General features: G+C 43.2%; 1 protein-coding gene across 1 annotated transcript; it reads right to left on the reverse strand.

Annotated features, from left to right (window-relative positions):
* Positions 1 to 10,364: 10,364 nt before the first annotated feature.
* LOC144818536 (alcohol dehydrogenase 1-like) lies at positions 10,365 to 89,181 on the reverse strand. The gene is made up of 9 exons (XM_078676056.1): positions 89,024 to 89,181; positions 71,356 to 71,457; positions 56,670 to 56,811; positions 36,211 to 36,298; positions 31,075 to 31,294; positions 26,847 to 27,107; positions 26,336 to 26,471; positions 12,552 to 12,690; positions 10,365 to 10,677 (listed from the first exon to the last, which is right to left on the reverse strand). The coding sequence occupies exons 1-9, from the start codon at positions 89,039 to 89,041 to the stop codon at positions 10,644 to 10,646; spliced, it is 1,140 nt and encodes a 379-aa protein (XP_078532182.1). The 5' UTR covers positions 89,042 to 89,181; the 3' UTR covers positions 10,365 to 10,643.
* Positions 89,182 to 144,179: the final 54,998 nt, after the last annotated feature.

The raw sequence follows: 144,179 nt of genomic DNA on the forward strand, positions 1-144,179 counted from the left end.
ATAAGGAAATAATCTAACAGTTACGCCTTTTCTGCCAATGTCCACGTTATCAAACATCAGTTGGGTGTAAAAAAGTTTGGAAAATCAAATATTGAAGAGACTGACTGACATGCACTGTTGATGAAGAAGTTCAGGTTCCCTTCATAATTTTCCATGTAAAAGTTACCTCGCCTATGCATCCTTTAAAGAGGGGATCCAAAGTTCCAATTGGCAAATTTTAATATTGATCTTGTACATTGTTGGGGACTTAAGGAGAGGAGATTATAGAATAAATGTTGCAATAAATCTCTTTTTATATCACCCAGTATGCGCATATCAATTGAACTTAGCTATCAACAACTTTGTCCCTTATACTAAAGTAGAAAGGGTGTTTCCTCTGAGATAATCATCCTGTGCTTCTGGAAGGTGCATCCATAGTCACACACGTTGAAAGATCACTGAACCCAGCTCAGTCCCGAGTATCTATCACTTGCATTATTTGATAGAGGTGGGAATTGGCAATCACCACTGCCCTAAGTGAATCTTTTAAGTACTGGTCGATGAGATAAGGCCATCAAATTCTATAAAATATTATGAATTTGTCAGCCATTTGTGAAGTAATTCATCTGTAGATATGTCTATACCTTCCCCCGTGCAAAGGCGCAGCTCCCCAGGCAATACAGTTTGGCGAAACCTCCCGACTTGGGGAGGCGATAGTCCAATACCTGGGAATCCACCTCTGTCACTCACAACTTGACTCATTTGAGGGCAACCTGAAGCAGGCACTCACTGCCCTAAAATCTCAAACCCGATTCTGGAAGCGTCAACCTCTAGCCCTAACTGGCAGGATCACTTTATCTAAAATGGTCATCCTCCTCCAGCTGTTATGCCATTTCGTCAATACCCCGATCCTAGGAAACCAACTCCTTCTTATGGGAATTGGATTTAATGCTATGAAATGAATAAAAACTTATATAGCGCAACTTTGCCCGAAGGCATCAAGGCGCCTATCAAAAAGAATCATAAAAGGCAGATCCCAAAACTAAGGGTAAGCTTTGGCAAAGAGCCATGTCTTCAGGGCCTTTCTAAAAGCTTCCATCGATGGCAGGGACCTAATTTCACAAGGCAAAGTATTCCACCATCTAGGAGCAAGGCTGGAAAAAGCCCTGCCTCCCCCCTTAGCTCTTCGGACTCAGGGGACTGATAAGAAAAAAATCTTGGAAGAACGGAGGTTTCTAGAAGGAGCATATGGAACCAACAGATCTTTTATTCCTCCCATCTCTTTTTTGGTCAAGGCCCCATAAACCAGACAAGTAAGTAAATTCTTTATTGTTTGATTATTTAAAATCTTTCAATATTTCCAGTACAAAGACATATTCAATAAATACAAGACAATAAAAGCAATTATATCCTAAGAAGTTTCTTTAAAAAAGTTTTGTAGATGCTATCTTTAAAATTTTTACAAAGGCAGCGTTCATGACTATATCATTCGAATGCAGACAGACTTTCAATGCCTGTCTACATGTCCGTGTTCCACGCATATTAAAATGGGGTTTAAGTATTGCACCTCTTTCGTTACGGAGTCCGGGACAAATACATACAAGGTGAATAATATTCTGTTCTCCACCTTTACAAAGTCTACACAAAGTGCTGCTGTTGGTTTTTTTCCATGGCGGGGCGTGACTAAGGTCTGGCAGGATTCCAAATCTTGCTCTCACAAGACATTGTTTACTTTTTTCAGACCAGGGTATCTCCAAATATTCTTGTACTTTCTTTTTTTCGTATTCATTTATTACGGACCACGAATGTTTTCTTTTAGCCAGCGTATCTTTGTCGTTTACAAGTGATAGGTGGTTTGCTGTTCGGTTTACTATTTTTTTAAAAGATCCGTTGCTTATCACATTGTTCCAGATTGGCATTAGTGCAAACTCTTCTAATGCATCATTGAGATATTTCCAAGCAACTGATCTTGTGTTCTTACTTATTTCTTGCCACAGTAGCTGAGATATATGATTGTCATGGTCATTTTTGATCCTATACCATGTTTTGATAAATTGGCCTTTTCTTGCAAGAACTTGATTGTTTAACCCGAACTCCAGCCTAATTTGTGCTGGGGAGGCATTCTTTGGGAGATGGAAGAGAGTTTTATATGTTTTGGAAAGGACCTTGTTTATCAACTCTGCATCTGTTCCCATTAGTGCCTCACTACCATATGTTATTGTTGGGAGCAATTTAGCCCCTATAACTTTCAAAAGTGGCCGGTAGGACAGATTTCCGAGTGATTTCTGTGCTATCTTGAATGCTGCAGTTAGTGAGTTAGCTTTTCTTTGTATGTCCAGTTTTTGTAGTTGATAGTTTCCTTTCTGGTCAAATAGTACACCCAAGTACTTGTACACTTCAATTTGTTCCAGTTGGGTGTTTTCCATATACAATTTATTTTTTTGTCTCAGTTTTATGTTCCTGGTGACAACCATGATTTTTGTTTTGGTTTCATTTATTACCATTCCATTTTCCTGAGCATACAAAACCGTTCTGTTAATTAAGCGCCGAAGACCGATTTTAGTGTGGCTTAGAAGGATGGCGTCGTCTGCATACATTAAGTTTGTTATCATTTTATCCCCTAACTTCGGAGGATGTGCATTAAGTTCGTCAAGGTTCCCTGATAGATCTCCTAGGAATAGATTGAAAAGGAGGGGGGCCAACACACACCCCTGCTTTAGCCCTTCTGTTGCTGGAATCTCCTTTGTTAATGATCTGCCGTCCCCCATCCTTACTCTTACCCAGGTTTTACTGTGTAACAATTGAATCAGTCTTAATAGTTTAATTGGAATGTCTTTTTCAATAAGTTTCCATAAACCAGACAAAGAACCTTAAAGGAGATCCTGGCTTCAATCGGAAGCCAGTGCAAAGATTTCCTGGCGGCAGTGGCTGATGACCTCCTAGGCATGCCCAGCACAAACTTAGCCGCGGCATTCTGCACCGTTTGTAATCGCTGTAGTAAGCACTTATTTATTCCTGCTGGGGGAATTGCTCCTGGATGACAAATGACACTGCATATCCCTCTGCAAACTACAACTGCCTGTGGTTGATTGGGTGCCCCCTCATTCAAATCCTAGTATCTCGCTGCCCAGTTCCAATGGGTACCACATTGGCTGGCAGTTAAGAATCTCTATGACACCAGCATGGAAGAGGGCTCCCATCCACTTGACACTATTCGTCAGCTTCTACCACTTTCTGTTAACCTACACACTCCTGGTCTCTAAATGTCCGGGTGGCCTGGAAGTGCCTTTCCCAGTTGTTTCAACTGATGCACCAAACACTACCCAATGTCCCTGGCATTCCTATAGAAGGACTGCGAAAGTTCCCCGTATCCTTCACAGCAGACAAGCTCACGGACTGGCATGATTAAAATGGGCACAGTGGGCTCCCTCTTTCAAGACCGCCAGCTACTTTCATTTGACCAGCTCTATCCAGATTACGCACTCCCCCAGGTCAGTTCCTCGAGCATAGACAGTTACTAGCTGCATTACAACTCCTGTGGTACACAGTGAATGAGGAACCCCCCCACTCACGGTATAAAATCATGTGCCGCATTCGGACGCGCAGCGGACGGGCGCAGCGGGCGCGCCGTCAACGCGCCGAAGGCGCGCCAAAGGCAAGCCCGTCTGGGCCCGTCCGGGCCCAGCCGGACCCGGGCCCAGTTACTCTGCCCATTTCTGTCACGAAATGCCCGAACTACACCCGGGACAGGCTCCTGGCCCTGAACACACAAAAACACCCCCTCTGCAATTACACCTATTCGGGCGACAATCCTTTTACCGGCTGCAGTTTCTGCAACCCTCCTGGCACAGACTCGGCACCAGGCGGACTACAACTAGGCCTCCTCAACTGCAGATTGCTCGCTAAACATGCGCATGAAATTAACCTCTTGATTCTAAACCACGCTATGGACATTCTGTTTCTCACTGAAACATGGCTTACTCACAACAATGGCCCTGATATAGTCCTAGCACTCCCTCCGGGCTATCAAATCTGCTCATTGAATAGACCAGTTGGTAGAGGAGGCGGCCTAGCCATAATATCTAAGGACGTGTTCTCCTGTAGAATCTCGGATGGTAACATCAAAGGTTGTGAAAGCTGCCACTTCTCCATCCAAATCTCCCCAGTAACATCCCTGTCGGGAATGCTTGTATATCGCCCCCCTGGCCAACTCACCGATTTTCCTAGCAAACTCACTGACCACATCACCATGGATTGCACGACTTCCTCCAACTATCTCCTACTGGGGGACCTCAATATCCACTTCCTGGACCCGGTCGACAAACAGGCTGTAGAACTCCTACAAGATCTTTCCTCTATGGGCCTCGGCCTAAAAAACGCACAGGCGACTCACGACAAAGGACAGCTACTCGATCCCATATTCACTAACATCCAAGATCTGAGCACTCGCCCCCACGTCCCCCTCCCTTGGACCGACCACTTCCTGGTCCCCTTCGAATAGCACATTAACATCCCTCCACCTCAACCTCCTAAATTCAGAACCCTTATTAGACGCTGGCATAAACTGGTCCCAGAGGAATGGGCAGCTAAACTAAGTGAAGATACCCCTCCCCCCTCTCAAGACACTATCACTGCTGACACCAAATTTAACACATGGATCTCCCAATCTCTGGACGACATCCTCCCGAAATCCAGCACCCTCAAACGTACCAAGAGAGTCACCCCTTCCCCCTGGTACACCCCCGAATTAAACTTACTACGGAAGGAATGTAAGAGGAACGAACGCTTATGGAGGAAAGATAAAAAGGCAGACAAAAAAGATATATTTCGGGCCTCTTTAAAATCCTATAAAACGGAACTCCTCAATACTAAAAGCGCCTTCTACGAAGATAGAATTAAAAACGCCTCCTGCTCGGCACATGAAACCTTTGCCGTCCTTAAGGAACTCCTCCAGGCCCCAGACCCCCCAGTAAAACCTCTGGACCCCAAAGCAGCGGAAAGCAAATGCATTAAACTTTCCACCTTCTTCGACGAGAAAATCCAAAAAATTCTCGCGGACCTACCCCCAATCACGGCTGACAACCTGGGCGGGGATCCTTCTAAATCTCCCATTTACTGCCCTCACTCCCCTGATGGCAACCTACCCTTTCTGGACACCTTTGGCCCAGTGTCTACGGAAGAGGTAGCCGCGACATTGGCTACAATTAAAAGTGGCTCTCCTCGCGATCCCGCCCCCCTCCGTTTTCTGAAAAAAGTGTCTAGCACCATCCTCCCCCCCCTCACGTCCCTCATTAATTCCTCCCTCTCGCAGGGTCTAGTCCCTCCTAGCTGGAAGGCGGCAGTGGTCAAAGGCCTTTTAAAGAAACCCTCTCTAGACCCCCTGGACCTAGCCAACTACAGACCTATCTCCCTCCTCCCAGGAAATAGCAAGATCACGGAGAAGCTAGTGAATAAAAAACTATCACTATTCCTTGAGAGCAACAACCTACTCGGGACCTCCCAGACAGGGTTTCGTCCAGGACAGGGCACTGACACAGCTCTCCTGGCAGCAGTGGAGAAGGCCAGAAGCATTCTGGACACGGGAGGATCAGTGGCAGTGATCCTCCTGGACCTCAGTGCGGCCTTCGACACTGTGAGCCACCACACCCTAATCCAACGACTGGGAGACATCGGAGTAAGGGGCACGGCCTTGAAGTGGCTAAAATCTTTCCTAGACGGACGCTCCTTCCAAGTCTGGGAGAATGACAGCCACTCCCCCGCAATCCCCCTCCGTTGTGGAGTACCGCAGGGCTCATCCCTTAGCCCTACGTTATTTAACGTGTATATGTCCCCGCTGGAGAAACTGGTCAACCCGTTCGGCGTCTCGATTATCAACTACGCCGACGACACCCAGCTGGTGGTAACCCTCTCACACCCGCACCAATCCCCACCCGACCTTCACAGCTGTCTCTCGGAAATTCATAACTGGATGAACTCCTCGGCACTGAAACTGAACGGGTCCAAGACCGAGATCCTGCTGCTCGGACATAAAGAGCCCTCCCTGCCGCCTGACATCTGGCCCGTCTGTCTAGGTGACCCCCCTACACCGAAGGAGGAGGTCAAGAGCCTGGGCGTATGGCTCGAAAAGGACCTGAGCTTCAGATCACAGGCCAAAAAAACGGCAGGAATCTGCTTTGGACTCCTTAGGGCCTGCAGAAAGGTCTTCCCCCTGCTCCCCGCTACCTCCAAGAAACTCCTGATTCAGGGCCTCATTATGGCGAGGCTGGACTACTGCAACGCAATCTACCTGGGTGCCCCCGAAGCCACCCTCAATACCCTGCAGAAAGTCCAAAACGCCGCGGCCCGCCTACTTACCGACACCCCCGCCAGATCCTCGGCAAAGCCAGCCTTGAAGCTCCTGCATTGGCTCCCAGTCAGAGAAAGGGTGGCTTTCAAGGCCCTCTGTCTGGCCCATAAGACCCTCCATGACAAAGGCCCACCCATCCTCAAGGATTTCATCATCCCTTACAATGCGAGTAGGGTCCTCCGCTCAGGCGGAGAGAACTTCATCACTGTTCCCAGAGTCAAAAAGGCCCGGTCCGGAGGACGCCGCTTCTCGGTCCACATGGCCAAACACTGGAACAACCTTCCTCGGAGACTGAGAACTGAACCTAATCTTCTCCAATTCAGGAAGGCCTTGAAAACCTTTCTCTTTCCTTAAATCCCCCCCCTTCGATTCTGACCTCTCCTGAGTTCTGGTTCTAGCGCTGGGATGCTCTAGGGTTACTAAGCGCTCTATAAAACCTTAAAATAAATAAAATAAATAAATACTCACACCATCATGCATATGTTACATACCATGGGTGCTGGGCAACACTTAATCATATGGCTCTATAGAACCACCAGAGTACATGTGGGGGCCTCAATAGAACCCCTTTGCCAGACATGGGAAGAAGACTTCACACACCTCATCCTCGACATAGAGTGGAAAAAGGTCCTGCAGTCTCCGCAAATGATCTCAAGCAATGCACAATGTAAAAACTTTCACTCCATGATTCTCCACAGGGCTTACCAAATGCCAACCAGGCTGAACCACATCTTCCCTGTAAGCGCATCTCACTTATTACATATATCAATCTGCTGTAGTTGACCAACAGCATATGCTATGGTCCTGCCCCTTCCACACTCACTTCCTGCACACTATGCACGATATTCTGGCCACAATTACTGAACTCCCTACACTTGATACATGGAGGGCAACTGCCCTGGGGATTTACAAGTACGGGAAAAATAACAAGGTACGAGCGAAGTTTGCAAACCTGTCCCTCCTAATGGTCAAACGGACTCTCACAATGTATTGGGAAACAAGCCAACCTCCGGCTGCCTCCCAATGGCCAAGGGCACACAAAGAAGCCCATTGGTTTAGCACACGACTTATAGCATCGGCCTGGGACACAATGCTAGCTCAGTTCCGGGAACTAGTGCACAGAGAGGACCTCCATGCCAGGGCTCGCAACCTGTGTAATTACCCTTCTCATCCCTGACCCATGAGCATCTCCTGTTGGTTCATAGTACAACTAAATTCCTCTCCTCATTACCACCTTCACAGCATCAGATATTACAACGCGAGCAACTGCGGCAGACACCACCAGACCTGACACAACACCCACCCAGAAGAGACTCCCCTGCAACCTTCTCTTGGTCCATGCTCATGCTGTTATTTAGTTGACCCCCCACCCTGTGATCCCTCCTTCTTGTGTTTCCCTGACCCCTCTCTCTCCCCAGTTCTTGCACAGAAGATTTGCATTCTTCATTACAAGTCTCAAGGAGTTTCAAGTTACCTCAGTCATGGAGTTACCACTTACAGTCATCACTTCCATCTGCTAGGGCACATCATATAAAACTCTGCTACCCCTTTGTACTCTGCCACGGCTCCACTGAATCATACATCAGAGAGCAGCTGCTGGTCCAGTCTCCTGAACCGAGCGTGTACCATAGGCTGCTGTATGTTGCCTATATCACTCTAGATATGTTTATTGTACGCGTGTCATTGCTTTTGTAAAATAATATAGGGAAATGTAACTAGTATGAAAAATAACATAAAAAGAAAGAGTTTGCACAAAAAAATCGATGGTGTAATGCAAAATAGCCAGGTGTGCAGATGGGTGTGTGCTAAGATTGCCTAGGTCTGCAGCCCGACCTCATTCCCATATGTTTGTATAGATTTGCACTCCCATAGCATGTGCAGAATATCGCACCCTTCCCCGTTGCACCTCCAACAGCTAGAGGTTTTTTTAGAAGACCCATCTTATATAGTTTTAGTGGTTTCCAATACCGGTTGTTTCATATTTTGATGTATAAAAACTTCAAATTGAACTCTATCATTTCTTTGTCCTGTTCTCCTAGAACTGATGACCAGTACTCAGGACTATAGTCACTTTGCATTAGTGTATATATTAGTTTTTGCCTGTACATCCTAGAATTGCAATGGATGGATTTGGAATAGAGGTTTGAGATTGAAAGTACTGTATATACCCAATTCAACTCCATGGCACTGCCATAATATAATATTGCTTGACAGGGGAGTCTCACAGCGAGGTTGCTGAAGACACCAGGCTGTATCTCAGAAAATGCTTAATGGGATTGTATACCAGAGGATTGAACTGTCTAGGTTTTATTCTGTATTTATGGCTGCAAATGGTTTGGGCATGTATTCATGAAATAATTGATCTATGGTTTGGACCCCGTTCTAGGAACCTTCACCTGAGGGAATTGTCTTCCATCCTATTTGTATGCCAACATAATGCCAGATGGTTGCCAGTCAATGTAGCAGAGGGTGCATTTCAACTGATATCGCCCATTGCAGGGTTTTTTTGTGTATGCAATGAGCGCACCATTCTGAGCTACAGGCTTCAGAATGTGAAATAACATAGTCATAGATGCATCAAGCTAAACCCCGCTCGCAAAGGGGCAGATTCTCAGAATCTGCCCCTTTGCGACCGGTATTTTTGCATTTGGGATGCATCATCCCAAATGCAGAAATCGCAATTTAAGAAATCGCAAAATTGCGATTACTTAAATTGCTATTGCATTTAAGGAATCTCAAGTTGAGATTCCTTTAATGCAATGCATTAAAGTTACAAAATTAGCGATTTCGCTAATAGGGGGAGCAAATTACCATGAAGTTGAACTTCATGGTAATTTGCAAAAACTTTGAAAACTGCACTATAGTGCATTTTTCAAAGTTCCATTTTACACACAAACATGCCCTTAGGGCATGTGTGTGTGCAAGATGTACCCATATGCAGATTTCAGGGGTGCAACAGGGTGTCCTTTTGACACCCTGGCACCCTTGAAATTGCAATCTCAATTTGCGATTCTCTAATTGAGAATCGCAAATTGAGATTGTCTTCCCATTCATTCCTCTGGGCCTCTAGGCCCGTAGGAATGAATGGGGAGGTATTCCTTAATTGCGACTCGCATTTAAGGAATTTTAAGAAATCGCTATTTTTTAAGCGAGTTCTTCATGCATAGCATTTTGCTATTCCTTATTAGCGAATCCTTATTTTTCGCTAATAAGGAATCGCAAAATGGATGCTTGATGAATCTATGGGATAGTCATGATGTGTGTCTTTTTCCATTACCCCGTTAACCAGACTTGTAATGTGTGCTGTTTGCCTGGAAAAAAAATCTCAGTGTTTTAGCCAATGATGTTTCTGCTGAGTCAAAACACAGTGTTCGGAGTTTGTCTCATTCTCAAAACCCCAATTCAGATGCAAACTCCCATAATAGCTGCATCGCGTCAAGCCTGGGACCTGAATTTAGGACCTTAGTGTATATACGTAAAACAAAAATCTGAATATTGTAGAGAACTTTATAATTCAGGTTGAAAAATACATCTGTCTTCCGGATGCAAAAAACTATGGTCTTCAATAAGAATAAAGACAGAAGCAGAAAGAGCTCAACTCCCCACTCATGAGAGGGTATGGTTTGAGGGCATCCAGGGGTATTGTTTTCCTTCCATTTCCTTAATTTTGCATCAATATATTTTTTAATCATCATCATAATAATACGATATCTGAATATATTGTATTCTTGTGGGACCTGCAATACAATGTTGCCCCTTCTATACCATAACTGTAATAAAAATAATAAGAGTAACCTTTTGATGAATAACATATTTCAGAGGTGTAGCGAAAAGAGATACTGTAATGTTTGGAAGTAGTGAAGAAACAGAGTGAGGAACACAGAAGAAAGTGGCTAAAGATGAAGAGGGATAAACAAAAGAAAGTTTTGGGATAGAATCAGAAATACAAGAGAACAAACACCGAAAGAAACAAAATGATGCAAAATCTTTCGGAATAGCAGCTACCACCTGGACAAGACTGAAACATTGTACACCCAAATCTAATACAAATAGAATTTATTGTAGTCCATTACGTTGATTTATAAGGTTTCAAAAACTCATCAGAACACTACAAGCTAAAATAGTTATATTAGATTTGAAAGATTTTATTTTTGCGTTTCTTTGCTACACATTCAGAAACACCAATTTTGGTGGCACGGAAAATATAGGAAATAGCCTCGAAGTTTTTGCACAGGTAGCGTGCGGAATATAAAAACATGCATGCTTTCTTCCAGGAGGAATTGCAGGACCTCTTTAATTTCAATGGCACCACTTTTGATTATTCCTTTTGAACGTCGAGGACGGTGCGAATGCTGTAAACAAAGAGAAGAAAATCAATAGTTGCTTAGCAAGCACTAACCAAATTTACAACTCACTTGATGATAAAAGTTACATATTGTATTGAGAATTTTGGGCTTCCTGACCCAGGAAGGCTCATGTTCTTGGATTGCCTGGAATGAAGGTGCATGTAGAGCGTTCACGTGCTGTAGTTACATTTGGTTGTACATTTGTGCATTTTTATGAAAAACTGTCAGGTGCTTACTTAGCAATTTTCCGCTATAGGTTTTTAGAAATTGGGTTTTTAAACGTGAATTGATTTCCCTTTAACACTGTTATTTAAATGCAGCATGAAAGAATTTGAAGTATTCTATAATGAGTTAAGAATATTACGGGCATATGGGTGCTCATGGGTGCTTTTTCAGAAGCTTGCATTCTTTTGGTCAACAAGAGGATAGCCATGCGGAGAAGACTTAGAGGCATATTATCAAGAACCTGAGCTTCTATGGGAATTCACAAGGGCATAATATCAAGCCCATTATCGTCGCTTTAGCGGCAGTTTCCTGCTGCTAAAGCGGCGATCATTTTAACGCTGTTCTTGATAATATGCCCCAACCTTTCTAAAACTCATCTATTAGATATCTGATCCAGGTTTTTCAATTGATTTTACAACACCCTACTGGAATTTCCTAGGCCAATTATTTTTTTTAAACGTTTTCGAGAAGCATTTGTTGTTTTTGTTTAGAGTGGCTTGATTTATTTGACTAAGTTAGTAGCCAGGGTTCCAAACAATTCACTAAAGAGAGAACATCTTTGGACAATTCACAACAGTATTTATAGACTTAAATTTAAGTATGAAAATATCTCATTTGACATTGACAAATCATGTTTTGTGTTTACAAAATGTGGATTTACACTTGAAATCGCAAAGACAACTTAGTATACACTAACGTTGATGAAAAACATTGCTACCACAGGGCTAAGGTTATATGGAACAATATCTAAATTTGACATTGAGATATCATGTTTTGCATTTACAAATTGTGGATTTACACTTGAAGTGGCATAGAGAAACGTAGTATGTACTAAAGTTGATGTAAAGCTTTATTACAGGCCTTATGGGAAATAGAGTTAATCCAGATGGAGTGTGATGTAGGAGTTTTTGGCCATGGCCTCAGACTGGGTAACAGAATAAGTAATGTAGGGTGTTTATTCCAGAAGGAAATATCGGTATATAAGTTTAGGGGCTTTCCGGTTATATTTTCAACTATCTCCATAAAAAAAGAAATATTTGCCAAGCATTGTTTACCGGCAGACAAGGTGCTGTAAAATGGGCTCACACAAATAAATGCATTGTCTACAGTAGATTTATAAATTTCTTTTCATGAAAACTAGTTTGCCTTCTACAAACTGTGGATTCCAATAGTGAATTATTTTACATTTGTAGGTGTTTTTCAAAAAGTGTTTGGTGTTTCAGCAACTTCTCTCTACATTGCTACAATATTGTTTTTATTTTTTAATCAATAATTTATTCAAGAGTGCTGAAAGATTTTGCTTTCTGATACTTGTAATTTTATTTTCCTACTATGAGTAATGCACTACAAGTATGGGAATGTAAAAAAGAAAACAGGGCGAGTCAGATGTAGCTTTGGACAACTTAAGATTTCTAGTAAGAGCAATTATGCCATTTAAAAATCCGCATTAGTTAGAATAATGATGTGAATTCTTTATAATGTAAATGCCACACGAACAGTGTCTTCTATTTGAGATCACATGAGATTAGAGGGTAAATCAGGAAATAATATTCTTATCACAAAGCACATTAACATGGAATATAACATTTTACTAACACCGACTTCTTTGTGTTGACTATTTCTACCGGAGTATTATTCAAAGGGGTCAAACGTACCTTTTCCCTTCGTGCAGAAGTTTAAATCCATCATTGATTTTCTCAAAAGGCATTGTATGTGTGACAAGCTCTTCCATGTCAAATTTCTTTTTCAGATAGTCCAAAACCAATTGTGGAATGGCAGTTTTGCATTTTAATCCTAAAAGCAAACACATAATTAATTTCAAGAAAACAAATTGGATTGGTAAATGTTCAATATAATCATATACAAAAAAAGGCAGTGGTGCGTAGCAATCGGGAAGCTATAACACTACACACAGTAGGGAATGCAGGGATTCTAGTCCCGAAAATCTCAAACACATTTTGATCATATTGTGTTTTTCACCTATTAATATCAAACTAAATGTGTATCTTTCTTTTTGAGTTTAAATGCATCTATTTCTTCAGTGGTATATTGACATGCAATGGTTTGATTATCTGAGAGGCCTCTGGACGTGAAAGGGGAAAATGTACATTGTGAGGCCTACTTTTTTTTTTTTTTTTTTTCCGGTTAAAAACTTTTATTGAGCAACAAAATAAAATTTACAGAGATGGGCCTACAACCGCACGGGCTGGCCGCTAAAAGCAAAGCACAATGTAATAAAAACAATGAGAGCCTTTCCGGCGGGCGGGCACAAACCGGATACAGGATGTCGCCCACACTATAGAACAGGAGAAGACAATTTTCCATTTTATACACACAAAAACAAACAAACATCTAAAAGGCGAATGCATAATAAACGGAGTCAGCCCAGGATGGGGAGGGGAACCCCACTGATCAGGAATCCAAAGTTACAATCAACAGGATAAGGCAAGGCAGGGGGGGACAGCGGGGAGGTCAATCAAATCAAGGGACAGTATACGAAAGTTCAGGAACGTCGGCCTAGGGAGACAGGATAACATCAGGGGTTTCAACCAAGGGAGGAGCGCAAATATCACCGCGATAGGCGTTCCACTGACTCCAGATCTTCGTCCATGCCCTAGGCCTGCCCCTGGCTGTGTAAACAGTCTTCTCGCGGAACATAGACCAGTCCATGTTGTCTTCCCACACAGAGACACTGGGGGGCCTGTGTGAGCCCCAAAGTTGCGCTATGTCTCGCTTCGCAATCATATATCCCAGGGTCGCCCATCTGGTCTGGGCCACCGAGTAGTCGGTGGGTTCCCACACATTCAACAGGCATCTCCGGGCCTCTGGCGCCAGAGCAATTCCAGTCACATCAGTCATCACCGCAAGCACCTCCGTCCAGTAGGCAGCCACCCTCGGACGCTCCCAGATAATATGAAGAAACGTAGCACTCATCCCACACCCACGCTTGCACAGGCCATCCGGGGAAAAACCCATCACAACCAAACGAGGACCAGTGACGTACACCCGGTGGAGGATCTTAAGCTGAACTAGACGGAGGCGGGCAGGAATGGCGACCTCTTTTGGAGAAGACAGCGCCGACTGCCAATCTTCGTCATCCAATTCCAGCCCGTCGCCGACCCAAGCCTCCCTGAGTCGAACAAGCAAGTCGGCGCGATTGTGAATCAGCTTCTTATAAATCAAGGAGATAGTGCTATCGGGGAGATGGCCGTCCAGGATACGATCCTCGAGGGGGGAGGATTCGGGAAGAGCGGCACCAGAAGTCAGAACAGAAGCGAGAGCATGACGGACCTGCAAATATCTAAAAAATTCCCTATCACTCAGTTCATATTCATTCCGAAGGGTCTCGAAGGACTTCACCGCTCCATTCACACATACATCACCCACTCTACAAATACCAATCGTATCCCAGCGATCAAACCCCTTCGTCGTCCAGAGACATCCCAGACGCTCAGATGCAAAGAGCGGAGTAGCAAGCGTCACTCGGTCGTCCCACCCCAGGCTTACATTCGCAGCGCGCCATACACTAACCGCGATCCTGGTAGGGCCCGTAAGATGGCGCCCAGCCGACCTAGAATAAAGCGCTCTATTAAAGTCCCCACCCGGCAGCTGGAGTCTATCCATGTCAAAGGCCGGGTTCCGACCCGGGGAATACATTGAATGGTTAATGGCAGACAGTTGGGTAGCCCAGTAATATCTCCTGATATCAGGAAGTGCTATGCCCCCATCATACCAAGGGATGGTGAGCTTCGCAAGGGCGAGACGTGGACGCCCGTCCCAAATCAGTTGCCTTTGCAGACTTTCAACCTCTCGGAAATAGGTAGCAGGGATAAGATCATAAGAATTTTGGAGTGCATAAAGGAATCGCGGTAGGGACATCATTTTGAAAAGGGCGGCCCTGCCCAGCGGCGACAACGGTAATCTACGCCAACGGGCCACATCCAGCCTCAGTCTAAGAAGTGGGGGAAGGAGATTACGTTCAAACCGGAGCGACGAATCCAGCGTAATAAAAATCCCCAGATATTTGAACCCGGACTGAACAATCTGGATAGGAACTCTGTTCGGCAATGGGGGCAAATCACCCGAAAGAACATAGACACAGGATTTAGCCCAGTTAATAACCAAACCAGAATTTTTGCCAAACGAGGTGAGAACATCAAATAAAACATTTAAGGATTTACGCGGGGAAGTAAGATAAAGAAGAATGTCGTCCGCGTAAAGTGAAACACGGTCCTCAAGATCCGGGGACCAACGTATACCCTTGATAGAAGGCTCCTAGCGAAGCCACGCAGCCAGCGGTTCCAATGCGAGAGCAAACAGCAGTGGAGACAAGGGGCAGCCCTGTCTGGTACCCCTACCAAGGGAAAAGGGAACCGAAACTCGGCCGTTAACCACAACCTGCGCCAGGGGGTCGGTGTACAGCAGCTTCAGCCATCCAATAAACCCCGGGCCAAAACCAAACTTCTCAAGAGACGCCCAAAGGTAGGGCCACTCTATCGTATCAAAGGCCATCGAGGCGTCCAACGAAGCCAAAATGGCCGGCTCCGTCAGAAGCCCCGCCCTCGCGATGGCTCCGTGGAGGCGACGCAGATTCAGAGCCGTGTTACGGTGCGGGATAAAACCGGACTGATCCGGATGAACCAAGTCACTAATGACCGTTAGGAGGCGAGTAGCCAAGACCTTGGCAAGAACCTTGGGCTTAACATTTAACAGGGAGATGGGTCTATACGACGAACAAAGATCCCGGGGCTTACCGTCCTTAGGAATTACAACAATCGTAGCTTGGCGTTGGTCATAAGGAAGAGCACCCCGTTCACGGGACTCCGAAAACATTGTTCGAAGATAGGGCGCAATCTTATCAGGACACAGTTTGTATAATTCGATTGGCAAACCGTTCGGGCCCAAAGCCTTGCCCGAACGGAGAGAGCGAATCGCAGTCGCTATTTCGTCCGTAGAGAGCGGGGCCTCCATAGAGACCCGCTCCAAGTCAGAGAGGCAGGGCAAAGCTACGTCGCGCAACAAGAGGCGAGAGTCGTCTGTATCCCGCTTCGACACTGGGGAGTAAACCGCACGAAAATAATCAGCAAAGCAATCAACTATTTCAACTGGGTCAGTCACATTCACACCATTCAAAGTCCGAATCACAGGCACGACTCGGTTCGCCCTCTCCTTCTTATCCAACCAGGCAAGCAATTTACCGGCTTTGTCCCCAACATCATACAGACGACCCTGTTGCTCTCGAAACATCATTTTAGCCGCATCTGTGACCAGAGACTTATAGGCAAATTGTTTCAGACCCAGGGCATGGAGCTTGTCATGAGTAACACTCGATTCCAAGTCAGCTTCCAGCTCAAGTATTTCCATTTCAAGACCCACCACCTCCCGATTCCTCGCCTTTTTGGTGTCAGCAATAAGAGATAGGGCCTGCCCACGAATCACTGTCTTAAAAGCCTCCCAAAGGGACACCGCAGAGGAGACAGACCCCTCGTTATCTAGGAAGTAGTTGTCCAGGGACTTAATCAACAGACCACGGGTCACAGGGGAGGTCAGGTACCAAGGGTTGATAGGGGCCACCCGGCCCGCCGCCTCCACCCCCACATCAAAACAAAGCCAGAGCGGAGAATGGTCCGAGATGCCCCGGGGAAGGTGTCTAATCTCCCGGACAGCCGACGATTGTGCAGCTGGCATGAGGAAGTAATCCAGTCTAGACAAACTCCCATGGGCTCCAGAATGAAAGGTGTATTGAAGCTGAGTGGGGTGCATAAGTCTCCAACAGTCCACCAAACCAAAAGTATCCAAAAAGCCACCCAGCCACAATTGGGCCGAAGGAGTATCCCTAGGGGGGTAACGATCATTCAAGCCGGAGAGAACAGCGTTAAAATCACCAGCCATGAAAAGAGCACCATCAGGGAGTCCCAACAGCACTCGGCCCAAATCGGAGAAGGTAGAGGACTGTAGGCCGGGGGGCACATAGACGGTAAACAGGGAAAGGGTTCGGCCCTCGTATCGTCCCACGAGGATGGCGTAACGCCCCCGATCATCGAGGATTACATCATCTATAGCAAGGGGAAGGGAAGTCCGGAGAAGGATGCCCACCCCCCTGGAACCCGTAGTAAATCCTGAATGCGCAACAAGACGATAGCCCCACCTATTCATTGCATGACAAGTATTACCCACTAGATGTGTCTCCTGCAGAAAGACAACATCGGGAGACAAACGTCGCAGGCATCGCAACACCACCCCCCGCTTTATACGATCCCCTAGACCATTGACATTCCATGAAACAAACTTCAACCCGCTACCCCCCATCCCACAAAGTGATGCAGGAACCATCCCCAAATGAGCATGACACTGAAAATTCCATTATCAAGATAGAATCGCCTTGAAAAAACAAAACACGAACCTCAAACACCCCACCAATCCACCCCCCAACATCCAAGAAAACACCCCCCACCCTGCACCCCTGCAATAAGCAAAAAAGCCACCCCAACATGCAGTGTGCCTGTCGCCCAAAAACCCCCGTTCTACAAAAAGACCCCGGAGGAGGAAAAGGCCCCAGTCCCACCCGTGAGGCCTACTTTTAAATTCCACCAAATAAAAAAAAATTATGGGGCATATTATCAACACTGTGCGATAATTATCGCAAATCGCGCATAGTGCGTATTTTCTTATCGCCGTCTATCGCTGGATTACATTGCTGTGTTAGCGGTGTATTAGCAATGCTTTGCTCAGAGGCAATGTAAAATCCAGCGATAGCGGTGATAACCAGCAATAGCGTGAGAAACCCAGTGATAATTTTACTGCACTAATGAAAAGCTTGCTAATAGGCAAGTGTGGACTTAACCTAACAATCCACCTCCCATTGACGGTTAAGTCAAGTTTTTATCAGGTGTTAAATTCCAGCGACAACCGCGGTTAGTGTGACTTTTTTTATCGCTTCACGGGTCCAGGGCTGCATTGATAATAGAGGGAAGTTGTGTTTGCAACTGTTTCCATGTAGTTTTAGTGAGGAATGCCTACTTTGCACGTCAGTAGCGATAAATATCGCTGAAATGCAAAGCGGCAAAAAAAACGGCTGCTATCTCAAGAAAACAAGCACTAAAGCATGTTAGCGAGTCCTTGTAAATTGTGTGATAAGGAGATCGCCGCTTCATCGCAGAAAAGCGCAGCTAAACTGGTGAACATTTACTTGATAATATGCCAATAAGTCTTTTTAAATTGGCAAAGTATTGTAACACTCTTTTATTAATACAAAACACAAATATTCAAAACCCCATTCATTTCTCAGCCTCTTCTTCAACAACTCAATTCTAAAATTGGCGGAGTAAGAGTCCATCTGCATGATGGATACAGTCAGTAACCAGTCCATCGAGGTGCATAAGTGGGTTGAACTGACATTAGTCACAAGTAGGGAAGCCCTGTGATGTCTGTTGACTGAAGTTCTGAAAACCCCCACACTTACTTTCACTTTGTTACCTCTGCACACCGTGCCAAGAAAGGAGTTCAAATACACCTAAAAAAAGGGGCCATGCACTCTTTCTAGTTCAGAAGCTTTTTCTCTGAAATAAGAACTGAATGTTATATGTGTTATTTTTAGCAATGCTTGGAGGGAGTGTGAAAAGCTCTCTGGTAATTTATGAAGTATCAACCAACAGTATGCATTTTCTAACTCTTGTCTAGGCTTTACATTCCATGTAATTGACCTTTTACATTTAATATCTACACATCCTTATGCTTTTATTGATGGAATTATGGCTTTTAGACTTCTCTATGGGAAACATCGTTTACAACTCGGGATTACATCGCAATGCTATTACATCACGGTTCTCACAACGCTAGTCGTTACAACGACTTGCGCTAGTACGACAAGGAATAGTATAATTTACTATCCAACACCTTCCCTACTGTACGTAGACTGGAGTTGGAATACTAAATTATACTACTCCTAAATCCAGCGCCCTCCAACGCAAGTCGTTGTAACGACTTGTGTTGTAAAAACCACGATGTAACGTACCGCGAAGTAAATGTATGCATTGTAACGTCATATGCCCTTCTTCATGGCTATTTTGTTTTTTGTATGGGTTTGATCAATATTACTTTGAATAAATCAGTTTTGATAGCCTAACTGAAAAGACCAACTTAACACTGTTCTTATTTTGGACAGTATATGCTACCATTTTGAGCAAAGTGTTCTTGGAACATGAATTGGAGGCACCAATGCAATTCCGATGGGCCTTTACTAAAGGAATTGTTTCTTCTTATATAGTTTTCAATATTTACTGCTTGGCTGTAGCTACTAAATACTGCTGGTGGTACTCGTCTGGCCTGTTTCATAATTTGTCCCCACGACATGGAAAGAGTGAACCTTAACCTAAGCAAGGAACAAGTCCCCTAGCACTCCTTTTGGTTGGGTAAAGTAGAGATCAATGGCCACCTCACTCTGCTTGCTAGAAATGGGATTTCTGGTTGGCTAGGTTATGCATCTAAGCCAGCCAGAACACACCGGTCTAGTCAGGGTAAGGAGGTTACACACCCAATATAACCCCAGCTTATCCCCTTGGTACTTTTGCAGAGCAGTCAGGCGTATCCCCCAGAGGCAATGTGTAAAGCGTTTGTGCAACACACACAAACTAGTTACACAATGAATACACCACAAAAGAGACTCCACATGGTAGTATATAAAAATAGTTCATACATTGTATATAACACATAGACCACAATCACAATAACCATAAATCACTTTGACAAAAAGGCAATTGTCATAACATCACAGTTAGTGCAATAAAGTAAATACTTATAGGTTGCATACGTCATCAAATCATCCTCACTGCACACATATCTTGTAGCCCTTGAAAGAATATTCATTATCCTGTCAGTATAAAGCATAGGCACACCATAAATCTTCACATCAAGGCATGAATATGAAGCAGTTTATGACCAGTTCTAGGAATCACCAGATGTCACGAAAACATCATGAAAGACCACTTTACTGTGCATATTTATGCTGAGAGATGATATTGTTTCCGCTGTCCTAACCAGTTTAGGATATAAAATGACATATCCCAATATCTTGGCATGAAATGCATCAGAAGCATTGGCCAGAGCTCCTGGTCTCTCTTTACACATCGTATGGTAACCAACACAAGGATATCGGGCGCAACAGCACCTGTGCACCTATAACGGGGATTGTTGTAAATTCTCTCAGGGAATCCAGAGCCTCTGTCGAGATTCTGCCCCTTCCCAACAATCAAGCAACAGTGACCCAGGTATGTGCACGAAAGGAGGGAGGCACCAGCCCTGCCCATGTTTTTGGGGAGACCTCAACTCGCAAAACGCAGGCTGCCTGCTACCGTAACGCGACATGATCCTGCCCCAGTGTCACAAGGTTTCCTGTGGTTAGGGCACCAATATCAGCCTACCAGGGCTTGTTGAAGGGCCACAGCACCCTCTGTGGCAGGGTCCTGGGGAGAAGGGCCCATATTGAGGATACCATGGGGAGACCCTGCCGTGTCCTCCCCTCTCCAACCTTAGTGGCAGCAACTTTCTCTCCCTGAGGCTATTGTTGCTGGCAGTAAAAGGTGGCCGTAACCTTCCTTGCCGGACCCCACCCACAGCAAGATGACAACGGAGATCCTCTGCTTTCTTTTTAGGTAATTCCCTGGGACTTTGCCAGACTCCCTGCACTGCTGTAGCATCCCTCTCTTCTGCTCGGGGGATGCAGCACGAGGGAGCAAGGAATGGAAGGGGAAATCCGAGGCTCTCGGCGGTAGTAGGATCCTCAGGCTCCTGATCCACTCCATCACATGGAGCTACAAGTGGGCCAGTCCGGCTGACTCTGGTGTGCCCAGTGCCCCACACTGGTCCTCTGTTACACATGCAATCTCTCACCCAAAGTGCTCAGCACGCTTTGCTTCAGGGCCACGCAGTATGTATACCATGCATCTTAGGTATATGCTCAAATCATTGGGTGTAATGTTTTATTCTGCATTGTTTTACAACAACATGTAAAAGTACTGTGTAATTTTGAATCATAATGTGTGCCCTGGGCAATTATTACACGTTTTGTAATTGCAATTCTCATAATTGTTTGGTTTTACGATGTCGAGAAAGATAGATTCCATAGATAACATACACGGCTCCACTTAATACACACCCTCTTAGCTCACGAGCGCAGCCCTCACCCAGTACTGCCTGACGAGGTTAGAGACTTCCATCTCTACTCGTCAGGTCTGCGCACGCAGTACACACATTACGGTATATACCGCGAGGACGCTGGCCCCGCACTACCGTTAAGTCTCCAGACGAACTTTGACGTACTGCGAGAAGCGATCGCGCTACTGTGTTCCTGCTCAGGTAGGGTCCGATCTCAGTTCACCCAATATTCTATATGTCCGGACTGTACAGATCCGATTCTAAATAGCCCATTTTTTACATAGGCATTGTTCTGGCTGAAGGTCACTATCCTGCCGGCACCGTCCGCCTTTTACTCGTGACGATCTGTAAAGCTGTTAACTACAGTCCATTATCTAGTCCTATTCACGACGATCGGTGAAGCTGTTAACTACAGACTTCAATATTCAGATTACCACCACAGTGGTAAGTACCATCGACAGCGTGCTAATTCGTACTTGTTGATGCACACCCATAATCAATATTGACCTTACTCACTTTATTTCCCTTAAACAGTACCCGGCTGGGTACAGTGTAAGTTGGTTTTACCTTCCCTTATCACGCATGGGCTGCTAGATGTGTATTTACACACCCTAAGGTAATTAGACATACTTAACAATCTTCTAATTACCTTAAATTGTACATAGTATATGCCCTCACTTACCCCCCTCTCAATTCCCTTAGATGTCCCTCAACGAGCAGTCCTGACGAGACCCCCATTCCTCCGGGTCGAAACGCCGTCGACGCTATTGGGAATGAATCTTGCAAACAGTGCCTATAAACATAGATTGCCACTGTACTAACCATTCATTGTATTATTGCTTTTGGTCAATTTCCCTTTTCCCAGTACATATCCCCAGTAGAAACCTGTATATATTCACTTACTGTCACTGATTTATATGTTGGTTCTCACAAGAAACATTTGGTACACACTGCACTTGTTTCAATTTACTATGTGTATAAATTGTATACTAATGATGAAATCATTGTTTTGAAATACAAAAACCTTGATACAAACAGCCTGTATTTTGAGCCTTGCTTCTCCTCTTGGCATCCCCTGTCAAACCCTCTACTGTCTCTTGAAAATTGCTATTATGCTATGTACTGACTCTGCATTGTACAAATATACCGCAGGAACCATTGTTTTTTTGATAAATTAAGCGCCCTGGTTCCTTTGCGAGTAGGGTTCCCTTGTCCTTCCCCTGTTGCTTCAGGGCCAGGCACAAAAAGAAATAAAGTGCTCATCAGGCAGTAAGTTGTCAAAAACACCGGGCAGGCCACCATACCCTGTGAGATCACTGGGGGCACAAGGGCAGACAACAAGCAGCAAGCCAGCACATCAGGGTCCTTGTAACCAGTGACAGTCCTTCTTGAGACACAAACAGGCTACAAGTCAGCACAGCCAGCAAGTCTGATAGCAGTTCCTCCTGGCAGCATAACAGTTCCCCCTTCCCTTGTGCAGTCTGTAGAACCAGCAGCATCTGCTTACAAGTCTCCCACAGTGCCTAAAATCATGGGGTCACAGTCCATGTACTTACACTCCAAATGTCTTTGTTCTGGAGGTAACTTCAAACAACTTTAGAAGTGCACAACACCCCTAATAAATCCCCAGCGCTAACTCCAGTCCAGACACACTACATGGGGGCAAAAACAGCAATGTGAAGGGCAGACACAGCACTATTCAGGTGCAGGTGACAACTCCTCCCACCACTCTAGCTAAGAGGACATGCAGGGCACACCTCAGCTCCCTTTGTGACTGCAGAAAAGCCCACTTCTAAAAGGGGCATTTCTAAAATAGTAATACAAAACCCACTCACACCAATAAGCAGGATTTATTGCCACTATTTCAAACATGGCAAAGCTACTCCTTCCAGAACAAAAATTACCACTGACACACATATTAGCAAATCCCCAATGTAAACCTATAGGAGGAGCAGTCTCACAGCAATGAGAAACCAAAAAGGATGTTTGTCACTACTAGGACATGCCACACAACAAAGGCACATATGCAACCTTGGATGTATGTCATTACTAAGCATGCATTTACAATGCATGCCTTTACGGTGCAACTTTTACAACGCAAGTCGTTACAACGACTTGCGTTGGGGGGCGCTGGATAGTGAATAGTTTAATTTACTATTCCAACTCCAGTCCCCGTGGATAGTAGGGAAGGAGTTGGATAGTAAATTAAACTATTCCCTATCCTGGAGCGTCCCCCAGCGCAAGTCGTTGTAACGACTTGCGTTATAAAAGTTGCATCGTAAAGGCACAGCGTTGTAAAAGTTGCGTAGTAAACGCTGTTCCCCGCAACCTTTTACCAAAACAGCACTGTGCCCATAGGGCTACCTAGGGTCTACCTTAGGGGTGATCTATATGTAGTAAGAGGGGAGTTTCAGACTTGGCCAACATTTTAAATGCCAAATCACTGTGGCAGTAAAATGTGCGTGCAGGCCCTGCAGTGGCAGAGGACCGAGACAGGTGTGAAAGGTTACTTCTGTGGGTGGCGCAAGCAGCGGTGCAGGCCCCCAGTAGCATTTAATTTACCGGCCCTGGGTATAAGGGATACCACTGTACAAGGGACTTACAGATAAATTAAATATACCAGACATGTGCAGACCAATCTAACCAAGAGTCATAAAACCATCAAAACAGTTCAGAATCAATATAGGAGGGAGACAAAAAGTTTGGGATAACCCTGCAAAAACTGCCCCGGGGTCACTGCATCTGCTGCATAATTGACAGCTGTGCCTCGCCCACGAGACAAACTGGACCTTCTACATTATGAAGACAAGCTGCAAGGCAGAGTTAAACCATCTTACTATAAAGTGCGTATCAGCAAGATATGAAAGTACATCAGAATGTACTTTACTGCAAGATAAGCCTACTTTCAAAGGAAAATAATGCACAAGGTATGTTTTTTTCAAAACTGAACCAGTACAGTGTTCGAAAAGCAGGCACTGGTAATGCCTATCAGGCTCCCTTACCTTTATGTACAACGAAGCCAATTGGAATTTGAAAGGTTTCACCTCATACGTAACCGTTTAACACCTGATCGCAGCAATAAGCACAGAAACGGAACCAGGAAACATTTTCAAGGACTGCCATATGTCTCTTCGTTTTTATTACCTTTTTGATCCATTTGAGCTACAAATATTTTTTGTTAAATTCAGCAGAATATGGAGTGAATGATGGGTTATGTAATGTTGCACACCCAGGTAAAACGCAAAGTCCGTAAAGTGGCATAATTCCAGTGACCCTGGTGTCTGTCAAGATCGATGTTATATCTTCCACATTTATACAGCGGTTTATTCTAGTGGCAACCAGGTGGCACTAAAATCCTATACATTGGTATATAAATGTGGACGAATGACGAACCTAGGGCAGGTTGACCTAAAAGCTCCTGTGTGTGGGTCAAATGCAAAAAAAAGAGGAGAGCCACAAATAAAAGCAGGACAACTGAGACTGACATGAAAGCCATCCAATCCTGAGTAAGGATTGCATCTGTTGAGAATTGCACACAATGCCTTCTGCCACAGACAGCTGGAGCTGTCTATAAGGAGACTGTAAAAAAGTGTTGCAGCCCAACAGAACACTAGGAGAGCACTATGATGAGGAAGCCTGTAGGTGAAAGTCTACTACTAATGTCAGAGACCTACTTGATATTTCACAATAATGACAAATGTAAACCCACTGCTATGTGTTCTGGTATCTTCAACTCTAGCTGACCAGGCACAAACTGTCTCATCCTAGAATCCCAGGATGAGTCAGAGCCACCTACATTCTGGAATACATGACATAGGGCTAATACAATGGGAACGCATGGAAACAAAGGTAGGAATAATTTACAACATGTTCCATTAAAATAGAAGCTCCAGGGACACTCCGAGGGGAGCAGGAAAATGTTGCTGCCTTAACGAAGAATACTAAACAACCGTCCAAATTATTACTGCCATGGGTTGTACCTCGTGGGATTCTGTCTTCTGGAGAAGGAAGGTAATCAGGTAAATCAGGGGGGAGACAGAGGACACCTGTCAATTCACATGAAGGTCAGCCAGTGATACTAGGGTAGCCCGTATGTATTCCAGAAGTAGCAGCTTCTACCCCTGGCTTGTCCTTTCTAAGCCCTGGCACTTGGCTTGCTGCACATGGCTTTCTGGCTCCTGAAAGCATCTGCAGGAACAGCAAGTTAACAGGGCTTCAACATCACTGTTAACAATCTGTAGGTTATATTCTTTGCACTTCCCTCCCTGCTCAGCAACAAATACCAGCTGTTTAGAGACCGAGGGTGGAACAGGGGTTTAAACCTATAAGGTCATGTTGGGTCATAGGGCTCATGATATCACGTTATACTGACGTTTTGGATAATTAACATCTGTGTCTTCCAAACAAAAGTATGAATGGCTGATTCCCTGCCTCTTGGATAATGTGAAACAACTGTGACCTTTTCTAAGTAAGAATTCAATCATACAACAGGAGAAGAGCCAACTTTGAAAACTCGGTGCTTTGTTGGCTGAACTGACGCTTGACTCGTAGAGATCAGGAAATGAAGCCCTCGACTTTGTTTCTTCTCAGACTGCTCAACGCATTCCACTGTTTGAACCTTTTTTTCACGGTTCAGAAAGATGGCGTATTGGCCTTTGTAACAACAGGGCAATTTGTACAGCTCTTCCAATACTTAATTTCAATGTCTGGCTTGACTCAGTCTGTCTTTTCATCAAAGCTGCAAAACTGCCCACATACTCAATCTAATCTATTTAAATTGGTCAAGAAAGATGTCCACCCATCTGCCCCAACAAACAAGAGCTGCGCACAACGCCCATCAATACGTAAGTCATGCTGGAGACAATCTAGGCCACCAGTTCCCTACTCTGGTGGTTATTTGTTTGAAGGCCTCAAACGGGGAACATCCTTTTCAACGCGGATGTTACCCCGCAGTGCTTTTACGACGCGTCCTTTACAATGCAAGTCGTAACCACGGCTTGCGCTGGAGGGCGCTAAAGGATAAAGAATGGTATATTTACTATTCCAACACCTTCCCTACTATCCACGGGGACTGGTGTTAGAATAGTAAATGATATTATTCGCTATCCGAGCCCAACAGCGCAAGTCGTGGTAACGACCTGCGTTGTTAAAGACGCATTGTAAAAGCACGCGTTGAAACGGTACGCGTTGTACCGTCATACATCCCCTTAAACATCCCCCACAATGTCAATTTCTGCTCTCCCAGAGGCAGTAGCTGCTCTATCTTTCAGATGATTGGATACTGTACCTCCAATGAAAGCTCCTTTCACGGTGCGGCCTGTTAGAAGCAGCATGGGATCAAGGGAGATCTTTGCGTCAGAAGCGGCCACTCCAATGATCACACAGACTCCAAACCCATAGTGACAAGACTTGATGGCAGACACCTGACAGGCAACAGGAGGAGAGAAATGGATCCACATCACAAGTCTTAAAAATCGTTTCATTTTTCATCTAATATATATTGATGCTTAATACACGAAATGCTCTTCAAGTCCACTTATTGTTTTTTTAGTTTTTAACCCTTTCCTACTGTTTCTAAATCAGACAACTGTGCCTAGCCCTTTACCATTAACCAAATAATCAGGTACTGACGCTGTAGCACCAAGGGATACTTTAGTGTATTCGTTTTTAATTGTTACAAATATATGTACGCTGCTGTTGCTATGTTGTTGGTCCTTGTAGCATGACTATAAACTTACAACCTAATGATGCCTTGTGTGGCTATTCTAAGCACAATAATAAGAAAAAAAACGACATACCATAGTGTCTACAGTTCCAATGCACTCAAACGAGTAGTCGGCTCCGCCATCAGTCATTTCGGCTATCACCTCGTGGATGGGCTTCTTGCAGTCTTTGGGGTCGATGCAATCGGTGACTCCTAATTTTTTAGCCTTAGCAAATTTATCCTTGTTGGTGTCTACTCCAATGATCCGAGCGGCTCCGTTCACTTTGCAGCCAATGACAGCAGACAAGCCAACTCCTCCCAAGCCATACACAACGCAAGTTGTTCCTGGCTTAACCTATGGGAACATCGAAGCCAACAAATAACGGACAGAAGGTGAGAAGCTATGGTCACTGTTTCATAATCGTTCACAATGGAACGAAATGCATCAATTTAATATAGCATTAAAATGTATTTAATGTTTATATATTTCAAAGTGTAATTTAATTTACTGCAATGGTGTTGATCTCAAAATCATCCCTCATCAGCTACTGCTCACATTATCAATACACGTCAGGTTATTGAGAGCATTTTACCCCATTCTCTATGAACTCAGAAGATAGGACCAGAAAAATGAACAGCAGCTCTGTTTGCAGCTCTTGTAGGTTATCTGCAACCTAAAGGGATCCTATTGATGTCGCAATTTATGGCTCAATAAGGTTAGTGAGCTGAAGGTATGTTGAAAAAAAATATTACTTTGAAAACAGAAATTTTTAAAATCTAAAGCCTGATTCGCAAACAATTTGCAAAGAGTAGCTGTGACTCACTTTTGTTGTACTCAGAGATTGCTGCTTCATTTGATATTGTGCTCTGTTGTATTCACCAAGTATGGCAGCACAGCTGGCACACAGCTTGGCCTATCATTCCAAGGGAAATATGTGATCTTAAAGGGCGCCTATTCACCAATGTGACTTTTTTTTATCTACACACTGATTTCCGGGTGTGCAATTTATTTAATAAAAGAATCTCACCCCGATTTGTGCTGTTTTTTTACTACTAGAAATAGTCTTCCCAGGGAAAAAATAGTCAACCCCCCTAATCCGTACCCTTTCCAGGACCCATTTTCTGGTGGCTCTAATCACTCAGCTCCTCTGTAGTTGTTTTCCTGTAAATAAATGCAACAGGCTGGAATCCCTGTACATTTTTAAAAACATATTTTTTGAATCCTTTACAGAACCTTGCAAATAAGGCTTTAAAGTGGTCAGAGAATCCCTTCAACAGCAATCCTACAAAAAAGAGCATAAAAAAAGAATCTCTTTGACAAGAATGAGAAATCCTGCTTGGTGGACATTATATTGTAATGTTTAGAGCAGAATGTGTTAGAGTACAGTTTATAGCTTGGCTGTGGTGATGCTGGGCAACACAAAGGCATATTATTCTGCTATCAACCCTTCCTACTGCCCCCTGTCACATAGACGAAGGCAGTAGGCGCCAATGTGCACAGTCCCTTATAGTATTCTGACATTAGGAGGTTTATTATTGTTTGAAAGTAACTCCTTCTCTCCATTTCGTAGTCTCCCTTGAGACACCGAGGAATTTCTGAATATCCTCTATCAGACCAACCAGAATTCTAAAAGTTAAACAATCCAGCTTAGCTGGCTCAAAAAGAACCGCAGCTCAATCTCTGGATGCCAGGGAGGTCTACAAAGGGAATAAACAAACTTCTCTTAATTGAAAACATTTATTTCAGGATAAACATGCCAGCCCCACCTGAAGAAAGCTGAGCGCTCGCTCTCAGTTCTCTAGGGGGGGATCTTGATTACCACATCTGGATCAGGATCACTCTACTCGCTCATTAGGCTTGCTCGATCAACATCTGGCTGCTAGGCAGTAGAATGCAGTGTACACATATGAGGAAGGAGGGCGGAGCTAGAAGCAGTTCCTTGCAGGAGCTTTTCATGATTGTTCACATGCATTGATATGTGCTGCCATGTGTTATGCATTCTGGGACATTCCTAGTTTCATTCTTTTATGAACTAATCAGTTCTTCTAAATTTGCCTTTAAGCTATTTGTTTGAAATCCACGTTTGTCTGTCTCAATCATTTTATTTTAAAAAGATGTCTTTACAGAGGGAAAGTCTGGCTAAAGATGTTAATAAATGTTATGCCTTATAGAGGGCCCCAATTAAAAAAAAAAGTTTTTTAATGCAAAGTAGACCTGTACTATTTAAAAGTCATAATGTGGTAATATGTACTTATGCGGAGTAGTACAGGAGGCATGTGAGCATTACTTATACAGGGACTCGAAAAGTGATCGTATCGAGGGGTATCAGAGGAGTAGCATGGGAAATTAAATGGAAATTTAAGGTGTGATTTAGAGTTTGGCAGATGGGAACTCTTTCACAAGAGTAACGTATACATACGCCTTTTTAGAAGTGCAGCGGTAATAAAGAAGATGAAATATCTGTCATATCTGTGTCGAAAAACTCATCCACCAAACTCTAAGTCATGACTCTAGTTACTACCCACAACGGACTAACTTATTGGGCATTCACATGCTTCTTGGTATACCTTTTATTAACTCCTTCCATGCTGCCGTCGGCCATTGGCCGACGGCAGCACTACCTCGCTGGTGCTGCCGTCGGCCAATGGCTGACGCGGCCCCGTCCGTTTTGCGGAAGTGCCGCACTGCTGCAAAATCGGCGGCGTAGCCGAGGGGTTAAGCATCAAATATACACCCAAATGGATCTGGGGTAAGTGCATAGAGTGTGTTAAGATGTGGCAGAATATACAGCTTTTCCAGAGTGTGTATAGTAAAAGGCGCATGTCAATCAACTATATTGTTAAATGAGTTCAAATATATTAAGACAAAAGCATAGTAAACCATGCTCTGATATCCATTCTAGGGGATCATTTAGAGCTATATGTGCACTTTACAGCATGCTTGCTGTGCACATGAATCACAAAAGAATTTACGTGTATAGTTGAAAAGTTGTGAGGTATGCGCAAACACTAATATTATGTGCGTAATGCATGCTTCACACATTAGTAATGACAGCAGTTCCCTAATACTGGTGCACCGGTACTATTTCTGCCATTATACCTGCAAGGTCCCTTGTCGTTTTGGAAACCACATGGGGCCATATTTATTAAAGGATATGCTTCATCCTAGCACCATGCAAGGGGATGCAGGGTGATGCAAAACTTAGAATGAGATTTACCAAGCCAGGCAAGGCCATCTTTGGTAGATCAGGAGTAACGCAAAGCAGCAGAAGTTTCTGCCTTGTATTACTCTACTCCGGGGAGGCGCTCCATGGGTAGAGAATGGGTGTTCCCACACATCCACCTATGGATTTTGGAGCATTCCCACATTTAGCATGAGTGGTAGACCTGGGAATGTGTCAACATGCTACACCTTCCCAGCAGAGGCATACCGAGGAGAAATATCTTTATATCTTTTAAATGTTCCTTTTTTTAATTGCATTTCTATAGCGCTTACTACCCCGATGAGGCGTCTAAGTGCTTTTCGGGGAGTAGCACGCTACTCCGGAACCCAAAAAGCATTAGAGGTGAATTAGTAAAGGTTTGTGATTTAGCCACCTCGAAAATTCAAACTCACATTTCCGGGCTACCAACATATCCAGCTACTTTGAAGAGCACCAAGAAATAGCTTTTTTTTTTTAGTATTTATCACAAGAGTTTAGCATTCTCTTAACTCCTTCTATGTAGGAGACTAGGCCCTAATTAAGAATCGTCTGGTTAATTGAGATGTAATCGCAATTGTAATAGAACTTATATAGGCTGTACCATTCATATCGCAATTATGAGTTTTATGGTAAATAATGACTAGTCAATCCTGTCGATATCTATTGGGGGAGTAATGCTTGATGTGTATTAGAACATGTGGCTCTTGTTTTAATTCCCCCAAAATGTAAGTGGGTGGGAATATTCGCACCTGATAAACCCTGTGCAGTCAGATTCCATTTGTTTCAATACATATCACACTAATTCCCAAGCCACTCATAATGCGGATCAATTACACAGATTTGCAATGACTGGTCCAGGATCAGATAGCCTGGTGACTTGGGCAACATGTGGCATGACCTTTTAATCCCTTGTTCAACAGCTGACCCCTTGAATGCTAGAACACATCCTGCCCCAACAGAGGCTCCTATCATTATATGGAGTTGGGATTTGAATGTAATAGCTTTTATGACACATATGTGGAAGCTGTAGCATAGACAGATCGTGTGCATAGGTGTAAAGAGATATCTCTGTGCTTATAATGAGGAGTAGAAAAGAAAACAAAGAGTGTGACTTCTTACATCAGCAGTGTGAATCGCAGATCCATATCCAGTGGTGAAACCACATCCAATCAGACATGCTCTATTCAGGGGAGCAGCACTATCAATCTTGGCACATGCAATCTCAGCCACAACGGTGAATTCGGTGAAGGTGCTGCTTGTCAAGAAGTTGTGAATCAGTTTCCCCTTGCAGCTGAATCTGCTGGTACCATCCGCCATCAGTCCAATGTATTTCCCACCACTGTGCAAGGGACAAACTCAGAGGTTAGTAAGATCGTTGCTATTCAAATATTTGTTTTGCTATCATCTGATTTAAAGAGGAAATAAGATTCAGATTTAGAAGCAGGTAAATCGTTATATTGTTTGAAAAATAATAGCTTTTTCAGCTTTCCTAATCGGCTGCCCCTTTTTGTTTACTTTCATTCAAACCAACAATAAAACATTATAAAATTCCTTCGACGTTAAATAGTACAGATTGTGATTCTAGTTATAGAACATCTGTATTCATTAATGCATTTTCTCAGTTTAATTAAAAACAATTAAAACATGTTTAGGGATAGGTTGGTCTTGATCCCCATTGTCTCTGTCTTTGGAAAAAGAATCCTTCATAAAGAACGGAAGACTACTAGGCAACTAAAATTGACAGATGTACGAACAATTTTAGCATGCGCAAACGGGTTGGCGACCTGTTCGAGCATGACAAAATTGTCATGGCCATGTACCAACACAATGTTGGGAGTCGCAAATGAATTGCGACTCGCAAAAAAGAGTTTAGAGGCTATCTATTTGGAACGGGCGTTCCCTTCCAAATAGCGAGTCTCAAACCCATGTACTAATGTTTTGCGACCGCAATTGCGGTTGCAAAACACTTGCAATTACCACCTACTTCAAGTAGGTGGTAATGTTTTCGCAAATGGGAAGGGGTTCCCAGGGGACCCCTTCACCTTCACAAATGCATGCAAAATTATTTTTTAAGTGCAGGCTGTGGTCCCAGGGACCACTGCCTACCCTTAAAAAATGAAACAAAGACGTTTAATTTTTAATTTTTTTTAAATGCATCCCGTTTTCCTTTAAGGAAAACGGGCTGCATTTAAAAAAAAAATCTGCTTTATTTAAAAGCAGTTTCAGACATGGTGGTCTGCTGAGCCCAGCAGGCCACCCTCCCCGGGAGGGCCTGTCATACCCAATGAGCTCGCAAATTGCGAGAGGCTCATTAATATTAATGAGCCTCGCAATCTGCGTCCCCATTGAGAATCGTAAACAGGGTTAAACACACTGTTGTACATTTGATTTTGCACCTCACAATTTGTCGCAAATTGTGAGGACCAAAATCCAATGGTTGTATATATGGCCCTAAGGGCCATATTTGTGACCCGGTTTACGTCGCTCTTGCACCATGCAACGTAGTGCTAGAGAGAAACAAACCGTATGACAACATTTTTAAGCCACTTAAAGCCACTTTGCGTGGCATTGGTTGGCTCCAAATATTTGGGGTAACACAGCGCAAATCGCTGCATTCCATTACTCTGCCCTGGGTAGGCATTCCATGGGCATTGAGTGGGTGTTCCCATGCAACTCCCATAGTATTTCACGCAGTCCCAGATTTGCAAAAACTTGTGATCCTGGGAATGCACCAAAAAGATACACACCCCCAGGAGAATATTAACTCTGAAAAATGTCTTTATTTCTCCTTGTTACTTCCTCTTTCAATGTGTGCTGCATTCTGCGGCACACAGAGATAGAGGACTATGCCTCTCAGGATTATTTTTGTGTAGGAAGGTGCCCCTTTCTGCACCAAAACAATCATGCATGCAGCGCAAGCCTTCTTGCACCATGCAAGGGGGCCTGCGTTGGCGCTAGGCAGCCCACTGTGCCCCAGCACAGGGTCCAAGGTCAGGAACATGCCATATGCCTTAAATACAGCACATTCCTGCCCAGTGATCCAGTGTAGCACAGCAAGGTGAGTTGCTGCACAGCATCGCGTCACTATTTCATAAATATGCCCCTTAGGGTGAAAATATTGGAAGGCCTGCAAAATAGCTACATAGGTAAGACATCAAAGCCATATTGAAGGATGCGGCCGGTCATGTTACACATATCTTCTTGCGAATAAAATCTCAGAAATCTCATTAAAAGACATTTGTGCGGGCCCTCAGTTTTAGATTTGAATGAGTCAAAAATGTGTCATCTTTGCTGAGGAAAGAATTCACTGATTTTTAAAGTTCAACTCCAAATGTCATTCCAAATTGGATTCAGCACAGCTGTTGATCTTCTGGACTCGTGAAAAAAACAGCAGTGTGCTGCAAAGTTTGGGTTTTAAAGCCGTAAAACTGCGCAGCAGACTCATTTGGAACACTTCACTTAGTAGTGCAACCTTTTATTGCTTCAGTAACAACATTAAATGATAAAGTACAATGCAATGCTGCTGGTGATATGGTTTTCGATTGCTCCATACTTGTATCATGCTGCTGGCTTAGCAGCACAAAGGCTGAGGAGTCCTATCGAGTAAACATTTGCACAGAGGGAAACTGAGGAGCAAATTACAAGAAATAGAACAAGCAAGGTGTGCCCCTTGCTTACTTGTCTCCATACAATACAAAATATTTTACTCGTGCAAAAAAGGGGAAACAAAAAATTCATAAGTTGTTCTGCTTACACAATACAACTGATACTGGCAGATTGTTGTCCACGTCTCAGAAATATAAGATTAAGCATGAAAGTACTTACTGGCGTATTGCACAACTGGACAGCCGCACATCAGAGCAGCAAAGCAGGTGCTGCACCCTCACCGAGTGGGAAGTCACAGACAAATATTTGACCCCCCTAACCCAGGAAGGGATGGCATGGTTATCTCTGTGAAGTTGGCTGGGGCCTTGATCAGCACGGACATGGTAGTGCCACAAATCAATCTCCCAAATGATGGTTATTTGGCAGTTATCTTCATCATTTTAAGTCATCCTTTTAGGAGCTAGTTTTTTACTTCAATGATGTGGGTCCATGATATTGAAGGCAACATTTTTAGTCCCATCTGCCGACCAAAGTTGGCAAACAGATAATTTGACATAAAATGCAATGTTCCAGATAACTAGCTGCTGCCCGTGTAACTTCCACCAGATGGCATCCATTATCCTCTTAGGAAACAGGATTTAGGAAAAAGGAAGTGCAATTTCCTGTTAAGTTGAAAACCGGATTTCATGTTGAAACTAGTACCCGAACCATGAACATACTGAAATAAGGAGGCCTGCACTGGAGAGTGCCAAACTCCCAAGTAACTTTTCTGACTGGATCAGCAGTTTGAATTTTTCCAAGACTAAGGCCCACATTGCTGGTTGTGTTATTTCACAGTGTTAATTCTGGGCAAAATAACGTAAATTGAAATAACAAAGGGGTATGTTCACAAGTAAATGTCAGAGCAGCGACAAATTTGGCAGCACAGCGCTAAAGCATTTTTAAAACGTAGGGATGCGCCGTGTTCACAAAAATATGGCGCACCCTTTTGTTTCCAACAAAAGCTGCTTGGAGCCAGGGCAGGCACCCTGCCGCCATGTTGCACGGGTGCCTGTGCTGCAGGGACAAATGCTTCTGTGCAGGATGGGACAACTTACTGCACATAAACACTCAATAATGGTGATTTGCACCGTCTATGTGTACTGCAGAATGCGGCACATGTGGAAAGAGCAAAAAACAAGGAGAAATTAATAATTTCTCCTTGTTGTGCCATTCTAACGCCTTGTATTCCATGGTGTTAGTTTTTGGTAAGGCCTCACCCTTGTAAATCTGGGGCAGTGTCTAAAAGAAATGGGTGTTTTGGGGGAACGCCCACTGCAGCACCCATTGAACGCTTCTTTTCCGCAGAGAACTGTGGCTGAAACAGGCATATTTACAAGGTGGGGTCAAACCATGCAAAGTGGCTTAGCATACCTTGTAAATATGGAAAATGGCGCTGCACCACTGGGAGCGTCAAAAACAGTGATGCTCCGGTGGTGCTGAGGGCTTGTACATATGCACCACAGTGTGTCATAACCCAGAAGCATCGTACAATTGATGACAGGGGCAGCAGCATTGCCTGGCCCCAACCTCTCACTGCAGCAGTCTAGGAGAAGCATCCAGTGCTTCCCTCAGACAGATGAAAGCATGCCTGGAACCACTGCATCCCATCCCACCCCTCAGCCCCCACCAGCGGACATGTGCACACTTTCCACCTGGTCTGAGCTGTTGGAAAATAAATGTGTTTTCTTTCCCATGGTAATGGTGAAAAACGGCGCATTAATCTGGATGTTAGCAGTGAACCTCAGTTTTGGAGAAAGTGTGTTGAATGGCTGTACTTTGCAGCAGAGCTATATGCCAGTTCAATTCAATCCAGCTCAAGTATCTCCACATCATGTCAGCACTGAGTGATGGTGCAAAGCAGGCTATCTACAGAGGAGAGGGCGGGATGGTGCTCGACCTAACATGCACTAATAATTAATGAGTGGTGGTGCAAATGTAGTCATGCAGCCAGTATCTCTAGTGATCTTGCAAGTCTGGATTGGTACTCAAGATTTTTGTGTGCAAAGCTGACTGATGTAATGGTGACAATTCTTAGCATTCAGTAGGTACTATTGGCACGTGGGTGCTGCCCATGGTTTAATGATGGCACTAGCCAAAAAATTGTATTTTGTGGATTTTATAACATTTTCTCCACTGTTGCCTAAGACATAAGCTTGTATTGGTAAAACTGTCAACTCCAAATCTAGAATTCATTCATTTATTCATTCATTCAGCCATCCTTTTATGTTCTAAAAAAGTTCAACAATTCATCCATGGACTGACTTATTTAATCATTCATACATGCACTCACTAACCAACTAATTATTCTGCTACTCGGTCACTCACTCATTCATCCATGCGTACCCTGGCCTCTCATCCATCCAACTGTTGACGCCGCATTCTGGCATTCAGCCATTCATCCATCCCCACAACCACAAACTTGGCTGTCAATCACTTTAACTTATAAAATGCCCAGGGCTAATGGCTTTGCCAGCACTTGTTTTATCTGAGCTGGCATACGAAAGCAACAGAAGGAGCAGGTGGTAGTACAAATGCAGAATATCACGCATTTAAATCCAGCAGTTGTATGCGACGGGTGTACATAAGAAGAAAAACCGGAAAACTTACTCAATTCTGTCACAGGTGTTGGCGTCTGGGTGCTTGCAGACTCGGCACACCCCGCACACAGGAAAGCAAAGGGGGATGACTTTGTCCCCTATGAAAACAAGAAGCAGCCAAGAGATTAGAACAACATAAGTCACATTCCTCGTTTGTCTAAACATTGAAATGGTTTATTTTACTGCATACCAGTGTTCAGCTTTCATTCAGTTGTCAAAGAACGCAGTTGAAGACCTGCCAACTTCTAAAGTCCAGTTGAGCTGGGCTCATGACGAGCTGGACTTGTCATGACTCTGCCCACTCCAATAGAATGCCCCCACGGGCATGGAATTAGCCACGAGAGGGAGTGGCGCTGCTATTATGACCAGCCCAGCTCGTCATGAGCACAGCTCCACTGTGCCACTTCACTGTCAGTGACATTCTACCCATTTCCTTCAGTGGAACTCCTATGGTAATTTATGCTTTGTGAGACCAAAAGAATATGTTTTGATTTTGGTCAACATTTCTTTTAGACTGACACGGCCATGCAGTTTCCCCAACAATTTTTTTTTTAATTATACTTCTCTGCTCCCTCCCTCAAGAGCTTTCCAATGGCCACTACTTCTAGAAGCACAGTCTATTGAAAAATACAGACATGTTACAGTAAGTATTTAAGCCACTAGATAATAAAATGGTGTCACCCTTTATCTGCTCTTCCTCGTCTACTTCAAGCAACAGTAGTGCGTTACTACTCATCCCTTCGTCTCAAACATAGCTGAAGACAACATGTATATCATGGGATCTTCTGGGATCGATTCAAAAAGAAGTCTTAAATCTACATCTGGACATGAATCCAATTTACAAGTAGAGTTTTCAGACATGCTGTCTCATTTTCTTGCTCCTGTGGTCCCTCTAGTGCCCGGGCAGCCTGTTAGGGTATCAGCAGTGCTATATACATTTTATTAATTCATTCATTACCATGCGGGTGCCTTTAGAGAAGAGGCGTTACCTAGATAAGTAGTAATTCTGGGCCTGTTAATTCCTCTTTCTTGCCCAAAGTTTCACACTGAATCTCCAGGATAAGCTAAACATATTGGCTGTGGTCTGTAGATTTCATAATCCCAAATGGAGCCCCATTGGAGACGACACCAGGGCCCTTGAGCCCTACTGTCCAAAACTGACTCTGGAAACATGCACAAGAAAAGGCAACTTGTTGCATGCCCAGAATTGGTTGTCACATAAAACCACGATGTTGTTGACAAAAAACAAGTTTTTGACCATTTTCGCTGGAAATTTTTAAGGTTTGAAATTCTCAAATATTCTTGCTGGGGTTTTGGATTAAATTATGTCTACATTCTATGACTTCACACACTTTTTCCCCAATTTCATGTGTATTTTTGGCCTCACATGCCGAACGCCTTTTTAAGGGGTGCTTTGATGCTTTATACATTTTCAACAAGTTCACCTTGAAATGAAACTCCAGTAATATTTCCTCTTCCTAACTTTAAGAGGGTAATTTAGACATGAACACTAAAAATTCCTGTAAGTCATCATCTACATCAGGAAAGAATACAGCACCCTCAACAATTAGGAGATTATGGGGGATATGTACAAGGAAGTGGTGGAGAGAGGCTTTAGCCGTTCTGGCTTAACGCCTCTCTCCTCCACTTCTGAATCACAGGGCTGCACCATATTTACAAAAATGTGGTGCAGTCTTGCATTTCCCTCTGCAATGTCGCTAAGTTTAGCAACTTAGCCCCAACGCACAAGGCAGCACAAATGGAAAAAGCAAAAAACAAGGAGAAATAATGCATTTTTCCTCTTTTCGCCTTGAGACCAGGATTTACCTGGTCTTCATTTTGGCGCTGCCTCCTATGTACGCCACCCTTGTACATAGGGGGCAGCATCAAAATGAATGGGTGTCATGGTGGAAGACCCACCGCAACACCCACTGCCCACCCCTTTCACACTAACAATAGTGTGAAAGAAGGCTTTATGTACAAGGCAGCGTTAAGCCTTGTACGTAAGGCAGAGACCCTATCCCCACCTCCACGTCGGTAAAAGTGATGTTCCTGTAGCGATAGGAGATTTTACATATGCCCCTATGTTTGTCATACTTCAGGAAATAATTTAAAGATTGTCCAATGAGAGATCTCATGTGGGGTCTGTGCATTATACAGGTGGAATTCTGCCTTGAGCTTTTTTTCAGTTGCTCTTGTTGTATTAAATTTATAACAGTGCAAAACAATAAAATGAAACCTTACGCATAATAACCACACTTGAAACATTTAGATAAGTGTAGTCTCTATGCAATAAATATATACGATAATTATGCTATCAAAAGAAATGTAGCTGATTGAATAGTCATTGTAATTTTCGATGTTGCTCAATTATGGGCAAACATTTAAACCTATTGCTTAAAAGATACAAATTTCGAGGAGGGTTGGTAAGGGCAAAGTGGAATAGGATAAGAAAATTCTTGTGACTGGGTCTTCGTAGGTGATGAGACCACACCATCGCGTGGCATTTTTTAGTGATGTCAGTTGGGTCTAGAGAGAATGGAACAAAGGGCATAGTGCTGGTCTGTGCCTGTGGAGTAGGATCATCTTCATCCTGCTGAGAAAACTTACACTACATCTGGGAGAAAACTGCATCCACGAGCTGCAGACTGGGACTTTGTTACCTCTTTGGGTTCTTGGAGGGACTCATTGGGTATCTTGATAAGGGTGTAACCTTTATGGAGGGGCTGGCAGCCCAGCCAGATGATTGTAAGATTGATATCCCAGGTAGAATGTGATGCCAAGAGATTGCGTTTATCTCGTATGTATTGGCTGAAGGAAAATAAGGGCTTGCTCAACAAAGAGGAAAGAAAAGGTAGTAGATGCTGATGCCCCTGAAGACTCCAAGCCCTATCTTCATCATCACAGAGGTTAGTCAATTCAATTCAAATAGTCTTTATTCGGCAAGCATATCATAAAAGACAGCGGGTTTAAAATACTAAACATATTATTGAATAAACACATATCAATTCATCAGTAACAGAACATAGCCTCCAATAAAGTAGTTGATTCTGAGGGTTACTCAATACAATAATCTATAGTACTTTAAAAGGACAAGATAAAACCTTTATAATAATTTAAGTTAAGAAGTCTAAAATCATAGATCGATTAGCATCACAGGATCGGTTATGTACAGAAATTTGAATAAGACCATTTCCGTTTTGGTGTAGCTTTCTCCTCCGAATTGCCCACATCCAGTGTAAACATTTTGCGACAGCGATTGTAATACATTCAGAGGTATCTGTTTGGAATATCCTTAAAGCCTCCACCCCTGTGGTAATGCCCTTTAACAAACATACGGACTTTAGCTACTTGTGCCGAGGATGTTTGTACACGGGGCTGATAAACAAGATATGGGCTATACTTTCCGGCTATACTTTCCGGCTGTAGAGGACAAAATGGGCAAAATATGTTGTTATTAACTTTCCATTTGCCGTTAAAGGAATTAACAGGAAGGGTACCCACCCTATATTGGTGGTACCGTTTCCTGTCTTCGGGAAGTGTAATAAAATCCCAGTAAGCCTCATAAGCAATTTCTTGTTTAAGCTCAAGAAAATTCTTAGACAGTGATGGAACATTAAATGTTCTAAAATTTCTCATTGATACCACAGACCAATAGAGCTCCCTAAAAACCTTTCATGGTGGGAAAGAGTTAGTGGTAGGATTCTCCCACAATGAAGCCAAACCCATGGCGATTAGTCATTTAAACTAGCCTTGACCCGTGAGTCGGTGGTGCTACTAGAGGAGCCAGACAGGTCTTCTTCTAAGGGTGGCTGTGAAGGGAGGAGCAGTGTCTATTTTTAATCGTAAAGATTTTATTTGGCTAGACAACGGGTTGGGGGACTGGGTGATGCACGTGCCCTCACTGTAAGTAAGGAGTGTAAGGAGAAAGAGCATGCAGAGCATCCAGCACGTATTCACAAACACTTAAGAATATTTGGAAAGCTTGACCATACCGTTGTCATATGTTCTCATTTAGATATTGAAAGCTATGAATTGAAAACAGTGTTCTAAGATTTTCCCAAATACCAATTTTATATCAATTAGTTAATTACGCATTCTTTCACGAATAAAACAGTGACTATGGTATTAATTGGTACAAGACGTGATCAGCAATCACTCTTAACTTTTTTGTCTATTTGCAAATGTGGAGTCAGATTTTAGAAAGAGAGGATTTCTTTTGCAACATGCTAATATCACCTTCAATTTGAAATTGACCCCATGTTTACGTTTGCAAATGTAATCTTGGGTTCGTTCAAGTACCTTAATCTAGGTTTGTCAATGGACCGTCTGTAGATAACACTATTTAAGATTGGCAAGTCTGCCTGAATGCACTACATGGAAACATTCACTTTGTTAGGAAACTTAGTAAGTTTCAGGAGAGTGTCACTGCATACGCCAGGATATCTGGTATATGATAAATAATGTATTGAAGCAGCATCCTTTCAGGGATAAGTATTTATTAGAACTTTGGAATGTCATGAGCAGCATTGAATACAACAGGGTCACAGGGTCAATAATGGCTCGTACAGATCACTTCAAAATACCAATGTTTATTTTTGTTTTGTTTGTCTTTCTCCCTGATTAATTTAGAACAGTTTATCCACAGTGACTGGACTGTACTAATTCCTTCATAACACCTCTATGTGTGACTATACTGGTATTTAGACATCCTCACCCTTGTTATTGGCCCTCGCCTATACTGAGCTGAGCTCGTCATGAGCGGGGAAAGGGGTTAACATATCCAGAGCCAACTATCACTGATGTGCTAAATGTGGATGCCCCACAGACAAACAAATGAAACCTCATACATTGGGATGTATTTCCATCCCTACAATTAACAACCGTGTCAGTGGCTATCCCTAAATATCTTAACTTGCAGATATTTCTAGGAGCAAGTGTAGAGATATATGTTGAGAAATGTGTTCCATTAACTGAACTGAACACATCTGAGAAGGCACAGGACTGTAAAGTCATTGCATAAGCATAAACTTCTATGTGAAGCGACAGACTCTATTTATGAAACACAAAAGGCTGGTTAACAAAGCAAAGAAACACCTCATCAAGGGCATCATTTTAGAGCATTCGCACCTAAAACACAGAAACAACATATTTTTTAAGGCCCACGCTTTTGCACCCTTTCAGCTGTTATGGGGATATCAGAAATAATCCATAGATTAATCATTGTCTTGATTAAAATTATAACAAAAGTAACTACGCTTAGTACTCGTCCGTTTCCAGATCTACAGGCGGAAAATATGGATTAGAAGCACATTCATTTAATCCTATCTGAATTTCTTCCCTTAGGTCTTGATTCACAAAGGTAAATTTACATGTTTGTGTAAGTTTACGCTTTTTCAGTATTCACATATCTGCAGTTTAATAGTAAGTTTAGGGGAGCGGAGACCTTGCAGGCAGGGGCGCAGAACACCGCACATATAAACATAGGCCAGGCTCAACGTGTAAGGCAAAAACATGGACTGGCCTAAACGTGTAAATTTACCTTTGTGAGTCCGGCCATTATTTTTTAAGTGAGGTACGCAGCGTGCACCTTTTGTAACATGACTCTCTACTGGAAGGCATGTAACTGAACAAGGGAAATTGATCACATCGGACAGTACTTTAGGTGTTCCGCATTGCAGATCCTATCAAAACGTGTAGGTTGACTTACTGTTTATTTTTAAATTATTGACAGGGACAAAATGGAAGACAAACAAATGGCATCTAATTATTTTACTTTGTTGGGAAGAATTGAGTTGGGTAACATTTTTAAACGATGCTCCCCCACAGCTCTGTTATGCCAGAAAGACCTACAAAAACCTTGAAGCTTGAAACTCCCCCCCCCCCATCCATGCAAAGTAGTTCCTTTTATGATTCGGAAGTTGAAATCAAGATTAGACATTGCTGAAACCAATAGTTCTGGCTTTAGCTGCAGTTTTTATGCCTTTTTCCCCGTGTGTTGGCATATGACTTTTCCAGTGCTTGCTACATTTTCAGCAGATTAAACTGCCATAAACTGCAACATCTTGAGGGACTATATGGACACCAAATACTGTTTGCAAGGCATAATAGGATGAACATAGTCAGATTATTAAGTATGCTGACCTTGTGTGAGTAAAACATATTTACATATTTTCGCTATTGGTTAAATGTTTAGTGAAGCCGTTGAACATGGCTCTCAAGCTGTTCACGGAGACGCTTCGTTCCCAGTCTTTAAGTAAGTTACATCAGATGCTTAAGCTGCGGCACGTTTCTTTAATGTATTGGTTCTCAAATGGGCATTTTGCTCGTGTGCTCAACTTATGATGCATGTTGTCAATATTGTCGACCTTTTTTTGCCACGATACATTTTCTGCCTTTTACTTTGCTGGATAGCCACAAGTTTGTTTTCGGCAGGTTTAGTTCATACACCAAGGGTGTAACTGGTCTATCTTCTGACTTTTTTTTGTATTGAATCCTTTATACTGTGGGTTCTTTTCGGATATCTTCTCATTTCTATTACAGAGAAATAACCAATTTTTTTGTATGACATTACTGTGATTAATTACCGAGAATAACAGATGTGGGTAACTAACGTGGTCCTGTATGATTTCCTTACAGACCCCTGAGGAAGGGTCCTTTTCACTTTGACCCGAAATGCATTGGGTTTTTGGAAGATTGGGAAAAAGAATAAATGATGAAAATATCATAAGATGAACATTATGAATATGTGAACAATGAAAATAAACGTTTAAATCATTGAAAAAGTGGATTATCATTTGGATTACAAATAATTTTGAAATTCGAAGGAATGATCGGTTCCTCACGTTATTGAGCGCACATCTTTGTGAGAAGTGGTCCTTCTCACTCTATGTTACTAAAACATATTTAGGGGCATATTACCAAGCAGGGTGATAGGCAATTATCGCAGCTTTAGCGGACGTTTTCAGCCGCTAAGCGGCGATAATTCTATCGCTCTAAAAGCAAGCTGTCGCTAACAGCAGTTAGCGACAGCTTTAGGCGATAGCGAGCGGTTTGGGTCCCGCTTTGCATGTCAGCGATATTTATCGCTAATGACATGCAAAGTGGGCGTACCCAACCTGTTAGTGACTGAAAGCAGTCGCTAACGTCGCTATCCCCTATTAGCAAGGCAGGCGTAGCAATGGAAATATTCCCGCTATCGCCAAAAACTAACACCTGCTCTGACCAGTTCTTAGCCATGTTATCCAATGGGAGGTGGATAACATGGCTAAGAGCATTTTGTCGCTAATGCGTGAATATCGCTGTTTTCTCAGCGATATTCACGCTATAACCGGAAAATGTAGCGCTTTGGAGATAAACGTTGCTAATAGCACGTTATCTCAGCGATAATTTCCGGCGATGCTTAGCGATAACAAATTCGTTGCTAAGCCTGGTTAGCTATAAATATCGCTAATCGTTGGTAATATGCCCCTTAGTCTGTAACAAGTCTCAGAAATGTCCATATCCGAAGCGTCTAGACTTGTTTCGGGGCTTTCAGGAAGCCCTGCTGGAATGAAACACGAGCACTTATGACACAAGGTTGGACACAAATGTGAAATGTTACTTTTATGAGGGTGTAATAATAGCAGTGTTCAGTGCCTGATACCTACTGCCCTCCCCACGGGCCCTTTCTGATTATCCTGCGTACCGTTTGGTATGGAATGGGCGTTCAATAAACGTATTCAAGCACGAAGAGAGAATGAAAATAATCCTCCCACAATGGACACGTAACTTTTATTTTTTTTATATATTCGGTTGCACTTGGCCTCTGCACAATAGTTTGTTTTCAGCAGTGCGTGGCATGGCTTAACACACCCAGAGTGCACACATACAGAGAACAAACTCTGAACCCTTGAACCAGGCTGGGAGCACCGACTGCCTTTTCATAATGCACCCGTTCAATTAACTTGGCTGTTTTTTATCCTATTTACATTATCTGGAATAGGAATAAATATTTGCATGGCGCTCCACGTTGCTAGGCGACATCCATGGTGCAAAGTGCATTTCATACAGCCTGAAAAAAACTTACTTGACAAAAAGGCCTCCTACATTGAGGACAAATGTCTCTTTCATTAGAAATCCCATGACAAGCCATGAGTTATTTTCAAAAATATAGAACCTTTGAGAGTTAATTTGTTTGTGGTGAGTGGCCCAAGACTAAGGGCCATTCATGCAGTCAGGGCTTACTTGTAAACAAAAAATATGTCCAAAAACAAAAGCTCAAAGTTTCTCTTGGGAGGCCTCCGTGCACTTCCAATACTGGCTCCACCCACTTCCATCACTGACACCACCGCACCCTCTGCCTACATGGACACTACCCATAGTATTTTATTCGGCAGCCCTATCAACTTGAGCACCACCGTGTGACACAGGCTATCAGCTCTTTTCACACGGTGTCCTGGTGAAAGCTTGTATCAGGCGGTGTCCAAAAGAGAGGAGTCCGAAACCCATACACAAAGCAGGTTTCCTGCCCGTGGGCGGTGACTCTGAGATGCTGACATCCATCAGGGATTTTGCAACCTCCTCAGGAGGTCGGTGGTCCTTTTAAATAGATTTTTTATTTGTTTATTGTTCTCATTTAGTGCAGGGTAGAGCCCCGCCACTCTACTTGGCCCCGCCCCAACCATGGTTGGGAAGGAGGTGATGAGCTCAAAGTCCCACTCCCACTTCAAAGGCCACATTACACAAAATGCACATTTTCATTGTTTGCGCCAGGGGCACCTTTAAAATGGAGCGCCCAGCGCAAACAATGAAAATGTGCCCTATCACGATGAATGCGTTGCCCCCATGGCAGCCACGAACTCGCGCAGGGCATCGCATTCAGAGTGAAATACGGAATGGCTGCTTTATAGCCTCGCAGGGCCAGATTCACAGAACTAACTTAAGACAAAATCCTAAACTTAATACCGGAATGAGTAAGTGCCTTTTGTGAATACCAAAATGAGTAAGTGCCTTCTGTGAATACCAAAATGGTAGTAAGTTTAGTATTTTGTCTTAAGTTAGTTCTGTGAATCGGGCCCTTCATGTTTTCACAGTGCAGGCAGCAACCTGACTACACTTTTGAGGGGGATTAGAGATCCCCTTGCAGGCGGCTGCAGTCAGTGACGGGGAGGCCCATGGGACCCGCTTTTGCCTGCCAGAGGGCTGTCATCAGGAAACGCCTCCTGAGGGCTTCTTTACTTCTGCGCCTGCAATGGGGCTCAGACGCAGAGGCAAAGAGATTCCCATGCAAATGAGGGGACCCCCCTCTGTAGGTAGCGCTGGTAATTTAAGTGCGCGAGCGCTACCAGTATTACAGAAGGGGTGCACAAGTTTCTGTGGATACTTCTGTAATACCAAAGTGCCCCGGGGCGCACAAAGCGGGCACAAATGCATGTTGTGGCCCTGGGTCACCCTCTGTAATACAGCCCCAGGACTCGAACCCAGGGGCATATTACCAAGCAATAGCGATAATTATCGCTATTGCTTGGTTAGAGACAAAATGTTACCGCTGAGCTGCGGCGATTTTTATCGCAGATAAACCTTGGTATTACCAAGGTTTATCGCAAATGCGATAAAAAACGGCCGCAATGCATGAATATCGCTGAAAACTCAGCGATATTCATGCATTACCGAGCTAATGCTCTTAGCCATGTTATCCACCTCCCATTGGTTAACATGGCTAAGAACTGCTCAGGGCAGGTGTTAGCTTTTGGAGATATTCGCGCTTAGCGCGAATATCTCCAAAAGTTGGTAATAGGAGATAGCGATGTTAGCGACTGTTTCCAGTCGCTAACATCTTGGCACGCCCACTTTGCATGTCATTAGTGATAAATATCACTGACATGCAAAGTGGGGCCCAAGATGGTCGCTATCTCCTACTAGATGTGGCTAACTGGTGTTAGCTACAGTTTGGTAATAGGGAGATAATTTTATCTCCGCTTTCTTGGCTTTTAAAGCCAAAAAAGCGGAGATAAACCCCCTTGATAATATGCCCCCCAGTTCCACAATTCCCAACTAGGCAGCTCTGGCGTAAGCCCACATATGTCACCACCGACCTTGCTGGATACCGAGTGAAACTGACTTTGGAAGAACGCCAGTATCTACAAGAAACTTCCTTCAGGAAACGAAGTGAAGGAAGCACAGAACACATCGCGCCACTCCAATGACCGAATGCAAATTTGACATTTGTATAATAATGAGGGCAGGGGTGTATAATGCAGAATAAAATACAATTACAGCAGCAAGTGGTTGATGCCATACAGCATGAGAGGGAGAGTGGGTTTGCTGTGGGAGGCAAGGGTTGAGGAAGAAAGCGGAAGAGTAAACAAAGAAATGCATCATTTTCTAAATAACACTGCAATTATGAAACCCATGCTGGGTCGGCTGTCTGTGGGTTTATACTATTTGTTTATGTGCTAAAAAACACTGGGTGTACTAATGGGGCTAATATCTGGATCTAGGGTTCTGCACTAAGTTTGTTTATTAACATGTCAATATTATGTTGTTTTCCTACATTTAATTACGTTTGTTTTTGTCAGCTTCCCGCAGGGGAAAAATATGCATCTTATGCCTCTAATATAAATCAGCAATAGCAATTTTCCCAAATCCTTAGGGGTGGTAGAAATGTCTGCTTATCTTCTTATAACTCATTTCAACCCTTAAGGTCTGTGACTTAAAAGGTGCGTGATGCAATTGATGGGCGAGGACAACTTAATCAAGTCAGAGGTACTACAAATTTGCAATAGACAAAGGCCTTCAGCACAAAAGCGCTGCCTTTACTTGCTCACACATCTGCCAGAAGCTTTTCTGGGATCCCAGTCAAATTGTTTTTTCGGGAAAGCCACTCTGGATTCACTTCACAAACAGAAAAAAATGGTCTCCAGGCAAAAGAAACAACAGTATCAGCTGCCATCCAATGGCGAGGTCGCCTTAGCTGACTTATCATTAGCAAGCATGTTTATGGTCTATCTTGACAGCGCTGATGTTGCCAGGCAATTGTGTGTGTATTACCAGAGAGGGGCTTTGGCTCCACCCACATCTTGGGAGCCAGGGGTACGTTATGATTGGGCAAAAGTTGTGTGCTTTCACAAAACAGCTGTGATCATTGTGTTTAATTATCCAGATGCCTGAGCTTGAACTTTTAGAGGCACACATGTGATATTGCAATGCTGTTAAAATGTCTTAGATAAAAATCTATATTTTTTTCTGGCAGGAGCACAGATAGGAGGAATGCAATCATTACCTTATATGGATTTCTAGGTCTAGCTTGACAGTGCAACTATCACATGACCTTTTAACCTACACCAATATTATTCTACAGGGCGTTACTTTTGCCCAAATACATATTCATTCACATGCTATTTACTTATAATACTTACACTGCCATGCAACATTCTTGTAAAGCCAGACCTATTGTCATTACCAATGCTTGCTTTCAACCAAATCTGTGGTGCCGATGAATTGTTATAGTGCAAGGGGAGGCATAGAGACTGTGCATGAGGACAAGGTGAGCAACAAATCTTATTCAATGCCCTCAATGTTCTTTGTAAATCTTTGGTCATCCATTTGCTTTTAGAGCTGCTTCACAGTACTGAGACATCTTAAGATCCCTCACAGAGCACCTCTACCCTGAACTTCCAAGCACCACCCTTGCAGAATGAGACAATAACAGAGCTCTCACAAAACACCTCTGTCTTGATAGGCACCAGACGGTGAACAACCTTTACAACACAACTTTTACCACGCAGTGCCTTTACGACGCAACTTTTACAACGTAAACCATTACAACGCATTGCGCTGGGGGGCGCTCTAGGATAGGGAATAGGTTTAATGTACTATCCAACACCTTCCCTACTATCCACGGGGACTGGAGTTGGAATAGTAAATTAAACAATTCACTATCCAGCGCCCAGAAGCACTATGCATTGTAAAGGCATGCGTTGTAAAAACCGCGTTGTAAAGGCATGCGATGTAAAAGCATGCGTTGTAATGTCATACATCCCACCAGACACTCTCCTAGTTTTCAGGTAATGAACTACCCACCAGGCTGTACCCCAGTACCAACTTCCTGTATAGATTTTTATTCCAATCCTGAGACAGTCAGCCCATGCCCCACTGATGTTTCTTGCACCGTGCACTTTCATCCTAGTACTGAGATATAGTCAAAGCTCTGATTATTCACCTCTGTTCTGATTTCCCCATGCGCAACTATCCCCATGCTGAGCTATTCACAGGGGTCTCTCAATGCACCCCTATCATGACCTCATCACGCAATATTATTTTTAAGGTAGTTCTGAGAACGCTGCAGACCTACTGCATAATTCCTGGCTGAACCATGTTCTGGCCTCCACCTACAATAGACATCCAAAGGGCTCTTCCAAAGTAATTCTCTCCCCATCTGCAGCATGCCTTCCTGTTTCAGTGTTGACATACCATCATTGGTCTCCCAAAAGCTCTTCTAACCTGACCTGGACAATACACCACTATCAGAGGACTGACACACCCTCAGAGATTTTAGTACTCATTTCTATCTGGATTTTCAGAGTGTCTAGTGTCGGTGTACTAATGCACCCTACAGAGCTCACACAATGTACCTCAGACGTAGTGTGCAATATGCGCTCATATCTCAGGACTGAGGCGGTCACACAACTCCTAAACAAATATTTGGCTCAAAGAATTCGAGTGTGTGGTATTCTATCAGAATGTTGCATTTTAAAATATACCCACTGCAACAATTTGCGAAGGTAAATATATTGTTACCTTCACGTATGTGTACCGCAACAAAATAAGGTGCACTAAGTGTGGAGTTAAGAATAGTACAGCTATACTTACTGCTATACGCTTACCTTAACAGTATTTTGGGAGTTTATATTCCCTGCAGCATTGCTGGGTTAGGACAACATTTTTGTCCTCAACCTTATGACACACAACCCATGGCACTGCTGAAGAAAGTTCCTATTCAGGGCAATATGGCTCAGGGGGCAAAGCTTCTGATGTAGAGATCTGTGTAACCAGCAGGTTTTCAGATTCAAATCCAAGAGGAGTATAAGTGGGTGGAACCATAAGAAACTTGTAATTACCACTCAAAATAATTATTTTCAAATATTTCTACTTTGCCTGCCTCTGCCAATCGCTTATCATAAGGCACTGCTTCAAAGAGTGAGAAACAATGTGATTGAACACTGAATGCAGAAGCCTTAGTCTGGCATGTGAAAGTGTGATTGGATAATGCTTGTGCTGCAGAGATCTGGGTTGTACCTGAAGGCTACGGTTACCAATGGCTGATGGAATATATATATGTGTGTGTGTGTGACGGTGTAGGAAGGGGGATGGGGATTGGGTATGTGCATGTATTTGTGTGTAACAAATCTAAACATGGTGCCTCAGAACAGAAAGGGGGAAAAAGTACGTTTTTTATTTTTTCATAATTTGTTATGTATGTCTGCACTTTACACTATACTAGTAAGTGTGTCAGACTACTAATGCAATTAGTAGCAGCATTAAAAGGTAGGGAAGGAGGGAGAAACGTCATAAGATATATACATTTCAGACATGAACATACACCAACAGATACATACATTTTAGTTTATTACATTTGAAGGATGCCATTTATGGGTATTAGCCATATGTAAGGTGGTAATAAAGGGCCCACTTTTAACAACACAAGTTTTATGTAGCTGGTGACTAATTATGAGTTGGGAAATAGGCTGGAAAGCGATCATCAACCACAAATGCTTCGATAAAATATAAAAGTGTCCTTGCATGAACAAGCTTTTTCCGGAAATCGGTTATTCCTTAACGACCAACTACAAAAAACTGGGGTGCTCTGTATCCTGTATCAACAAAGTAGAACATCAAGCCAGACTTCAATGGGAGAAATTATGCGAAATAACCACTAACCCTTTGGAATAGTGGGCTCAATTCTCACAGCTTCCCTTGGAGAGTCAAGTTGGCTCCCACAGGACAAGAACTACTACAGCCTCGGTTCTATACAGCCCAGGAAAAAATCAGCCCAACTAATAGCGAGAAAGAAGCTTAATCACGCTTTGATGGTGGTGAGATATCAATAAAACTCAAGAATATGCAGTGAGATTTTAACCTAAATTAAGAGTTTTATATAACAGAGCTGCATGGATTTCAGCGAAAACAGAAGTAGACCAAAATTGGTGTAAAATCCTCTTTGCCTCTAAGCGAAAGAATGCCAGAAAAGTTTGAAAATTTGTGAATCCACCTGATAGATCGATGATTTATTTTTCTTCATCAACTATATCAGAAGCTTCTTGGTGAAAATGCTTAGAGGAAGTTTATGGGGTGTGGTCATAACTAAGGATCCCCCAAAAGCTGGTATCCAAAAGTGGAAAGGGGAAGATTCTCTCAAAGTGATTTCATCAGATGAAGTGGAAAAAATTATCTGCAAGTGCAGTCGAGATGGGCCCTAACGCTCTACCACAGTCACTTTATAAGCAGAATCCACTATTTTGGGCAGATTAATTGGTTATTCTATTTGACTACATTCTCCATAACCAAGTAATTTCAGATAGATGGAGGGGATCAATATTGTCCCTAATTTATAAAGCCGCTCACTCCTCCCATCCTTCTAATTACAAGTTGATTGTATTAATGGCCGGAGAGGCAAAGTTTTTTGCAAAATGTCTACAAACGAAATTAACTGGCTGGGTGGAGTCCAACTCCCTGGTGCCGAAACATCAGACAGGCTTTTTTAAGGGAATTGATACATTCACTTACATATAGATGCTGGCTTTAATAATCGAACAAGCAAGGTATCGGTCTGCAAAGCTCCACTTGTGTTATTTAGATTTTTGGTCAGCATTCGATGCAGTGTGGAGAAATATCTTATGGTCAATGTTGAAGAATTTGGGAATTTCTCCTCTCCTCCTTAGAGTGATCCAACTATTTTAAACAGATACTTGGACAAGAGTTAGCCTGGGCAACGGTTCAAAAGTCTCTTTAAACAGTATGAATTCACATTCACTGACAGTGGCTGGTTTTAATGTCTCTCATATGTTGTACGCTGATTACATCATATTGATTAGTTATACAAAGGTGGGGCTTCAGCCCTTAATCAATGCAACCATGCAGTATGCTGCTGATCACAGGTGAAAAGTGAATCCTAATAAAACCAAAACCATGCTACTTTTAAGAGGAAGAGCTTCACTTTCAACATTTTATATAGAAGGGGCAGCCTTGGAATCAGTATCGGAGTATAGATATTTGGGGGTGATTGTTGACTCCAGAGGCTCATTCAAGAATCAGCGTACTGCAATTTTAAGAAGAAATTGTTCATTAGTTGTTGTGTTTGCCTCCCTGCGTAATTCTTTAAAAGCCCTGTCTTTTTAGCCACTCTTCCAAGTAATGGCAGCTCAACATGCCCCTTCTTTAACATATGGGTTTTGAGATATTGAGAGGAAAAGCCGCCAAAATTATAAACGTCATGTTAGCAACTTATTGTCCCCTGTTTAACTTACCTCAGCAGGCTTCACCAGCCCAAATCTGTTTAGAGTTTGGCCTCAGGAGACAGAGGACAAGTAGCCTTGGAGTGTATTTGAAATTTGGTTACAAATTAAAAAATGATACAAGATGTACACTTAGTACAGCTGTATGGTAGGCAATAAGTGACACTAGAAATATTGCGGTACAAAAGGGGGTGGTGATGGACGGAGCATCTGAATCAATCAAACACTCGCACCCAGTCAAAAGATCTGGGTTTAATCCATCACCGTTCTTTAGCCCACTCTGCCACCCCAGTTCAGACATGGCTATATGCAAATCAGTCTGACCCTGTGCCTCATGGGAACATTCCATCCCGAACTGCCAAGCCATGTCTTCCCTGGCTCGGAAACAAGATTCCGAGGACCGGTTTCTGGTATTCCAGCCGTCTTCAGCCCGGCTTGCTTGAATCCAGTGGCAAAGTGAGCAAGGGACTCACGTCTGAGCATACCCTGCCACACTTATGGCGGCCAAAAGCGGTACAAAAGGGGGTGGTAATGGACGGAGCATCTGAATCAATCAAACACTCGCACCCAGTCAAAAGATCTGGGTTTAATCCATCACCGTTCTTTAGCCCACTCTGCCACCCCAGTTCAGACATGGCTATATGCAAATCAGTCTGACCCTGTGCCTCATGGGAACAGTCCAGCCCGAACTGCCAAGCCATTTCTTCCCTGGACCGGAAACAAGCTTCCGAGGACCGGTTTCTGGCATTCCAGCCGTCTTCAGCCCGGCTTGTTGAATCCAGTGGCAAAGTGAGCAAGGGACTCACGTCTGAGCATACCCTGCCACACTTATGGCGGCCAAAAGCGGTACAAAAGGGGGTGGTGATGGACGGAGCATCTGAATCAATCAAACACTCGCACCCAGTCAAAAGATCTGGGTTTAACCTTTCACCGATCTTTAGCCCACTCTGCCACCCCAGTTCAGACATGGCTATATGCAAATCAGTCTGACCCTGTGCCTCATGGGAACAGTCCAGCCCGAACTGCCAAGCCATGTCTTCCCTGGACCGGAAACAAGCTTCCGAGGACCGGTTTCTGGAATTCCAGCCGTCATCAGCCCGGCTTGCTTGAATCCAGTGGCAAAGTGAGCAAGGGACTCACGTCTGAGCATACCATGCCACACTTATGGTGGCCAAAAGCGGTACAAAAGGGGGTGGTGATAGACGGAGCATCTGAATCAATCAAACACTCACACCCAGTCAAAAGATCTGGGTTTAATCCATCACCGTTCTTTAGCCCACTCTGCCACCCCAGTTCAGACATGGCTATATGCAAATCAGTCTGACCCTGTGCCTCATGGGAACAATCCAGCCCGAACTGCCAAGGCATGTCTTCCCTGGACCGGAAACAAGCTTCCGAGAACCGGTTTCTGGCATTCCAGCCGTCTTCAGCCCGGCTTGCTTGAATCCAGTGGCAAAGTGAGCAAGGGACTCACGTCTGAGCATACCCTGCCACACTTATGGCGGCCAAAAGCGGTACAAAAGGGGGTGGCAGGGTATAACCGCCATAAGTGTGGCAGGGTATGCTCAGACGTGAGTCCCTTGCTCACTTTGTCACTGGATTCAAGCAAGCCGGGCTGAAGACGGCTGGAATGCCAGAAACCGGTCCTCGGAAGCTTGTTTCCGGTCCAGGGAAGACATGGCTTGGCAGTTTGGGCTGGATTGTTCCCATGAGGCACAGGGTCAGACTGATTTGCATATAGCCATGTCTGAACTGGGGTGGCAGAGTGGGCTAAAGAACAGTGATGGATTAAACCCAGATCTTTTGACTGGGTGTGAGTGTTTGATTGGTTCAGATGCTCCGTCTATCACCACCCCCTTTTGTACCACTAGAAATATTGCAGCACATGAATATGTTATCCAGGCCCTATCCACTGTTAAGGCAGAGGAACTCTGGGCCCTATCCATTTCTCAAACTGCATTTAATAGTTACCAATCGACATTTCAGGCTTGATTGCAGTTGCCCCACTCCTCCGTTGGATGAGAATTTGGGCTCAAACAACCCCAAACTTAAGTCAATTAATAATTCAGGATTGCTTAGCACTGGATAAGGCACTAAACATCCCATGGCTTAAATATATTAAAGATCAAACGGAGAAGTTAGGTTGCCCTGAATTGTTTGCGTCCCCTACCCCTTTGACTAAGTCCGCAGTTAGCGCTGTTAAGCTGAAAATTTCAGATAGATGTTAAAGCTTGAGGCGGCAAAAGGAACTAATTAAGCCCTCGGTGAGAAAGTATGTCACACTGAGCCTGGGACAGCAGATGCAATCATATTTGACCTACATAAACAAAGCTTTTTATCGCTTTGTCTTAACAAGATTCCGTTTAAATATGGTACCCTGGCTACTGGCCTTTCCGAAAGGTTATTTTAAATCAAACTCACCAAATAGGTGCACTTGTGACAGCTTCTCAGAGCAAGACACTCTACATAATATGTTCTTTTGCTCCCATTATGAACACCTACATAGAAAGTACATCCTCCCGCTGGTAAGGGATCAAAACTTTGTGCAAGTAAGGCAAGCTCTGATCTACTTGCAAATGTTAAGCTCACCTGTAATCTGCTTGGGGGTAGCCAGTTTTTTAATTGGTGCAATTAGATACAGGAATAGGATAAAGCCGAATTAAACATTCTGAACAAGGCTGATAGTATGTTTATGTTGGTCATCATCCAAAGTTACCTAATAGTCATAATTGTGGTTGTTTTTTATTACCTTTTGTATGATGTTTTAATGGATTTTAAATATACCAAGATATGATTTTTTTATGGATTTAAATGATGCTTAAACGATGTCTTTTGCCAATAGATGTTTTATGTTGTACTTTTATGGCTTTAATTTGCCGAATAAAGTTGATTTGACTGACTGACTATTAATGGACATGGCAAAAAGATAAGGGGGCATATTATCAAGGCCAACATTGCCGCTTTAACGGCCATTTTCGGACGAAAAGCGGCAATTGAATTACCTCAGTATTAGCAAGGACACACTAATAGGCATCAGCGCGTGTTTCCTTGTGTCAGCTGCCGTTTCACTAACGCCTCGCATCGGATCTGTAATGAGATGCAAAGTAGGCGTTCCCTCCGAAAACAACAGTGAAAAAGTCGCTAACCGCACATCGCGGTATTTGCAAGCCAGACCCTGACACCCATAGCGATATCAAAATCTACGCTAACCGCGGTTATCGCCGTAAGCTAACGTCTGCTAACTTTCAGTCTTAGCTATATGAATAAAGGGAGGTGAATTGTCAAGCTACGACCACCACGGCGTATCAACAATAAAATCCCTATCGCTGCAGTGTTATCGCTAGATTTTCAGCGATAATCCCACATTTCGCCGCTATCGCTGCATTATTTATCGCCTTGGAGATAAGGGATAATAATAACGCAATATCTCGGCGATGAAATGCAGCGATAACCGGCGATATTTAAAACAGCGCTAAGCGCACTTTTCGATAATTATTGCAGCTCCTTGTTAATATGCCCCTTTATCTTTATAGGATAGAGAAGTGTTAGCTAGAAGAGCCCATACGTGGATGGTTATCAGTTCAAATGGCTCCTTAAAATTTCAGACATATTTAGGAGAGTTAAATAGATGAAATCCAAATTATAACTTCTGATCTTCCGGCTTGGAAACTTGCAAATTTGTTTAATTCCCTGACTTACTTGAGATTGTCTAAAAGACTTAATTTCGTCTTTGTAATTATTATAGGGAAGACATTTGTCACATTGTTTGCTGCTGCCCAGCCCTATTAGAAGAGCGCAAAAGATTCTTAAAACCAGTTTTTTAATCGGAATATTATACTAACATGTTGATGAACAAATAAAGCCTGTCTTTAAGGGGAAGATTTGATATGCTCTGGAATTTTTTTTAAATATATGTCCATTGCTGAGTCTAATCTTGCAAAGTGTGAGCTGTAATGGTCACTGACAGGACTACGCCCAGTGTGTATCAGGTCTACATACATTGTGTTAGTTTTATTCTGAACAATTCATTTTACTGATATTCAACTTGTTAAACAAGATGGGTTTTTTCACTGCAATTATAATTTAGTTTTAGGATGAGATAAGATTTCATCAAAGGAACGTTGTACTTTTCCGACCATTTTTGAACAAATTGTTGTTTTAACCACTAATATTGTTAGTAGTATATTCTAGGTGTAATTGCACTAAGTAAGAGCAATAAGGTTTATGAACTGTAAAAACTGTGGATCAGTGTCCTCCTAATTAGCTCTTACTTTTAAGCTTATGAAAAGAATATTGAGGGTTTTCAAAAGTTTGAAGATGGTTTTTAAAATACTATTTATTTATGATGTGTTATTCAGAGATTAAATTGTGTTATATTGTAAGTTTTAATTAACTGAACGTAAAAATATCATATCATTAACTCTTTATTATAACCTAAAGGTGCAGTTAGTATGGTCGCGCTAATTCTTCCCTTTCCTGTTTCTTGCTCTACTAGAACCAGATATCAAAGATTTGTGAAAGGTGGGAAAAAATAAACGCTCTAGATACTCAGATGACAACCCTGCCCCTCGACTCCACAGCCCTGGTAGTTGTGTCTATGTTTGATAGCCAATGTCTAACTATAACCGTTTCATGATTTTTCTTAATGTGTCAGAACTTTTGTGTTGCTTTCCCTTGCGCTTTACCGAGCTCATGGGGTAAGTGGTGGCATTTGTTTTATGCCAAATCCTGATCAATATTGGCTCTACCCTACAAAGCCTCAGAAGCGATCCACTAGTAAAACTTCTAATAATACATTTTGTTTGACATTAGTTGCGCGATTTATGCACCCTACTGCTGCCATGTTAAATAGAAAAATCTATGCTTTATTGGCTATTAAATATACATGCATATTGGATAGAAGTAGATTATGATGCAAGAGTGCAGTCGGCAACTTGACTCATTGTGGTAGAACAGTACAGTTGAGGCCCCTTACCTGGGTGAATGGAAGTCACACCAGGCCCAACACTCTCCACAATGCCAGCTCCCTCGTGGCCAAGAATCGATGGGTAATTGTAGTTGGTCAGCATACCCTCCATTGGAAGGGTATCTGTATGGCAGATGGCGGTAGAGATGATCTAGGGGGAGAAAAAGCAGAACATAAGTTACATATAACTTGTTAAAGGTTAGAGGGATGAGCTAAGTATTTTCTGAGACTAAGGTCCATGGGGCGTATTAGCAAGAACTTTGTTAAAATTATCGCCGTTTTAGCGGCAGGAAACTGCCGCTAAAACGGCAATAATTTGCTTGCTAATTTGCGTTATAGAATTCCAATAGAAGCCCAGGTTAGATGTGCAGGACATCTTACCTGGGCTTCTATTGGAATTCTATAGCGCATATTAGCAAGCCCATTATCGCTGTTTTAGCTGCAGTTTCCTGCCACTAAAATGGCGATAATTTTAATGGGGTTCTTGCTAATATGCCACCAAACCTTTCTAAGAAGGCTAACACTATTCCACAGGTTTTGCTGCCCATTTAAGTTTGATTAATTGCTGTATTGATAATGGGGCACTGGGTGTGTTCCAGTAGTCCAGTTCAACGTAATATATTGATCTGCCAGAGCAAAACATGTGTCAGCTGTTTTGCAAGAACTGAGGTCAATAAACATTTGTTTCTTGTTCCAAATTGAACCATGATGTCTTCTTGAATATATTTATGATGTTGGGGTGTCACATTGATAAATCTTGTTAAAACATTTTTCGGGACTTAAATCACATAAATAACTCATATTAATAAAGTGTCAGATACAATAGATCTACCTTCCAGATAATTTAAGATTAAACATCCACTGCCTGTCTTTCCAGATTGGCTTGAATATACATTTGTTCTGAAAGTCTTTTAATGGCCTTGTATGCCATTCACACAGTTCTATGTGAACAGCTTAATTGCCCTTGTTGTTAGATTAGTGCTATACTAAAGTATTCTAAATAAAACAAATAAGGAAAATTAGAAGAAAAAAAGTGCATTCTGTTTTAGATTGTGGATGATGAGGTGTGATAAAGGTCATATATCATTACATGGTTTTACATTAGTCTTGCAAAACCAACAGTTGATGGACAGAATGTAGAACAATGTCATACATTCACCCCAGTACAGAGATCTGGACCTAAATCCATCGGTTTTTTTGCACTCCACACCACCCCAGTTCAGACATGGCCATATGCAAATCAGCCTTGACCCTGTGCCTCATGGGAACAGTCCAGCCCGAACTGCCAAGCCATGTCTTTCCTGAACCGGAATCAAGCATCCTAGGACCTGTTTCTGGCTATCAGCCGTCTTCAGCCAGGATAGCTTGACTCCAGTGGTGTGGAGAGCATGGGACTCACGTCTGAGCATACCCATCCCACTCGGGGTGACAAATGCAAAACCAACAGTTGATGGACAGAATGTGGAACAATGTCATACATTCACCCCAGTACGGAGATCTGGGCCTAAATCCATCGTTTTTTTGCACTCCACACCACCCCAGTTCAGACATGGCTATAGGCAAATCAGCCTTGACCCTGTGCCTCTACATTAGTCTTACCTGTGTCGATCATTGAATTATTGAAATATATTGTGTACATAAGCATATATGCCTTCATTACAAATAGTGCAAAGTGTTATTTCCACATGATTTTCAATGGTTATACCAATCCACAGAATGTGTGTTATGTTTGTGGTATTACTAGGAGGTGTTACAATACCTAGTGATACTTACACACTATTGTCTCTTGCTTTCTCGTTCACAAAATCCACCAGCTTAGAGAAGGTTGAATTTGTGAGTGAAACAGGATCAAGAATTCTGTAAAAACGGGAAACGGCCTTTATAATGCAAGCATTACTCTGCAATTCCCTTACTACTTATCATTTACCACGCATTGCCTTTACAATACAATGACAATGACTTTACCATGCATATACCTTACCTTTACACACACATGCCCTTAGGGCATGTGTGCGCGCAAAATATGTGCACAGATACATTTCAGGGGTGCAACAAGGTGTGCTTTTGACACCCTTGCACCCTGAAATTGTATGCTCAATTTCCGAGGACCTATTGGTACTTGCAAATTGCGCATGCAATTTCCCATTTATTTCTATGGGCCTGGAGGTAAGCCATTCCTTATTTGCGACTTGCAACTTGCGAGTCACAAATAAGGAATGTGTAGGAATCGCTATTTTTAGAGCGATTCCTACATGCATAGGCTTTTGTGAGTCCTTAATTGCGATTCCTTAATTATCGTAATTAAGAAATCTCAAAATCCTACCTTGATGCATGAGCCAATTAGTGCACTAAATGAAAAGAATTTTTCATATTTTGCCTTGGCCCTTTGAAGGAATTCTCAACTATCCAATGAAGGGCGTGGATGAGAGGTCCATGGGTCCAGATGACATCCTTCTGGCGACCCGAGTACAACTGTCCTGAATTGACATGTGATTGTTGTTCATGATAGGGATAGAGTGTGGCAGGGACAAACATAGACATTATTGTGTGATTTACAAAAAATTTAGGAGCAATGCAAAAATTAACATTAATTTTCGCGAGAGGTGGGAATCGTTGATTTTATCACATCGACCTTTTAAAAAAATCTTCTCTGGAAATTACCACGTTTCCCTGCTCGATCAACTGCCCTGCATATCCAATCTCTTGAAATTATCGAAGCGTTATCCTATTGGACGACCTAACAGCCCTGCATATCCAGTCTCTTGACACTAGCAATGCACATTCTATGGGACAACTTAACAGCAATGCATGTCCATTCTCTTGAAATTACAGATGCACATCCTATGGGACGACCTAACAGCCCTGCAAAGCCTATCTTTCGAAATTACCAATGCGCATCCTATGGGACGACCTAACAACCCTGCATATTCAATCTCTTGAAATTAAGAATGTGCATCCTATGAGACGACCTAACAGCCCTGCATATCCAGTCTCTTGAAATTACCAATGCGCATCTTATGGGACGACCTAACAGCCCTGTATGTCCAATCTCTTGAAATTACCAATGCACATTACATAGGACGACATAACAACCCTGCATATCCTGTCTCTTGAAATTATCAAAGCGCATCCTATGGGACGACTTAACAGTCCTGCATATCCAGTCTCTTGAAATTACCAATGCTCAACCTATGGGATGACCTAACAGCACTGAATATCCAATCTCTTGAAATTACCAATGCGCATCGTATGGGACGACCTAACAAACCGGCATATCCTGTGTCTTTAAATTACCAATGCACATCCTATGGGATGACCTAACAGCCCTGCATATCCAGTCTCTTGAAATTACTAATGCGCATCCTATGGGATGACCTAACAGCACTGCATATCCTATCTCTTGAAATTACATAAGCGCATCCAATGGGACAACCTAACAGCACTTCATATCCTATCTCTTGAAATTACCAATGCGCATCCAATGGGATGACCCAACAGCGCTGCAAATCCAGTCTCTTGAAATTAACAAAGCACATCCTTTGGGAGGACCTAACAGCACTGCATATCCAATCTCTTGAAATTACCAATGCGCATCCTATGGCACGACCTAACAAGTCCTGCATATCCAGTCTATTGAAATTACCAATGCGCATCCTATGGGATGACCTAACAGCACTGCATATCCAATCTCATGAAATTACCAAAGCGCATCCTACGGGAAGACCTAACAGCCCTGCACATCCTATCTCTTCAAATTACCAAAGCGCATCCTATGGGACGACCTAACAGCCCTGCAATGCCTATCTTTTGAAATTACCAATGCGCATCCTATGGGACGACCTAACAACCCTGCATATTCAATCTGTTGAAATTAACAATGTGCATCCTATGAGACGACCTAACAGCCCTGCATATCCAGTCTCTTGGAATTACCAATGCGCATCTTATGGGACGACCTAACAGCCCTGTATGTCCAATCTCTTGAAATTACCATTGCACATTACATAGGACGACATAACAACCCTGCATATCCTGTCTCTTGAAATTATCAATGGGCATCCTATGGGATGACCTAACAGCCCTGCATATCCATTCTCTTGAAATTATCAAAGTGCATCCTATGGGACGACTTAACAGTCCTGCATATCCAGTCTCTTGAAATTACCAATGCGCAACCTATGGGATGACCTAACAGCACTGTATATCCTATCTCTTGAAATTACCAAAGCGCATCCTATCGGACGACTGAACAGCACTGCATATCCAGTCTCTTGAAATTACCAAAGCACATCCTATGGGACGACCTAACAGCACTGCATATCCAGTCTCTTGAAATTACCAATGCACATCCTATGGGATGACCTAACAGCCCTGCATATCCAGTCTCTTGAAATTACTAATGGGTATCCTATGGGATGAACTAACAGCACTGAATATCCTATCTCTTGAAATTACATAAGCGCATCCAATGGGACAACCTAACAGCACTTCATATCCTATCTCTTGAAATTACCAATGCGCATCCAATGGGATGACCCAACAGCGCTGCAAATCCAGTCTCTTGAAATTAACAAAGCACATCCTTTGGGAGGACCTAACAGCACTGCATATCAAATCTCTTGAAATTACCAATGCGCATCCTATGGGACAAACTAACAAACCTGGATATCCATTCCCTTGAAATTACCAATGCGCATCAAATGGGACGACCTAACAGCCCTGCATATCCTATCTCTTGAAATTACCAAAGCACATCCTATTGGACGACCTAACAGCCCTGCATATCCAATCTCTTGAAATTACCAATGCGCACCCTATAGGACGACTTGACAGCCCTGCATATCCAATCTCTTGAAATTACCAATGCGCATTCTATGGGATGACCTAACATCCCTGCATATCCAGTCTCTTGAAATTACCAATGCGCAACCTATGGGACGAACTAACAGCCCTGCATATCCAGTCTCTTGAAATATCCAATATGCATCATATGGAACGACCTAACAGCCCTGCATATCCTATCTCTTGAAATTACCAATGCGCATCCTATGGCATGACCTAACAAGTCCTGCATATCCAGTCTATTGAAATTACCAATGCGCATCCTATGGGATGACCTAACAGCACTGCATATCCAATCTCATGAAATTACCAAAGCGCATCCTACGGGAAGACCTAACAGCCCTGCACATCCTATCTCTTCAAATTACCAAAGCGCATCCTATGGGACGACCTAACAGCCCTGCATATCCAATGTCTTGAAATTACCAATGCTCATCCTATGGGATGAACTAACAGCACTGCATATCTAGTCTCTTGAAATTACCAGTGCGCATCCTATGGGACGACCTAACAGCCCTGCATATCCAGTCTCTTGAAATTACCAATGCGCAACCTATGGGACGAACTAACAGCCCTGCATATCCAGTCTCTTGAAATATCCAATATGCATCATATGGAACGACCTAACAGCCCTGCATATCCTATCTCTTGAAATTACCAATGCGCATCCTATGGCACGACCTAACAAGTCCTGCATATCCAGTCTATTGAAATTACCAATGCGCATCCTATGGGATGACCTAACAGCACTGCATATCCAATCTCATGAAATTACCAAAGCGCATCCTATGGGAAGACCTAACAGCCCTGCACATCCTATCTCTTCAAATTACCAAAGCGCATCCTATGGGACGACCTAACAGCCCTGCATATCCACTGTCTTGAAATTACCAATGCTCATCCTATGGGATGAACTAACAGCCCTGCATATCCAATCTCTTGAAATTACCAGAGCGCATCCTACGGGACAGCCCAACAGCCCTGCATATCCAGTCTCTTGAAATTACCAATGAACATCCTGCGGGACGACCTAACAGCCCTGCATATCCAGTCTCTTGAAATTACTAATGCGCATCCTATGGGATGACCTAACAGCACTGCATATCCTATCTCTTGAAATTACATAAGCGCATCCAATGGGACAACCTAACAGCACTTCATATCCTATCTCTTGAAATTACCAATGCGCATCCAATGGGATGACCCAACAGCGCTGCAAATCCAGTCTCTTGAAATTAACAAAGCACATCCTTTGGGAGGACCTAACAGCACTGCATATCCAATCTCTTGAAATTACCAATGTGCATCCTATGGCACGACCTAACAAGTCCTGCATATCCAGTCTATTGAAATTACCAATGCGCATCCTATGGGATGACCTAACAGCACTGCATATCCAATCTCATGAAATTACCAAAGCGCATCCTACGGGAAGACCTAACAGCCCTGCACATCCTATCTCTTCAAATTACCAAAGCGCATCCTATGGGACGACCTAACAGCCCTGCAAAGCCTATCTTTTGAAATTACCAATGCGCATCCTATGGGACGACCTAACAACCCTGCATATTCAATCTCTTGAAATTAACAATGTGCATCCTATGAGACGACCTTACAGCCCTGCATATCCAGTCTCTTGAAATTACCAATGCGCATCTTATGGGACGACCTAACAGCCCTGTATGTCCAATCTCTTGAAATTACCAATGCACATTACATAGGACGACATAACAACCCTGCATATCCTGTCTCTTGAAATTATCAATGGGCATCCTATGGGACGACCTAACAGCCCTGCATATCCATTCTCTTGAAATTACCAAAGCGTATCCTATGGGACGACTGAACAGCACTGCATATCCAGTCTCTTGAAATTACCAAAGCACATCCTATGGGACGACCTAACAGCACTGCATATCCAGTCTCTTGAAATTACCAATGAACATCCTGCGGGACGACCTAACAGCCCTGCATATCCAGTCTCTTGAAATTACTAATGCGCATCCTATGGGATGACCTAACAGCACTGCATATCCTATCTCTTGAAATTACATAAGCGCATCCAATGGGACAACCTAACAGCACTTCATATCCTATCTCTTGAAATTACCAATGCGCATCCAATGGGATGACCCAACAGCGCTGCAAATCCAGTCTCTTGAAATTAACAAAGCACATCCTTTGGGAGGACCTAACAGCACTGCATATCCAATCTCTTGAAATTACCAATGTGCATCCTATGGCACGACCTAACAAGTCCTGCATATCCAGTCTATTGAAATTACCAATGCGCATCCTATGGGATGACCTAACAGCACTGCATATCCAATCTCATGAAATTACCAAAGCGCATCCTACGGGAAGACCTAATAGCCCTGCACATCCTATCTCTTCAAATTACCAAAGCGCATCCTATGGGACGACCTAACAGCCCTGCAAAGCCTATCTTTTGAAATTACCAATGCGCATCCTATGGGACGACCTAACAACCCTGCATATTCAATCTCTTGAAATTAACAATGTGCATCCTATGAGACGACCTTACAGCCCTGCATATCCAGTCTCTTGAAATTACCAATGCGCATCTTATGGGACGACCTAACAGCCCTGTATGTCCAATCTCTTGAAATTACCAATGCACATTACATAGGACGACATAACAACCCTGCATATCCTGTCTCTTGAAATTATCAATGGGCATCCTATGGGACGACCTAACAGCCCTGCATATCCATTCTCTTGAAATTACCAAAGCGCATCCTATGGGACGACTGAACAGCACTGCATATCCAGTCTCTTGAAATTACCAAAGCACATCCTATGGGACGACCTAACAGCACTGCATATCCAGTCTCTTGAAATTACCAATGCACATCCTATGGGATGACCTAACAGCCCTGCATATCCAGTCTCTTGAAATTACTAATGGGCATCCTATGGGATGAACTAACAGCACTGCATATCCTATCTCTTGAAATTACATAAGCGCATCCAATGGGACAACCTAACAGCACTTCATATCCTATCTCTTGAAATTACCAATGCGCAGCCAATGGGATGACCCAACAGCGCTGCAAATCCAGTCTCTTGAAATTAACAAAGCACATCCTTTGGGAGGACCTAACAGCACTGCATATCAAATCTCTTGAAATTACCAATGCGCATCCTATGGGACAAACTAACAAACCTGGATATCCATTCCCTTGAAATTACCAATGCGCATCAAATGGGACCACCTAACAGCCCTGCATATCCTATCTCTTGAAATTACCAAAGCACATCCTATTGGATGACCTAACAGCCCTGCATATCCAATCTCTTGAAATTACCAATGCGCACCCTATGGGACGACCTGACAGCCCTGCATATCCAATCTCTTGAAATTACCAATGCGCATTCTATGGGATGACCTAACATCCCTGCATATCCAGTCTCTTGAAATTACCAATGCGCAACCTATGGGACGAACTAACAGCCCTGCATATCCAGTCTCTTGAAATATCCAATATGCATCATATGGAACGACCTAACAGCCCTGCATATCCTATCTCTTGAAATTACCAATGCGCATCCTATGGCACGACCTAACAAGTCCTGCATATCCAGTCTATTGAAATTACCAATGCGCATCCTATGGGATGACCTAACAGCACTGCATATCCAATCTCATGAAATTACCAAAGCGCATCCTACGGGAAGACCTAACAGCCCTGCACATCCTATCTCTTCAAATTACCAAAGCGCATCCTATGGGACGACCTAACAGCCCTGCATATCCAATGTCTTGAAATTACCAATGCTCATCCTATGGGATGAACTAACAGCACTGCATATCTAGTCTCTTGAAATTACCAGTGCGCATCCTATGGGCGACCTAACAGCCCTGCATATCCAATCTCTTGAAATTACCAGAGCGCATCCTATGGGACAGCCCAACAGCCCTGCATATCCAGTCTCTTGAAATTACCAATGAACATCCTGCGGGACGACCAAACAGCCCTGCATATCCTATCTCTTGAAATTAGCAAAGTGCATCCTATGGGACGACCTACCAGCCCTGCTTATCCAGTCTCATGATTATACCAATGCACATCCTATGGGACGACCTAACAGCCTTGCATATCCAATCTTGAAATTACCAATGCACATCCTATGGGACGACCTAACAACCCTGCATATCCAATCTCTTGACATTACCAACGCGCATCCTATAGGATGGCCTAACAGCCCTGCATATCCAGTCTCTTGAAATTACCAAAGCGCATCCTATAGGATGGCCTAACAGCCCTGCATATCCAGTCTCTTGAAATTACCAAAGCGCATCCTATAGGACGACCTAACAACCCTGCATATCCTATCTCTTGAAATTACCAATGCGCATCCTATGGAACAACCTCACAGCCCTGCATATCCTATCTCTTGAAATTACCAAACGTGCATCTTATGGGACAACCTAACAGCCCTGAATATCCAGTCTCTTGAAATTACCAAAGCGCATCCTATGGGATGACCTAACAGCCCTACATATCCAATCTCTTGAAATTACCAAAGCGCATCCTATGGGACGACCTAACAGCCTTGCATATCCAGTCTCTTGAAATTACCAATGCACATCCTGTGGGACGACCTAACAGCCCTGCATATCCTATCTCTTGAAATTGGCAAAGTGCATCCTATGGGACGACCTGACAGTCTTGCATATCCAGTCTTTTGATTTTACCAATGCACATCCTATGGGACGACCTAACAGCCCTGCATATCCAATCTTGAAATTACAAATGCACATACTATGGGACGACCTAACAACCCTCCACATCCAAACTCTTGACATTACCAAAGAGCATCCTATAGGACGGCCTAACAGCCCCGCATATCCAGTCTCTTGAAATTACCAAAGGGCATCCTATAGGACGACCTAACAGCCCTGCATGTCCTATGTCTTGAAATTACCAAAGCGCATCCTATGGGACAAACTAACAGCCCTGCATATCCAATCTTGAAATTACCAATGTGCATCCTATGGGACGACCTAACAACCCTGTATATCCAATATCTTAAAATGACCAATGCGCATCCTATTGGACGAACTAACAGCCCTACATTTCCAATCTCTTGAAATTACCGAAAGCGCATCCTATGGGACGACCTAACAGCCCTGCATATCCAATATCTTGAAATTACCAAAGCGCATCCTATGAGACAAACTAACAGCCATGCATATCCAATCTTGAAATTACCAATGTGCATCCTATGGGACGACCTAACAACCCTGCATATCCAGTCTCTTTAAATTACCAAAGCGTATCCTATGGGACGACCTAACAACACTGCATATCCAGTCTCTTGAAATTACCACAGCACTTCCTATGAGACGAACTAACAGCCCTGCATATCCAATATCTTAAAATTACCAACGGGCATTCTATGGGACGACCTACCAGCACTGCATATCCAATCTCTTGAAATTACCAATGCGCATCCTATGGGACGACCTAACAGCACTGCATATATAGTCTCTTGAAATTACCAGTGCACATCTTATGGGACGACCTAACAACCTTGCATATCCTATCTCTTGAAATTACCAATGCGCATCCTATGGAACAACCTCACAGCCCTGCATATCCTATCTCTTGAAATTACCAAACGTGCATCTTATGGGACAACCTAACAGCCCTGCATATCCTATATCTTGAAATTACCAAAGCGCATCCTATGGGACGACCAAACAGCCCTGAATATCCAGTCTCTTGAAATTACCAAAGCGCATCCTATGGGATGACCTAACAGCCCTACATATCCAATCTCTTAAAATTACCAAAGCGCATCCTATGGGACGACCTAACAGCCTTGCATATCCAGTCTCTTGAAATTACCAATGCACATCCTGTGGGACGACCTAACGGCCCTGCATATGCTATCTCTTGAAATTAGCAAAGTGCATCCTATGGGACGACCTGACAGTCTTGCATATCCAGTCTTTTGATTTTACCAATGCACATCCTATGGGACGACCTAACAGCCCTGCATATCCAATCTTGAAATTACAAATGCACATACTATGGGACGACCTAACAACCCTCCACATCCAAACTCTTGACATTACCAAAGAGCATCCTATAGGACGGCCTAACAGCCCTGCATATCCAGTCTCTTGAAATTACCAAAGGGCATCCTATAGGACGACCTAACAGCCTTGCATGTCCTATGTCTTGAAATTACCAAAGCGCATCCTATGGGACAAACTAACAGCCCTGCATATCCAATCTTGAAATTACCAATGTGCATCCTATGGGACGACCTAACAACCCTGTATATCCAATATCTTAAAATGACCAATGCGCATCCTATTGGACGAACTAACAGCCCTACATTTCCAATCTCATGAAATTACCGAAAGCGCATCCTATGGGACGACCTAACAGCCCTGCATATCCAATATCTTGAAATTACCAAAGCGCATCCTATGGGACAAACTAACAGCCATGCATATCCAATCTTGAAATTACCAATGTGCATCCTATGGGACGTCCTAACAACCCTGCATATCCAGTCTCTTTAAATTACCAAAGCGTATCCTATGGGACGACCTAACAACACTGCATATCCAATCTCTTGAAATTACCACAGCACTTCCTATGAGACGACCTAACAGCCCTGCATATCCAATATCTTAAAATTACCAACGTGCATCCTATGGGACGACCTACCAGCACTGCATATCCAATCTCTTGAAATTACCAATGCGCATCCTATGGGACGACCTAACAACACTGCATATATAGTCTCTTGAAATTACCAGTGCACATCTTATGGGACGACCTAACAACCCTGCACACCCTATCTCTTGAAATTACCAATGCGCATCCTATGGAACAACCTCACAGCCCTGCATATCCTATCTCTTGAAATTACCAAACGTGCATCTTATGGGACAACCTAACAGCCCTGCATATCCTATATCTTGAAATTACCAAAGCGCATCCTATGGGACGACCAAACAGCCCTGAATATCCAGTCTCTTGAAATTACCAAAGCGCATCCTATGGGATGACCTAACAGCCCTACATATCCAATCTCTTGAAATTACCAAAGCGCATCCTATGGGACGACCTAACAGCCTTGCATATCCAGTCTCTTGAAATTACCAATGCACATCCTGTGGGACGACCTAACGGCCCTGCATATGCTATCTCTTGAAATTAGCAAAGTGCATCCTATGGGACGACCTGACAGTCTTGCATATCCAGTCTTTTGATTTTACCAATGCACATCCTATGGGACGACCTAACAGCCCTGCATATCCAATCTTGAAATTACAAATGCACATACTATGGGACGACCTAACAACCCTCCACATCCAAACTCTTGACATTACCAAAGAGCATCCTATAGGACGGCCTAACAGCCCTGCATATCCAGTCTCTTGAAATTACCAAAGGGCATCCTATAGGACGACCTAACAGCCTTGCATGTCCTATGTCTTGAAATTACCAAAGCGCATCCTATGGGACAAACTAACAGCCCTGCATATCCAATCTTGAAATTACCAATGTGCATCCTATGGGACGACCTAACAACCCTGTATATCCAATATCTTAAAATGACCAATGCGCATCCTATTGGACGAACTAACAGCCCAACATTTCCAATCTCATGAAATTACCGAAAGCGCATCCTATGGGACGACCTAACAGCCCTGCATATCCAATATCTTGAAATTACCAAAGCACATCCTATGGGACAAACTAACACCCATGCATATCCAATCTTGAAATTACCAATGTGCATCCTATGGGACGACCTAACAACCCTGCATTTCCAGTCTCTTTAAATTACCAAAGCGTATCCTATGGGACGACCTAACAACACTGCATATCCAGTCTCTTGAAATTACCACAGCACTTCCTATGAGACGACCTAACAGCCCTGCATATCCAATATCTTAAAATTACCAACGTGCATCCTATGGGACGACCTAACAACCCTGCATATCTAGTCTCTTTAAATTACCAAAGCGTATCCTATGGGACGACCTAACAACCCTGCATATCCAGTCTCTTGAAATTACCACAGCACTTCCTATGGGACGACCTAACAGCCCTGCATATCCAATATCTTAAAATTACCAACGTGCATCCTATGGGACGACCTAACAACCCTGTATATCCAGTCTCTTGAAATTACCAAAGCGCATCCTATGGGACGACCTAACAGCCCTGCATATCCAATCTTGAAATTACCAATGCGCAACCTATGGGACGACCTAACAACCCTGCATATCCAGTCTCGTGAAATTACCAAAGTGTATCCTATGGGACGACCTAACAGCCCTGCATATCCAATCTCTTGAAATTACCAAAGCGCATTCTATGGGACGACCTAACAGCCCCGCTTATCCAATCTCTTGAAATTACCAATGCACATTCTATGGGACGACCTAACAGCCCTGCATATCCAAACTTTAAATTACCAATGCACATTCTATGGGACGACCTAACAGCCCTGCATATCCAATCTCTTGAAATTACCAAAGCGCATCCTATGGGACGACCTGACAGCCCTGCATATCCAGTCTCTTCAAATTACCAATGATCCTCACATAGGGCATCTAACAGCCCTGCATATCCTATCCCTGGACCTGGAGCTGCTCCTCGTACAGGACGACCTAACTGCCCTGCTGATCTCACATTGGTAAAAGTGACAGTGGGGCTAAAAAGATCTGCATAGGATATCAACATTAGAGAGACATCAAAAATACGGGTTCAGTTTGCTCCTTCAAAGACTACCTCGTTCCAGGCAATAACTAGTTGATTTTCCTTCAAGATTATTTGTACCTAATCATCAAGTCTCATGAAGGTATCAAGTTACTAATATTTTACTACATAAGCAGTCGTGATTCTTGTACTGCTAATGTGTGAACTGCTATTTTTCATAAGCTGAGTCAGTGATTTCTGTGTGTTAGGAAACTTTAGCTGAGTCATGGTCGGCATCACAGAAAATGGTGGCAATCCACGAAACAATTTAGTGATGGTTTTGCGATTCTTTAGGTTGCATTTGGAATTGGTGCAGTAATACAGTCTTGCAGAGAAACTGTCGCTAACATCTGGAAAGTAAGGGCCTCATTTATGAGGTTTTGCCGTAGGGAAGATAAGATACAGCGCATTCCTGTCCTTTTCCCCAGCGCCGGCGCACAATGGTGCAAGGGTGCCTGCGTTGCGGGGATGATTATTTTTGTACAGTAAGGGACACCTTTCTGTACAAAAATAATCACAAGAGGCTTTTCCTCTTTCTATGTGTGCTTCAGAATGCAGCACACATAGAAAAAGGAAAAATGAGGATAAATAAAGTTATTTCTTCCTGTTGCGCCTCCCTTACGCCTCCCCTGTGGAGCGTAAGCTTTTAGCACTGCCTCAGATTTAGGATTTCTCGTAAATCTGGGGCAGTGTCAAAAGGTCATGGATGTTGCTGGGAATGCCCCAGGCCACACCCATTGCACACCCCTTTTATGCAGAACACTGTGTTAAAGGGACTGATATTTATCAAGCAGCATTAAGCCAAAATAAGTGGCTTAGTGCTGCCTGATAAATATCATGCAGGCTTCTGCGACATGAAACTTCACAAAAAGTGACGTTCTGATGGCGCAAGGGGCCTCATAAATGAGGCCCTAATTTACGCTAACAAGTACTGCGCATGCATCAGATTCTCTGCACTTTGAACCGGTTTCTGGACTTCAGAATTACCTGTTCCAAAGGCGAAGAAAGTCTGTGATATGAATCAAGTTCAAAATATGCCGCCACCAATTTTTTTCAAAACAAAATACATGGAAATTGTAGTTTAATAGAGTTGGTACCTTAATGCGGATTTCATTAGCCTTGGGCGGCGCCACTTCGATCTCCTCTACCTTCAGGGGTTGGTGAGGCCCCCAGCAAATCGCTGCCCGACATTTTATGACCTGTGGAAGTATCAGAGAAATATAACTTCATTAAGGAGAAGCTTGGGCGCGCAGTGAACTTCATTCTCAAAACGCATGTTTTTCCCTGCCATTTACAGCACCCAATTCTCAGGTAGACCAGCTAGCATATACTAGCTCTACAGCCACTGAACCCCTACAAGAGAATCACTCTTCATCTCCCGCGTTTCCTCATCTCAGCTAATGTAATCTCACTCATCCTTCTTTTGGTGGCCAAAGCGGTTCTTGAATGTGGGTTTGTAAAGCGCTAGAATCGACTCCCGAAGGAGTATCTCTGCGCTGTAGACCGCTGGGGAACCCGTCCTAGCTTTCCCTGTGAGATGGTCCCTACTGGGTATCTCCAAGGTGAAGCCAGGCATCCCCGGCGTATGTGGGGGGCCGTTGTGGAGATGAGGCAAGCTAATGCCCAGAGTTGCCTAGTGTGATCCCTAGTTAGAGTAGGCACCGAGGTGAGAATTATCGAGTCCGTTGATCCTGGTCCAAGACCCTGCCACGTCGGGAATTGAACCCTGGTCCCGGCCGTCCTCTGCTCCCGGGTCTGCCACCTCTAACCAGTGAGCCACACCACTCTTCTTAATTTGAGCCCATGGTTTCCGGTGCTGGGCACCACCTCTTAATTGTCAACACCAGTGTTTGTGGCAGTCTGCCACAAGGTGGCACTGTCTGGCTAATTTAGAGATGATCACAACAACAGTTGGTTATTAATGCAATGTACATCAACAATGACCTGCCACCAAAGCCATTCGTATAGCTCTGGGGGCCTGGAATTGACTGAATTGTCAGACTTGTAGGAATGTGATGGTTCGTAGTTGTGTTGTTACTATCATTGGCAGCATGGCAGGGAAAAAGTGTGGTACAAGCTGCAGTGGCATCCGGAGGAGAGACCTGGAACTTTTTCTTTTTTGCAAATTAAACACTGGGACAAAGTCATTACTCTATAATTTACTGACGTAATTGCTTAGTATCACCCCACTACTATGTCCTTAAATCCATTCTAGCACTGTCCCATCACTTTAAACTCCTCTTGGTTTTTAATGTGATTGTTTTTAGGTAGGTTTGTACTATTTAAGCCACATATATATACACTCTCCATCAAAAGACACAGATTTTCTTTCAAGATTTTATAGATTCTGCAAGGACACCCACAGTCCCTTTGCGAAAAGTACTCTGTTTCATATTTTGCAAGAACATTTCAAAGAAAAAAATGAATAAACTCATTGGAAAGCATTTAGTCATTTGTATCACTCACCTCTGTTGACAGTATGCTGAAAGACATAGTTACCTTTCCGGGGTTTGAAAGCAAAGAGGAACAAGCAATGGGAAAGGCAGTGCGTGGTGTGCAGCATGGCTAAAAACTATTTTAAAAAGTGCTACAATGCAGTCAGTGCTTGCTGTGTCATAGCTCTATTTTTTCTTATGGTGGCTGGAGGTGGGCAACTCGGACCAGAGGAGAGAAGGTGGGAAGGAGCGAGCAACACTGACAACAAGAGGAAGGGGGCAAGAAAAAGGGCAACAAGACAAAAAAAGAGCTATGACACCATAGCAGTTTTTTTCTTATAGCAGGTGTGGAAAAGTAATACAAACAACAGGAAGGTGGGGTGTTTGAGGGGAAGAAGAAACATGGGGTGGTAGAGGGAAGATGCAACACATACAGTGGGGTGGTAGGAGATAGAACAGGTATCACAGACAAGGGGGTGTGTGTGGGGGGGGGGAAGAAGCAACATGGCACTGGGGAGGGGAGGGGAAGAAGCCACCCAGACAACAGGGTAGAGGAAGAAACAACATGGGGTGTGGGAGGGAAAAAGGCACCATGGACAAGAATAACAGGGAAAGATAATAAAAAAAAGAAAAATAGTACCTCCGTGATAGCACCAGGAGCAGATGGACCCTAATCAAGGTAAAGCAATCAGTACTTGGTCCATGTTCTACCTGCAGGAACAGGAAGTGAAGCCAGTACGTGCTGGCCAATTAGAAGGTAGCAAATAATAGTGATAATAAAGCCAATCAATGGTAAGCAGTAGGCAGGCTTTAAATCCCATGCTGTGTACAGTATCTCCCGCGAGCGAGAGCCCATGCAATGCATGAGTTGTCAGAGGCAAGACCTACAAAATGATTGCTTCAGCAGGAGGGTCATTAAAATGGACAAACTGCTCATAAGCTTTCTGGAGTTGGGCATCTCCAATGCCTTAACAAGTATATAGTCTAAATGCTGTAATATAACTTATGGTTTGACATCAGGGCCACAACCCGGAGCCAAAGGTCTGGAGGTGGGATGGAGGTTTGATGCTCAATGGGGCGATTTCTAAACACATTTAGTAGAAAGCGACGTAGTATGACAGGAATACACTTTATCTCTTTAGGTACTCTTAGATGGTTTTGGGAATCAGCCTTGAACGTTCAATACCCTAGGAGTAAAACTGTCAAGGAGAAGCAGTCTTTTCTATTTGTCCTAATTGTATCTGAATATGACAAAAATATTTGAATTTTTGACCCATCTTGGATGTTGTTGGCCGATTCTGAAAGGTAATAAGTGTATAGTAAAGAGTACTACAGGAGTACTCTTATAATCTCACATACCTTTGTGAATCAGCCTCTAAAAGATATATTGACATGTCTTTTTGAAGTGGCCCCAAAACACATCAAATAGGATTATTCAGGGAATGTTCATATACACTGAAAACTAATTGAAAGGACTGTGTCCTGTTTGTACTTTTACTAATAGAGACTCAGTGATGTGTAAAGTCATGCAAAGATGTGACTTAAAGACTACAGCGGTCGACTTCGAAGCAGGGAAACCAGGTTCGAGTCTCTGCAGGGGCGCCCAACATCATGTGATTCTTGGCAAATTAACTAATCTCCTGGTGCCTAACAACATAGATTTGTCCGTCTGTAATGCAACTGGTGCTCATGAAAACTGCTCCGATACCTTTGGATACGAGTTTGTGATACAAAATCAAAAAAAGTTTGTAAAAGTACTCTGTAGTACTACTTCCCATACTCATAAATACTTTTGTGAATCATCCCCATTATATATGATGGCCACAGGCATGCAGCCAGTTATACACTAAGGGATGAGTCACACTGGCATGTATTAGCAGGGAAGCCATACTACATGGGTACTCTTGTATGTATTCTCTCATGGTTTGGCGAATCGGACTCAAAATGTCCAACTTCCTTCAAGGAAAAGGTCTAAGAGGGTGCAGTACCTTTTATTTCTACTATCTGTATTTGAATATTACTTTTGGAAATGGACAGGCTGAGATGGATAGAGCCACAGGACCACCTACTGAAATGAATTCTGCTTACTCCTTGGTAGCTTCACTAACACCGGAGCCAGGACAGAGTCTCACTATTAGAAGAAACTTTTCATTCCTGGCGACTAGAGCTCTAAATCCTGAGGATGGGCCATCAAGGATGTCCTTTGCATGACTTCCTTGTCCCCTTTATTCCTACCCCAGACTAATGGATAGCAGTAGGTAGACCATAGGTTCACCTCCCGGGTGACTGGGAAGCAGCACTTCCGTATAAGTAGACATTGACTAGTGTGTGGCATCATTTTTCATTTATTTAACAGGGACCTTCGGGTTGTGCTGGGGCAGCATAGTGAACTGACCCCACTGCTTTTCTGTGGTAGTCGGGGCAGAGCTCCAAGCCCTGTGCAAACGTCATAGGATCACCCAGGACTACTTGCCCATGAACCATTGGCAAAGCTAGGATAAGATGCTTCAGTGTGTCAATGAACTATTCAGTAGTGGTGAATGACAAGGAATAAGAACGAATACAGGTGCATATTATTTGTCACATACTGATTTATATTTACTATATTGTTTTGTAACCTATGAAATTGCCTATCTTTGAACTCCAATAAAAAATGATGACACAAAAAAAACGAATACTGCTGGAGATGGTGAAATAACTATACAAAACTAGCTGAAATTGCTCAAATCTTTCATTGTCGCCTGGAAGGCTGCCATTACTCAGTGAAAAAACATAACTTTGATTTACTTTTTGAGCTTGGCCTACTCACTGCCAGGAACTGCCACTATAATTGAATCTTTACTGACAAATTAAATGCTGTCTTCCTGAATGACTTTTTATCATTTTTCTACCAGTGTAGAATATCTGCCCCCCCTTCTTTCTCCCTGTCTTTTTGTAATATGCCGTAATATATGTGTGGTCATTCTTTGGTTTCCTTTTTATTGTAGCCTCTGTTTTTCTCGAGCTGTTATGGGGTATTTTATTTTAATAGGTATATATTGTTCTTTTATTTGTAGCTTAGTATTTATACAGCAAACTCCTCTTTGTATCTTACGCACTATCTTTATCTGTTTGATGTGTTTCAAATTAAATTACAGAGCATATTTTCAATTAATCCAAGCAATATTATGTAATGAGCCAGCAGCCATAATTTTTATAATTTATTTATTTATTTGCAGGTTTATAGAGTGTGTACAAGATCTAGAGATGACAGATCGCTTTAAAATGTCATAAAAGGAAGTCAAACTAGCCAATAAAACCGGAAAGAATGTGGGATGTGAGAAAGACTAACCAACTCTCAAGAAAAACTCTGGGAATCCCAATCAAGATCTATTTACACCCTACATACTGTAGTGTATAGACGTCATTTAGGGGGCGCAGCTGCTATCCCAGGCTTGCCCTTTGATCCCACTATCACTGCCTTTGTGACCCCGGGCCTCAGAGGTGGCACATAATGTGCCAGGCACACAAGGTCAGCTGAGGCTCCACTCTCTTTTTTACTGTCAATTTTTTATTACACTAGTAGTGAATGCATTAAATATATTATTTACTTATATTGTAATAAAAAATAGAGCACAATAAGCTGGAATATGCCCTTCCATGGCAGCTGTGAAAGTAAAAAATGCTTTTAAATGTATGTTGTGTGCATGCATGCGGGGGACAATGGGCCTCATTTATGAAAAGTGACGCATCGCTGCGTGAAAACAGCGATGCGCCACTTTTCACTTTGCCCTCCTTGCGACACCAATGATGCGTCATATTTACAGTATGACGCATCATGGCGCAAGGAGTTACAGATACGTCAGTATTTCTGACGTATCTGTATGGCGCAAAAGTGACGCATTGCTGAAGTGTGTCACAAAAGTGACGCAACTCCAGCAAGCCCCATGTGAAAGTGCCTGCGTCAGTCTTACGCCTGCTGTGAGACAGGCGTAAGAAATTGACGCATTTGTGTCCTAGAAGTGGCGCAGTGAAATCTTACAGATTTCACTGCGTCACTTCTATGACCCTTTCTTGCGTCAAAACGCCCCCCTTGCATACATTATACCTGGCGCAGGTATAATGTGGTGCAGGGGTTTACAAAGTGACGCATCTACCTAGATGTGTCACTTTGTAAATATGGCGCAACAAGGCACATTTTTACGCCACTGGTGCGACGCACCGGCGGCGTAAAAGTGAGGCACAGCCTCATAAATGAGGCCCAATGTCTTTATGTGTGAGAGAGTGTATATGTGTGAATGTGTGTGTGAGTGAAAGTAGAGGTCAAAGTGCGTGTGATGTCACTTCCACTACCCCTGGCATTTCCTTGAATTGACATCTATGCTGTAGAGCAAATTAATTAGGCAAGTTGCTCTCAAATAGTGTAAAATCAGTTAAGCAAGTATTTCTCAATCAGCAGAGATTTTAAGTTGTTCCTGAAAGAATTGGACGATGGGTTCATGCGTATTACTGGAGGAATCAAGCGCCAGATGTATGACCATTTCATTTTGTGAATCTCTAATTGCGATTTTTTGCAACTCACAATTAGAGACTCGCAAAATGAAATGTACTAATATGTCTCAGACACATTAGCGATTCTCATGGGGCTCGCAATTGCCCTGCCTCATCAATTTCCATGAGGCAGGTTGCAATATCCGACCCATTGGTAATGGGCAGTAACACAGGGGTGGTGGCCTGCTGCGGAGAGCAGGCCACTATGTCTGTGTTTGCTTTCAAATAAAGCAACTTTTTTTTTAATGCAGTCCATTTTCCTTAAAGGAAAATGGGATGCTTTTCAAAAAGAAAAACGAAATGTTTCTGTCTAATTTTTTAAGGGTAGTCTGTGGCATGTGGGTTTTTGCTACCATTCACAAAGGGGAAGGAGTCTTGCTACCGCCTACTTGAAGTACACAGTAAACGGCAATTGTTTCACGACTGGATTGCGGTCGCAAAACAATTGTACTTCCCCATGCGACTCACTATTAGATAGGGACACCCCTGGCACTCCCTTACCTAATACCAACTCGCAAACCCTATTTTACAAGTCAGTAATAGGTTACTGACTCGCAAAATAGGGTTGGTACATAGGAAAATGCAATTTACCGGACGCAAACGAGCCAGATGGGCCATGCGCCTAGTAAAATGCTTCGTACATCTGGCCCAAACTTCCCTATTCCAGATGCCAAGAACAAATGAGATTGGAGGCGCCATCTTTTTGATCCACTTCATAGCTGTATTATGTGGGAAGAAGGATGTAGTCACTGGGAACCAGGTGCTTTTTGTTGTCATTTTTTTTTATAGCGCAAATTAATTGAATTCACATTGAATTATTAAATCCTGGTGGATGTTTCCTTTCTTCCTTCAGTTTGTAGCTGGCCCACCCATGGTCTTGTTGAGGCCTCTACTCAAGTGATAACCTTTCAGGGAGAGGAGTCAGCCCTTCTACCACCTAGGCGTGTCCCCCGTTCACATGAAACATGCCACTGTTTGTGTTTTCATAGTTACCAGATAGGAGGCTTATGTAATGAATGGGGACAGGGCTGAACAAGGTTCCTTTTCAAAGCTGGAGCCAAGTCCACACTCTACAAGTCGTTGCCAGTAGCTGGAATGTGCACAGTAAGAGCAGGAGCGCCTGCAGCGTAGCGGAGCTTTCAGCTCTGAACTAGAGACCGGATTAACTGTACTCTGGAGCTAATCCTTTAATAATGAAAGATGCACCAAAGAGAGAATGCCAACAAGCTTGGCTACACCCACTCTTCATGTATTCACATACATGTTGACTTAAAGCTGGTGGATAAACCAACAAAAAAAACACAGTAGGAATGCCTAAGAATTCAGAAAGGAGATGGTGAGTGAGCAGGCCTAATCTTCGAGCAGCAATTACTGGCAGGCTGCCAGCGGACACTTTCGGCCATTTTGTGAATTTATATTTGTCGCCGGCTAGACCTCCATGAACACCAGCCAGTCTGTCGGTGGGGCTGGGGCCAACTCGACAAGTAAGGGTCCCATTCTGAGTTGAATAGAGCAGAAACCATATTAGGGGATGGGAAGGGTGGGCAGACCACCCAGCCTGCTTCCAAACTTTACCAACTGCAGGAACGCACCCTGTAGAACCAAATGTGTTCACAGGCACAGTTACCTCCTTTTGAAAGCAGGAGGAAAAATGTGTGCTGAAAATTGCTCAGGACGTGAGCAACTGGACCCTTGATTCTGAAGCCATTCTTTTTTTTTTTGGTCTAGAATGGGGAATAACAATTCCCCATTCTAGACCAAAAACAAAACAAGAATGGACGCTAATTGGAGTGGAGATTGGGCTAAAATCAGTATATCCATTTATCAGCCCACTTGCTATGCTATGGATAATGTCTTTTGGCCCAGAGAGTCAGGGTTCCAGCAGTTTAGGTGCCTCTTGGCCCTTTGCCACAGCCTGTAAGCTTACCATGGAGCGCAAGCGAATTCAGGAACTGATAGGCCCTGGAAAAGATTCTATGGTTACATAAATCAAATCCACACGTGCATCATTGTATGGGGATTATAATGATAAATGATGCAAGCCGCTCGCTAATGTTTCTGTAGCACACCATGCCTTAAATAAAGACAGCCATCGCTTGCCTTAGACTCTTTTTTGGAGGCGCCTCCCTGGACTGGCATATACCCCCAGGGCTATACCCGTCCAACTGCTCAGAAATCTGTTTGATTACAAAACAGACTTTTCTGTGCAATAGGTTTGTTATGTAAGCTTTCACTCTGGTTTGGCAAATGGAAAAGCTCGCTGTTACACATTGCGCATTTATTTGCGCCATGTTTGATACAACAAACAGAGCGAAAGGCACATAAAGTCAGACTGGTGTTGAGAATGACAATTTACTTGGGTCGAAGGCAGGAGTAAGTGCCTTTTCGAGGGAAGGGAAGGGAAGGGAAGGGGAGAGGAGGAGAGGGGAGGGAATGGAAGGGGGGAAGGGAGGGGAAGGGAAGGGAAGGACGATCCGGGGTGTGGAGCAAGGGTGCTCTACACAAGGATTTAAAAAAAATAGATAGATGTGCAAATACACAGTTTAGCATCATTTACACAGTAGATGGTCCATCTACAGAATACTTTGTGCAAATACATTTTGCAAAACCAGAATTGTTTTGAAATACTTATCTGTCATAGATGTCCATGTCTTCTATGAATTACGAATCCCATAGAAATTTAAAAAGCACTCTATCTTTTTAAATTGGCCCTCTTGTCGGTAGATCCCCGTAAAAACAGCAACAATTGTCTCTATGTCAAAAGTATGCTGAGGAATTGGGGTGGCAAAATATTTCATTGCCTAGGGTGGCAAAATGTCCTTCACCAGCTGTAAATACCATGATCACCAACCATCTGACACCATGTGAAGCAAATCACGTCTCGGTTTGTATGTGAAGGTAGAAAACACAGGCAATGCTGGTGAATTGAATTATGAAGAGTGCACAAGAAACATAAAACAATGCAAGCATACTTATTGGACCCATCAGTGTACATGGGGTGAAGTGGTGACCTGAGACAATGTCTATTCATTCTTTGGCGCACCATACCCATTACCTTGTAATGAATGTCATTTTGTGTAGACACTTGCCTACTGGGAATGAGGCTGGATCTTAGACCACCACTTCCTTTCATCGAGGCTACCAAAAATATCTACAAATGCCCGAGTGTCAGGATGGTGTCAAGTGTCTTCAGACTCGGGGCACACTAGAACCCCTTAAGCTTTTAGACTTCCTGAATGTCTCCCATTTAGAGAAGTTCCTCTGCTAAGAATAAAGAGGTACCTTTGTTTTTCAATGTTAGCTGTCAGCTCACACTTAGGACAAAATATGATCAAGATTCAGTCTGGAGCTCGAGCTGCGAATACTAAAAAGGTTGTTATATTTCTTTCAAGACATTGTTGCTGATATCGAGTCAGGTTCTGTAGGATGAAATTATTAGAGCATGAAAGATATTGGTCATCCAGTTGTACAAAGGTGACCTGGGAGATGTGGTTTTTAATTGTCCTCAACTAAAATTTTTAAGGAATAACTAATGCATTTTTGAAGAATGTTTGCAGTGCTGCAATATCGGCCCTCAGTAACAAAAGCAGCAGTGCATCCTGATCATCCCTCCCAGCCCAGTGGGAGGGGGGGTCGGGGGGGGGGGGTAGAGGGGCGGGAGGATGCTGGTCTGACAAAAATGCCAGGGCTGCTTTGCGTTCCCAGTCCGGCTCTGATCATAGGTGCTGCCTCGGTCTCCAACCGGAGGCCGTGCACCAAAGGGGGCTCTCCTGGCGGCCCCCTAAAATGCTTTCCGACATGGTTTCCATGTCAGACAGACCGGCATAGAAACTATGCCAGAAAGCGTGGATTGTAATCTCAAGGGATTAAAGAGCCACCCTTGAGATTGTAATTTCAAGGGTTTAAAGAGCCACCCTTGAGATTACAGGCGGCAATCCGACTGGCAGACAGGCACTCCAAGCCTGTCGGAAGCCAGCCGGAATAACCGGCTGATTTCCTTTCTGACTGCCTCCATCATAATGAGGTGGTCGGAAAGGAAACCAACCAGCCTATTACGATGCGGCCCTAAAGGCTCCGACAGAAGATTGGAGCCTTTATGGGCCGTATCGTAAGCAGCCCCCTAGGTTTATTACCGGCCCTTTATAATATTCGGAACATGTTATTGTGAATTATTGTTTTATGATTAATAAAGCAATTTAGGTTTAAAAGAGGAACTTTTGTCAGAAAAGTAAATATATAACATGGGATATATCTGAATTATGGGGGTCATTAGGATGGCGGATTTCCCGCATACTCCTGGCCGGCGGAAGCCACCGCCGGCCCGGAGTATGCGGGAAATCCGCCGAGGAGGCCTGAAAGACCCACCGCCAAATCAGGATGGCTGGTGGGTCTCCCAATCCGTCCGCCGCTTTTCCGCCGCGGTTGGAAGGCGACCACGGCGGAAAAACAATAACATGGCTGGCGGTGTCTATCAGACACCGCCAGCCATATTAGGATGCAGGGTGAGTCATGCTTTTCCGCGGCGGCTTTTCCGCCGTGGAAAAGCATACGGACAGTCACTTTGGGGGCCCGTTGCGGGCCCCCTGGGTGAAGGTTGCGTGGGGGGTGCACATGGGGGGGTACCTATGGTACCGCCCTGCCCTTGCGTGCACAAAGGGGCAGGCACCGCGCGGTGCCTGCCGCTTTGTGCATGCAAATGCACACCTTTCGTTTTTTGCATTGCGGCGGATGCTGCTTCAAGCAGCATCCGCCGCAATGTAAAACATACAGGATGTGACCGCCAGGGTGGCGGTCACATCCTAATTGCTATGGAGGGACCGCCGCTGCCCATGCGGACGGTCCCTCCAACTCAGGGGTGGCGGACGGACGCAAGTCCGTCCGCCATCCTAATCGGCCCCTAAGTTTGGAGGCACTGATTTGCTCCTAATGAACATATCTGAAAGCCTGGGTTACTTTATTGGGTGTGTTATGTTTATACAAAAACAGAGGATTTTGCTGTTCACCTGCAGAGGGGCCGCTGAAAATATGTAAAACACAGAGTAGACTCAAATGCTGTCTCTACATTGGTGGCTGTATCAATGAAATTAGGCAATGAAAGAAATGGTTGATGAAAACTTCAAGCTACGTTTACTGTTAATTTCCTGCTGCAGACACTGGTCAAAATGTAGAGGGAAAACCACCTAGTGGTGTTATGGCGGTGGATAGAAGGGTCATCTGCGGTGCGGTGCAAAGGATTGGCAAGGTAGGATGGTGGTCATGAGTTATGCATTTTAACAGAGGGTCGTGGCCAGCCTGGAGACATGGCTAAGTCAGTGAAATACAGCCTGTGGAAGAAGGAAAACACAACTCAGTGGCACACCACTCATGAATATACAGGGGCAGCCCCCGTGGCACACCACTCATGAATATACAGAGGCAGCCCACAGTGGCACACCACTCAGTGGCACACCACTCATGAATATACAGGGGCAGGCCACAGTGGCACACCACCCATGAATATACAGGAGGAGCAGCCCACAGTGGCACACCACTCAGGAATATACAGAGGCAGCCCACAGTGGCAGCCCACAGTGGCACACCACTCAGTGGCACACCACTCATGAATATAGAGGGGCAGCCCGAGTGGCACACCACCCATGAATATACAGGAGCAACCCACAGTGGCACACCACTCACGAATATACAGAGGCAGCCCACAGTGGCACACCACTCACAAATATACAGGGACAACCCACAGTGGCACGCCACTTATGATTATACAGGGACAACCCACAGTGGCACACCACTCATGAATACACAGAGGCAATGCTCAGTGGCACACCACTCACGAATATACAGGGACAACCCATACTTTAATGCAGTAGGGGTGCGCTGTGTTCACACTCAGGAATAAACCGCACATGAAACAAAAGTAGGCACTGCACATGCATGCACAGGGGCAAACCACAAATGCTACACAGTGGCAACCCATGCGGTCATAGAAAGAGGGACAGTGCAGTCATATACAAGATCATCCAACACATTTATACACTTTGACAATTTACCAGATAATCCACATAGGAGTAATATAAAGGAAAATACTGCGCTTATAAATATGTGCACTCATCAGGTGCATACGCAAGGGTGTACTACACATGACACACAGGGGCAACCTATGTTGTCATAAGCATAGTGACACTTTACATTCAAATACAGGGATATACCACAAAGGCAAACACGGCTTCACAGCTTGCACACACACTGGCCACAAATGTGTGCATAAGGGCAACACATCAAGTAATACGCATAGTGGTGATATACATTCATATATAATTCCATCATTACGCCATAAAACACAGGCTCTTGCCATACAATAAAATCCATTGCATGCCGTGCAGTAGCAAAACACGCATCAATACTTTATTTTTGTTTTTCAGTTATATATGCTTTAAGAACATTATTTTATGTAATCAGCATGGACATGCCACTGGGTATGGTGAGGGCTTCAGGATACATCAGTGAACCAATGAGAAGTAATAATATGTTTTTCTTCCCTGAAGGTTAGTAGAGGTGCTATCAAATATGACACTTTCACAGGAAGCTCTGATGAGTCTTCAGTTCTACCACCACCTAGACTTTCACTGTTATGTGTGTAACAAGCGTGCGTTTGTGTGTGTCGCGAGAGCCCATGAATACCCTACAGCACTGGTCTTCAAACTGGGGAGGTGGGCCCCCCAAAGGGACCCCAAGTGATCCGGGGGTGGGGGGGCGCCAGGCTCTGCCCAAAAGGAGCATTGTGCTGACAACAGTGTTTTGTTTTAAGCTGTTAAAAATTAGCATCACAAAGCCGCACTTTAGTGGCCCATCAATAACATGTTTTTATCATTTATACCCTAGCTGGGAGAAGGTGTCAAAAGGGAAAGGACTCCAAATAGTTTTCAAACCCCTCATCCCCACTTCTAATAGTCACACTGTGGATACTTGTACATGTTAGTATGGCCTGCCTGGCCAGAAAAGTATGTTTGGTAATCATGTATTTGATTGCATTTTTAAAACAGTAACAGAATGTAAACGCCATTTTTAAATATGTATAGACATATTTAAACATTGGCAATTTAATAAAAGAATTTTGAAAATTCTGAGGGGGCCCTGGTAATTATTTTCCCCCACCGGGGGGGCGCGGCATAAAAAAGTTTGAGGACCACTGCCCTACAGTATTGGGGAGCTCAGAAGACCTCCTGGGTTGGACAAAGGTGAGCTGATTGGATCTCAGAGGGTTGTAAGTAGGTGTGCTCAAGATGAAATATAAGAATCTCAGTCGGTAGGATTCATGAGCCACCCTCCTTGATGTATCTAAACAAAAGAGAGGGAGGGACCAGGAGCCAGTTAAGGTCCAGTGCCCGTGCTCATAACGTGAATTGTATTAATCGAAACAGAGGGCACTGTTCCAAATGAGGGGCACAAGTAGTCACCCACTCGATGTAGAGTAAGGAAGAGTAAGTTAGAGGTATAGGTAGTCCTAGGCTTTTTGAGGCCCACGTGTGAGAGGAAAGAGCATGTCTTGTCTCCTTATTGCCCTCACACATCCTGAGGGATGGCCTGCTTCATCATTGGGTGTTTTGCTCCTCGTCGGGCCGGCGCTGCAATGCCCTATGGGTCCCCGAAGGGTCACTTTTGCGGAGATCTTTTGAGACATAACGCCGTATTGGTGCATGCGGGTGTGTGGTGTGGGTCCTCTAAGTGGGTGCAGTGGTGTGTGCAGAGTGAGGCTAAAACTGCCTAAGGGTTTACCAGAATAGAAATTTTTATGAAGAGGGGCACCCTTGGCAGACTTAAAAACCTGTAGGTCAGGTGTTACCTATGTAGTCTTGATGTGCCCTAGGTAACTAAATAGGTCAACATGTTTCCCCCCAGGGTGATCCACACAGATCCGTGGCGCTTCTTCAGGACCAAAACAACAAAATAAGTGAAGTGTGGTGCAAGTGATAGTACTTGAAACCAGGGTCACTGCCCTTAATGGGTATCCGGGCATGCACAGTAACAATGTACCCTTCAGTCTAACTGCTACAACTAGTTAGATGTTAGCCGCTCCTGGATACCACCTAAAAATGAGAGGAGAGTTGCTCCATAGACTAGTAGGAGTCGAGCGCCCGCACCTTACCGGGAGTTTTGCTTGGGTGCTGGCTCTTGTGCACCTACCCCAGGCAGGAGAACGGTTGGGGTAGTTGCACAAGAGCCAGAACCCGAGGAAAACTCCTGGTGGTGGCGCTGGAAAGTCTGAATTGTCACACTTATAGATATGTGATGGTTAGTAGTTGTGTGGGTGCTATCATTGCAGAGCTGGTGGCGGCAATGGGTGGTGCAAGTTGCAGTGGCCTCGTGAAGAGAACAACCTACAGATAAATTCAAACATAAAATATATCAAAGGGAAAATGAATGTCCCTTTGGGTGTGTTAAATGGGCTGCCTCCTCAATTACATTACCATGAATGGTGGGCACGATGCCCATTTCATGCAGTTCTGCACGGAAGGCCAATCATTTGCTTGCATTTTCGTTTGTATTTTTGAGTACAAGTACACTTTGGACCTACTCTACAAAGGATGTCAAACAGCCGAGATTAAATGTTGGTCACTGTTGAACTTTTGATTACCAACTGCAAAAGAGTTTATCTCTAATGAGTGCTGAAGAGGTTTCTTGGCGGGTACACTTTTTCCATTTGGACGGCATCTGTTTCTCTTTGATTGAGACTGTACATGCGCCAAGAAACATAAGAAGTGTATTTCAGCAAAGTGCAGCCTTGTGAAGAGGGCGTTAGGGGAAGGGTACGGGGAGGGGTGAAAGAAACCTGATTGGTTCACAGGGGAACACCCCAGAGGCACACACAGGGTCGCCTCCTTCGCCTGAGTCTTTGCAAACATGGGCAATCGAGACAGGAACACTTTGTATGTGCACACTGGGGCACGCATGGAGGCATGTGAACGGCACGAATGCCTATAAGGAGGGGTGAAACAAAGGCAGGGTTGCGTCAGAAAACATAAACAGAGGCATAGAACAAGTGCTTAATTTGAGCCGGCGGTTTCAGGTGCTGGCACCCGCACGTAATTGTCAGTACCGGCACTCAGTGGTGGCGCTGTTTGTCTGATTTAGCGTGAGCACGGCAGCAGTTGTTTACTAATTCAATACACTTAGAAATGGCTAATACCTGCCGCCCATGCTATTCCTATACCTTTGTGGGCCTGGAATACTCTGAATTATCACAGTTTTCGGAGTGTAATGGTAAGTAGTGGGCGTAGTAATGTCATTGGCAGCACTTGCAGAGGCAAATGGGTGGTGCCAGCTTCAGTGGCCTTCTAAAGACGTTCCTGGCACTTTTTTTTTTACAAATTAAGGACTGTATATGTCTCGTGTGTACTCATGGGTATACAACACAAGCCTACACAGGGGCAACTAACACAGGCATGTCGTGGCATACATGTTTACACTGAGGCACCCATGCCTTCATAAACCAGAATTACACAAGTGCAGACATGGACGGATGATATAAGGGCATACATGAAGTTGCAACTAATGGGTATGCCAGTGGGATGGAACTCCTGAGTACACATGGGTACACCACCCGTCCACACACATGGGCAACCTACACATGCACATCTCATATGTACACTAGAGAATCTTCTTCATTCCCAAACATGGGCAGCACGAATGTATACACTGAGCGATGGATACAAAGGAATAGACAGTTGTACAATGTACAGGCAGACACTGGCGCATACTCTGGAGAATACACAAAGTCGACTGATACAGACACTGATGACTTTTGTGCAGTCAGAGTGGGATACAGGACAAACACATAAACAGAAGGGTGATACATAGCCATGCACAGGGGTCTCCAAGGAGTCATATAAATGGCCCATAGACATGTGCATACTACAGGGGAATACACACGTACAGCTGACACAGGCACACCATACATATATACACAGGTGGACCCCATGCACTCGAACAGCGACAGCACTAATGCTTTCACGAAGGGACTATGCCATTAGAAACACATTGGCATATGCCAGTCAATAATTTAACAATGTGCTCCATGTCTGGTGCCCAGGAGAGTTGCCCACATGACTGAAACTCAGGCAAATCACCATTTGCCTCGTTCCGGAGTGGAAACTCCTACATTGGAAACACGTGCGGCACACTTCCTGCAGTTATGTAAAGGGAGATCCCTCCCACAACAACACAAGTGCGCTCTAGTGAACAAACAGCGTGCAAGCTCATTGCACCGGCATTTGCTGCCTAGCACATTTTATTTTAATGTGCCCACAGAGTTCACCTACGTGTCAAACTTGTAATCCACACATTATTTTTGGCACCTGAACATGATTTTTAACGCAACAGAAAAATCGTACCAAACTGCAAGGTACAGTATTTATTCATCCTGCAGCAGAAGGCACAATATACGTGCATTATGCAATAGTCAGTCCATCTACTGCTATCGTTTATTGCTTGTCCAAGCAATCAGAAAATCATTACATACAATGGTGTGTTATTCACCATACACCATCAATGTGCCCAGCTTTCTAGGGACCCCTTCATCCATGCATTCATCCATCAGTGCATCCACTCATCAACCCTTTCACACTCCCAATCATCCATCTTTCAACCATTCCGTCCGCCCATCCATCCATTCATCCATATATCCAATCCATACACCCACTCATCCACCCATCCCTTCACCCAATTAATCCACTCACTCATCCATCCATCCACTCATCCAATCCATCCACCCACTCATCCAGCCATCCACTCTTCCACTCATCCAATCCATCCACCCACTCATCCATCCATCCACTCATCCAATTCATCCACCCACTCATCCATACATCCACTCATCCATCCATCCACCCATCCATCCAGTCATTCAATCAATCCACTCGTCCATATATCCACACAGTCAGTATATCTCCCATCAATCCATCCATCTGCCGCCTGCTCTTCTATCACCCCAACCAGCCAGTCATCAATTCAAATACCTATTTATTAATCCAAACTCAGATCCATTTGAGCCTCCCTTCGCCTTTCATCCATTCTTTCCCCCACCCACCCTCCATGTATCTGCAGGGACACATAATAGATGTAGCATAATTCATGAACTGCTGCATTTCCAACTCTCTCTTTTCTACATCGCAGATTCGCATTGCCGTATGTTAATTCACCTGAATCTCTGCTTCATTATTTATACTGTGTTTTCTGATAGACTGGTCATTTATGCGCCAAACCAGCGCAGCTCTGCGAGAGCAACTTGACCCGGAATCTGAATTGAAGCAGTCGTGCAGACCAACTATTATGAGTAAACGCTGCCTTTCGACGCCCACTTTGCTGCCTAAAATTAACGAAAATTAAAAGTGCGAGAGAGCCTTCACACGTCATCGCGGACCCTTTTAAATTCTATAGAAATCCGTGGTGAAATAGTAATCCCTTTAAAGTAGTGGATCTGTCTTATTTCAAATGTGCCTCAAGCGTGTGCTTGCAGTGCCAATAGCATCACCGGACCCGCTTCAAATCGAGACAAAAAGTCTTTTGTTCTCTCAATGAATCTTATTCAACCTATGCATGTAAACCTACGGGCATACGGATATTGCTCTATTGCTGCTGCAATTTTGCACCGACATTTGCATCGTCAGACCAGTGCAAAACTCTACATTTTGCACCGATCGTTAGGTCCAAATGTCAGTGCAACTTTCGCTACAAAAGTACCCATCCCTCGTGGCAGCCCGCTGCTGATCAATATTTCAAAGTACCGCCTGGAGCCCTTCCGTCTTACTTTGCCAGCGGTCGCCATGGTGGTGATTGGTCTTCAGAAGACTTCTGGACTCTCTGCCACGCGGCCAGCAGCCTGCAGACTCTTCTGTGCGACGGCCGGGTCCTCCTGCCTGTCAACGAGCAGCACCGCTCACCCCGTATATATACAGCAGAAAGTGCAGTATCACTTCCTGAGCTACACCCCCTCAGACCGAGGGCCCAACCCCTAGCTCCTGGCAAGCGAGGGATGGCAAACGGCCCCTTCGTCAAGTCATCTCCCTAAGTCCCAGTCAAAAGAGTTAAACAAAATATATAAACAAACGCTTGGAACGGGGCCACGTTATGACTGTATTGACATTTTTCTGTCTTTCAAACTTCAGTTGGAAACAAAAGCAGTCCAAACATATTTTCTCATCAGAAAAATTGTGCATTACTGTATTTTTTTAGGTGGGGTTAGCATTGCCATGCAGCCCTTTTGTGGTGGAAAAAAGCGATTCCTTGGCAGGAAAGCAACAATTTTTCTCTCACCCTTGATGCCTTAATTCTGTATACAGAGGACCGAGCCAGAACCGAGTCCCCGGTTGATCCACTTTGAGTGAGCTGGGAGCGGCCTGTTGTTCCTGCCTTGGTACGATGCCCACATTTGATTAAGAGCTAGGCATGATTTTAATGTGGCCAGCAAGCACAGTCGTTTTTCGAGTATTCTTGTAAACACGCTCAATTCAATGTATTTGCACTTGAGTGTGATTTTCAAAATGGCAAACGACTTTTACTAAAGTCCAGTGTCTGTGGTATTTTATTATTGTGTGAAACATTTGGCTCTTGCACCGCCTAAGCGTCTACGTCAATGGAACGTTGGGACAGCAGTGTACAGTGTGTCGGAGAAATCACGATTTTTGTTTTATATTTTTGTAAAGTACTGTCAGTCCAATGTCCAGTTAATGGGTCATGTGAATCTTGCTTTTACCGGAAACCTGATGGTAGCCTGTCGATGGACACAAACCACAAACGGGACTAGAGCTAGGGAACAGCTGCGAAAGGGTAAAGTAAGGACGAGGGGCGGAAAAAGAAAAGTGGTGACTGGGACTCGGGAAAAACTGAAGCAGAGGAAAGAGCGCGGGACGTCACTTGCTCTTGTGGGGTGATGTTCTGTTAGATTTGAGGGTCTCTAGTTGGCACAGGTAGGTACTTGTGAAAAATAGGGACCCTTGCCTCTAGTTAGGGTAAGGGGGTACACTCCTAAAATAACCCCTGCTCACCCCCTTGGTAGCTTGGCAAAGCAGACAGGCTTATCTCAGAGGCAGTGTGTAGAGCATTTGTGACCACATACAGTTACCCAGTGACAACACTACAGATGGACACCAAACAGTTGTATATTAAAAATAAGTATTCTTTATATAGACTTAACACAAGACCACAAACGACAAAAATCCACAATACTATACTTAAAAATGGTAGTGTTAGTTTAGTGCCGTTCAGTTCTTAAGAGGCACCACCTTTGCGTCAATGTACCTTACGATGCATTGCGCTTCCACAACAAAAGTGTTGCAGCGATGGAAATGCGGCAAAGTTCCGGTGCAAAAGAAATAAAGATGGCGCTTTCTCCTTGATGTGACACACTTCCCGGCGATGTGGCGGCGTCTGTTGCGAAGTCGATCCTCTAATCTGCCTATGCGAGGTGCTGTCCTCGATGCTAGCCGCGACAGGCCCTGCGACACACTTCCCAGTGATGCGGCAGCGTCTGCTGCAATGTCAATCCTCTCTCCTGGTGATGCGAGTTGCTTCCACAACGATGCGAGCTGCGACAGGCCCTGCGACACTCTTCTCGAAGATGCGGCAGCGTCTGCTGCGACGTCGATCCTCTTCTCCTGCGATGAGCTGTGACAGGCCCTACGACACGCTTCTCGGAGATGCGGCGGCGTCTGAAGTGACGTCGATCCTCTACTCCTGCGACACGCTTCCCAGTGATGCGGCAGCATCTGCAGCTACGTCTATCCTCTTCTCCGGCGATGCGTGCCGCTTCGTGATGTGAAGCAGCAGCGGCAGTTCAGCGACACACTTCTTGTTCTTGAGTCGCGCTTCCAGCTCCTTGCGACACGCAAGTCCTCAAAAAGTCCAGCACAACTGCAGGCACTTCAGGAAGACTCTTGGGGAGCTGGTGGGTGAAGTCTGTTGTCCCTGAGACTTCAGCAGGAGGCAAGCTCTGTTCCAAGCTCTTGGAGATCCTTCACAAGTTGAAAATAAAGTACACAAAGTTCCTTTCTCCTTCCATTGGCAGTCAGCAACCACTGGAGGCCAATCCCGGAAAGCAGCACTTCAGCTTAGGGATAGTCCCTCCTCAGTTTCTTCAGGTTCCTCTCCTCAGCAAAGGTTTCTGCTTGTAGTCCAAAAGTGATCTAATTTCTTGGGATCAGGGTCCCAATATTTATACCCCAAAATCCTTTGTCCTCTGAGGGCAGAGAGGCCTTTGCCTAGTCCAAACAGTTCTGGAGCACTCTGTTTACATGACTCCTTCTTTTCTTTCACAGTGCAGGGCAGAAACATCAGACGCCCCACAGGAGGTGAAGCCAGCATTGTGGAGGAAAGGCACAACCCTGGAGCACTCTGTTGACATGATTCCTTCTCTCCTTTCACAGTGCAGGGCAGAGACATCAGACACACCACAGGGGGTGGAGCTAGCACTGTGGGGGCAGGCACAGTCCTATTCAGGTCCCAGGTGCAACTCCTCCCTCCCATCTAGATGAAGATCTCTCTATTCATCACTGGTCGGACTCACCCTGTCTCCTCGAATCGCCCAGCCCTGTCACTCAAACTCCAGAAAAGGAATACACAACCTAGCAGAGGCAGACTTCGATAGTTAGACAAGAAAATACCTACTTTCTAAAAGTGGTATTTTCAAACACAGAATGTTAAAACCAACTTCACTAAAATATGGATTTTATCATTCTGAGTACAGGCATACTAAACTCGAATTTCTACCATGTCCCCTGAGTCATTTAGGAATATAAGATGTAATAATCTAACTGCCCATTCTGGCCTATGGAGAACAGGTAGCCTTGCAATAATGAAAAACAAAAATGGCTGTAATTCACTATTAGGACATGCCAAACACACCAGGGCATGTCCTACCTTATACTTACAATGCACCCTGCCCTTGGGCCTACCATAGGGGTATCTGATATGAAGAAAAGGGAAGGTTTAGGGGCTGGCAAGTGGGTGCACGTGCCCAGTCAACATGGCAGTACCAGACTGCACACAGGCTCTGCAATGGCAGTCCTTAGACACATTTTACAAGGATGCTTCTGTGAGTGGCACAACCAGTGCTGCAAGCCCACTAACAGTATTTGGTTTTACAAGCCCTGGGCACTCCTGGTGCACTGCACTAGGGTCTGACAGGTAAACCAAACAAGCCAATCATGGAATCACTAATCCATATATCAATTTACAATAGGGAGAGCATATGCACTTTAGCACTGATCAGCAGTGGTAAAGTGCCCAGAGTCATTAAACCAACAAAACAGGTCAGACAAATTACAAGAGGAAGGCAAAAAGTTCAGGGATGACCCTGCAAAAAAGGGACAAGTCCAATATGTTCCATTTAATTTTGTCCTGGCCCCCCTCCATCAGATGGGATTTCCAGTCTGCAAAAAACAGAGCTGGTCTTTTAGCCTTGGAACAGTAATGTTGTCCCTATTTCCATTTCATGTTTTACTTACTCTTGAATTAATTTTATTTCATCTTTTCAGAATGATTTTTTTTGTAGGTTTGTATGTAACATATTACCCATGTATATTGTGTACTGTGAAAAGAGCTGCCTCTATGTATTTGTGTGGGATCAGGTTGTGGGTTGGTGTATATATAGTGGGCCATGGTTGAGAGCTGCAGAGGTCAGGCAGAAGGCAGAGCAAATTTCGCACAGTGCACGTCAGTTGGTCATAAAGGGGTTCAGAATGCATGTTCATCCAATCCTTTTCCTCTCTGCAGGGAGCATAGGGCAATTGGCAGATGTGCTAGTAATATGATTCTATGTGAAGGAGGTAGGTATACAACCTTTACAATGCAACTTTTACAACGCACTACCATTACAATGAAACTTGTACAACGCAACATCCATTACAACGCATGCATTTACAACGCAGTCATTACAACGCATGACACTACAGCGCACACCACTACAACGCATGCCATTACAACGCAATCATTACAACGCATAGCATTACAACACATAGTACCCTTACACTATCCAACACTTACCCTACTTTTGCACCCCCTGGAGTTAGAATAGTAATTTTTACCCCTACACTATCCAACAATTACCCTACTGTTGCACCCCCTGGAGTTAGAATAGTAATTTTTACCCCTACACTATCCTAAACACTTACCTTACATGCAATGCAATGTAATGCGTTGTAGTGGAATGCGTTGTAAGGGTAGTTTCAAAGAATTCTTTGTAATGGCATGCGTTGTAATGGTGTGCGTTGTAATGGATGTTGCGGTGTAAAAAATGAGTTGTAAAGGTAGGCGTTGTAAAAGTATGCGTTGTAACATCATACATCCAGGAGGTATACAACTGCCAAAATAATGCCAGGGCAGAAGGCAGTGCTTACAGCTCAGTGGATACATTTGTGGGTGTGTGCGAGGGGGAGATGAGGGAGGAGATGCAAGGAAGTGTGTGCGAGGGGGATATGAGGGGAAGAGATGCAAGGAAGTGTGTGCGAGGGGGAGGTGAGGGGAGGAGATGCAAGGAAATGTATGCGATGGGGAGGTGAGGGGAGGAGATGCAAGGAAGTGTGTGCGAAGGGGAGTTGAGGGGAGGAGATGGAAGGTAGTGTGTGCGAAGGAGAGATGAGTGGAGTAGATGCAAGGAAGTATGTGTGAGGAGGAGGTGAGGGGGAGATGCAAGGAAGTGTGTGCGAGGGGGAGATGAGGGGAGGAGATGGAAGGAAGGGTGGGCGAGGGGACGAGATATAAGTAAGTGTGTGCAAAGGGGAGATGAGGGGAGGAGATGCAATGAAGCATGTGCTGGAGAGTCTTCAGGAATAGTTTTTGTACTGGAAGGCTCCCCTTCCAGTACAAAATATATGCTTCAGAGAATGTGCAAACCCTTGCACTATGCCACAAGGGTGTGTGCATAGAAAAATGTACAATATCTTAGTAGATATAATGCATTCTCTCTTTCCCACATATCTATCTATCCATCTATCTATCTATCTATCTATCTATCTATCTATCTATCTATCTATCTATCTATCTATCTATCTATCTATCTATTTATCCACTTTGAATTCGATATAAATAGATATAGATATCTAAATTCACTGAAAAAAACAAAGGTCACAGGGATGTTATAGTTAGGCTGACGTTTCACAGGTACAGAACCATAGAAATTCAGCCATTATAGTTAGTGAGCTAATTATAACTTGTGCCCCCGTGATGCACTACTGATGACCTCACGTACTACATCACTCATGACATGGTCAGTGACATTACTTATCTCCCAATCCAGCAGTGTGCCAAGAGGTGCGTTTGCAGAGTGGTGGGGAAATGGGGCATGGCCTTTGACTACCTCTCAGCAATCCCACTGTGTGGGGCTTACTGTAGGTAAAAGGAGGCCTTGCTGCCCCCTTAGGACCAACCAGCTGTGCACCAAAAGCTGGATTTGCAGAGTGGTAAAGAAAGGGGGCTGGGCCTCCGGTGAGTTGCCAGCTTTATTTTCTTCTATCTGTTAGGAAGGGGGCCCTTGGGACCTCCCTTCCCTGGGCTATTTTAGGCTCCGCAGATCCCTTCCCCCTAGGCCTGCCCCCCCTTTTTTTTTTTTTTTAAATGGAAGGGATGTCACGTGGCCCCCTCTCCCGGGCCGATTTTGGCCCTGGGGATAGCCCATTCACCCAGGCCTTTCTTTTTAAAATTATTTTGCATTTTATTTGGGCCCCGGGCCCCCATCACCTGGGGCCCAGCCTATAGTGTGGGAACTCAAAGCAATGTGGATGTTTCCCTGCTTGCTTCACAGCAGGCAGGGAAACAGACACTGCTCTGCTTTCAGCAAACAAGAGCATTTTCTGTTCTTGCTTGCTGAAAGCAGAGCAGGGTTTGCTTTGCTTGGCGGAAGCGGTGCTCCCAGCAAGCCGTAGCAAACTTCAATGTCCCGGGGGTGGGCATCCCGGGACTTTGCTGGTGCCGGCCTGGGGGGATCCAGAGGGCCTTGTAGAGCTCCTGGAGGGGGGCCCCCTCCTTTGTTGAGTAATCCCAGGGAGGTGGTGGTCTCTGGAGGTCAGTAACAGACCCCCTTCATTATTGTTTGTATGCTGTGGGGAGGTGGCAGTCTCCTGGTCTGTGGGGGAGGCCATAGGTTCACCCCCATATTTTTTGCCAATAATGTACATGCCCTGGGAATGGGGCAGCCCCAGGGGCAGCGGGGAGGCCACAGGGCCTCCCCTGCATTTCTTAAAAAAACAGTATGCCCTGGGAATGTGGCAGTACATGGGGCTGCGGAGGTGCCAGAGACCCCCTTTCCATTAATGATTTTAGCCCCGGGGAGGCGGTGGTCCTTGGGGCTGCGGGGCGGCTGCACTGGACTCCTGCATCATTAAAGTATTAGCCCTGGGGAGGTGGTGGTTACCAGGGCATGGGGGTGGCTGCTAGGGCGACCCCCGCTTAAATATTGAAAGAAGCCTCAGGGAGGTGGTGGTCCCCAGGGCTTTAGGCATTCTAGGAGGAGGGCCCCACCTTTCTATAATGATTAGCCCCAGTGGCGGGCCCTGGGGCTGCGTGGGGGAGGGAGCGCAGGTCCCCTGCATCATTAAAACATTAGCCCGTGGGAGGTGCCGATCCTCAGGGTACAGGGGTTGCTGCTAGGGCAACCTCCGCATAAATATAGAAAGATGCCCTAGGGATGTGGTCGTCCCTGGGGCTTTAGACATTCTAGGAGGGGGCCCCATGAGCCCCCTCCTACTTATTTATACATGCCTCCGGGACCTGGCCCACCCAGGGGCCTCATTTAAAAAAAATAATAATTGCCATGAGACGCGGATCCAACGCGACTCCCGATTCTTTTTTTTAAACATTCCTTTTTGGCCCACTGGGGGTCCCTGTGGGACTCCCCCAAGAGGCCTAGGGGATTAGGGTGTTTCAACCCGGCCCCCTTTATTTTATTTTCAGCTTTTTTTCTTGTGACTCGGTTCTCGGTTGTCCCAAACCGATAATATATTACCTACTGGCGGTTGTCATATATATTACCCACTGGCGGTCGCCAGTAGGTAGTCATAGTTAGGACCTAGTTACAATAGGAAAATCACACCATCCTATTCCCAAGAACTTTGGCGCCGATTGACTAATCTTCGCGAAATTTTCAAAACTCGTGGGGCGTTCCAGTCCACTCCTATCTTAAAAGTTTGGGAGTGATTCGGCCAGTGAGGGCCGAGAAAAAAGGGGGTCCTAAAACGTGTTTTATCCGTGTTATTTTCCATAGGAAACTTTAGCCACGGCTACAGCCCGAAACTGCTGAACGGAATGACACCAAATTTGGCAAAAAGGTAGCCCTTGGTTCAGAAAGAACTCTTTTCGTTAAATGGTGTAAATACGTTCAGTAGTTGCTGAGAAAATAAAAATCAAAACAATATTGATATATAGGGGCGAAAGGGATTCGTGCACCCTGCCGGTCACGAGCTGCATGCTAATTGCCTGTCAACACTTAAAGTCAGGAAGTGTTGGCAGCCATCTTGTGCCTCGGTAGAACTTAGGCAAAAGAAAGAGTAGAAAAATGTGCAAAACACAAAAAGGGGGCAGGGTAGAGGTACCCTGACCCCGTAGGCCTGCTTAGGGGGTCCCACAAGGACCCCCAGTGCCCAAAAAGCATTTTTGTTTTAAAACGCAGGATGTACCCTGGATCCGCGGATCCGGTCGCAAAATAAAAAAAACTGAAGTGCGGGCTACCGCACTTCATTTAAACAAAGCCTCCGGGTGGGCCAGGTCCCGGGGACAGAAAAAAAACATGTGTGGGGGGATCAATCCCCACACTGCCCCGGGGACCGTCCCCTCTGGGCTTTGAACAAAGATTTGCACACAGCCCCCAACAGCCCTACCTCCGGGGCTTTGATTGTTTATGTGGGGGGGGATCCAAGCCCCCAACGCCCGGGGACCGGCACCCCAGGGGCTTTTATTTATAAATTTGTGGACACACGCCCCCGCTGCCCTGGGGACCGCCACCCCCTGGGGCATTTATTTATTAAAATGATTCCTGTGTGGGGGGGCTTGAGCCCCCCACACGCCCCTGGGACTGCAACCTCCCCAGGGCTCTAATTATTAGAATTGGGGGGGTCTGTGAAGAACCCCCAAGGCCCGGGGACCACCACCCCAGGGCTTTGCAAATGGTGGGAGGGGGGCCACGCGGCTCCCCTTCTGGAGCCCTTGATGGCCCTGGGGAACGCCATCCCCCCAGTGTAGGCTCCTGCAGTGTCCATGGGGTGCCCATCCCCGGGACACTGCTGTTTACAATGACATTTCTCAGTGGTACCTCCAGTATGCACAAGGGAGCAGCATTGTAGAGGTGTTCAGAGGCCACGCCCCTTTTTACACCTCTCTGCAACACAGCTCTGTGGCGCTTAATGGAGGTATCTGGTGGGCTAGTTGCACCCCAGGGACCCTCAGGATTTAAGGGGACTTTATCCTCCAACTACAAACGCGCCACAGGGTGCGTTTTTGCTCAGTGGTGAAGGGAGGGGGCGGTGCCTAAGGTGACATGTGTGCAAATACGCCCTGTGGCACATTTTAAGTCGGGGAATTAATTCATCTTCAATCCTGAGGGTCCCTAAGTGCCAACTACCCCACCACTTACCTCCAGTAAGCGCCACTGCACTGCGTAATCAAACATCCATTTACTTGCATATACAGTTATACACACACCACCACACTTACTTCTACAGAAACTTACACATACTTATTCTTTTAAACAATCACTCATAGAAACACATACGTTTTCATACAGGAACACTTGCAATCTCTCACTCTCACATATACTCACTTATATACACCAATACTCACATATACTAGTTTAAAACATGTGTAGTTACTCATAAACACACTATTGAGACAGCCATTCACTCACTAACACACCCATACACACACTCATCCACCTTTACTGGCCTGGACACATACTGTCTTCAACACATACAAACAGTGACTCGCTCATTCATGCATCTAGGCACTAAGTAATACCCCCCACTGAACCATACAGACACTCATACTGATACTCAAAAAACCAAGTAATAACCCATATAGACACTCATGTAGCTACTCACCAACCCATGCAGTCACTTATACACAAAGTGAGAGACTGATACAGATATTTACATATTTAAACATTACTCACTAACCCATGTATTCACTAAGATACACTTAATCAGTCCGTTATACAATCAATTTTACAAAAAAATCATCCATTTAGACACTTATTTACCCATTTATTCTTCCATCAACCTTGAGATATACATATAGAAAACATATTTAATTTTCACAAAAACACTCATTCACTGGCTAATGTCATCAGTGATGTCATTTGAGATGTCATCAGTGATGTCACTGACCATGTCATGAGTGATGTAGTATGTGACGTCATCAGCAGTGCATTGCGGGCGAGCGAGTTATAGTTAGCTGAACTAACTATAACAGGGGAATTTCAATGGTTTTGTATGAGTGAAATGTCCAGCTAACTATAACGCCCTGAAACCTATGTTTTTTTCAGTGAAAATATATCTATATATAAATATTTTTTTTCAATTCAAATTAATTTTTATTTAGCAAGTAATTCACAAAGGACGCTTTTCAGCATACGCGCCTTCTTCCTGCTATATCATTGTGCAAAATGAATAAGTGCCATTTTATTTACAATCTTCACATTATTTCCCGCGCAACCATTAACATAGAAAGCGGACGACGTCTTCACCATCATTTTAGGCGCCATGATGGAGTGCATATTTACAATATTCCTTGTGCTTCTCTTAATTAAATCAGGGAAGAATTCCTCTGAATTAAAAAAAAATATAGAATCACACATTTTTGCACTTTTTTTGAGGAACATAATTGAGCCCTGGATGGGCTATGATCATAATCGTATTCACAGTACTGTCAATACCTTCAGTACCAAATTTCATCAAGCCAATTTACCATGCGGCGCCTATTATTGCATCTAGTCCGACAATCAATATAACGTAGTTTACAGACTTCAAACAAAAATATATACCGTATAACCAATGAAACTCATAAATGCAACTCTGTTTCATAAATGTCTCATATAGCAGCCCAATACCATTGGAATATTGGCAGTATACCTCCAACCCACTTTCAGTAAACACTTATGCAGCCTAGGTGTATGGAAAGTTCTTCCTCCGTGTTGAGGCCGAACGGAAAAAACAGTCCGTAGGTCGACTATATACCTAGACTGGAACCTACGTAGTCTCATATATATATATATATATTCCAAGGATAATCCGGCACGCGCAGGCTTTCTCCAGGCTGCAAGTACAGACACGAACCCAAGTTCAGTGCAAAAAAAGTGATTTATTAGGCTTCGGTGCTCCCAGTCAGCACGACGCGTTTCGCGCTTCACAGATCGCTTGATCACATATATTACGCTCTAACTTTTCGTTTCTTCATAGAAAAGGCACAGCACTCAAGGAGGGTTTATGAAAATCACGATATGATTTATTAGGGGGAACTGCACAGACGCGTTTCGGCGTGCTGCCTTCGTCAGTGTGTCAATTACGACTCAAGATCAACATGTTAATAAAGTTTTCTACAATCATGGACATCAACATACGACTAACCCCTCAAACATCAACATGAGCGCCATATTGGAATGTATTTATCAAACATTATTCCACTTACGAAAAAAGCCCTTAACGTCCACTGATGGACTTCGTATACATGTCGAGAGGGTATGCTGATTACAAAATGTCACAAGATTATGACAGAAAATAAAGCCATGGATCGTCTAATGTCCTATGTTAGGAATGTCCCATCATGATTATATAGCATTCACAACATACTGAAAATAATACCATAGTTCATCAAAAATCGGCATTAATCGAATCAAGATGCTCAAGCATTTTTAAGATACATTGATAATATATATCGTAGGTTAGTTCAATTAATAAATGCAATTTACTCGATTAGGAAAATTTCTCATTTGTGAGATTCAGTACAAATAACAGTAACATAGGCTTTTAAAGTATTTGCTTTTAACCCCTCCCAATAGCATCTAGATTGATGGGAAACAGCTTCAGAGGGACGACCGGTGTACCGACGGAAAGCGCGGTGCACCCACTACCTGAGCTGGCGCCAGGTGAGGTGGGGCTGTTCCTTCCCAACAAATGGTTGGGAGGACGAATACTCTTCTCCACATCAGGTGATATCTTTTACCTTTTTAATAGCAGTAGCACTAATGGTCCTGAGGAAGCAGCAGGAGACCTAGAGGCTCCAGTGACTGCAGAAACATGTCGACCTAATACTCTCCATTAGTAGTCATTTGTTACACTACTACATGCACTGTTTTTATTGATTTGGGAGTGTGTAGGTATATATTAAAAGTTCGTTTCCCACATCACTACCCAATTTTAGAGCCTTTTCTCTTTATTCACTTTATCACTATTCACTTTCAAGCACTGCTACTCAGTTCCTCACTAGGCACACCAATTTCACATCTGGAGCACTCTCCCTTGAGATACCCATGACCAGGTTATCACATCTGCCTGTTTCATGAGGTATTCTACCTCCAAAGAAGTGAGAGATCCCAGATGATGAAGGGCGGTCTCGATAGAGGACTGATGGGAACTCGTCTACTTTGCTAGTATGTCCCTTTTTAGATATATTGTTTTGGATACATAATGGAAGATTGACTCTCTGCTAATTTTCGTTGGTGTTATAAATGCAGGGCAGACCTCAGGAAGAACAAAGGACAAAACAGAAGAAGAAAAAGAAGAAAAAGAAAAACCCTACGGATAAGGACAAAAGATCAATGCCCCTTATCTCTATGCATGTATGTGCCGTACTTCTTGTCTTATCCCTTACCCAGACGGAAATTGGAGATTAGAAATTCAATAAGTCCAGTAATGGCATGGTGGCAGTGGATACTTGTTATACACTCAAAAGGTCCCTAGATAAATGATGATGTAGTTATTACAGTGTCACATTCCTAGGTGAAACGCCATCTCTTCTCCTCTATTGAGTCCTTTAGGATATTTGATGGAGAGGTCTAAGATATACCTCGACTCTAACCTATGGAGTCTTCTCAGGCGATCGCCTCCCCTAACATTGGGTGGGACGATGTCCAACCCAAAGAATTGGAGATTATCACGATCCCTGCCGTGCTCTTCTGCAAAATGCCGGGCAACCGGATAGGCGGGATCTGCCTTTTCGATTGCCCGCAAATGCTCCTGTATCCTCAATTTAAGTTCCTTGATTGTATTGCCGATGTAGCGAAGGCCACAGGGGCAGAGCAAACAGTATACTGCAAATTGGGAGCTACAGGTTATGAATTTCTTAATGGACATTGTTCTCCCTGTGTCGGGTATTGTATATGACAGGACTCTTTTGCTGCCGGCACAGGCTTTACAGCGCCCGCAGGGAAAGAATCCCTTCATCTCTGTTAGAGTGTTGGTTTTGGGTACGGGTTTCTCCAAATGACTGGAGACCAGCATATCTCCCAACGATCTTGCTCTGCTGAATGTTAGCAGAGGATATGCTGGTAGATCTTCCTTCAGTATATTGTCCGTTTGCAATATATGCCAGTTCTTATGTAGCATTGCTCTGAGATCATTGGCACCTGATGAGTAGGGAGTGATCAGCCTAAACTTCCCTTTGTTGGCGACTGCGTTCTTATCGCGGCCACCTCCTTGGGTGTTGGCGGTCAATAGAGTGGCCCTCTGGATCTTTCTTACCTTCTTCAGTGTATTATTTAGGAGTTCCTCACCATAGCCCCTAATTGAAAAGCACGCTAAACATTCTGAGGCAGCCACCTCGAAGTCTGAATCCCTTGAGCAATTCCTTCAGAGCCTGAGAAGTTCTCCGTAAGGAATGCTCCTCACAAGCTGAGGAGGGTGACTGCTGATGGCAAAGAGTGTTGAATTGCCAGCAGTTTCTTTCCTGTAAAGGGCAGTGTGCAGATGGTCCTTCTCGACAAACACCCTCAGGTCCAAGTACTCCGCTGCCACCGGACTAATTGAACCTGAGAAATGTAAGTTTAGGTCATTGTTGTTAAGTACCCTGATGTATTCTACTGCTGTGTTTGTCCCACCGTTCCAGACGATAAATAAATCATCGATGTAACGGTGCCAGCATCCTGCCTCCCCTCTATCTTGCCCAACCATACAGCTCCTGGGCACCTGCTCCTCCCACCAGCCCACGAACAAGTTCGCATAGCTGGGAGCGAAGCAGGTCCTCATCACCGTACCAGACCTTTGTTTGTACAGTTGGTCTTCGAATAAGAAGATATTGTGAGTTAGACAAAATTCTGCGAAGTGAAGAATCATTTCATTGTGTTTAGCAAATCTCATCTGGTGCTGATCTAAGAAATATCTGACTGCCTCCAGGCCATGTCTATGTTCTATGCGAGTATACAAGCTGGTAATTCCAGCACCATCAGCAGATATTGCGGACTCCATGTTAAATTTTGGATCTTGGTTAAGAAGTCCTTAGTGTCCTGGATATAGGAGTCTAGTTTTACCACCAAGGGGAACAGGATATTGTCCACGAAACGGGACATGTTCTCCGTCAGACTGTCAATGGACGAGATAATAGGACGGCCTGGAGGGCAGTCCATATTTTTGTGCAACTTGGGGAGGTGGTAGAAGGTAGGTGTCATGCGATTGTTGTTCCTTAGGAAGAGGTTTTCGTCTTTCCCCAGCATCTGAAGACTGTACCACTTCTGGATGAGTGTCTCATATTGTGTGATACTCTGTTGATATATTGTAGTGGTACACTTCGTATAGAATTTTTCATCTGCAAGTTGCCTCAGTGCTTCTCCTATATATTGGTCGCTACTCATTAGGACCACATTTCCCCTTTGTCCGAGGGCTTGATCACGATGGTTTTGTCACTCATCAGGTTTTTCAAAGCCGTTCGTTGTCGGTCAGTAATGTTATTTCTTTCAGCTCAATGCTCCGCTTTCCTGTATTGCATGAGGTCATTTTTCATGGCCTCCGTAAATACGTCCACAGCATCCCATGGCGATTGTGGTACGAAAACTGAGATGGGTTTAAACGTACTCTCATCCCTCTCCTGCTCTACTCCTTGTAGTATTGCTCGCTGAGCGGTGTTCAGTGGACTGGTGTCAGAGTCCTGTTCCAGTCTTAGATCCTCAAGGGTCTCAATTGCAGGTAAGTCTCTACTACTGAGGGTATCTGTCGCCGTAATCCTTGCACCCCTCGTATTGCGGTCTTTCAGGTGAGGGCGTAATTTGAAATGCTTGTGGAGTTTAGGCTTTCTGGTAAAGCGGAACAAGTCTATCCGTGTTTGCGTGTGTTCTAGATCGTTGGTGGGGCAGAATGTCAAGCCCAAACTCAATACTTGAGTTTCTACATCGGTTAATTTCTTCTCGGTCAGATTAACAACCGTCAAGTTGACCGAGTCACCAGGGCCATCGCACTCACTTGTTATTGTTTTTTGTTCGTGTTGCGATTGGTCCAGCGGGAGGTTTTTGCACTTCCACTGCCTACTCTTCCCGCCGCCTGACCTCCTCGTCCTCCTTGTCCTCCTGATCCCCCTGCTGATGTTACTCCTGCATCCGGTGGTTTGTTCTTCCCATCCCGCAGCCAGGACTTTTTGATGATTTCGAATTCCTCCTGAAAAGGGGTTCTTTTGGGTCGAGCACCCTGGGTGGTTTGGGCGGTGGATTGTTTTCCGGAGCTACCGTGTCCTTGTTGTTCATCACTGGACTCATTTTCGGTGACATCAGAGTCCGAGGTAACAGCCTCTGTTTCTGGTGTTACACTGGCGCCAGTGCCAGTCCCGGTTCCCCTCTGAAAAGTCTTACGTGGAGCATCGTACTTCTTGGCCCGTGAGATAATCGTTGGCATCACGCTCGTATTTCTCTTGTTTACGAAGTCGTATCTTCTGCACATATTTGGTGAGCCGAGCTTTCATTAGGTCTCTCATTTGGGATATCTGCGCTCTTTGTCCCGGGTCCGTCTCCTTCTCCAGCTCTTCGTCAATCAATCTGATCTCGGCCAGCGCCTTCTCCCTGTCACTCCAGGCGTATTTGACCAAGATCTTAAGGGTGCCTTCACAGTAAGATGCTGTGTGCTCGAACCAATCCGTTAGTAGTTGAGGGTCTGGATGTTAGTAAGAGGGCACTGTATGGACCCTTAATCCCCTGGGAACCCTCTGTTCTTCCACATAATTGGTTAGGCTTGTGGCCTCCCACCATTTACGTACTTCACGTTCATGAAGCCTTTCCAGCTTCGTGATGATCTCCTTGAGCTTGTTGCTTTGTGGTACTGCCGTTGATATTGTTCTATATATATATATATATATATATATATATATATTCATTGAAAAAACCATAGGTTATAGACCATATATAGTTAGGAATTAGCATTTACAAAACCTTGAAAATTCACTGAAAAAACCATAGGTTATACACCATATATAGTTAGGAATTAGCATTTAAAAAACCTTATTTTACTCACACAAAACCATTGAAATTCCATATATAGTTAGTTGTACTAACTATATATCGCGCACCCGCAATCCACTGCTGATCATGTCACATATTACATCATTCATGACATGGTCAGTGACATCACTGATGACATCACTGATGACATCTCAAATGACATCACTGATGACATCACTGATGACATCTCAAATGACATCACTGATGACATCACTGATGACATCTCATTTGACATTACTGATCACATCACTGATGACATCATTCATGTGATAATACGATGAAGCTCTTCAGACTCTAATATAACCTTAGATACAGTAAGTGTAAACAGACACTCACAGACTGTCACTCATCCATAGAGTTACACACACACCTAGTCAGTCATGCAAAGAATCAATCACACCTCCATTTTCTCAACTATACAGTTATACACACCTTACTTATTCAAACATATACTAACACATATTTACTCTCTTATACAATCCCTGATACAAGTTCACAATGATCCATACAGCCACTCACACATTCACTGGCTCTTATGCACAGTTATTTATATATGTCAACTCTCACATGTACTGTGTTTGACATATGTACTTACTTTGACATGTAGCACTGAGATATCCATTCACTCAGCAATACACTCATGCACACAGTCAACCGCCCATACAGCTGTTTCCACATGCACTTTTGAACCCATACATCTAGTGAATCAACTGCTCACACATCTATGCACAGAGTCATACACCTCCCAGCCACCCACACACACACTCAGTCTCCCATACAAATACTTGGGCAACCAATCAATAACCCATATAGTTAATCATATAGCTACTGATTAACACATGCTGCAGTTTACAGAACAACAGACATAATGATGCACAAATTAAGACAGTTTAGTCACTAACCCATGCACTCAGTGAGACACATTTAATCACTCACTCATACAGTCAGTCATGCACCTACTAAATCCTTCATCCAGACATTTATACATCCACTCATTCTTAAATATGTAAGACATATTTTAACTTTACAGAAAAATACAGTCACTGGATGTTGTCATCAGTGATGTCATTTGAGATGTCATCAGTGATGTCATCAGTGATGTCATTTGAGATGTCATCAGTGATGTCATCAGTGATGTCATTTGAGATGTCATCAGTGATGTCATCAGTGATGTCACTGACCATGTCATGAATGATGTAATATGTGACATGATCAGCAGTGGATTGCGGGTGCGCGATATATAGTTAGTACAACTAACTATATATGGAATTTCAATGGTTTTGTGTGAGTAAAATAAGGTTTTTTAAATGCTAATTCCTAACTATATATGGTGTATAACCTATGGTTTTTTCAGTGAATTTTCAAGGTTTTGTAAATGCTAATTCCTAACTATATATGGTCTATAACCTATGGTTTTTTCAATGAATTTCATTGGTTTTTTAAAAGCTAATATCTATAGCTGTAAAATTTATTCTTCTTTAAATCCAAAAATATATTTTATATGTTTATTAATAATTTTTTTTAAATATTTTTTTTGTTTCGCTCCCGGTCCGCGAACCGGGAAGCTTCCCGTTAGCTCAATTTGATTCCGCGATCCGGTCCGCGAACCGGTAAGAAATCAACATAGTGACGGTATCGCGTTGCCGCGTAATGCGTCTTATGACGTACTGCGTTAGCGCACCCGGAAGTGCCCCGGGGCGCGGACCGAGGCGCGAAACGCAACTCCCCGGAAGCGATCCGCGGCGCGAAAGCGCGACGTATCGCGTTGCCGCGAAATGCGTCTTGTGACGTATCGCGTTAGCGCACCCGGAAGTGTCCCGGGGCGCGGACCGAGGCACGAAGCGCAGCGAACCGGAAGCTAACCGGGGAGCGTTCCGCAGCGCGTAACATGAGCGTTAGAGGTCATGTGACTTGTTAATAAAACTTTTCATTGGTTCATTTCACTTTTAGTTTCATAATTATGGAAGGCTAGGTCAGGTGACCTAAAAATAACACTTTTCATTGGTTGAGAAGTATTGTTTTTTCCAAATGATGAAAACCACTCCTTCTTTCCTCACTCTGACTTTCATTATTGTGAGAGGAAGACCTATTTTGCTTCTTGGAAGACCTATTTTGCTTGTGTGAAAATGGCTTCATTGATTGCTGCAGCTGGTGCACCCCCACCACCACCTCCACCTCCTCATGGGAAGAGAGGACCACCTCCCCAGGTGGTTACCAACACTGAGGAGGAAGATGAAGAAATGGATGAGGAGGGAGAACAACCACAATTCCTGGAAGAGTTGCCCCGGGTTTCAAGAAAGAAAGCCAGTTTCATCTGGCAGTTTTTTTCCATCCCTCCTGGCCAAAAAAAGGTCAATGCCAGGTACGCAACATGCCTCATATGCAAGGAACAATTGTCCAGAGGGACGGACAAAAATACAGTTATGGTAATCACACCATGCATAGGCACATGACGAGGAAACATCCCCTAAATTACAGCCGGGCGGAATTAAGGGATATGATGGACAATCCTAGACCAACTCCTGTGGCGAGACCAACAACATCGGTTTCTTTAACACCAGAGGAGGCACGGGAAACTGTGCCAAATATCCAACCAAATTTTGGGCATATGATACATTTATGTATGCACTGTCGTGCATTATTAGCTTGTGGCAACATGAGCATCAATGCACTCAACCTTGCATATGAACACCATGATTGCCCTAACCGCCCCCAGTAATTTTTTTTTGCTCCTGTTGAGCCCTTTTCAACGCCTGTTTTTTGTTGTTTCCCCCCCCCCAAAAAACCAAAAAAAATATAAAATCGTTCAAAAAATACAAAAAAAACAAAAAATGTTCAAAAAATACAAAAAAAATATAAAACAAAAATATAAAAAAAAAGTTCTTTTCAGAACTACCTTCCCTTTCAAAAAAAATTGATACAATGTTTAGCACTCTGGCAAGCTCTATTTCTTTTGGTTCGCTCCCGGGTTAGCTTCCCGGTACGCGGACCGGGAGCTAACCCAAAAAAATTAAAAAAAAAAAAAAAAGTGTAAGTATAAGGAAAGTAAACAGAGAGTGATGTTAAAAGAAAGACAGCTATAGGGAGTAAAGAAGAGATACTGTTTAATAGATCTATTTACCGAAGAAAAGACAGAAGAGGGTATAATTGTGAAAAACAAAATAGATAATGAAGTGAAAGAAAAACAAGCATTGGCATAGCCAATAGGTCTCGCCTTTGGGACCTTCTAAGTATTTAGTTATGCAGCATAATATCCTTGGTGCAGCAACATCAACTGTTGCATGGCTAAACACGTATAAGGTCCCAAAGGCGAGACCTATTGTCTATGCCAATGCTTGTTTCTTAAGTAGAATTGCAATACGTCTGACTCTTCCATGTGAAAAGATCTTATCTTGTGCTCTAAAGATTGCTAAAGTCTCGACAGAGAACAGGCTAGGCTGTAAGTAGGGTAAATTGCGCTTGGTGATCTGTTTGAGGGAGCGTCTGCTTTGCCTGGTGTCTTTGGAGAGCAATTTTGATTGTTATACTGGACAATATAGCCCTAATGTAAATAACATAGGGGCATATTATCAACATAGGCAATAAAAGTTTTGCAGCTTTTATCGGCAGAAATGTGTCGCTAAAACTTGACTTGTTAATTGTGCACTGTGGAGGAAATGACTTGGGCACTTTGACTGGTGTAGGTCTGGAAATGCTTTTAAAGGACACCTTTGAGCAATTAATGGCACTTTTTCCTCAGACTGCCTTGGTATATTCAAAGACAGAAATGGAGGTGGTCAAACCAATTTTGTCCACAAATTGAGAAGTCGAGGAAGCATGTAAACAAATCTGTTTCAGCTTACATGAGAGACCATGGAATGGGCTCCCTGTACAACAATAACTTGCATTACTACATGCAAGATATCTACAGAGGAGATGGAGTTCACTTCTCAGATGAGGGCAACAGAATTTTCACTCTGAATTTAAGAATGTGCATTGGTACCTACTTATAAGTACCTAAATGTACCATAAACCCAAAAGCTCTTCTCAGAGCTACCCAACATCTGATCACTCACAATTATTATTTAACTCTAACATTTTTCACTAATTTTCAACAAAGTACGCTACCGGGGCCGCTACCCGGTACGCGAACCGGGAGCTAACCTCGCGAATTTTTTTTTAAAAATGTTTTTTTTTCGCACATATAAGCCTCCTCAGCCACCCTCAGAAAACCTAGGGGGTCAAGATAACTCTACCGTGCCCCCTTCTACCCATTCTGAACATTATTTGCCCTCCATCTTGTATCTTAATTCGACCGAAACACAAAATGGTGGACTCCCGGAACGCTTAAGGTTCGCGAACCGGGGCGCTCAACGGTTCGCGTACCGGGTCGCTCCCTGGGAAGCGCACCATCAAAAAAGGTGGGAAAGTAGTTCACAGAAAAGCCACTGGAGACAATTTCACCAAATATAGATTAGCTCATACTACATACCAATCCCTACCATTTTCACAAATTTGATTGGAATTCCATTTAGCCATTTAGCCTGTAGACCTCTCTAAATACCCTGAGGTAAATTACTTCACAAAACACATCTGAAGTGTTGGAATTGACAACCAATGAAAATGTTACTTTCATTTTCTACTTTTTTTACCTGACATTTGATTGGTTATGTACCTGAATATATATAAAGGAAGAGAGAGAAACACAGCCATTTTTGACTACTACTTCCTGAACTACATTGCAAGATCATTTTCACCCACAACTTAAACTTGATTTTAGAAGGTGAGATATTATTTTATAAATTTGAAAACATTTTCAGATAGTTATATACTATCCCTCTGTAAGAGTTAGACATTGAGAAAGGCTTCTTTATTATAATTATGGATTGATTTAGGTTTCTGTGGTATAATTATGAATTTACTTAGGCTTCTTCACAGGCACTTTTTAATAGTACTACTTCACGCCTGAAACCATACAGTGCCCATAGATTACTTCTCTGTTATAAACTCACAAGTACCTGTCTGAACTTAAACCCAACAGTGCCCTATCTCTACTGATATATTTATTTTTTATGCAAATTACAGCAAGAAAATGGAAGGTGAGCAGAATGTTTCCTTTGAAATTGTTCTGGAGAACAACACAGAAAAAGATATTGAGAACAATGATGACTCTGATTTCATGGATGAATCACGGGACCATGAATTAGTTCAATGTGTAGAATCTGTGGATCATTTACTTCATTATGATGACGGTCAAATGTGGGAACTTATGTTCACTCAACAAGAGGACATATCGGACAGTCAAATGCTAGACGTACTAATAAATTTTGAAAAACAATCCGAAAAATAAAATTGTATGTAATATTAAAAAATTGTTTGAGTCTTTAATCATTTTTATATGTCATTAATAAACTAGTTAAATGTTAGAAATGCTATTAAATTTTCAACCACAATCACAATAATAAATACTTGCTTAAAAAAGTTAAAAAAATAAAAAATAATCAACAAAACCAACAATCAATTAACATACTGCATTTGAAAAGTCTCTCATTCATTTTTCATTGCAGTACGCTGCCCAGAACGCTTCCCGGTTCGCGGACCGGGCGCTACCCACGAAAAAAAACAAAAAAAAAATTATTATTATTTTGCCCCGCGGGGCCCTTTTAAAGCCTCCACATTAAACCTAGGGGGTCACGGAGGATCTACTATGCCCCCTTATGGTTATTTCCCCCTTTGTTTTGGCCTCCTCTTGTCTCTCAATCCTACCGAGAGACAAGATGGCGGCCGCTCCGGACTGTTTAGAATGTTGACAGACACCGGAAAGCCAATCAGCTTCGCTACGCGAAGTTCTGGTACGCTCCCCGGTCCGCGAACCGGGGAGCTGCCCGGTCCGCTGTTACAGATATATATCTTTTTTTAAACGGTAATTTCTCAAAATCCACTGGAGCACATATATTGAGACCTACAAAAGGCACATCGGGCTACCAGTCCCTACAATTTTGCCAAGTTTCGTGCAAATCCATTCAGCCGTTCGGGCTAAAAATGAGGCTAACCGCCCTATGGAAAAATCAATGTTAAAAACACGTTTTGGGACCCCCCTTTTTTCTCGGCCCCCCCTGGACGAACCCCCCCAAATTTTCAGGGGCTGCTCAGAAACAAAATGTTCCATTTTCCAGAAAATTTCAGCCAATTCCGTCCACAAACGCCAAAGTTATTAGACATAGAATTTTCAAAAATCCCATAGGGAAAAAATCCTAACTATATATACCTACTGGCGACCGCCAGTAGGTAATATATATATATATATATATATATATATATATATATATATATATATATATATATATATATATATATATATATATATATATATATATATATATATCTCCAAACAATCACTTCCAACGAAAGCAATTCAGGGACACAGCGGGGATTTTCGAGTGAAGCCCTTTATTCACAGGTTGCAGCGTAGCATAATGCATTTCGGCAAAAGCCTTCCTCAGATGCCGCTGTCAACTCTCAATCAACTTCTCCCTCCTTTTAATCTTCCGTGGCGCTCCCATTCGTGGGAGGTCAGCTGACCCTGCTGCAATCAGGGAAATGTAGTTCAATGTCCGACCACACTTCCCAACATGCACTGATTTGGGTGAGTACCGCAGCAGGATCTGTAAGCGCTGAGTGTGCCTTGAAAAGGGGGGGCCGTGTAGCAGCAGATGATTGCGACCTTTCTGTGTTCAGGTTCCCCTCAAGTCCCCAACGTCCAGCCTCAAATAGGGAGCAAAGCCGGGCCGTAAAGAGAGCTGAAGTCATACTCTCTTCGCCGTGAAGTCACAGTCTGCCAGTGGCAGCAGCCGTATGCAAAGTCCGTTTTCGAGGCGGTCACTGGAAGTACCAATCCCTTGGTGCAAAAACAGTTGTGTGCCAGCTAATTCCAGGACTGCTTGTTGGACGGGTCACCTGTATCGCGCTACTGGCAAGCGCGAAATAACATCTCCAAACAATCACTTCCAACGAAAGCAATTCAGGGACACAGCGGGGATTTTCGAGTGAAGCCCTTTATTCACAGGTTGCAGCGTAGCATAATGCATTTCGGCAAAAGCCTTCCTCAGATGCCGCTGTCAACTCTCAATCAACTTCTCCCTCCTTTTAATCTTCCGTGGCGCTCCCATTCGTGGGAGGTCAGCTGACCCTGCTGCAATCAGGGAAATGTAGTTCAATGTCCGACCACACTTCCCAACATGCACTGATTTGGGTGAGTACCGCAGCAGGATCTGTAAGCGCTGAGTGTGCCTTGAAAAGGGGGGGCCGTGTAGCAGCAGATGATTGCGACCTTTCTGTGTTCAGGTTCCCCTCAAGTCCCCAACGTCCAGCCTCAAATAGGGAGCAAAGCCGGGCCGTAAAGAGAGCTGAAGTCATACTCTCTTCGCCGTGAAGTCACAGTCTGCCAGTGGCAGCAGCCGTATGCAAAGTCCGTTTTCGAGGCGGTCACTGGAAGTACCAATCCCTTGGTGCAAAAACAGTTGTGTGCCAGCTAATTCCAGGACTGCTTGTTGGACGGGTCACCTGTATCGCGCTACTGGCAAGCGCGAAATAACATCTCCAAACAATCACTTCCAACGAAAGCAATTCAGGGACACAGCGGGGATTTTCGAGTGAAGCCCTTTATTCACAGGTTGCAGCGTAGCATAATGCATTTCGGCAAAAGCCTTCCTCAGATGCCGCTGTCAACTCTCAATCAACTTCTCCCTCCTTTTAATCTTCCGTGGCGCTCCCATTCGTGGGAGGTCAGCTGACCCTGCTGCAATCAGGGAAATGTAGTTCAATGTCCGACCACACTTCCCAACATGCACTGATTTGGGTGAGTACCGCAGCAGGATCTGTAAGCGCTGAGTGTGCCTTGAAAAGGGGGGGCCGTGTAGCAGCAGATGATTGCGACCTTTCTGTGTTCAGGTTCCCCTCAAGTCCCCAACGTCCAGCCTCAAATAGGGAGCAAAGCCGGGCCGTAAAGAGATTATTATTATTTTGCCCCGCGGGGCCCTTTTAAAGCCTCCACATTAAACCTAGGGGGTCACGGAGGATCTACTATGCCCCCTTATGGTTATTTCCCCCTTTGTTTTGGCCTCCTCTTGTCTCTCAATCCTACCGAGAGACAAGATGGCGGCCGCTCCGGACTGTTTAGAATGTTGACAGACACCGGAAAGCCAATCAGCTTCGCTACGCGAAGTTCTGGTACGCTCCCCGGTCCGCGAACCGGGGAGCTGCCCGGTCCGCTGTTACAGATATATATCTTTTTTTAAACGGTAATTTCTCAAAATCCACTGGAGCACATATATTGAGACCTACAAAAGGCACATCGGGCTACCAGTCCCTACAATTTTGCCAAGTTTCGTGCAAATCCATTCAGCCGTTCGGGCTAAAAATGAGGCTAACCGCCCTATGGAAAAATCAATGTTAAAAACACGTTTTGGGACCCCCCTTTTTTCTCGGCCCCCCCTGGACGAACCCCCCCAAATTTTCAGGGGCTGCTCAGAAACAAAATGTTCCATTTTCCAGAAAATTTCAGCCAATTCCGTCCACAAACGCCAAAGTTATTAGACATAGAATTTTCAAAAATCCCATAGGGAAAAAATCCTAACTATATATACCTACTGGCGACCGCCAGTAGGTAATATATATATATATATATATATATATATATATATATATATATATATATATATATATATATATATATATATATATATATATATATATATAAATATATATTACCTACTGGCGGTCGCCAGTAGGTAGTTATAGTTAGGACCTAGTTTCCATAGGAAATCCGCAACATTCTATTGGGAATAACTTTGGCCCTGGTGAACGAATGTTTGCGAATTTCTCAAAGAAGATGGCTCGGTCCGCTGCGCTCATTCTGTGAAAGTTTTGGGGGGATTCGTCAAGTGGGGGCTGAGATAAAAGGGGGGTCCCAAAACGTGTTTTTCCCATGTTATTTTCCATAGGACGTTTAGACACGGCTACAGCTCGAACGGCTGAATGGATTTATAAGAAATTTGGTAGAAAGGTAGAGTGTGGGTCGCAGATCACGCTTTTGTTTAAATGGTGTAAATCCGTTCAGTAGTTGCTGAGAAAATTAAAGTTGAAATCAGTTATATATCTGTAAGCGCGCACGGGTGCGCGCACCTATGCTTGTGTGCGCGAGCGGCATTGTGATTTGCTGTTTAAAGTCTGTCAACATTCGATTCGGAGGAAATCAGGAAGTGTTGTCCGCCATTTTGTTAGTGCGAGTGAATATATAATACAGAACAAAGGGTTAGTACATGGAAAGGGGAGAAGGTAGAGATTGTGTGGCCGGGTAGGATTTCTAAGGGGGTGCAGTATGGACCGTGAACGCGAAAAGAACTTTTTTTGTGTGAAAAAAGTTGCGGTGTGTGCGCACTCGGTCGTGTACTCCTATTTACAAGAATGTGAAAAACTATAGTGGAGAGAATGGAAAGTGAGCAGGGTGGAGACTGTTTGATTTCGTAGGTTTCTTGAGGGGTTTATTAAGGATGCCGAAAGTCTAAAAGTAGCTTTTTTTTTGCAAAAAAGTTACGTGGTGCGCGCACCCGGTCACGCACGGCGAACAAAAAACATAAAGAAAGATGGAGATAAATTACAAGTTTGAGTGTTTAGATCTAAGGTGGCTCTTAAAAGAGCCCTTGTGTTAATTGAGTTTTTTCTGCACTTATAAGTAAGTTCGGATGCAGAGTCTCATGTTACAGAGGAAAATTCTATTTCCCTCATCCGTAAAATGAACACCATCTCTCCGATAGATGCCTTCCATGTTGAAACGCAAGTTGTTGTTGTATATAGAACCCATGTTATATTCTCTGAGGAAAGCAGAAACAGATTTATTTACATGTTTCCTTGCTTTCCCAATCTGTGGACAACGTTGATTGGACCAATTCCATTTTTGTCTTTGGCATATATTTGAATACACCAAGACAGTTCGAGGAAAAAGTGACATCAATTGACGAAAGGTGTCTTTTAGAAGCATTTCCAGACCTACCCCTGTTAATGTGCCTAGATCATTCCCACCACATTGCACAATTATCAGGTTAGGTTCAGGGAGATGCATAAAAGTTTTCACCAATGGTATCAATTGGTGACATCTTAATCCTCTTTGGCCAATCCACGTAATTTGCACATTTGGTAAGTCAAGGTTAGAAATTCGTCTGTTTGCAGCATGTTTTTCACTCCAGTGAATATAACTGTGTCCTACAAGCCAAACCTTCATTTTCAAGGCAGATGCAGTAGTACTCCGATGGGTTCTGGAAGTGGAATGGCAAGTAGATGGTGAAAGTCACGATAAAAAAGTGTGTGAGGTTTGGTGTTGATGAAAAACTGAACATGATTGGTTGATTGTTATACCTCAAGATTCAAGACTACGTTGTATGTTACTGTTTTATTAAAACCAAATCTTCTATTGGTCGTGGAAAAAAAGAAATGTAAAACAACAGTGGATAGGCAGGTGTGTTTGGAGGGAAATTACCCTTTTTGCTTTGATTTAGAACATTGAGATATGAACTTTTGACCTGCGCCTTCAGCCAGGTGCAGAATGAGCTGTTACCATGGTAACAGCCAGAGAAGTCAGAGGGTGAAGGGTGACCATTATGTGACTTAGAAAAAATTGAAAGGGATAACCAACTGAAATGTTAATTTGATTATGAAATTGTGCGGGAAGAAATATGATTGGTTGAAGAGACATATATGAGTGTGTATTGACAGAAAATCTATGCCATTATTCTTTGGTTGCAGTGATAGAAGTATTATTGAGAGCTCCGTCAAACGGCTATCGTTTTGCTACTATCATTGTTCTACATCTTATAAAGCATTGGTAAAGGTGAGTGTGTAACTGTTTCTTTTATAATGTACTGTTAAATGTGGTTTGATCACTATATTTGAATATTTGACTTACAGTGTCTAAGGAACCACATTTTTGACTTTGTCACGGTTTTATATGTTTTCGAGTACTATTCCATTTTATTACATCACTCTTTTTAAACATTGTTTCTTTGTAATTATTAGTTTTAAATTACGATTAATAAATTTGATTAAGGTCAGTGGACTTCAGTCATGTTTTTATGCTATCCACTACTGTTAGGTCTTTTAATTAAATGTCAGTTAGAGACTGATCGGCAACGAAATTTGGGGGGGTTGGGGGGAGGAAAAAATTTTTTTTTGCTAGGGGGACATGAATGTTTAATAAGTAGGAAGAGTGAAACTGGAGGGGCTGTTAGAATGGGTAAAACAAGTGCAAGGCGTAATTAACATTCAAATGGTTCTTTATAGAGATGTGAAACGTTCGGGTGCGGCTCTGTGTGTATCTGGGATGTATGTTATCTTGGGCTTCCACACCAGACGTGAGTGAGGGGGGGGAGGGGGCTGAAGTTGTGTGAAGTTAATAGGGGTTGTGCGCCGTTTCTTCACTTTCTTTCAAGTGTGAATTATAGTTTTGGATGTATTTGTGGTATACTGAATAAATGGAATATAAAATATAATAAAATAGTCAGAAATTATTTGAGATTTGGGAGCGTTTCCACATAATTTGTAAAGTTGGTTACAGATCAAAAAAAAGGAATTAGCAGAGGCACAGATAATGGAGGTAGAGAGACAAATGGTAGATTATATGTCATATCGTCGACAAAAAGTGCGAATGCTTTAGGTATTATAAACTTTCAGTTTTAGGAAAAAATTACAGTGTGGTTTGTGGCCGAGGGATGCACTGGTGGGGGTAGGGTGAGAAGGAGAGGTGTCCCAGTACAATCAAATGAAAACTTGTGACCATGAGGTTGTACACAGGTTCGTGGAGTATATGCCTTCATAAATTGATGTAGAAGACCAAATATACATAGAGGTTTCTGTGTTCCGACGTGTGACTCTATTTTCAACTCACTCCTGCTTTCCGTATCAGTTGCTTTGTGCTATTTTAGTGTGTGTGTGTGTGTGTGTGTGTGTGTGCGTTCAGTCTGGGCTGAGGAAGTTTGTTCTGCAGGCAGACATAGATAGTCGCATCAGAGTACTTGGCAGGTTTCGAAAATACTATTTATGTAATTGAGATGGTTTTTGGAAGCGTTAGTCAGTGTATGTCGACTTTCAGAATTACCGCTCGGTCGCCTCCACAGAGCAGAGGGTTTGTCGTATTTCACTTCTTAGTCCGTTTGTTCTTCCACTTTGTTCTCTGATGGCTGGCTAAGAAGTGTTTGTTATAGTGGAGATGAAAGGGTGATAAGTAGTGAAATACGACATAGCGTGTGCTCTGTAGAAGCGGGGGAGCAGTGATTATCAGTCTGAGTGAACCACAACTGCGGCGGTGTTTGGTTACAGTAATAAATTATTTTTTTCCCAGAGGTACGATTGATGCCATGGTTCACAACCCGCAAAGAAAGGTTTGACTGGCTGTCGCAGGCCAGCTTGTTGCACTATGAATAATTCTGGTTGACAAAAGAAAATATGAACTGAGTTCAGCTGAGACTACGTCAAACACATGAATACAGTTTTAGTATACAATAATTTCAGTTGTGAATATGGATTAAAAGAGGGAACGTATATATTTGAAATATTTATTCACTGATGCAGTGCTTTGAAGCGAAGTTTTTTATCTAATACGAGTAAAGATATTATAAAGAAAGTAATGGGCATAGTTACTAGTCCATACAACACAAATGATGGAAATGTAGTATGAAGCAAAATGAATAACGTTTAAAAAACATATTGTACAGACTCGTAATGAAATATATTAAATTATATTGCATGTAAGAAGGTGTGTTTTGATTTTAAGTTCAGTAATTATATATGAAAATGCTAGTGGTTAAACATCATCTCATTAACAATTAGTTCTCTGCATACGAAGCACTATCAAGCTTGTTGTATGGTATTGTGTAAGGAAATAAAAAACGCGCCAAAAGCGAGAACTTGGCTGGAGGTGCATGAATGTTATCTGCAGGGACGTTCAAAAATCAGTATTCAGAACAACAACTGTATTGAGATAATTTTTTTAAAGGTTTCAGTACTCGATGTGACATACAGGTTGATAAGCAAGGGTAATATCAGTGTAATCATATACTTTTCAGTTATGAATCAAAAATATTTCACTAGGCAGAAAACAAAAGCAGCACATATGTGTGTAAGGCGGAAATTGGAGTAGAAAGGGAAAATGGCGATAAACGATATAAAAAGTCATTGTAACTATACACATTTATCAGGGCACATTTAACCATATTTTAACCAGCCTTGCTTCGAGAATATTTCAAATGAGATAAGATAACATAAGCTAGTGATTTGTTGAAAATAGAGCATCATGAAATGTTTTGAACAAAATCGAGAAGGTGAGGAAAAAAAATTAACTCCACATAAAACAAACAAATCTCACCAGCACGAAATTGCAATGTCCACTGTTAGTAAAGCTAATAGGTCTGTTTGTATAAAAATTAAAAATAAAAAAATAATAAGAAAAGTAGGGAGGTGAAAAAACAGTCAAGACGTCAATGGTTTGCATAACAGTCATCCTTCCATTGAGTAGGCAAAGTAAGTGGCAACCGCTTCTAAAAGAAAGTCATTGTTATCGCCCGAAAATAAGTCAGCCATCCAATTGAAAAGAGGAAATGAACATACATGTTCTTTAATTACCGGAGGCTCTAGTACCATCAGAGGACAATTCGGTGAATTTTCAATGTAGCTGTGTGCCAAGAAATCTTGTGCCGCTGCGAATATATTCCAATGACCCAGAACTCCATGTATCGCTGCAAAGGCCATAATCCCTCCGTCGGAACAAAGCTGTTCGTGATCAATTAACGGATTCTTGAGATGATTGTAATTCACTTCAGGAGATACCGAGTTGCAGAGACATAAGTCCAGGGCCCACATGAAATCACAACTCAGGCAATGAAATACAGGCTGCACACAGGTGAAATAGGAAAATCGAAATGATAATCCATATGATGCACTCAAAGTCGCGAGTGGTAGGATGCCATAGTACTCAAGCATTTTGTGGCGAAATAGTTCTAAGTGCTCCGGCTCGTTTGCGAAGACAGGACGGACCTCCATTTTGTAATAAAGAAAATAGGAGCTGAAAAGTAGCAGTTTCTGGTAGTAGATCTGGAAGTTCAGAAACATAGGTCAGAGAATATGGAGTGGAGAGTAGCAGAATGACTTTAAATAATTTGAATGCAAAAAAATCAGCAAACCATTGGTTAGTAGTTGCAAAAAAAATAGCCCAGATGTGAAGTGGAGGAGCGTTAAAAATTAAGGGAGTCACCTCAGAAAATTGTAAAGGAAGGTCACTATTTAATAAGGTATGCAGTTTTGTGTGAGTGTTAGCTAAGTGAATGAGATATGTTTGTGAACAGATGCTCGGGTAGCTTGATTTTGTGACAATAAGGCTGTTGTTCAAGTCTTGGGATGGAACTTTAAGTTCAAGGCCGGATTTCGCGGCCAGAGGGAAACATCAAGGTTCCTATGCGGGGGAGGATAAACTACATTTTTACAGAGGGGTATATGCAGACTGACTATTACAGAGTAAGGCTTGTCGTTTAAAAACTCATAGTAATTCACATTGCTTGAAAATAAATAACCACTGCTGAGTGTTAAGGTAAAATTCGGCATTATAGGAGGTACCGGTGTACCTTTGAAAACACATGCAACATTACAGCGCTTCCTGTTAAATAAGTCATGCAATTGGTAGTGCCTGGATGTGAACGACTAATTCCATGTTTCAGTACGCTGATATGTATACAAATATATTTTTTTGCCGCCTCTAAGGGATTAGTAAGTAAAAGGGAGCAACTTGGTTTTATGTTACTAAGAGTTACTGAGCCGGTGGTATGTATTTTTGTGAAAAAAATATGTGGAATTTAAACATTGAAAAAGCGCGAAATATAGAGTAATTAGTTCAAGGATTAGGCATGTTGGAGGTGCAGCTTCTGACTAAAAAGGGTAAAGTGTCTAGGCGTTGAATGTGGAAAACCGAAAAAGAATCGTTTGTGATGGAAAGGAAACGTGATTTGAATATAAAATTTAAAGGTGGAAAGGGACAGGAGACATGAAGATAGTTTCAGGGCTTTAAGTTTGCCGGGTGTTTTCGGGTGTCAGTAGAGGCAGTTTCTTCAAGTTAGGCTAGGTGTGTTTCGAGGTGCACTTTTGTGCTCTGGCATAGGTAGACTGTTTTTTTGTTGGCCTATCATGACAGCATGGTGTTGCAGTACTTCAAGAAAAACTGGCAGAGTAAAAACATAGGGGCCGATTAGGATGGCGGACGGACCCCTGAGTAGGAGGGACCGTCCGCATGGGCAGCGGCGGTCCCTCCATGGCAATTAGGATGTGACCGCCAGGGTGGCGGTCACATCCTCTATTTTTAACATTGCGGTGGGTGCAGCTTCAAGCTGCACCCGCCGCAATGTTAAAAATGCATGTGTTGCATTTACATGCACAAAGCGGCAGGCACCGCACGGTGCCTGCTGCTTTGTGTACGCAAATGCAGGGGGGTACCATAGGTACCCCCCATGTGCACCCCCCACCCCCCATTCACCCAGGGGGCCCGCAACGGGCCCCCAAAGTGAATGTCCGTATGCTTTTCCATGGCGGAAAAGCCGCCGTGGAAAAGCATATTTACACCAACATCATAATATGGCGGACGGTGTCTCATAGACACCGCCTGCCATGTTATAGCTTTTCCGCCACGGTCGGAAGCCGACCGCGGCGGAAAAGCGGCGGACGGAATTCCAGACCCACCAGCCATCCTAATTTGGCGGTGGGTCTTTGGAGTCTCCGCCGCGGTTTTTCCGCATCCTCCAGGCCGGCGGACACTTCCGCCGGCCCGGAGGATGCGGAAAAACCGCCATCCTAATCAGCCCCATAGAGTGCAGTACAGACACGTTCAGAAAGTACATGTAGATTATGTGCGGTATTGATATTTTTGACACTGTGTACTTATGAGTAGTGGAGAAGTGACGCAATGAGATGATGCTAGGTGAGTGTAGTGTAGTAACGGAACGGAAAACCTTTAAAGAGAGTTACATTTAGTGTGGAATACTTTATATTTTTTATGAAACTTAGGTATGAGAATATTGTTGTAGTGTCAGCCGGACTGTAAGTTGAAGTTCGATAAACATTATTGAGAGGAGTAAATTAAGGTTTCTTTAACTTGTGCAGCTATCAATCTGTGTGAAAGGCAATAGTTCATAGTCTTGTAAATAGGGGTGCGCGACTGAGTGCGCGCACCCCGCAACTTTTTTTAAAGAAAAAAAATGTTGTTTTCGCGTTCAGGGTCTATACTGCACCCCCTGAGAAAACCTACCCGGTTAGACAATCTGTACCTTCTCCCCTTTCCATGTTCTAACCCTTTGTTCTGTACAATATATTCACTCGCACTAACAAAATGGTGGTCAACACTTCCTGATTTCCTCCGATTCGAATGTTGATAGACGTTAAATAACAAATCACAATTCCGCAAACTGTAAATTTTTGCAATTTTGTAAAATAGGCAAAATTACAAAACTTAAAGTCCTGAAACTATCTTCATGTCTCCTCTCCCTTTACACCATTAAATTTGATTTACAAACCACGTTTCCTTTTCATCACACACGATTGTTTCTCGGTTTTCCACATTCAATGCGTAGACACTTTTCCCTTTTTAGTTACTTATGCGGCTGTGCGCGAGCGGCATTGTGATTTGCTGTTTAACGTCTGTAAAGATTTGATTCGGAGGAAATCAGGAAGTGTTGACCGCTATTTTGTTAGAAAACACCCGGCACATAATCTACATGTATTTGGGTAACAAATCTACTAAGTAAGGTTGTGTAGCAGTGCATATCATAAATATTGCATGTAGTATCCTGGCAATGTGTGGTAGAATATACTGTAAATGATGATTGGTTTTTAAAAAAATGTGGGTGAAAAATTTGGTAATTGAATGTGTTTAATAAAGAAATATTAAACTTAGGGTTTAGGATATATATTGGATAGAAAATTAGGGAATGTATCTGTTAGGCATGATATTTGGCACAATGGGTGTATGTTGTCTAATAAATATGTCTGTAATATGTTAACTAAAATTCAGTTGTTTATTTTTTTTTAAGAGTGTTTGGTGCTGAAAAGCAACAACCTGAAGTCAACGTGAGAGTATACAACGACTAAATTCTTCTTTACAGGTGAGTTGAAATTTTTTTAATGACAATTTATTTTTGTGCAGATTATCATAATAAGCAAGATTTTTTTGAATATTTGCACTGCTTCTCTTTTGCAGGAGGATTTTATTTTCTATTTTAAACATGTCTGTACCTGCTTGCACTACATATGTATTTTGAAATACGGTTCCACTGTTTGTTGGTACTATCTTTTTATGGGTCGGGTCCATGTGTTATTTTCTATGCAGTTCGGGTTCATCTATTCTTTGACTGTAAGAGTTTGCTGTTTATGTGGATTAATTCTTGCTAAGTCATCATTATCTCTCTAACGTATGCTGTATCATTTGTGTACAGTCATTTTTCTTGATTTATAGAGTTGTATTATGACATGGCTGTTGGCGTGATGGGCATTTCTGATGCATTTCTGTGATTGTACTATCTATTTGCACCCTATTATATGCATTTGCACAGGTGTATTATGATGTGGTCAGTCGGAGGCCGTGGAGGGACTTACGGTGGGGCAGGGAGGGAGGGAGGGGGAGGTGTAGGGTGGAGAGATCTAAAATCTGGCATATGGATAATTGCAGGTAAGTATACAATTGAATTAATAAAACAAATTTTGTAGTGTACACAGCATCGCATTTTGCAATGCAGTGCGCACTACAAAATTCATTTCAATAATTAAATTATGTATTTACTAGAAATTATCTATATTCTGGTTTTTAGGTCCCTCCACCCTACACCTCCCCCTCCCCATCTCCCTGCCCCACTGTAACTCCCTCCACGAGTCGCGGCTGAATGTGGTTTCATATGGTTATGATGAAATGTTGTACATTAGATGAAATTTACATGTTGAGTATGCTGTTTAAAGGTAAAACCAACTGCCTCTGTGGGAAGTAGCACTCTGTTTAGTGAATGTTTTAATTGGTATATTGTGAGTCACCCCTTCAGTTTGCATACAGTTTGAATCACAGTTTGTAGTGGTGAACTTAGAAAATAGATCCCTACAAATAAATTAGAAAGTGTATAAATAGTTCTACAGCACACAAATCCTGAAAACAAATTTCACACTAAAATGTGTTTTTACAGCACAATTTCAATTAAAAAAATTAAAAGGGATAGTGTTAATGTCTAGGATCATAGTGTCAGTTTCTTTCTAAAATAAAGAGGAAGGTGCTATCTTAATCTATGTAGTTAATGTCTTAAAAAGTATGAAAATTTATGTAGTTTAAAGATTAGTCAAAGTATTTTTTGGTTATCTAATCATGAAAAAGATATAATTTAGTCTTTATATTTTCTTAAAAGGACACAGAAGATAGAAAAGAAGTACTAAAATGGAACATTATTCAGAAAATATAAAAATCCACTTTAAAATTGCAAAAGAACTTATAGAAGATTTATTGGAAGGAATATTTGAAGAGGAAACTGGAACAGAAAATGTGGACTTTTTGGACTGTAGTTTTGATAGTGCATACTTAGAAAAGGTGGAAGGGGAAGAAGAAGACAATATGGAAGAAGAAAATAATATTAATGAAGTATCTGATGAAATGATACTACCAGTGATTTTAGAATACAAATTATTAAATGAATACAATTATTTTTGATTAAAATAAAAATCTAGAAAACATTATTGTTGTATTATTCGTCGGTATTCTCTTTCTTGAGAATGAGAATAAAAGTTTTCATGAGGTTTATAACAGATTAAAGTTAAAAAAATTAAAAGCATTAGGAACACCTACAATGCTTGAAAATTAGTATAGTATTTATATGACTGAAAAATTAGATTCATAAAATACGTGTATAATGATGACACAGGTATGGAGTGTCATAAATTTCGAAACAATATTCACTATAGGATTTCCTACTCTGTCCAGAGACTGTTTCTTTGTCTTTATTCTAGTTATAAAATCAAGCAGTGGTTATAATTTGTATGTTATATGGTAGTAGGGGTCTATAATATTTTTTAACTTTTTTCCAAACAGATTGTCATTTATAATTTATATCACAAACATCAATCACTATGCCGACCAGAAATGAAAAAAGAAGGCTGTATAAAAAGACATACCATTTGAAGAGGAAAGAAGGACAAGATTTACATAATCAACAAAGGACGGAGAAAAACAAGAGTGCTCCTGGTAAGAGCAGCAAGGATTTTTTTAAAAAGTTGTGTCAAAGGAAAAGTCAATTGGATAATGTTCAAAAGGAAAAACAGTTTTCAGTATCTACAAGGAGAAATGGAAGAAAAAAGAAAAATGTGTCTGAAGTCAGTGGTGAGGAAAGTATGTACAATAAAAGACGTACTAATCAGTTTGCGGAAATAAGGAAACGTATGTTTCATAAGAGAGTAGTTTTGAATTTATTAAAAAAGGAAAAAGTTTCTAAAAGGAAATCTGCTTTTTATAAGAAGAAAAAATATATAGAGGAAGTTGTGGATCATGCGTTTGAGACAAAAAAAATTGTTTATTTTAGTACTTAATAGAATAAATACACTAAATAAGGCAATTAGAGTTTTAAAAGCTAAGAGTAAATGGAAGAGACATATAAATAGAAGTAATTTTTGTAAAGTCTTTTCTGGTAAATGGATGCATACTTCAAATTCTGAGCCATTTTTTAATGAAGAGAGTTACTTTCAAAGTAACGATTTGTTGCATGCAGTTGACACCAGTGGTCGAGCGTATGAAGTGAAGGATGGCTGTCCTATGGAGAAAGAGAAAATTGAGGTCAGAAATCCAGAAGGGGAAATAGGTGGAGAAGTTTTACAGGGACGTGTTCATGCTCCTGTTTATAGTTGGAATTGTAGCAGTATTTGCAGTGTACGACAGGATTCAATTGATTTCTTTCACAATTTCTTACGTAAGTACAGTAAGGAAAGTCTAAAAAAAAAAATTGTAATGTTGCAAGAATTAGATCGTTGCAGAGTGAGAGAAAAAACAGGTTTGCAAGGTCATTCTCTGGCTTGTCTTTCTAAAAAAATATGCCAGAGTGTTTTTCATCACTTCAGGATGTTAGCAGTGCATCATACCAAAATGAGAAAATTAGTGAGAAAGTTGTATTATGCAAAAAGTCCAGCACTTAAACTTAAAGAGTTAAATAGTGCTCTTTTGCATGGATGTGCATTAGATGTGAAGAATATTTGTGCAGAAATTGAGGTAAGTTATTTTGGTGGAGATGAAGACAATGTAGAAACTGATATAGTTATAGAAGGAAATGTGTTAGAAAATGTTGGACATTTTAATACTGAAGATTTTTAACAGGAAATAACAAAGTTTAAGGTCATTGCTGGTGAAAAACCAAATTTAACTTGTGTGTGTTGTCGACGCATTCATTACAAAAGTCAAACTAGGTTAGTTGATATATATTTAAAAAGTGAAGATGAAGATAATACTCAGTGGAGAGAGTTTGCGACTTATTTGCTGGTAGAAAACTATTTTGATTTGGGTTTTGAGCAACGTATTTGTAAATATTGTTATAATAAATTAAATGAAAATAGAATGCCTGCTAGAGCTGTATATAATAATCTTGAGTTGATAAATATTCCATTGGAAGTGAAGGATTTAAATACTTATGAGACTATTCTGATTCAATGTGTACATCCTTTTCAGGCTATTGTTCGTATGGAGCCTAAGACTGGGAAATTAAATCCTTCAGATTTATGAAGAGGATTAAAGGGTAGAGTTGTATATTTGCCACTTGATTTAAAAAAATATGGAGACAATTGGTATTAAAAATGTAGAAGAGGAACCTCTAGTTATGCTAGTTAATGGTGTACCTACAAAGAGTAAGAAAATCTGGCAAGATTTAGTGGATGTTAGGAAAGTCAAAAAGGCAACGTTGTATTTAGTCAAAAATAATAAATACTATAAAAATGTGTATGTAGAAGAAGAGGATGTAAGTGAAGAAGAGGATAATGATTTGTCTATTGGACAAATTGAAAAAGTCGACTTGTCCAGAACTGAAGAAATTTATGAACATTACAGTGTTCATCCACTGCATTCGAAAGAAGCAATTGGGAATGCTATTGAGTTATCTCAGAAGAAAAAAGCAGAAGGAAGTCCTATTAGTGTATGGGGAGAAAGTTTGGAAGGTCGTTGTTTCCCACAGGTATTCCCAACAGGTGAAGGTGCGCGATATGATGATCGACCTATGCAGATTCCTGCATCTGAGTACCGGACAACAAGATTATATGCAGAAGATCCCAGATTTCGCCAATGTATTCCATATTTGTTTCATCTTCTGTTTGAGAGTGACTTATCTGGTCTTTCTTATGCAGTAAACCATATCTTAAAAAGTGGAGTGCATCTGCATAATGTTTCAGCAAAGGAATTTATGGATAAAGTGCAACAGAAAGATAGTGTTTTGGATTCTCACCCAATTAATTTAATGGCATGTCAGCGTGGTACTAATGAGTATTGGTACCGTCGTCATGGAGATTTAAAATGCATGCTAAGAAACTTAGGAGCACCAACATGGTTTTTAACTCTAAGCTGTGCAGAGTATGCCTGGGAAGATTTACTTGAATTTCTTCGAGAGGCGAATGCAAATATTGAAAATGTAAACTACAAGACACCAGGAGAATTGTGTTAGTTGGATCCGGTTAATGTATGCAGATATTTTAATCATAGATTTGAAGCTATGATGTCTTTTATTACAAACAAGAAAAATCCACCGCTTGGTGAAGTTTTGGATTTCTTCTGGAGAAAAGAGTATCAAGCAAGAGGTGCTCCTCATATTCATATGCTACTATGGATCAAGGATGCTCCCAAATTTTGAAAAGACTGATGACACTGTACTGTCTTTTATTGAACAATATGCCACTTGTGACATACCTAGCAGTACAACTGATAAGGACTTAAGAGGAAAAGTGTTACGGTTTCAAAGACATCGTTGTGGAAAATATTGTCTGCGAAAATTCAAATCAAAGGATAAATTCTATACTAAATGTCGTTTTGGATTTGCACGACCGGTGCTTTCAAAAGGAAGAGTCAACAATTTGATGTCATCTTTGCGACATAATATCACAAGAAGATCACCCAAAAATACATACAATTTAAGAAGAGGTGAAGAGTCCAAATATATAAATGACTACAACCCTGTCATTTTGACCATGTGGAATGCTAACATGGATATACAATATGTTGCGGATAACTCTATTGCTGTGGCTCGATATGTAACGTCTTACATCACGAAATCTGAAAAGACGGAACTGAAGGAGATGTGGGAAGATATTTCTCATGAAAAGAGCCTAAGCAAGAAATTGTATACATACAGTTTGAAGATGTTATCTCATCGAGAAATTGGAGCATATGAATGTTGTGATCGATTATCATCAGCAAGTCTTTATGCGAAATCTCGAAGTATCCTGTGGGTGAGTTTAGGTCTTGCAGTAACACGAAACCGTGTTTTGAAAACTGTGCAAGAAATTGAAAATTTAGCACTGAAAGAACCAAACAGTACAGACATTCTGAAAACAAATATGTTGGATACATACTATCCAAATAGAAGTACTCTGCTTGAAAACATTTGTCTGTATGAGGTACTTGAAAAATACACTTTTAAAAGGAATATTAGAGAAAATGTTGAAAAAGGTATATACGCTGTAATTGGACAGGAAGGATGTCTGGTGAAACAAAGAAAAGGACACTTGATTAATCACCGAAAACTGAGATGCGAAAATCCAGACAAAAGAGAATTTTACTATTTAGCTCTTTTGCAACTCTTTAAACCACGGCGTACTGAAGAGGAACTACTTGGAGACTTTGTTAGTTATGAAGATTCCTTTATTGCATCTAAAAGTAGTATAGAATGTCCTGTTTTTAGTAATTATCTCAAAATGTTGAACGACGAAATAGAGCAAGAAGCAACAATTGCAGCGGAGATTGCTAGAGAAAGTTCACAAGACACTCAAAGTTCTGCATCGTTGAGTCAGGATCCACTGGGAGAACCAATTATCCGAAATGAAGCAGCCACAGCCATGGATGAGGTGGAAAGAGCAATACAGCAAGCTCAAGAGGATATAATAAACTTAGAAGAATTGGAGAAGGAACTTAATCATTCGCAAAGACAGATATATGACGAAATGACAGAGCAGATTGAGCATGGTTTTCGTCATGACAAAAAAGAATGCTCATGTATGTCATTTGAACCTATTCGACTATATGTAAGTGGAGAAGCTGGAACAGGGAAAAGTTTTCTTATAAAAGGAATTAGTACATATCTACAGCAAAAAACTGAGTCACCACTGTCTTGTGTTGTTACTGCTCCAACTGGATTGGCAGCACATAATATTAAAGGTATTACTTTACATCGTTTACTGATGCTGCCAGTTGAACATGAAAATAAATTACAATATCACAAGCTATCTGGAGACGCTTGTAATGAAGTTTCTAGAGTTCTTAAAGAAATGAAACTTCTCATTATTGATGAGGTAAGCATGGTATCCAATTTAATGCTTGCTTTTGTACATTTAAGAATGCAACAGATACTTAAAACTGACTATGATGTTTTATTTGGAGGGAAACATGTCATAGTTTTTGGAGATCTACTGCAACTAACTCCTGTGAAAGGACAATCTGTATTTGAAACTGTTACACATGAAGACACCAGAAAGTGCCTGGGCAGTATTGGAAATGTTAATATATGGTCACATTTCAAATATACTTAACTGATTCAAAATATGCGACAGGCAAAGGATACTAAATATGGAAATATTCTTCAAGATATAAGGATTGGAAAACTAACTGAAGATGCGAAAGAAACTCTACGAACTTGATTACTTTGTAAGTTGTTTCCCAATGAAGATAATGTACCTGAGAAAATATATAGTAAAGAGGTAGAAGATAAGTCAGTCATATGCTTGATGCCAACACTAAAAGAATGCTCAGTTTTCAATGACAAAATGTTGAAATTGGAAAATCAAGAAATTAAGAAACTGGAAGCTAAAGATAAAATAGAGCATGAAGGAAGTACTATTGTTTTGTCTGAAAAATTAAAGTTAAAATTGGATACTCTTCAGAAATCTATATCTAAAACTGCTGGCTTAGAGAAGAATCTGTATGTAAGATTAAATTGTCGGATTATTTTACGAAGAAATTTACTTGTAGAAAGAGGTTTGGTGAATGGAGCAATGGGTAATATTGTTGGTTTTGTAAATTACCCAAATAGAGATGAGATTGAATTTTTACGAATAAAATTTGATGGAATTGAGGAAGTTCAACAATTTAGTCGCTGTTCAAGTCGTTTTTTACTTGTGAAAGACTTGTATGTCCGTCGGAAACAATTTCAAATTTGTTTGGCATATGCAGTGACTATTCACAAATCTCAAGGTTTAAGTGTAGATTGTGCTTTGGTAAATATTGGAAACAGTGTATTCAAAGAGGGTATGGCATATGTTGCTTTATCACGAGTTAGAACTTTATCTGGACTTTATCTAATTGATTTTGATGAGACAAATATTTGTGCAGATTTAAAATGTGTGAAGGAGTATAATAGGTTAAGAAGAGAATATGCTCCAAGTTTACCTCAATATCCTTTAATTAAAAAGAGTATGGTTGGTCAGAAAAGGAGAAATGAGGAACAATGTAGTGAAGTAGTAGAGAAACGAAGAAAAAAAGATGAGGCTGTCATTGGTAGGAGTAATAAAAAGGTTAGTAGTACAGAGATTGTTGGATTTAAATTTGAAAATAGGTCTGGTGTCAACTGCTATGCAAATGTAGTGGTTAATGTGGTTTTTTTTCTAAAAAGGTTACAGCAACAGATTAGAGATAATCAGGAGCAAACATTTTGTTGTTCCTTAAATTCTGTGTTTGAAAAATGTACCAGTGGTAATAGTGAAGTAGCAAGTGTTTCAGAAGTAAGGAATGTTTTAGACATATGTGCAGGACTAAATCAATTTTCTCATAATATTCAGCAAGATTGTCAGGAATGTATTATGTATATGCTTACAGTTTTGTAAGAAGAAGGTGTAGGTATTGATAGTCATTTTGGCCTTTCTTATAAATGGGAACATATTTGTGATAGTTGTTCATTTTCAAGTAGTACTGACATACACACAGAAAGATTTATATATTTAACATTACCAGATTGTAAAACAGTGTCCTTTAATTAATTAGTTAAAGATGCGTATCAGAACATGGTCTGCTCTCAATGTAATTCAGAAATGTTATCAACGTTATTTATTCATAGATATGGACAGTATGAAATTTTAATGCTTCAACGATGCAGAGCTGATGGAAGTAAATTGTCAACTTCAATTAAAATTTTTGTGGCTTCTCAAATATCTATTTCTAGAAGAACATTTGTAACTGTAGCAATTATTTTTCATGAAGGGCCATCAATATCATCAGGACATTACATAGCTTATTTGAAGTGTCCAACAGGTTGGACGCTCTGCAATGATAGTCAATTAAGTTTTAAGAAACGTTTGCCTTGTGAGTTAACAAATTCTTATCTGATATTTTTGCAACCAAAATTTCAGTAAAATTACTTGGTCTAGTCAGATTAATACTGTAAAGATATGAAACTGTGTTGTTTAGAAATATCATGTGATTGAGGGTTTTCAAATCTAGAAATGAAACTTTTATGTGGCAAAGTGATAGTATCAGGTAAGGTTTCCTTAATGTTTATGGTATAGGACATGTTGGAATTAGCTCATACTATTTGGCCACGAGGAAAAGAATGAGATATCAAAATGTGGACTTGAGATAAATGTTTTTAGAACATACTTACTTGGAAGTTTGCTGAGAGGTACTCAAAAGAAAACAAATTAACTCATACTATTTGGCCATGCGGAAAAGAATGAGATATCAAAATGTGGACTTGAGATAAATGTTTCTAGAACATACTTACTCGCAAGTTTGTTGAGAGGTACTCAAAGAATAACGAATTAACTCATACTATTTGGCCACGCGGAAAAGAATGAGATATCAAAATATTGACTTGAGATAAATGTTTTAAGAACATAGTTGCACGGTTATTTGTTGAGAGGTATTTAAAAGTAACTGGTATACTTTAATTAGTTTGTAAATGTGGAGTATGTGCTGTGCTTACTCAAGAAATTGCGAATTAGAGAAAAACATTTAAGACATGTTTTTTTCTAGGTATTTATATTATGTATAGAGATCTTGTATGGGTTTTTTAAACACAATCATTTTGATTGTGTTTTTTTTTCCCCGCTGTTACATGATGATTACTATTGAAATCACTGTTTATAGTGAAAATCAATTTATCTGAGGACAGCAAAAATATACCATTTAATATGTTGTCTAAGTTATTTTGTTACATTGGAGTTAGAAATATGTATTATAGCAGATTTCTTTATTGTCTTCCACAGATATTACATTTATAAGGTAAGTACAATTAATGATATCTGAGAGTTTCGTGTACCTCTCTCTTATCCTTATTTCTTTCATCCTCTTCCTTTGTTAGTGGTGTTTAAACATGGTTATTCCCTTTAACTCATGCACATTTTGCATTTTTAAATTTTCTATCCTGTTTCTCTTACATCTTTTCTGTTAGTATTCTATTCAGTCTATCTAACTCTTCAGTTTGTTACTTACGTTGTTTTATACTGAGTCACCTTTATTGACCCTGTATCACCTTGGTTTCCTGAATCTTAATTTCTTTGTCTTACTGTACCTTACAATTTGTTCCCTTACTCTGCTTTCATTAATTATGCTCAATTTCCGAACTTAAATGTATAGTTTAGTTCTCTCACCCTACTTCATTTCTCTTTATCTGTCTCTCTTACACTCCATGTCTGTATCTATTCCATTCATCTTCTGTTACTCATCATTTTTCACTCTGTTTCTCTTAGTGTTGTTCCTTTATTTTATCTATCTCTTTAAGACATTTCGGTACTGTTAGTCTGTTTATTTTACAGACTGTTTGTTTCGTGTATTATCACTGATCATACTCTCATTTTGTCTCTCACTTTACTTTCCTTTAGATAGTCATTCTTTGAGTGCTATAATTTCTTTCAATTAATTCTTTTATTTATTGATTTATATACTACATATTCTGTCTCGGTCTCATTCTGTCCCTCAGTCTTCTTTTCTTTCACTTTCTGTTTCAATCACTTCTACTTTGTTTTGTTTTATGAAATGACACTATAACCTTATTTTTACTTTTCTTCCAAAGATACCATGTTTTTAAAAGATTTTAAGTTTTTATTTATTACTATTGCTTAGGTAAGTATAAAAAATAAAAATACTTTTTCATCACTGTGTCATTTCTTTGAGTATCCTGGTCATACCAGTGTCGTGTTTTATGTGAGCACTTCCATGGAGGATTGGCTGCACGGTCACAAGGAGCCTCTAAAAAATTAATTTAAGAAATCAGCAACATTTCAGTGAGTCAGTTCACTAATGCGGATGTGTCAAAACATTGCAGGTAAATGATATGTGTTAAAGAACTTTGGGGCATATTATCAAGGGGGTTTTACTCTGCTTTTTTGCCTTTAAAAGCCAAGAAAGCGGAGATAAAATTATCTCTCTAGTACGTAGCTGATTCTAACACCAGTTAGCGACATCTAATAACAGATAATGACCATCTTGTGACCTGCTTCGTTTGTCTGTGAAATTTATCACTATTGACATGCAAAGTTAGCATTGCAAGATGTTAGTGACTGGAAACAGTTCCTAACATTGCTATCTCCTTTTACCCACTTTTGAACATATTTGTGCTACGGTCGAAAATGTCCAAAACCTAATAGCTGCCCCTGAGCAGTTCTTAGCTATGTCATGTAATGGTAGGTAGATAACATGACTAAGAGCAATACCTCGGTAATGCATGAATATTGCTGACTTCACAACAATATTTACGTATTTGGACCGATTTTTATCACTTAGGACAGTGGTTTGCAAACTTTGTTCACCTGTGGTTTACTTGACCTACTCAGCAGTTTACAGTGGCTCCCCACCATTTTTTTTAACGGTGGGTTGGTGGTATGTACGTCCTGTTATCTTCCTTAAAGTAATTGGGACACATTCTTTCACTCATCCAATCATCCGTTCACTGATCCAGCCATCCGCTCTCTTATCCATCCACTCTTTTACTTCACTGATGTATCCATGCTTTTGTCCATCTACCCCCTTTGTCAGGCGAAGTCTTCCTCAGGATCTGTCGTGAAGTTATAAGGACCCATCTCTCGATACCTCCAATTCCGAATGTAGTAAATACACAGAATCTTGGAGTGATCAAGCGGGGGGGAAAAGGGAATTAGGAAGGGAACAGCAGGGAAGGAGATCTGGAAAGGAAAAGTTAGTAACAAATATCCTAGAATCCAAAGTAATCTAAAGTTCCTTTAAACCAAAGTGAGAATGTTCTGGAACACAAGCCTCTAAAATAACACTCTATGAATCCAATAGACTTCTTGTACTTTTGCATTCATTTACCACACTCTTATTCACAAGGTTGTTTGTTCTCACCTCTTGTGAATTGCGACAGATTCTTCCTTACAGGAAATAACATTACAACTCAGTAAATAACCCCTTTACTTAAGTTCGAAAAGAAGTCTCTGAAAACAATGTGCAGATTTTTACATTAACTTCTGTAACATCTCTTTAGGCCAATTCGCCAAAAGTTTCAACAAAGAATTGCGCCAAAATAACTCTGTAATTGACATAACATGTACGCGCCTTTAATTAGCGTTACTCTTCTCAAAATAAGTTACACAACCTTTTCCATTAATGAGAAAGCCTTGCATAGTTCAAAGCAAAAACACATGAAGAGAATCAGAATTTCTGTGCATTTAAATCATCATTGTAAATAGCAGTTATAATAAATACCTTTTGATAATTTGCGCCATGAACACAGATTTAGAATTCCCTACCTGTAGAGTACGACCTACTCTACTTCACTGAAGGTCAGTACGTCACCTCTGGACTCTCAAAAACGACTCTGCTCGTCAGGAAACCTGTAAGCTGAGGAAGCTGGAACCTGCCACGCCCCCTGGAACGATCTCCGAAAGCCTCCGGAGTATTTACAGCCAAAATACAGGATCTGCCACAAAACAGGATGGGGAGCTAGAAGAATCCACAGCCACACCTAAGAAGCAATCAGAATAGTGAGCACAGGAGACAGGGCGCGGTCGCGTAGGTTAGCGTGCCTACGGCGCTGACGTACGCGACCAGTCTACTAAAGCTCACGCATTAGGCGGACGCTTTCTACATGCCAAACCTCACGCATTAGGCGGAACGCTATTAGGCAGCGTTTTAAGGGAAGGCAATCAATACAGATAGCCTAACAAGGATGCAGGGCAGAAGAACAAGCAGGCCTAGAACACATCAGCCACCAACGCCCTCCCAAGGATGGCAGATGCATCTTGCCACACAGGTAACCCTGAAAGCTGCGTGGGGCGGGCCCTAGACCGCAAGCCACCCGAGCCCTGACACCCTTTCACTTACTAATTAATCTTTATAATCACCCTTTAAATTATCCATTCTTTTACCTTTTCACTTATCAATTTATCTATCCACGCATTCACTTGTCCATCATCTTCCCATTCATTTATTTATCTATCTATCCTTTCACACATCCATCCACTAAATCACTGATCCATCAGGTGCTCTTTTACTCATGCATCCATCCTTTAACATATCTATCCATCCTTCTAGCCATTTATGCACCCTTCCAGCCATACATCCATCTATTTATCTTTTCTCTCATCTATACTTCCACTCATTCATTTATTCATCCATCTTTTTTTTGATTATCTAACTATTCTCTTTCCCTTCATCCATTCATCCTTTCAGTAATCGATCCAGCCATTTAGACATTCCAAACTTATTTACTCACCCAGCTTTGTACTTTATGACCTAAGTCTTTCTCTGCAGAGTTGTAGGGAGAAGAGGCCTGTGAAGAACAAACTACAGCAAGGGGTGGGGTGCGGTGGGGGAGAGTTCACAATGCCTCCGTACATAGCCAGACTGAAAAGGTAGAAGTTATCAGTCATACATGATGTCCAGTAACAGGAAGTGAGGTTACTGTAAAATGGTGTTGTTTGCATGGCTTTAAGCACTGTTAAAAAAAATAGAGGGGTATTTTCAAAGGAGGTGTTGGATGTAATTCCGAGGGCAGTTTAAAACACCTAAGCTACAAATATGCGTCTAGCATAGTGTTGTGCTCGACTGGTGTTATGTTGTATGTGTCATTGCATGCAGATATGTAGAATAGCAACTATCTTTACACCAACAACAAGCAAAGACTATTGGCTTTGACAATAGGTGCTAGTTCCTTTAAGTACAAAAGCAGTAACCATGGCATTGTTGAATATATTAATGAAAATACTGCTCTTCAAAAATGATGAGAGAATGAAAGAATGTTAATCTGTTTTTTTAATTTTCTTTCATAGCCTTCTTTAAAGGAAGTGTTTCTTAATATGGCATGGTGGTGGTTTTACTTTTTTATCTAAGAGAATGCCTTCTGTTCGTTGAGGCAGGAAGAGCGCTATCTGCTTTAAAAACCTTGACTGCAATATTCTCATTCAGTAAGTGCCAATGAGTTCCATGGAGAATTTCCATGGGCGGGAGGGGTGCTCCTGGAGCAGTAAATCCAAGGCCGTTCCAGCAGCGACTGTCAGCCTTCTCACAGGGGAGGAGCGCGCAGCTCTCTGAGATGGATACAGTTACACATAACAGGGTAGTGACGTCTGTAGAATTTACGGACGGTTGGTCACCCTAGTGTGCGCCGTGCCCTTGGCACCTCATTACGGCGCACTGGGGAGCCGCGGTGCACAGTTGGGAATCACAGGTTTTAGAAGTAAACGTTGATAATTGCAAGACTCTTAAGCGATAAAAATGGCCGCAGGTCGGCGAAAAAAATATTGGAACTAAGCCAACATAGTGATAATTATCGCTAGTTGTTTAGGGTAACCAGATTTCTAAAGGCAAAAACCGGAACATTTCAGAAAAATAGAAGAAGGACTATGATTTTACTTCTAGTGATGAGAGTGCTCGTTAGCAGAGAATTACAGAAGAGGCAGTAAGAACATAAATAAAATGTAATTTTTAATCTGTGTACGTTGCCTGTGAATTACATTGCATTGTGGAAACAACAAGTAACTTTAACTACTTTGTAAAACATAAAAAATATTTCTTTCCATTTTCAGTCGACTGTCTCTAAAAACGGGGAGATGAGCCATATTTAATGAAATTTGCTGGGATAGCTGGTTAAAAGAAGGGAAAGCGTCCTGGCAAAACGGGGACGCCTGGTGAATCTATACTTGTTAATATGCCCTGAACATCGTATATTTGACTTTCGCCAGCTATCGCCAGAGTTTTCCGCAGTGTAACTACGTAATTATTCATTTGAATATATATGTGATAGTACCCCTGTAACAGCCAGCGGCAGTTAACATTACCGCATGAAAACAAGCGTTGTTTTTATGCACTAATGTGTGCCTTGTAATTAGGAGAGGGGGTTGATTTAGTTTTATTTTCCACACCTCTATGTTAACGCTGCCAAATGCTTCATCAAAGCAGGCCGTGGCAGTAGTACGATAAACAAGTTTATTTAAACTGTTTTTCTAACAATAGCCATGTTCGTGATAGTATTTTCGCCTGCAAACACATTTTGCTTGTGGTTTAACGAACGCCTACTATGCATGTCATTAACTGTCTGGGCGGCACACATGCAAAGTGCTCTTACGGCAGGCGGTGTTATGACGTTGTCACAAAGGTGTTGAGGAATATTTACAAGGATACGGAAGACATTATCGCCGCCCTTAACGGCAGGAAGTTGCCGATATAGGGGCGAAAACGGCGTTCATAATATGCTCTATGAATTGCAATCGAACGTAATGTTAGATATAAAGACATATAACATACGTTTCGATTGGAATTTGTAGAACATAGAGGCATATTATCAAGGACGGTCGATACATTTTCGCTGCTTTTATCGACAGGAAATTGCCGATAAAGCGGCGATAATGGGCTTGATAATATGCCCTATGGAAATCCTATCGAAGCCCATGTGAGATGTGAAGACATCTAACATGGGCTTCGATAGGAATTCCATAGAGCATATTATCAAGTCTCTTATCGCCGCGTTATCGGCAGTTTCGTGCCGATAAAAGCGGCGATATTGTATCGCCCGTCCTTAAAAATATGGCCCATATTATGAAGGCGATTATCGTCCCTTTTTTAGGAGTGTTCTGCCGATAAAAGCGACGATAAATTATCACGTGTTCTTCATAATATGCCCCAAGTATTGCCGCATTCTTTAATAATTGTTCTGAAAATGCGGCGATACTTTAGCTTATGGAAAGGGGCGACCGCTCGGTCCCCCCGAACGTGTGGATGGGTGCCCGAACCTCCCGGGAAACCATTTTGGGCGGGGTGGGCGTTGCCCGGCTGGTATGCCCAAAGCGGCGTGGCCGGGGCGCGCCTTCCCCCGCCCGAGAGGGGTTGTCCTAGACACCTCGATGGAAGACCACGCCCAGTAGGCGTATCGGGGACGGGTACATGCCCTCCCGCAGAAGGATAAAGGAGCGGGAATCCAGAAGATCGTCCTCTTGTTCCTCGGATCGGAAGGCTGCACCCACTCGTTGCTCGTGAGCCCTCGACGGAACAAGCAGCAATTTTGAACGTGGTAATCCTGTTTTTTCTCTTTCAGTTTCGACACAGATTTCAGGACCTCGTGGATCGACCAAAGGCGGAGGACTCGAAACTATGCCTAGCAAGCAAGCAGGAAAGGGTTCCGAGACGGAGAAGATGTTACGCCTATTGTCGAACCGGATGGCTTGTATGGACCGAAAGCTCGGTCAAGTCCAATCGCTCGGTAGAGGTTTGGCGGAGGTGAAAAAGCAATTGGCCGCACTGAACGACCCAGGTCAGCCGAAAAAGGTAATAGGCCCGGCCTTGCCGGGAGTTGCCCCCAAGGTTGGGGGGATGAGGGTCAAAGAGAGGGCGGTTTCGGGGGGGGTCCCAGTTACAGAGGTACCTCTTTTCGCCCCCCCCGTACCAGTGGATAACCCGGTTCAGACCCCTGATGTAGGCCAGCCGATCCCGGTTGTGATCACCTTTGTCGAGGACAATGAAATACCCCCAGAATTGGCCGCACAATTGACGGCATGGCTCAAAACAAAGGTGGGGGGCACAGCGACCCCGGGGGATCCGGCTGAAGAAGCCAGAGTGTTAATGAGGCAGTTGCGGCAGGCGAGAGATGGCGCGAAGGCGAGTGTTCCTCTTGTTCCCCCACAGGTGGCGCCGGGAGTACCAGCAGCTGGTCAAGAGAAGACGGCGGCAACAACAGCCGATCCGGGTAAGCTCGCATTGCCGATGGTGGGGGAGGGCTCGATACCCTCGAGGCGGGAAAAGGTTGCACAGCACATTCCCTTGGCCACAAAAGAGTTAATATGGGGAGACAAGTATGTCAACATGTTTTCATTGCTAACGGACCATCGTGAGATGGAGTATGCTAAAACGCAGAAAGATTTGTGGCACCCTAGTGTTTGGCGCGCCAAGATGGCCGAGTTCAGGGTGGAAGAGACAGTGACGAACTGGGTTAAGGCCTTCTCTATATTTACCGCAGTTATGGGGGAACGTAAACCTGAGGTTATGACTGAGTTGGTTTGCTATCAGAATCGCATTATGGATTTTTATTCAATGTATGAGGGGGAAGAATGGAAAGGCTATGACATGAAGTTCCGTAAAGCAAAAGAATATGATGCTTCTTTGTCTTGGGATTGTTTGGACTCGGTGTCATGGCACAAACAACTCCTGCCATGGGTGACAGGTACGTCCTCGCCAGGCGGGAGCGGGTCCGGAGGGGTCCGCCAAAAGCCCGGGGTGCCCTTTCGAGCAGGCACAGGTGGGGGCTATCAGCCCAGAGTTGGCAGGAATGGTGGTAAAGGAGGGGTCTGTTGGGGCTTCAATCGAGGCAATTGTAACAGACCGCAGGGGGCATGCAAGTTAAGCATGTGTGTGCCAGCTGTGGGAATTCCTCACACCCGGAGAGTGCATGTAGATCAAAAAATGGCGGGATGGGAGGTAAAGGTGGCCCTAAGCAGGAGTGAGGTGGACCTTTGTGACCGATTGCCTACACCCGTTGATCTCATGGTTATGATTCCGTGGTTAAACAAATATCCTGATCATGTCTCCGCTGGGGTGTTGAGGAAGGGATTCTTACATGGCATCCACATCCCGGCGGGGGAGGTTTGGGGGAACTCCTTTTGTAGATACCAAGTATCGATACGGCACAACCCAGGTGGGGCAGAAAAGAAAATAGCAAAAGCGGTTGGGTTGGGGCGAGTGGCTGGCCCCTTTTCTTGCCCGCCGGTGGCCGAGTTCATCTGTTCCCCGTTAGGGGTTGTCCTGAAGAAAGATCCGGGGGAGTTTAGACTCATACATAACCTTTCTGCTCCTAGAGGTTCATCGGTAAATGATGCCATTGACCCAGAAGTTTGTTCAGTAAGATACGCATCATTCGACGATGCCGTGGCCATGTTGAACCACCTAGGCCCTGGGGCGCTGATGGCGAAATGTGATATCGAATCAGCTTTCCGGTTGCTTCCGGTGCACCCGCAGGATCAGCGCCTGCTAGGTTTTGCATTTCAGGGAAGTTATTACATGGATAAATGCATGCCCATGGGTTGTTCCATTTCATGTGCATATTTTGAGATGTTTAGCTGTTTTTTGGAATGGGCATTTACCGAGGCTACAGGGCATAGACATGTTATGCATTATCTGGATGACTTTTTGTTCTTGGGGACAGCCGGGGATACGATGTGCGCACAGGCGCTGTATGATTTCTGCATCCTCATGAATGAATTTGGTGTCCCGTTGGCACCGGGTAAGACGGTCGGACCATCTACTTCACTGGAGTTTCTGGGAATTGAGCTCGATTCTGTGGAGGGGTGTTTCCGACTACCAGTTGAAAAAGTGATCAAGTTCCAGGCTTCCTTGATGCAATGCCTCGGGGGGGAGAAAGTGACCCTGCACCAGTTACAACAAACAGTGGGTCAGCTTAATTTTGCCTTGACGGTGATTCCTATCCCGTTTTCGCGCTCTATCGCGCAAGCTATGGGTGGTCTTAAAGAGGCTCACCACCGTACGAGACTGTCTGGAGAGGTTCGCCAGGATATGCGTATTTGGTTGGCATTTCTGGCGGACTTCAACGGTCGAGTCGTCTGGACCTCCCCGCCAGAGTCTTCGGAGGAATTAGGTCTATGGACCGACTCGGCAGGGAGCGTGGGTTTTGGCGCCATCTTAGGTGATCGATGGTCAGCACAAACATGGCCGACATGGTGGCACTCCAACGGTCTCACAGGTAACATTGGGTTCCTGGAGTTATTCCCAATTTGGGTTGCTCTGATGACATGGGCTGACGACTTCAGGGGTCGCTCAGTGGTGTTTTGGTCCGACAATATGACGGTTGTTGATTGCATTAACCAACAGGCAGCACGCTGCAAAATGATCCTGAGGTTGTTAAAAGAGATTGTGCTGCTGTGCATGAGACTGAATGTACTGTTCAGGGCAAGACATGTGCCAGGTGTACTGAACCATGCGGCTGATGCACTCTCTCGTTCACATATGCAGGCATTCAGGGGTTATTTGCCCACAGCAGACCCGGAGGCAGCTCCATTCCCAGAAGCAATGTGGTTAATCGGTGCCTCGGATTACAAGACCTTGTGGCAGCGAGTCTAGCCCCCAGGACAAGGAAAGCATACAAAGGAGCGTTTCGTTCCTATTGCACATATTTGGGTCCTGCAGGGAGTCGGAATTGGGGGCAGGAGGAATCCGTCCTGGGGTACCTGGTAGCACTACACAGGGAGGGCCGATCAGTGGCGACGGCCGGTAGGCATAGGGCGGCCATTGCCTTCATGGCCCAGGTACACGGCATAAAAGACCCTACAGGTTCTTTTTTGGTGAAGAAAGCCCTTCGCGGCTGGCAGCGCCTTGAGGGTTGCAAGAAAGATACAAGGCACCCGATTGGCTTAGACAGACTGTCTCGGCTTTTAGCAAAGCTGGATGAGACGTGTTCCTCCCATTACGAAACAGTTCTGTTCTGGGCAGCGTTCACGTTGGCATTCCATGGGGCCATGAGGGTGAGCGAGCTGGTCGCAAGGAACAAGAGAGATATGGAGGGAGGTTTGTGCAGGGATCACATCCAGATAAGGGGTGATTCGATGGTAATCATGATAGCCAGGTCCAAAACTGACCAGGGGGTTATGGGAGATAATGTGGTCGTACAGCGCAAGCGTGGGTCCCCCGTCTGCCCGTTGAAATGTGTGGAAGACTATTTGGCGCTAAGAGCGGCCGCTGGGGGGGGGAGCTTGCTACGACACAAGGATGGCACCCCACTGACGAGATTTCAGTTTCAGAGGGTGTTGGCACTGGCAATCGCTGACGCGGGCATGGACCCGTGCGATTTTGGGACCCACTCCTTCAGAATAGGGGCTGCTACTGAGGCTACAGCCAGGGGTCAGAGTGCTGAGGAAGTGAAATGATTGGGCCGTTGGTCCTCGAATTGCTTCAGGAGGTATGTGCGCTTGCACATGTTGTAAGTGATCAATTGACATGCACTCACGTTTTCTGTCTTTTGTTTACTTTGCAGTTTCGCGGGCCTGCCATGCAGGGCGGAATTGGATGTCGACCCTGCATCGAGAGACCAGCGGTCAGAGATCACCGACTGGGGAGAGGATGGCATGGGTCGTGGGCCACTCATACGTGAGGCGCGCCGGTGACGTATTCAAGGAAGGTGGCGCGATTCACGCACCTGGGGAATACGGGTTCAGAGTGGCTTTCCATGGGAAAGGAGGGCTCGTTTTTGACAAATTTGAGTCATTTTTCGAGGGACTTTTAGGGCGGCATAGGTCACCGCCATCTGTAGTCATAGTACACCTGGGAGGCAACGATTTGGTGACACTGGGTAGACGAGTGTTACTTGAACGAATCTTGTCGGCTGTTAGCTGGTTGGCTAAAAGAGTCCCGGGGTGCACGATTGCCTGGTCCCACATGATTCCTAGAAGGAGGTGGCAGGGGGGCCTTTCGGTGTCTGCTCTGAACCATTCAGTTAAACGGGTCAATAATAAGATTGGTAGATTGTTCCGTTCTGCACAGTTGCATGTCATTCCACATGGGTGTATCCGGGGTGACCAAATGTATCTGAACGATGGGGTTCACCTGTCCAGGGAGGGGAATGATTTACTCATAGGAGACTGGGTTGCATGGCTGAGAGGTTTGAGGAAGCATGACCTATAGGAGGAGTTGGGGGGGACCGGATGGTCGGTCAACCATCCGGTCTGTGGCGGTAAGGTCATGATCGGTGAGCAGTAATTGAAAGGTCCCTAGAGTGGGGCGCCACCCACAATGGATGGGAGCGCCCGGGGGAAGACGGCCATTGGCCCCTTCCACGGGGAGGCGGCACCCACTAAGGATGGTGCGCCTAGGGGGAGATGGCCATGGGCCCCTCCCAGGGGGGGAGGCGGTTATATGCCCCTCCTTACTAATTTCCCGGGGGCCGGATATCCGCGACGGCGGATAGAGAGTGTGGGGTTGGGGGGGAGAGTCCACGCTGTCCTTCCTACAGAGACCTCATACGGGAACTCGGACGACCCTTAAGATGGCGTCGAGTAGAAATGGGGCCCCCACCACGACAAGGGAAGTTACAGTTGGCAATGAGGGTAGAGCCCTCTGCGCATGCGCCGCTCACACAGTGACGGCGGGAGTTTGGTAGTAGGGATCTGACACCGGTTAAGACCTTGCCGTTGGCCCTTAATGCTAGGATGTACAATTTGAATTAGAGTGTATGCATTTTCAGGATATCGAAATGTGATAAATGACAAATTGTACATAATGCATAATGATGAAACTTTTATTTAATGTTTTAAATTTTGTTTCATATTTTAATAAATACGGCCGGGAGGGTGACTCCCTCCCGTCTTCCAAAAGTTCAACTATTGTCCGACTTCCCATCCTTGGGGATATGTGTTGGGAGGGGGTGGCGGCATCCCGGCCATATGGAAAGGGGCGACCGCTCGGTCCCCCCGAACGTATGGATGGGTGCCCAAACCTCCCGGGAAACCATTTTGGGCGGGGTGGGCGTTGCCCGGCTGGTATGCCCAAAGCGGCGTGGCCGGGGCGCGCCTTCCCCCGCCCGAGAGGGGTTGTCCTAGACACCTCGATGGAAGACCACGCCCAGTAGGCGTATCGGGGACGGGTACACGCCCTCCCGCAGAAGGATAAAGGAGCGGGAATCCAGAAGATCGTCCTCTTGTTCCTCGGATCGGAAGGCTGCACCCACTCGTTGCTCGTGAGCCCTCGACGGAACAAGCAGCAATTTTGACCCACCCACCAGCCCCTGATAGCAAAAGTTTGGAGGAAAATAAAGGTTTCTGAGTGATGAAAGTATAGGCCTTTTTTCCTTGGTAGAGTGTATGATGGAACTCTGAGAATAAAGACTTGGTCTGCATTGGAGAAATTTCTTCTTGCAGGAAAAGTTCAGTGATAACAGTAAAATGATGTGAAATTTTTTCTTTTAGTAGGTAAACAACTGTCGTATTTATTTGTCGGGCGGTAAGGTCATGATCGGTGAGCAGTAATTGAAAGGTCCCTAGAGTGGGGCGCCACCCACAATGGATGGGAGCGCCCGGGGGAAGACGGCCATTGGCCCCTTCCACGGGGAGGCGGCACCCACTAAGGATGGTGCGCCTAGGGGGAGATGGCCATGGGCCCCTCCCAGGGGGGGAGGCGGTTATATGCCCCTCCTTACTAATTTCCCGGGGGCCGGATATCCGCGACGGCGGATAGAGAGTGTGGGGTTGGGGGGGAGAGTCCACGCTGTCCTTCCTACAGAGACCTCATACAGGAACTCGGACGACCCTTAAGATGGCGTCGAGTAGAAATGGGGCCCCCACCACGACAAGGGAAGTTACAGTTGGCAATGAGGGTAGAGCCCTCTGCGCATGCGCCGCTCACACAGTGACGGCGGGAGTTTGGTAGTAGGGATCTGACACCGGTTAAGACCTTGCCGTTGGCCCTTAATGCTAGGATGTACAATTTGAATTAGAGTGTATGCATTTTCAGGATATCGAAATGTGATAAATGACAAATTGTACATAATGCATAATGATGAAACTTTTATTTAATGTTTTAAATTTTGTTTCATATTTTAATAAATACGGCCGGGAGGGTGACTCCCTCCCGTCTTCCAAAAGTTCAACTATTGTCCGACTTCCCATCCTTGGGGATATGTGTTGGGAGGGGGTGGCGGCATCCCGGCCATATGAATAGAGCTCTTTTTGGTACAATGAGGTAGTTCTGAGAAGAACTTTTTTTTTGGGAGTTTTGTAGTTTTTTTACTTTTTTCTATTTTTTGACAAATTTTTTATTGTTTATGATTTGTTAAACTGGAGCCGAATTTTTGAACTG

This window comes from Lissotriton helveticus, chromosome 2_1, assembly GCF_964261635.1.
Source record: "Lissotriton helveticus chromosome 2_1, aLisHel1.1, whole genome shotgun sequence".
Taxonomy (NCBI): Eukaryota; Metazoa; Chordata; class Amphibia; order Caudata; family Salamandridae; genus Lissotriton; species Lissotriton helveticus.

Coding starts and splice junctions, on each gene's coding strand:
- LOC144818536 (XM_078676056.1), bottom strand. Junction 56,812..71,355: donor CTAATGAAATCCGCATTAAG/GTACCAACTCTA, acceptor TTCTCCCCCTAG/ATCATCTCTACCGCCATCTG. Junction 10,678..12,551: donor CTTCTGCACGAAGGGAAAAG/GTACGTTTGACC, acceptor CTTTGTTTACAG/CATTCGCACCGTCCTCGACG.